Source organism: Micromys minutus (assembly GCF_963924665.1).
Source record: "Micromys minutus genome assembly, chromosome: 8".
Taxonomy (NCBI): domain Eukaryota; kingdom Metazoa; phylum Chordata; class Mammalia; order Rodentia; family Muridae; genus Micromys; species Micromys minutus.
The window spans coordinates 47,832,752-47,936,784 of NC_137977.1; the positions used below are offsets into that span (position 1 = coordinate 47,832,752).

A 104,033-nucleotide genomic window follows, 5' to 3' on the forward strand; every position below is an offset into this window, starting at 1 on the left:
CCATCCTCTTGGCCAACCCTGTGTCAGTCATGGAGCTGTGTTCTTTTACCTGTGTTTAGTGTCACTCTTCTCTTCAGGATAGGCTCCACTCGTTTTCCATTGGAGACACAGAAGAGAGATCTGTCAGCCAAAAAATGGTCTCTGCAGAAACCCTGGAGGGAAGTCAAAGACAGCTTCCCCTGTGCCAGGACAAAATCTATCTCATCTGAGAGTTTTGATTTTCCTTTCAGCTTAGATAGGACACCTAAAGAGCCTTAGGCAGAGCTGGTGTCAACACAGGCATCAGACTTTTCTGTGAGCTTGTGGTAAACACACATAGTAGCAGCTCAAAACTCAGAGTATGGCTTCACTGTTTCCAGGGGACTGATGGATGCTCATCTTGTGAAGCCTTGATACCCTCGCTATCTTTCAGGTGGAGAAGTACTGATTCCAGAAATGCTAGTAATGAAAAAACAATATCTGACTCCTAGTCAGAGGAGCCAAATGCCAGCCCAGGCCCTGCTTCTAAATTGCCGTGAGACCATGAACAATGTCTTTCCATCCTATGAATTTCTACATTGCCAAACGAAACTTGGAGTAGGGGAGTCTTTAAGATTTCTTTCTATTTCTAAGACAATAGAATGCTGCTATAGCTTGCCATCTGCTACCTCGAAAACTCATGGCCTGCCTACCTACTGGCTTGGTTTCAAAGAAATGACCCTCTGAATTTGGGCATTCTAGACTTCTGACTTGGTCATCTGCGCCCTTACAGTAAACCTGGTATCTTTCACTCAAAGCAGAGTCCATGGTTTGCCCCAACTCGCCAAGAGCAAAGGTTCTCAGCGAGGGAAGCACTGCTTCTCAGAGCTGGGTGAGACAGTTCAGCTTTCACCTTGACTGTGGTTTGATTCCATCTCAGGACTATGTACTGCACCATTCTCTTGAGCTTCTCACTGAGTGGCACATGCTATTCCTGTCAGCATTGACTTTCGTTCTGGAACTATACTTGGCAGAAAGGAGACTTTGAAATAAGGAAGAGAAGATTGCCAAAAAACAGTCAAATGCCAAAACAGAATTCTCTGTTATGTGAAAACTTAAGTTTCCTTGAGCAGAAGCCTTAGCAAAAGGAAGTAGACCCTGAGAGAGAACTCATATATATTGCTGAGGGGGAACAAAAAGCTCTGTACTAATAAATATTGCATGCTGAGATGGTTCATGTCAAAACTTACCCAGTGGAGCGATTCTCACTGGTGGCCTCTTCTTGTCAACCAAGAAGGGAGCTGAAACATTCATTACCTTGCATACTGACTCTGTAGCAGGATCAGTCCACTTTGATTTGTAAGTCCTTGCTTCCCTGCAATGGCTAGACTCAGCACTCATTTGGAGGCAAGCAGTGTTTTTAAGGTTGGTTCTTTTCTAATACAAAAGATGAGATGCAACCAACCTGCCTCAACTGACCAAATGCCCATCCTCTCAACAAACAGGGTGGTGAGTGAGTTGCTCAGGCACCGAGTCAGTGATGGAGTGACTGAGTGGTTGGAATTGAAAGCTGGATGATGTGAGCCTCAGAAATGTACTCCATAACAGTTGATGTAGAGAGAAATTATGTTTATGGAAACATTTTGTAAACCATAAAATGACAGCATCTATGTTTGTTATTATTATGAGTATATTGAATTACTATAGATGTGCTTGGGCTCTCAAGACCGTTTTTTTGTTTTTCCACTAAGAAATGAGATCAGTTTAGAATGAGCTTTCTGTGTTGGAAACAAAATGCAAGAGCAGCCCATGGCTACTGAGATGCCCCAGGGTACTCCTCCTCATTACTTGGTTCTCATTGATTGCTCACACTCCCCATTTACAGGGTCTTTTTTGTTCTCAAAGGGGTGAATAAAGAAAGAGATTGTGGGCAAGTTTCGGTAAGAATGATTCTAATTTTATATGCAACTTCATAGTCTCATGAGATAAGTCATATACCTGTTTTTCATAGAAAAAATGTATCTGAAAAAGTTTCCTGTTTATAAAATTAATTCCCACTTTATAAATAAGATATATGTACAATGTATCTTTATTTAATATACAATATATATATATATATATATAATTAAATGTGGACCTATGTATGAATGGCCAGCTGACAAAAATATTACATTATGGGTTACTTAGTTACTGAACAAAAACAGACTTTGAGATTTCATGAACTGAGGGTAGTCTATGTGATCAGCTGTTGACTACAGCATAATGTCATTTTGTCTAGTACCTTCATTTTGTTTACATTTTTTCTAAGCATACTTGTATCAATTTTAGTTCAATGAAACCTCTAGTATAATCAATCCAGTAAGTACACATGTACCTACTGTTGATAACATGAAGCTTAAGTCTCACGATTTTACAGGTTGATGAGTTCTGAGTGTTATTTTTGGTGTCATGAACTGATTGGTTATATCTGTGGTTTATTTTTAATATATTAAGAGCCCCAATTATTACCTTGTTTTTATGCAAAGCATCTTTGGTTTTATGGTAGACCCTTTTTGATGCAGTTTCCAGAAATATGTTCTTGGAAAACACAGGTACCTGCACAGATTTTTTAAAACTTAATTATTATATTTATTGATAAAAATATTGACATATTACATGTTTGTATGACTTCATCTGTACATGTTTAAATAAGTTATACATTAAGACAAATCTTAAGTCATAAAAGAAATAATTGAGTTTTGAGTATGCAATAAAATGCCAAAGATAACCCCTGTGTGCCAGTACTGTGGAACATCTCTGTAACCCTCAGAACCAGGTCATCCCCGGGAAGCTACTGTCAAATGGAAATTTACTCTCTTCAGTATCAGTTCTCTTTAAAATAAGCCCAGATGTCTGGGTCTCTCAAGAAAGGTGATTCCACCTGCCTGTCTGCCTGTCTGTCACCTTTAAGGCCTCAAGCACTAGGATAGATTTCTCTGACATAGTCATCCTGAATTCACAGTGTGAGGCTACAGCTCAGACATACTACAGACAGAAACCATAGGGACTCTCCACAGACCTGTGCTTACATGCTGGATTGAGGTTATGAAGCATGTGCCTCCTCACTTAGAACATGTTTACCAACCTGGAGCCTGACCAACTCCCTTCAGGACAAGTTATTTGTTGATAAAACTTTAATCCCACCTTTTCTGAATTATGACAGTGAAAAGACTTCCACAAACTGGGGCAGAGTGTTGGATAACAAGTCCCAACTTTTCAATTCTTGGGACCATTACCTTCCAGCATACAATGTAGACAAGGGGACAATAATCAGGTTTTCAAGTCAGAACCCTTTCTCCATACAAAGAATTTCCAGAGTCTTATTGTATATGAGATTGGAAGACCTCTGTAATTCTGAATTTCTCATATGTGCTCATTTCAACCCACACACTAGAAGGACAGATACTTCTTGGGAGCTAAAGCCTAAACAGCTGGGCCTGGTGGTGACTGTTTCCCCTTCATTCTTTGTTTTTCTAAAACAGTGAGTATCCACAGAACTGATACAAGCTACTCTTCTAGATTCCAGTCCTTGTCCAAAATTCTTATCTTCCCCTTATTTACAAAACCTCTCCCTACAAACTCTACCACCTGGAACTTCCTGGAATAAAAGCATAAGCCAGTACCAAATATAGAGTACCTGCTATGTTCAGGTGAAGTTCCAGGTCCTAAAAATGTCCTTCAGGAGGGGGTGACCTGGCGTTTTCTGTCCATTCTGAGACCCAATCCTTCCAACAACACTATGGAGTTCAAAGACAGTTTTGAGCAGTTTCAAAGAAACTGTGTATCAAAAACCTGTCAGTACTTACCACTGACAATCTTTCTGTTCTGTCAAATAGAATATAAGCAAGAAGACACAAACCTGTGAATTAGACAGGGTTAGATGTCGGTATTGCCTGGCACATGGGGAGGGTCTGGGGGAGAATTTTGTGATCAAAGACAAGAAGGGGTGGGGATATTATGCAGAACAAAGCAAACAGCAAATGACAACTCCCTTGGGCTGTGGTGAGCGAGACATGGGCAGCAGGAGTTCAGGGAGTGTGGGACTGTGGCACAAGGTGGGCTCAGTGAGTAAAACCTGATGCTAATTCAGACACATACTGTGGCTCTTCGATGACTTTAAGTTAGCTGCCTGCAAATAAGATCCTACTCAAGAAGAAAAAAAAAGAATAACCATTCAAAAAGAGGTTTTCTACTAAAACAACCCATATTTTCAGAAACAAGGGACATCCATCGAGTGTATAATCAGTAGATATTTTTCATAGTCTTTCTTTGCACATATCTTATCAAACACTGTTCTTCCGCAACTAGCATGGGACATTAGACCCTAATATCCAATTCTACACTGCCATCATCCCATCTGACCCTTCAAAGACTCCTCGCTACACACAAGACTAGGTCTCCTACTGTTTTCCTGATACAAATGCGCATGATGTCACATGCAGTCATTCCTCTTCATCCTGGCAAAGCAAACAAGATACCCTGGATTATGTCATTTCTCTCTGAAGTTCTTAAGCCATTCTAATTCTCCAGCTACCTGTCCCCTGGGCACTTTCTCCCAGCCATCTCTCCCATACTGGATCTCAGATGCCACCTTCTACTTACATTTTTTTCCCTGCATTCACAACAGCCATTTTTTTTAACCTTTTCCATCCCATCTCCAACACTTTCTTTATTCTTATTCTGTGACATTTTATATGCTCTCAAGTGTGATTATTAATGATTCCTGGGATCCCCCAGTAGCTGCGTTTCTGGTTCCCAAAACAGGTGCTTGTGCACTGAAGCCACACAGCAACTGAACTAAATCCACCCAGGTAGAGGGATTCAGAGTTTTTCACTCTTACATCTGTGCAATGCCATTCTTCTCCATCCCATCAACCCTGAACTTCAGTGTAGCTCTCACATTTAATACACCACCCACTGCAAAAGCTGCAGCCTGCTGATAAAAGGAGTTTTACTTTCTATGACAATAAAATCAAGATGTTTATCATATTTCTCGCAAGTGGCTAAAGGATAAGCATTTTAAACTACCATTATTTCTCGGGTCCACAACGGCTTCTTTTCTCTTTTCGCTTTTGGTTCACGTCTGCTGGTTGAAAAAGCAGTGATGAATCAGGCTGAATGGAAGTGAATTAGCTCACCTTACAGAGGTCTAAAGGACATTAGACAACATGTTTACCAATAATGGCATTTATCGAGACACCATGAATTGAAGAAAGGGTGGGTTGTGATGCAGAATACAGAATGAACACAGTGAATTTCTAGACTAGGATGTAATCGATTGCATTCAGATGGTGCTGGTTTCTAGATATGGTTTCTCAAAACTTGATTGAAATCAAATAATTTAATATCTGTTCAGTGTTCTTGGTGATTATGCCATTTCGTTCTGGCCTTAGTTCCCCAAATTGCATGACAAGCGTTCCTTTATGGTACTCTTGTCAACAGGGTCCAAATGGGTACCCATATGCCAGTGCTTAATGATCAAATTCTTGGCCAGAACACAGGTCCTCTCCCTTCACCCACATTTATTTTCCAAAGCCCTATAGCAATCTCTCCCCATCACCCTCAGGCATTTATTTGCCAGGGGACTGGGGGGACTGAGTCATCACTATGAGCCTCCGTGAAAGGGAATTTGAGCCAGGTTTCATAACATCAAGTGAAAAGCTACTGGTTGGCTAAGCTAAGGCAGCATGACTGGAACCTCTTGTCCCAAACCTATGGGAGGGTAGGTCAGAGAGGTGAGTTAATGTTAGTACTGTTCTCCTTACCAATGTCAACTTTGCCATTGGCTGAACACAGAGCCTCTGGCCACACTAAACTGCTTAAACCCAAAGGTCCAACTCATTTCTTGAATTCAGTTTTGTCTAATGGTCTCCTTCTCAGTAGACAGTAGTCTTGCTTACTTTCTAATATGTGGGTATTTTATTGCTACTTGTGTATTGCTATTGAGGCTGATGTTTTTACTGTGGTAGAATGATTGAGGCAAAAACATGGATTCTACTTTATCTTGTATTCTGCCACTCAGCTGAGTAAACTCTGGCAAGCTCTTACCCTCCTGGATCTTCCATGTCTTATACTATCCTGCTGAATCTACTCATTCTTAAAGTTCGCCGGATAGACACATGCGTACGCTTTGGTCAGTGGACTTTGATGATGACAACTGTGGTAAAAGCTGGGAAAAGATACAGTCATACACACACACACACACACACACACACACACACACACAAAGGGGGGGTAGGACCAGAAAGTTAGACAGAAAGTGGTGCACACAGTGCATTTAATTAACATGTAATTTTCTACATTTTAGAGTAGAAATGAGTTCAACATGTGACTGTTAAAACTGCTACTTCTCCAGGTGGGAGTCATTTCTAACCCCCGTGCTGTCCAAATTCTTAGTTTCCATTCGTATGATCTTACCTGGTTTCACAGCCACTTCTCAGCAACTTCTCCTCATCAGTTCATGCTACGGCATCTTCCTCCATCATCGGCCTCTTCTCTGCCTGTGGCTGTACATGCCAAATAAACTGCTTTTGAAGTCACACATCCATGCATAGCAACAAAAAACAACAAAGCAGAGTAGTGTCTCTACCAACCGTTTTCAATTTCAACAGTGTTAGCTCAGAACATCTAAGTCATTTCCTATGGTCCTCGGGTAAGTTGTCTGTGTCCATAGCATAGTCCTGAGTTCAGACTAGAGTAAATGAAGTTATATCGATTTCTACTTCTTCTCCTGGCTCTCTGAACCTTCTGTGACTTCTGCCTGCTCTGCTGCAGCCCACTAGCCAGGCCTTCTCCCACTACTTTCCTCTTAACACTGTGGCCTGTTTCATGGACAGTCTCTTCTGTAAGAACTAATCCAGGCAATTCTGATCTCCTTAATGCATTTTCTACATGACCTAGTTCTCTGAGAACATCAACCACGGTCTTCCTGGATGCTCTCACCTGCACACCATATTGAAAAGAATGCCTTCGTTATGTAGATATCTCAACATGAGCCAATCACTGCCAGCAATAGTGTGTGGTAAAAATCACTCTCCGTGAGGACAACTGACAGAACTGGGGCATTGCTACTAAGTTCTTCAAGAATTTAAGGGATAACTGTGTTGATATCCATATGACAGACTTTTAGTTAGCACCTACTGTGTGTTTGGCATTAAATTAGATACTGATGATGCTAAACAATAGCATTTGCTGTGGCAGGGTATGTACCTGACTGTGAAGCTCTGTGCAAACTGGGGAAGACTTCACTGATGCAGTCTGCAGATACCTTCCCCAGGGGAATCCCTAAGGGATAACTGTGGCTCCTGCCAATATACTTCTGACAGTTTTACTGATAAAACAAAACCCCAAAGTAAACAAAGATTCTAAAATCTCTACCATAATGTTACATTTTAAAACATTTGAAATCTTGCAGTGCCTTCCATTTGTGACCTTGATTTCAAAGTCATACTGTGTATCCATAATGCCATTTCTATCCACGGAGTGAGTCATTTCCGAAACAATATTCCTTGATGCCAGATATTATTTTCCTCAAGGTAGCTTTATGGAACTTATCCCATTATTTGCAGCCAAGTATATATAATCTCAATTAGGTAAATATTATTATCTCAATTCACTTTCAAACCCTAAACCAATGGTGCACACTTTTGATTGCAGCTATCAGAGGGTGGAGCAGGCAGATATCAGTGAGCTTGGTATACATGGTGAGTTCCAGGCCATCTGAGGGCTACTGAGTGAAACCCGGTCTCAAAGTTTTAAATGTAATTATTTTACTCAACAGCAATATATTTTTCACATGACTCTGGTGTTGGGCTTGGTATCTATCACCAGAACTGCTAATTCAGCCTTTTGTTTTGTTCCCAAGCCAATTCCAGGAACAAAAAGCAGACTTGGTTTGGAAATTGACTGGGGTACAGAATTCTGATTTTAGTTATGATCTCATATCTTAACAGATGCTACATGGGTTGGCATTTTTTCTAACAGCAAAAACAATGAATTAAAACCTTCATTTCAGCACTTACTAAATGACCTTAGGCAAGTGACTTGAACCCTTGATCATTAGTATCCTTATCTATAAAGCTAAATATATGGTTTTATGTGTATTTATGCACATATACATATGTACATATGTATATATAATATACACATGCACGCATCTATACACATATATACATGTATATACATATAATATACAAATATGCATGTATGCATGTAAATATATACATATATGGATATATACATATATACACATATGCATGTATGCATATAAATATATACATATATGGATATATACATATATATATGCATGTATACATGTATATATACACACATATATACATGTATGCCTGTATACATATATACGTATATACATATACATACACATATACATGTATACATATATAATATACACACAATACACATACATATATACATACATATACATACACACATATATACACATATATACATATACACACATATATATACACATATATACATACACACACATATATATTTGGGATAAAAATGGTTATTATGTTTATAAAAGCTTAGAAAACCAAATACAATGATGACAAAATTAAACCAGATTTACCAAGAAAGGCAAACCAAGCTTCTAGACACAGCAGCTCAGTCGTACTGGAAAGCTTTTCTGACATTAGAGTTTGAGACTCCTGTCCTAGGATAGAATGCCTGTGTATGAATCCAAGCGGCCTCCTTCAGTAATCTTGGGGAAGTCACCTACATTATATATTCAGTTTTCTTCATGTGCCGAGTAAATAGTGGTACATATGCAAAAAGGCATGAATACTGGTGCTGGAGCTTGTTGTATAAGAAATGGTGTCCTTTGTTGTCACTTTTTCTGCTGTGAGGCCAGGTGTCTTAGGGTTTCACTGCTGTGAACAGACACCATGATCAAGGCAAGTCTTATAAGGAACATTTCATTGGAGCTGGATTACAGGTTCAGAGGCTCAGTCCATTATCATCAAGGTGGGATCATGCCAGCATCGGGGCAGATGTAGGGCTAGAGGAGCTGAGAGTCCCACCTCTTGTTCCAAAGGCATCTAGGAGAAGACTGTCTCCCATGGTTAGGAGGAAGGCCTCACTGCCCACTCCAGAGTAACACACTTCTTCCAACCAGGCCACACTTACTCCAATAAGGCCACAGCTCCCTCATGCCCATCATCATCATCATCTCTTCAAAAGGAATTTGAATTAAACGAGATAGTGCACATCCTACATCAAATACCTGGCATGATGTCACGGCATAGCATTTACTCAGCAAACACCATTTATTGCTGTTTCTATCACCATCATCAATGTCGCTATAATCATTTCAGAGCTTTCCCATTTATCATCTCATTAGAAGGGTAGAGCAGCATCATAACACCATGACTGGCATTATGATCTCACTCTAAGAACCAAGAAATTGAAACTTGGCAGAGGTAGATGCCAAGGCTCAAAGAGACAGAACACAGACTCGCAGCAGGACGTTTGCATTCTGTGGTAGTAAGTCCCTTTTCACACTGCACTGACTCTGGTAAATCTCTGATGATCTATTGGTTGTTTGTGTTCTTCCAATGTTATCCCTTGAGTCCCAGGAGCTTGATGAGGTAGACAAACATGAGTATTCTTCCTTGGCAGAGTTCTGCAGACAGGAAGCTAGGATCATTTGGCCTTGGGACTGCATTCCTAACTAGCTAACTGCTGATGGGCAAGCCCAATGGAAAAAAAGGCCCTGACCACACAAACACAAGCCTTGTAGAGTGGCTCATTGTTTATGCTGCAGTGAGTGCTCCATTAACAGCAGCCAACAGCTTTCTAATAGTTTCTGCTCAGGACAGAATTGGCTTCAGAACCTGCCAGATTATAACCTGGCAGCAGGGAGAAGCAGAGGTACCTGGAGCATTCAGTGAGGAGCCAGGGAGTAGTGACATCAGAGTTGCTATGATCAGATTAGAATTCCTTTCTGACTTGGTTTGGACCAAAGGCAATGGCAGGCTTCCTTTGAGTGAAGCACTTTCAGACTCGTGCTTGAAAAAAAAAAAAAAAAACAAGTAAGAACAAGTAATGTTACAGTGGGATGAGTTGATTATAAAAGTGGGAGTTATTTTAAAGATTATATAAGGCTTATGAGAGAGTGAGACCACTGGAGCCATACTGAGGCCAAAGAACCAAGCTTTATTGAGGTACTCGCTGCTGGGTGGTCTCTAAAAGAACGCAGAGCAGCCCTGCCAAAAGAGAGCTTGGGTTTTATAGGATGGTTTGAGTTGGGCAGGAGAATGGTGGGAGAGTATTAGGGGGATGGAACTGCTGTGAACAAAGCAACTGTCAAAGCAGAGGACCCTTGGTTACTAAAATTATAGGATGATGTAGTCACACTACTCTGGCTGAGAGGAGGGTCAGACCCCTGAGATGCATAGAACAAGCTGTTTTCCTCTCATAAAGGAACAGGTTCCTATGGACCATCCTTAGTGTTTTAGGTGGCTCTGTCTTGGATAAGGATTTGCCCAGCCTAACACTCCAGCCTTTTATTAATGATAGAGGGTGACAGTGGTCTCCTCTAGCTACTTCTTTCTGGACAAAAGTAGGATAAATATCAATACCAAAAACAACGCTCACAACTTCACTTCAGATGCCTAGGTTCCATCCCATAATCATAAACAACATAAATAACTGTGACAATGTGTTATCTCCCAAAATTAGTACTCCCTTCATAATGTTCCCTGATAAAAGCAACTTAGAGAACACTGAAAACAATTGTGTCTAATTATAAATATATTTAAGGAATTTGAAGTGGAGATTAATATGCCCATTGAAGATCAGGAAGATACACACAGTTGAATGAAACAGGGAAAACAACTCAAAATATAAAAAACAAAAATTAATAAAGAGCTAGAGTTTCTGGGGTGGGAAGGAAACTCAACTAAAATAAAACTTGAAATGAAAACTTATCTAAATCAAATAAAAAGCTAAATGAAAATTTTCAGTCATAGGATAGATTAATTGGAAGAGAAAATTTTAAGGAATAAAGACAGGGCTGAAAAATTGGATCATTTAGTCAAGAACAAATGATAGATTTAAAATACAAATAATAATAATAATTCCTAGGATGTAACATTGAGAAACTCTGGGACACTATAAATGGGTCAAATGAATAGATAACAGCTATAGAAAAAGAAGAAACCCAGACCAAATGCACAGAAAATGTTTTTAACAAAATCATAGAAGAAAATTTCCCAAGTCTAAGGAAAGAGATGTCTGTCTACCTGCACAGACAGGATCAGCAAAGAAACTCCTCATGCTATATAACAGTCAAAACACTAACCTCTGTCAAACAAATTATGATATTAAAACTGAAAACAAATATAAAAACCAAGTCATATATGGAGTCAGGCTCATCAAAATTATAACTGAGTTTTCAAATCAAGAGATGCTTTTAAAGCAAGAAAAGTTTAGACTAAAATCTTAATGTGTGTGTTTGTGTGTGTGTCTGGGGGGGGAGAGAGAGAGAGAGAGAGAGAAAGAGAGAGAGAGAGAGAGAGAGAGAGAGAGAGAGAGAGAGAGAGAAGTTATAACAATGGATAAAGAAAAACTTTCCACAATAAAGGCAGATTAAAGAGATACATGACAACTGGATCAGTGCTAATACTTCAAACTGAAAAAGGGATAAGCACAGCACTAAGAACCAGTAGTGAAAAATATCAGTGTTAAGTCACCAAATAAGCAAAGGAAATCAAAGAAGAAGGAGGAGGAGGAGAAGGAGGAGGAGGAGGTGGAGGAGGAGGAGAAGGAGAAGGAGGAGGAAGAGGAAGAGGAAGAAGAAGAAGAAGAAGAAGAAGAAGAAGAAGAAGAAGAAGAAGAAGAAGAAGAAGAAGAAGAAGAAGAGCAGCATCAACAACAAGACCACACAAAATTAACAAAATGGCAGAAATCCACACACATATTTTAATAGCAATCTTGAACTTCAATGTCTCAGCATCCTAGTCCAAAGACACAGAGTAGCAGACTGGATTACAAAACAAGATCCTCCATTCTGCTGCCTCCAAGACAAACCTCACCACTAAAGATAGAACTCACCCCAGAGTGAAAGGATGGGCAAACATGTTTCAGTGAAACATAACCAGGACAGAAGGAAGAGGTTCTATCCTAATATTTGATGAAATAGACTTCAAGTCAAAACTCATAAGAAAAGATGTTACTTCATGTAGGTCAAGGGAACAGTCCTTTAAGAAGACACTAAAAACCTAAATAGATATGCAGCTAACTTCATTAAGAAAACACTGCTGATGCACAGCAACAGATTAATCTAACATCAATCCATTAATAGTAGGCGACTTCAATAGTCTATTGTAAACAATGGACAAATACTCCAGGCAAAATATAAACAGAGAAATAGAGCTAAATGATATCATAGATTAAATGGGTCCATGATATCTACAAAACACTCTATCCAAATACTAGGAAACACACAATCTTCTCAGAACCTCATGTATTGACTTGGTAATAAAAATCTTACTATGGAGAACCAACAAACCAAATAAACAAAAATCTCTGAACAAGAAATATTCACTGCAGAATTCTACTGGAACTCTTAAAAAAGGTTTAAAGCCAATACTCCTCAAAGTCTTCTATAAACTAAAGAGGAAATAATGCATTCAATTTACATTCTTGAAGCCAACATTACATTTAATCTGATATCTAAATCAGATAAATAAATGCAAACCACCACCTAAATGGTTTCAAGAGCAGAAACCATATGGATATCTCATTAGATGTAAAAGAGGTCATTCACAATCCAGCATTTCTTCACAATAAAAGTCCTGGAGAAATTGGAGCTACCAGAAACATATGGACAAAATAAGAAAAGTCAACAAGCCAACATCAAAAAAACCTTAAAATATTTCTGCTAAAATAAGAAACAGGGAAAGAATGTCTACTACTTAAAATATTTTTCAATGTGGTGCTTTAAGTTTCTTCTATAGCAATAAGACAAGAACAGATAGAAGTAATATAAATTGGAAAAGATGTCAAAGTATCCTTCTGTGAGTAATTTTATTATATTCATACATTTTTAGAGACTCCACCAGAAAACTCCTACATCTGATAAACACATTCAGCAAAGAAGCAGGACATATAATTAAGACACAAAAGTCAGTAGCTTCCTATAAACTAACAAGAAGCACAGAAAAAAGGTAATAAGGGAAACAAGCCCATTCACAGCAGTCTCAAAAAGATGTAAATAAAATATCTCAGAATAAATCTAAAAGACCCCCTAGAAGAAGTCTTTCTTCTGAAGAAGAAGATACTAGAAGGTCTGTCCTTTTAAAGTTCATTCCCGTAAGACCCACAGAGGGACCCAGACGGGGGCAGATGCTCTCTGTGCCTGTGCATCCCGACCATGTGTCATAGACTCACTGCCGTCTTAGGGGCAGGCCCAGGTCCATCAGGTGGAAAGACATCCCATGTTCATATATTGGTAGGATTAATATTGTGAAAATAGCCATCCTACCGAAATTAACATTTTTTTCACAAATATTGAAAAAAACTAAAATAAAATTTCATACGGAAACACAACAAATCCCTGATATCCAAAACAATCCTGATAAATAAAAACACTGCTGAAGGTGTTACCATTCTTGATTTCAACTTACATTAGAGCTATTGTAATCAAAACAGCACCGTACTAAGAACAGCGTAGTCATAAAAACTACAAAACCCACACTGATCAGTGAAACAGAACTGAAGATCTACATAGAAGCCCAGCTCCCACTGCCATCTGATCTCTGACAAACACATGCTGAAGGAAAGGCAGCGCCTTCACAAATAGTGCTGGAAAATGGGGTAGCTGCATGTGGACGGAACTAGGTCCCTTTCTCTCACCCTGCACAAAACTGGATTCTACACAGATGAAGAACTTTGACAGAAGATCAAACACCCTGCATCAGTTGGGTTAGAAAGTTGGGAGTATGCTTTAATTTATAGACACAGAATGTGACTTTCTGACTAAGATTCCAACAATACAGAAATTCAAACTGACAACTGCTAAATGCGACCTCATAAAACTAAAAAGCTTCTATACAACAAAGAATGTCATCCATCAAGTGAAGAGGCAGCTTATGGAAGCAGGAAAAACAATGTTTACCGGCTATACAGGTCTCAATATAAAAAGAATTTTTAAAAACACTAAATACTAAGAAAACAAATTACCCAATTAAAAAACAGGGCATGGAACAAATCAGAGAGTTCTCAAGAGAAACAGAAACAGCTAAGCAATCTCTTTTAAAGTATTCAACAGCCTTAGACCTTGAAGATGCAAAGAAAACTACTTTGAGATTTTATATTATCCCATTCAAAGCAGCAAAAAAAAAAAATACTTAAATGATTATTAAACGCTAGCACAAGTGTTGGAAAGGAAAAGGTATTCGCTGTTGGTAGAATTGCAGACTGGTGTAATTGCAGACACCATGGAAGTAAGCGTGACTGTTTCTCAAAAAGGAAAAACAAAACAAAAAAAATACAAACAAACAAAACGGAAAGCAGGGCTACCACATGATCCAGCCATGCCACTTGGGGCACATTCTCAAAGTGCTTTGTGGCCTCCTACAGGCATTTGCTCAGTGCTTCTCTATCTTAAAGGTTTTGGTTAAAGTTACACTGCTTTTAGTGGAAAAGTATATTAGTAGCATAATTAGATATTCAAAGGATATCAAATATACTCATTCTATACTTACATATTTAAAGCACAATGCCAACTTCTATAAAACAGTGTTTTAAACACACAGCATGGCACAGCAACGTTGCACAATAATCATACTCTATTACCTACTCTGCTTTGGGGACAATTGGGTGTTCATTTAGGATAAACCAAGCATCTACTAACCTTTCTGTTTTCTTTCTTTTTTTCTCTCTGCCTGGCTCTTTCTCATCTGTGGCTGTTCATCTGTACCAAGTTTCCCCCTGCTCTTCTGCAGTAGACCTGTTCCCGTCTAACTGAGGGTGCTCTGCAAGGCTGTGTGAGTCTGACTGGATCTGTCCATTTACTGCTTCACAGAAAACACATCCCATCCATGTTCAGACTCCGGCCTCTTCCAAGCCAGCTAAGAACAAATATGGGAGGTCTGCTAATCCCAGGGTGCCATGGTGGCTGTTAACCCTATGGCCAAGGTTCACATAATATGAGAAGCATATTTTCCATCTATTAACTTGGTTTCTTTCCTTTGCAAATCTTATGGAAAATAGGCATTGTGGTAGAGCTTAACTCTAAGAATACTATGGTCCCTGGAGATTTCTTTATCTATATTATTCCTTATGACCAATTAATATTTTTATCACCTTGCTATGATGGGGCCTTCCTTCAGGTTCCTCAGCAAATCATTGTGGCTGAATCAAGGCAATGTTTTAAGATGTTTTTTATAAGTATTCTTTGGAGCATTTTTTTTTTATTTTTGCATAAAAGAATGAAGGATGCGGGCATTTCACACTTGCCATCTGCTGTTGAAAATTCTCCCATCATTACTCTCTCTCACCAGTGTGGTCCGTGGATTAGAAATGTGGCTGCACTGACGCCCCATTTCCAGAGAGGGCTCATTGAATACAGTAGTGCTCACTTAAGGTGGTGTAAGGTATGAGTATGAACATGTGGATAATAATCTGACTCTACCATTGTGGCATTTTAGAGAACTATTTCATCACTAAAATGTATTTTATTTCATAATTTTATAAAATCATATAAATTATAATATATATAAAATTTTACTTAAATATTTTATAGAAAATCTCGTTCCCACGCTCTGCGAATTCATCCAGCTCTTGCTTCCAGCTCTGTACCTGGCAGACACAGACGTTCCTATTGCCTGTACTTCTTTTTCCAGAATCTCATTTATTTGTAATAAGTCACTCACCAGCCTCTTCCTTAACTTAGTAATCTATATTTAAGTTCTCTTCGTGTACAATTATAACTTGATAGTTTATTCTGTGTCTGAATAATACTCTGAATCTGAATTCTTTTGTCTACTTTTAGACTTAAAAGTAGCTAAGTTCTTCAAAGTTTTAAGAATTTTAAGCAAAGCTGCTATAAACACCTACCTATAGGTTTCTGCAAAACCTGTTACCAGTTTCAGAGTCTTCCACATACCACATACATTTTTACATACATGTCATCATATCCTCTGAAAAGGAAGGTTTTTTTTTTCTTTTCTATCTGAACATGTTTTATTTACTCTTGTAGTACATTTCCTAAATTTTCTCGCATGGCGCTGAAACATAGCAGGAAGAACACATGCTGGCATCATCCCTGATCTTTGCAGGCAAACTGAGTTTCTCCCATGAAATGCAATGCTGTTTGAATGTGTTTATGTGTGTTTTTAATGCAATCGAAGAAGCTCCTTTTAGTCCTAGTTTGCTGAAAACGTTTACTTACAGTGGGTTTTAAGATTTGTCAGATGTTCTGTATGCCTTTATTAACACAACCATATGATTTTTCTTGTTTACTTTGTTGAAATGACACACTATATGAACTGACTTTTCTTCTTTTTTCGAACCACATCTCATGCAGCTATTTAATTTCCTAGAGAATGGGTTGTTAAAAGATAGTCTCAGCTCCTTCTCCTCCATCTCTTGCTTGTTTCTATTTCCCATGCCATAGTTACCCTGTCTTTGTTTTTAGTACAAAAGTAACTCTGGCTTCATGAAAGAACTCATTCAAGAGATATTCTCCTTGTGTCTGTCTTTGGGAGGGTACTGTAGAGATGTGATAGAATTTCTTTCCTCCACTGTTTGGTAGAACTCATTACTCAGCACTTGTAAGCCTGGGGAAATTTTTCAGAAGATTTCTAATTAGTAAATTTGATTTTTGAGATAGACATAGGCCTAGTCTATTAAATTAGATACCTGTGGCATTATTCTACGTTAATTTGTTCCCAGTGAGTTTTGGTAGATTATGTATTTCAAATAGTCTTCTTAGTGTAGACTATTACCAGGTTTCTGGGCTTGGAGTTCTTAAGTGTCCTTTCACTGTGGGGTCTGTTGTGAGATGTGTCCTTCTGTAATGTTGAGGGCAAGATGTTTGTGTCCTGATTCTTAGACCAGCTGTTGGTACGTCACTTCTTGTTCACATCTTCAGGACACTGGCTTTCGGTTTTATTGGTTTTTCTCTAATGATCTCTTATTCTCAGTTTCACTGAATAGTGTTTTGACATTCCTTTTGTTAGTCTTATATTGGATTTTTTTTGTAAACATATATCACTTTAAATTTGTGTTCTACATATGAAAGCCATGTGGTATCTGTCTGTCCTTTGAAACTGACTTGTTTGATTAATATAACAAATCTTGTCTTCATTTTTTTCTGTGAATTTCATTTTTAAAACTGTCTAAAATTTTTGTGTGTGTGTTTGTGTGTGTGTGTGTGTGTGTGTGTGTGTGTGTGAGAGAGAGAGAGAGAGAGAGAGAGAGAGAGAGAGAGAGAGATACTTTATTCCTGTTTATGAGCATTTAAGCAGTTTTCATTCACTAGCTATTGTATACGATATAGCAATAAATGTGGATGTCCCAGTATCTCTACCATATGCTGACTTAGATTTCTTGGGCTTTCGTTGTCCATACATCCAGGAATGCAGTAGCTGAGTGAACATGATAATTCATGTTTTCCTTTTTGTGTATAGGAAAGCCTATCCATTTTTTTGCAGTGCCCACACAACTTTACACACTTATTTTGTCAGTGGTTGGTAGTTTCTCTCTCCCCTCTTCTTCAGTAGTATTTGTTGTAACTTGTGATGACTGCCACTGGAACTAGGGTAACATAGAATCTCAAGGTACTTTGAATTTGCATTTTCCTGATGGCTAAAGACTCTGGACACCTTTTCAAGTACTTGATGATCCTGTGTCTTTTCTGAGAGATGCCCACTTACTGGTTGGATGATTTGGGGATACTGGTGTTGAATCTTTGCAGTTCTTTACACGAACATCACACTGACTGTATAGCCCATAATGAATGTTTCACCATTCTGTAGTCTGCCTGGTGACTCTGAAAACTGTTTCCCTGCTATTCCGAAGCATCATAATTTCATGTGGTCCTACTTTTCAATTTTTTGGATTATTTTCTGTTTTATTGGAGTCAAGAAAACAATTGTCTAACATGCCACCATGTAGGGAGACTATACTTCTAGAAAGTGAACTTTGCAAGCATCTCTTTGCCCCTCCCTCACTATACTCCATGGAACCATTGCCTGGAATTGACTGAATCAATCCATCTCTCCCTCTATTCCCCACTCAGATAGCTTGTTTCCCCTGATGCCAACCTTATTCAAAGAACAACAAAAACGTGTTTGAGGTTTTCCTCTCTCTTTCCTTGTCTGAAATGGAAAGGATTTTTCTCCGTTTCTGTGAGGACCTGAGTGAATCTCTAGAAAATAAAACTCGGAAAGCTGTGGGAGCCACAGCTGGACCTCCTGGCATTTTTCTCTGTCAGATGTGGCTCTGAGCTTCCATCAGTCTGTGGACTACAGTCAGGATTTCCCACCCAAAACAATTTCTTGAGGAAGTCCCACACCTCCATCTTGTGCATTTGAGGTTTGGCCCTGTGAGCTCAGTTCAGTTCCATTTCTAGGAAGAGTTTTGGTGTTTATTTGTTTAAATTTGTGAAACTTTTCATGTTTTAGGCTAGAATCACAGTATGTAAGCCAAGCACAACATTTTCCCCAAGTTTTATAAACACTTTTTAAAAATTTTAAAACAACTTTATATCCATGGAGAATAGAAATAATTTAGAAACTGTCTTGATTTGGTCCATTGCCTCCTTAAGTTAACATTTCTTATAACCATGGTACATTTATCAAAACTAGACAATTGCCATTAACCAATGCTTTCAATGGAACACTGGACTTCATTTTATTTACCTAGTAGTGTGTTGGTTTGAAAACAACTCTGTTTAGTGTTGTCATTCTACATTTCAATTAAATCATCATGTTCTAAAATAATGGCCTAGGGAGAAATTTGAAGCACTCTTTTTCTAAAATGTGCTAATTGGCCCAAGTTGGTTTGCTGTTGGCTTTCTTCCCAGTCAGGATACAATTTATGCAGCCAGCTCAGTGACTGCTCCCACTGCAGACGCCCCCTGAGGACAGTCTCCACTCCCTATTGGTATGTCCTAAGAATTTCAACAGGGGTATGCAAATCAAGCCTAGGCATTTCCTGGGGTGGGGGAAGCTGAGGAGGACCAGAAAATTCTGTTTTGAAAACTATGTTGTTAACTCAGTTCAGGTTTCTGGAGAGCAGAAACCACAGACCAACTGTTGGGGTTTTGTTTTATTTGTTTTTGTTGTTGTTTTAGGGCTGGTGATTTGGGACTAGAGCCCTCCTGATGCTAGCTATACAAGACTCTGCCACGGAGTTACAGGTCCCAACCCAATACCTACGAAGCATAGGTAGTAAATGATGTGTAGAAATCTACAAAACACTCCCTGGAATTTCCTCTAGAAGGTTTCCGTAGGACTATCCCCTCCCATGATTCCTGGTGCTAAGATGTGTTTCCAATGTCCTTCTCAGAGAAAAGTCCAAAACTCAAAATAGCCACAGCCAAAGTATTTCTGAGGAAGTGTGGATTAGATTGCTCTCTACCCAGCCACCACACAGAAGGATGTAGCACAGCTCACTGAGAATGATGGATGCAGATGTTCTGGATGCAGAACTGTGGGCAAAGGTGAAGCATGGGAATGAGGCCTTGGGGAGGACCAATAGGAAACTAATTGCCACTGTGCTTTGTAACCATTTAAATGTGTGGCACTGCTATTACCCATGTAGTAAATTTTCCATAGATGCTAAGATTTTTCATAATTCATGAGGTATTGAAAGCCATATATTCAATGTTGAAAATGAGGTTGGGGCACACTAAAAATGCAAAATGTTCTAGATTCTAGCAGGCCTAGGTTGAAATCCTGGCTCTGTGAGTCACTAATTGAGTGACTTTTGGCAAATCTTCCCCTCTCTGAGATTCATCTTCCCACCTTTGAAATGTGGACATTTAAAAGTAGCACGAACATCATGGTCAGTATAAGAAATGCAACACTTAAAGAATATTTAGAATACAGTCAGATGGAAAGTGGATGTGTGTTATCTCTTGGGGCATGACGAGATGTGTGGTTCATCCCCCAAGAATATTAAGAGGCCATGCAAACACTGGACCAATGGCAGATAAAGCAGACATACAAAGGTGAGAAGCAGTGACTCAGATGTGAGGCTAATGTCCTGCAAAAGCATTAAGGCCTTTCAAAGCTGCAATAAGGTTAAATAGGATGCTTATGCAATGGAAAGTGAACTGAACATTGGCTACCTTGAGATAGGAGTGTGTGTGTGGAGGGGGGGTGGATGCCTGAAACTCAAGACAATCATTAGAGAAGACAAGGCCATGAGCGATGCGAACAGCAAAGGCTAACCAAGTGGACCAGCCAACTCCTGTGAATGAGATGAGAACAGCAAAGGCTAACCCAGCGGACCAGCCAACTCCTGTGAATGAGCTGTCTTATCTTATGAGTTTCATGACCTGGGAAAAGTCACTGCTCTATATCTATATAGAGGCAGCTATCTACTTTGTATTAATTTATTCAAACATGACAGGAGCCACATTAGTTTTGGTGATTATCTGAATCTACAATTTGTTCACTGAGCAATTAGTATCAAACTTGGAGCATCCTGGATAGAGCAACAATTAATAGCATAACCGAGATCCTTCTCCAAGCCTAGGCTGGCACCACTGGGAAATGCTTAGATTTTATAACACAGGGCCTCGGGTCTCCTCTCGGCAACAGCACTTGCTTGCTCTCACTGGGGATGCTTGCAAAATAAGAAGCAGCTCTGTATAAACTGATCAAACCTCAGGCAAACCTAAGCCCTTGGAATTACTTGGAGTCTGACATACCTCAGGGGTGGGGCTATTTTTTTTTCCAGTGTTTTTGAAGAAACAAGATTTTCAAATGCTAGACCTTTACTAATCCAGCCACTCATTTTAAAGAACATTCTGTGTACCCACTGTGACTGAGACCCTGTGCCAGGCCTGGGAGAACCTGAGGTGGAGAACTGACACAGTTTCTGACACACAGAGTTCACGGCATGGTGTGAGACCCACTGGGAATTTATGAGCATGTGAAACATTAGAGGTAGGCAGTAATAGTCGACACTGAGAGCACATGAGGCAGACATGAACCCAGTTGGTGTGTTAGCGAAGTGTGATCAGGAGAGGGACAGGAGGGAAAGTGTGAAAGGCAGGGAAGGGGTTACCAGACCAAGGGGAAGAGGATGCAGATCTGAACAAGAGCAAGTTGCTCACAGAGACGGAGCTGAGCAGAGGAAGAGGGGCATTCAAGGATCAAAAAGATGCTGCAGAGCAGAGACCCAGGATGATGCTAGGACTGTTGTCTTTATCCTAATAACAGCCAGGAACCAGACAAGGGTGTAACCAGAGGGAGGACCTGTTTTGTGGGTAATTAATCCGTGGTGTGAGTGAGGCTGGATTGGGACACAGTAGTGCATTAGGAAATGTATTGGCTTTCTGTTGCTGTTGTAACAAATTACCCAAACAAAGAAGCTTGAAATGATATAAACTTAAAGTCTTACAGGTTCTAGAGCTCATCAGTTGGAAATGGGTCTCACTAAAATCTGCCCACATCCCGGGGCTGATGGGGTAACCCATATTAACTTTCACTTTTACTGTCAGGCTCTTGCTTCTCTGACTTTGGTCCTCTTGCCCCTTCCTTATTAAAACAAAACAAACAAACAACTAACTAAAACCAAACCAAACCAAACCAAACCAACCAAACAAACCAAACAAACCCTTGTACAGTGAGACCATCCAGACAGTCCTGAGAATCCTGCCCATATCAAAAAACCACTAAGCTTGATCATATGATAATCAACCTTTTGCCACATGACATAACATATTTGTAGGTACTGGGGAACTGGATTTGGACCTCATTGAGTGGGCATTATTTTGCCCAACAAGGGTGATTTTGAGCTGTGCCCAGCCCAGTCTGTGACTCAAACAATGTAGAGTGGCTGTGGTAAAGGGCTGGGAATTAGTCTTATTCTAGACATACTATGAAGAGAAAAACTAGAGGACATGGTAATGCCTTGTCATCAGAACAGGGGGACACGCTAGACCCAGGAGTGGGCAGGGGAAAGACATAAAAGTAAAGACTAACACAGAACACAGGTAAGGAGAAGTTGAGTGTCCCAAGAGCACCCTATATAGTGAGGCTAGGATATTGGTGTGTCCAGGCTACAAACTCAGACTCACCTTAGACACTCAAGTCAGACCTTCTTGGAACTGGTGATGGCCCCTGGTCCCATTGTGCTGTGTAGAATTATCTCTGCTGTAGAATTATCCCACCCCAGAGTTTGGGGGCCTTCATCACGCTGAGGGATGATGACCCCTCCCTGTGTGTGCTCCTTTTTCTCCTGTGCCATCTGGAAAGTTTCTTTCATCTGTGTGGTCACTTAACAGTAGGCAAACACACATCAGTTATTATGGAATGGGATTCTGCACCAAACCAGGAATTAAGTATTGGGTTCAAGCCAGTTCAAGGTCTGCCCTTAGACATCTTATAGCCAGAATAACACTGCTACATATTATTCAATACCTGGCTGTCGTTAATGAGTTTCATAGGAATTGTGTGATTTAATGGTCATAACTCTCCAGAGAATTTGGAACCAATCCACACAATAAGTGAGAGGCAGAGCGAAAGTTTGATCCAGAGCATTCTGCCCCAAGAATTCTTAAGTTCCCCACATATCAATTTATAACCTAATTATCCTTATGTATCTACTTCAACCTTGGGAAAACTTGGTTTTCTTTACCAGTGAAGATTCCTCTGACCTCTCTGTGCCCAGCATTGTGACAGATGTTAACTTTACCCTTCCCCCAAAGGTGTCAGGTACACAGGGATAACTTGCCTGGTCGGGTCACACAACTAGTAGCTGACAGGTTTGAAGCTTTGTTTGCTAGCAGTGTGGGATACCTTTTCTCTCCATACTCATTAAATCTGAGGATGTAAGGATGTGTTCACAAAGTGTGCTCACAGGCAGCTGGCGTTTGGGTCCTCTACTTGGAGAAACACTGAAGAAACTGAGCTATGGACTCTTGTATCTGCATGGATCTACATATAAACAGGAGCCTTGAATCCAGGCAGGGGGAGTTTACTTGTGGCTATCCAGATTCTTGCAAATCTGTGTTCATATGATGTAATTTTCCATCAAAGAGAAAACACGTATCTTAGTCAGGGTTTGTATTCTTGCACAAAACATCATGATGAAGAAGCAAGTTGAGGAGGAAAGGGTTTATTCAGCTTACACTTCCACATTGCTGTTCATCAACAAAGGAAGTCAGGACAGGAACTCACACAGGGCAGGAACTTGGAGGCAAGAGTTAATGTAGAGGCCATGAAGGGGTGCTGCTTACTAGTTTGCTTCCCTTGCTTGCTCAGCCTGCTTTCTTATAGAACCCAGAACTTCCAGCCCAGGGATGGCACCACCCACAATGTGCTGGGTCCTCCCCCCTTGATCACTAACTGAGAAAATGCCTTACAGCTGGATCTCATGGAGGCATTTCCTCAAGGGAGGCTCCGTTCTCTGTGACAACTCCAGCTTGAGTCAAGTTGACACACAAAACCAGCCAGTACAACACCTAAATTAAAATTGTGTAAATTGTGGAGACTTGGGAAAACACAAGCCATAGCAGGACCTCCATAGACTAAAATGCGTGGGAGACTTTGTTCCTGGTTGGCAAGCGAGCTAAGTCTGCTTTCCCTTTTCTGTGTTCAAAACCCACCACAGCCTGTAAGATGGCTAGGCTAGTTTGTTTCCTATTGCTGTGATGCACACCATGACAATCAAAAGCAGCTTAGGGTTGCAGGAAAGGGTCTATTTAGCTTACAGATCCTGATCACACTTGGTCAACGAGGAGTCAGAACAGGAACCCAGGTGTTAGCAGAGGTAGGAACCATGGAGGAACTCCACTCATTGGCTTGCTCAGTCTTCTTTCTTCTACAACTACAACTTTTCTTCTACCACTAGGGCACCAACCACAGTGGACTGGGCCCTCTGCCATCACTTAAAATTCCCTCTTTCTAGATGATGCTGACTCGTGTCGAGTTGACAAAAACCTCGCACGGAAGCCCACCCAAATGTCTAACTAGAAGGTGTGCCCATTGATTCATGCCCATCTCTAAAGAGTGTGGTCTTCCAGCTGGCCTCTGTGTGCAAAGTCAGCACTGGTTTCAACCTCCTTTCTGGTTATCCTGACAGGTGAATCATTAGTTCCTATCATGGTTATCCTTGACTGTCAGCCTGCAGGGAGCAGATCCCCGGAGGTTAGCAGAGCATCCCTCTGGTGCATCTGTGAAGGTTTACTGGGAGAGGATGAACTAATGGGGAAAGAATCACTGTGAATGCTAGGCATACAGTCCCATAGGCTAGAAAAGAAGACTCTACTTCCCCACCATGCATGTGAGCCACTCTGCTCCGTCATGCTCTCCTGCTTCGAGAGACTGAACCTTCTGCAAACCTGAGCACCTGTCCATATCTCCTCAGTTAGAGGTGGGGGTCATGAACCCCCTCCCCACTTCACCAACAAAGCTTCCTACATGATCAAAATATCAGGTTTCCTTTTCATCGGGACATGCTTTTTGATGAGTTCAATAGGAAAAGTGCCATTGGTTGCCAGGAACGTGTCCTATTTCTATGGAGCTTGGCAGAGTTTGGGAATGTGCTTTGAGCTTAGCATGGTGGCATTACACACACCGTGTGGTTCTGATCCACTAATCCATGTTAGTCCATTCAACAGTGCTGTTCATGAGCCGGGCCAACAGGTGTGGCTCTGATGTGGATCTAGGCCAGGCCCTGTCACTTTCTTAAGTTACCATGCATCTCAGGACCTGGCTTCAGCACATCTGGGCTTCATGTTTCTTCTTTGTATAGTTCTGGCCTTTTTGCCTGCCTGGCATGGCCGGCCAAACTGCATTGTTTTTAAAGGGCCTGTGGGCCCAAAGAGCACAGAAGTATGCGCTTGTAATTCAGGTGTGCAATTTTCACAATGGAGGAAAGAAAAAGCAAAACAAGGAATTTTTCTAGGCCTTGAGGTCTTGTAGGTGTTCCCAACAAAGGAAATTAAAGAGGAAAATACCTCAACCATTTGGAGCTGTGTATATACAACCACCAACATAGCACGTTCTTCACTGTAGGAGCTATGGGGGAGAAGATACATTTGGAACAGTGTTAGCTTAGCATATTGAGCCTCTGGAATGTGCTGGTCCCATACTTTGTGCTTCCTTCCCTATGCAGCGATCCTGTGAGGAATATATCCTCCCAGCTGCACAGAAGAAAGGAGATGCATAGTGAGGTGGAAAAATTCACCAAATGTCACTGGGGAGCCTGATTGGATGCTGAGTCTGTCAGGGTCCCCTGGAAGTCTTAGCATGTGGCACAGCATTTCTAGATGGTGAGATGCACAGACATGGTCTAAGAAAAGCAGCGAGGATAAATCTAGCAAGATGGAACGTCCCATACTACTGAGGGTAATGTCTCTGTATCCAGAATCTGATTGCTTCTTATTGCCTGGACCATACACCATCTTTCTTCTCTCCCCGGAGTTGCTGCTGCCAAATATTAAGTCATCTTGCTGCTGTCCAGCATCCTTCCATCAACTGTCACGAGCCATAGAATGGCGTTTCAGTTCCTGATGAGTCATATGGATGGCATACTTCTCCCACGGAGTTCTGAAACTGGAAACTTCTCATTTGCAGCTGACCTTGTACCTCCTGTGTGTTGTAGCGTTCCGTGCATTCTGCACAGGATTTTGAGCCCAGCCTATGGCTGTACCCTAGAACTTGGAGTGTAGTAAGGTACAGTACCTCGTCTTATGTAGACGCCTTCTATGGTGTTTGCACAATGATTACACTGCCTTAATCATGCACTTGACAGGATGCAAGCCTGTCATTAAACTAAGTATGAGTATACTCTCAAGAAAGCATCCAGCCAGAAAAAGCCTATTCAAGGTCTTTGGATCATGACTTTGCTTAAATGCCTCCCAGGCAGTAAAAAGCCAGAGAGGATCTGACAGGCATCTGCAAGGTTGCCTCACCCCAGTGCTGGCCCTGGATATCTTGCAGATTCATCTCCCTCCACTCCTCCTTTTCCTTCTGTTCCCTTGCCCCATGCCCTGCCTTAACCCTTGTTGTCCTTCAGAATTGCAGACAAGTTCTAGCTTAGGAACGTCTGCATAAACCTGCACAGCAGCCCGCACTGAAGAAGACACAAGGCACTGTGGTATAGCACTGAGTACATTGTCGCTAGGTACCGGGAGAGATACTCAGCTGGTCATAGTTGGCTGTAGGACCACCAACACTCGGGTGTGGCCACTCTTCTCCTGAAATGTATTGGTTCCTGTAGTTGCTAAAATCCCTTCCTAGTGAGAGACATAGCAATGTCTATCCCTTAAGGTCCCAATGACATACTGAGGCACAGTTCCACCAAGGGTCATTCTGGGGAACTAATACTTGATTATTGGGCTTTCTTATAGTGCATAGATGAGGAGTACTTCTCCCCCAACTGGACACATATGTAGATCTTTACCCAGCAAGGTTGAGGACTTCCCCCATGGCCACAAAAAATGGAATTCATTCTTTCTCTCTCCCTCTCTCTTTCCCTCCATCCCTCTCTCTCTCTGTCTCCATCCCTCCCTCCCTCTCCCTCCTCCTCCTCTGTACTGGCTGGTTTTGTGTTAACTTGACACAAGCTGGAGTTATCACAGAGAAAGGAGCCTCAGTTGAGGAAATGCCTCCATGAAATCCAGCTGTAAGGCATTTTTTTCAACTAGTGATCAAGGGGGAAGGGCCCAGCCCATGGTGGGTGGTGCCATCCCTGGGCTGGTAGACCTGGGTTCTATAAGAAAGCAGGCTGAGCAAGCCATGAGAAGCAAGCCAGTAAGTGACATCCCTCCACGGCCTCTGCATCAGCTCCTGCTTTTGACGTGCTTGATTTCTAGTCCTGACTTCCTCTGGTAATGAACAGCAATATGGACGTATAAGCTGAATAAACCCTTTCCTTCCCAACTTGCTTCTTGGTTATGATATTTTGTGCAGGAATAGAAACCCTGACTAAGACATCCTCCTTCTTCTCCCCCCACCGCTACACGTTCTTCCTCAGCCATGCACAGAGTTATCCACTGATACAAAAGCAGCTGGATACTCAGGAAGGGAAGGTATAAATTGGCAATAATCCCAGATGGCGTGATTTATTTTCTTCAAAATGCCCTAACACGGCAGTGGCTTGAACGACAGTCACTAACTATTCCAGCTGTATACATTTCCCCCTTCAATCCAGGTCACAGAGTGTGGTCTGAATTTTAGAAACCACTGTAGAGAAACATTTTAGCGTAGGTATCAGAAAACCCCTGAGGGGTTTGCTCAGGTCCAGTTTTCAGTTGTTCACAGGTCTACTCTGACTCTTCTCATAAGTGGCCCAGGAGCCCCCTTGGGAAAAGAAATCCGGGTCCCTTTCTAGCTCTGTCATCTACTCTTTGGGCATCCTAGGCCTGTTTCCCCTAGGACTCCATTTCCCTACCTGTAACTTACACAACCTAGGTGAGTTCTTTGTTCTTTTCCTCTTTATGAGGATCTATTCCACTCCATTCCCATCTCTGTATCTCCTCAAACACATGCAAGAAAGGGGAGGGGTGTAGAGATGTCTTTAAAGAATGCCTGGTGAATTCTCATGCCTTCTTTTCATTTCCTCCTTAGGTATACAGTTTTGCACAGTGGGCATCACCAGGAACTGGAGAAATTGCCCATACACAATGACCCAGAGTCCCTGGAATCCTGCTTTTGATTGAAGACGTGGCTTGCCATTTAGCCATCCATCCTCATCTGTGTCTGCATGAGCAGGTCACTCTGGAATCACTCTTGACCCTGGGCATCACCAGTGAAGCATGAAGCACGGGGAGGCAGGGTCCAGTGAAGGCACACAGAAGACAGTGCGGAGTGGGACCTCAACCCAGCACGTCAAGGATTTCAGAACTGTGGGGGATTTCAGACATCATCAGACCCAGCATCTTACCCAGAACCCAAGTGGCACCTCCCATTCCATACTGACATGGGGTCAGTCTCTGCTCACACCTCTCCAGGGACAGGAGCTCACTAACTCCTAATGTGGTGGGGATGCTCTGACTGTGTGGAAGTTGTGTCATTCATTGGCAGACAAGTCCTGCTGTCTGGCTTCTGTAGGGGCAGTGCAGTTGGTCTTCTCTCTCAATTGAACACCTTGCATTTCCTGTTCACTCTGGACATCCTCTGGACATCCTTTGGTGGGCTCCAGATGTCTGTCTGGAAGCTCTGAAGTACTGTCATGGGAGGAATCAGGATTTTTTGTTTACAAGCATTGACATCTCTCTTCTCTCCCCTTCCCTTATCTCCCTTTCCCTCCCCTCCCCGATGCCCTCTCATTTTCTCTCAATTACAACATACCACTTGATGTAATAGTTCACCCTTGAGTGTGTGTGTGTGTGTGTGTGTGTGTGTGTGTGTGTGTGTGTGTGTGTGTAAAGTTGCCATTTTTCCCATTCTCACCACCATGTCATCAATTGGGTTATTTAAAATGATTCTCTATTTACTTCACTTCCATGACAGTGGACTAGGACCCTGTTTGCTATGGATCTTGAGAAAACAGTTTTATGACTCAAGAATTAAGGGGTGGAGGTATGGGACCAGAGAGATGGTTCAGTGTTTAAGAGCATTTGTTGCTCCAGCAGAAGACCCAGGTTTGGTTCTCAGCACCCACATGGTGTCTCACAACCATCTATAACTTCAGTTCCAGGGGATGTGACAGCTCTTCTGCCTGCCACAGACTCCTGCACACATGGTGCACATACATACACTCAGGCACACACATACACATATATAGCATGCAGCAAACTCAAATAAAAAAGTTAAGAAGGGGACCTCATTTGATCCCAGGAATGGCCTTTTAGGAATGATCAGGGTCCTGTGCTAAACAACCCAATGGTTGGTTCTAGGTTATTTTCTATTTTGAGCAAAGAATAAACCAATTTTTATGTATCTGGAACTGTCACTGACCCCTGACTGCCTGCAAAGCTACTATAGACTCATATTTAACACATTTTGAAAACTCCAAGATATATTCCTTCCTATGCTAAACCATCATTGCCTTCTTTGTCATGGGTAAGTTATTCCTTCAAAAGAGAGAAGATTTGAGACTCTGAAGACAGTTTGTCTTCTGTCCTTCTTTCCTCTTTCTTTCCTTCTCTCTCTCTCTCTCTCTCTCTCTCTCTCTCTCTCTCTCTCTCTCTCTCTCTCTCTCTCTCTTTCTGCTGACCAAGGGCAGTGTGATTTCTTGCTGGTGAAACAGAGGGAACAGGGAAGGCAAACATGACCTGGCATTATTACACTGCACTGCAAGATCAGGATGTGTCAGGATGCAGCAACCAGAAGTTTTTCTTGCCCTGTTTTAACTCTTCACTCTTTCTCTCTCCCCCAATGTCCTCCTTATCCCTTCCTACCCTTCTTTTACCTTTTTGAGACAAGGTTTCTCATAGCCCAGGCTGCCCTCAAATTCATTGTGTAACTAAGGCTGACCTGAACTCCCAATCCTCCTAACTCCCTCTCTTAAGTGTTGGGGTCACAGGCTTGAGTTACCACACCAAGTTCTACTTGCCTTTCTAGTTCCTTGCCCTTGTTTAATCTATGAAGGAAGAACTTGTCACCTGTCCTTCCTTTCCCCGTTTTCAGACACAGTGAGAAAGGGTGGCCATCCCCACAAAGGAATGAAGTGGCCACCCATCTAGCTTCAACACTGGAAGTCTCATATCCCAAGACACTCTAAGCCCTTGGCAAATTAAAGACAGTCACCACCCTTCTGGGATCCTCCTAGTAAACCTCTTAGAGCTGAGTCCCATTCTGTCTTTCCATGAGAAACTGAAGGGACCAGGAATGGCAAGGCATGGGGATAACCCACATTCAAAGTCATAAGACAAGACTGGATTCATCCAATCTGCAGAGCTGCTAGCCTAGCACTCACTGGTTCCATGCATAGCTTCCAAAAATCCAGATGATATGGCGTGAGTGTGGAAGTCTCAGAAGACACATAGCTGTCTAGGGTTCAAGGAAACCTAAACTTGCCCTCTTCTCAAGAACATTCCCTTTTAGGAAGCCTGTGGAGTTAAGAGATGTTACTGGGGAGGACAGTGTGATCCAGACACTCTGGCCAGACGAACACTGGAAACCACTTGGATGTTTACTGCAGTCTGTGTCCCTGCCTGGGATAAATGGATTCATTGTACCTTCTCTCCATTTGACTTTGCAGTCTGTAGGCATACCCAGTTCTGAAGATCCCACCCCAACCTTTTGGGAGCCAGACTGAGACCCTCATGGAAGGGAAAAGGAACGTTAGTTCTTTGCCCTTGCCCAGGAGCAGACTTGGTAAGGCTCAGTCTGAGGCCTGGGCCTTGAAGGAGCTAAGGTTCCTGGGCACAAAGCTTTCCCCTCTGAAGGGCTTAGGTTATCAGTCCGAAGGCAGCTGTGTCTGAGGCGTCCTGTGTTCTCCTTTAGAAATCTGATTTAGCTTGCTACTGACCTTGGCCATTCTCCTTCTGCAATAGTATATAAGACGCTGTACTTCTTAATAGGCTAGCTCAGCTTAATACATAGCTTATAGGATATCTCCCAACCCTAGCTTTCCTATCTTCTCATCAGGCCGATTCACTTAGACCACTGTCACAGAAAAACAACCCTAGGTCTATGTCACCAACCCTGTCCATTAGCAATTAGAAAGTAAAAGAAATTTAACCTACAATGTATTGGTTAAAACAAAACAACAAAACAAACCAAAAACCTGAGATTTTTGCCTTCTCCCACTAATATTTCTACTTACGGTTGACCACTTGCTCTGTTCTGAAGCATGTAACTACCTGGGAAATGGGGAAGGGACGAGACTCACTTCCCATGAAGGAGCCATGGAGGAGAGACAACCAAATCACCTTCAATATTGTCTTCAAGTGGGAACAAAATGTACCCTTAGTGCTGTGCTCTCTAGCTATAGTGGTATTGTGGATCTCTTGGGTGAGAGATAGATGGTGCTTTTCTCTGTTTTTCTCCATTATTCTCTATTGCTTCAATTTGCTGTGATCAAAATCTGCTCCAAAACACTGGGCATTGGAGGAAAACAAAGGCCAGGGTGCTTGGCTCTTTGGCCAAAAATCATCCTATTTCTACACAGTCTAGAAAACTAAGACTAAGTATTTGAATTGAATGTAAACAGTGTAGGGACACACTTGAAAATCTGGGTCAAGCACACTGTCGTGCTGGCCCTGAGCAAGATTTGCCTCAGTCTCTTCTCCAGAACGCAGATGGTCTCTGAGCCAGGTGGATCTGTGCAAACCTTCCAACATAGATCACCAAGGGGCACTGTTACAAGTTTTGCTAAATACATGCTTTGCTTTGTACCGTTAATTATATACCATCAACATTCCACTTAGAGACATTTACTTTAGGAGGCAATTTTATCAGATCCAAAACCAGAGTTAGTTTTATGTATTGTAAATAGAACATAGCCATAGAGATAAACTAATAAAAATATAACCAAACTACTAAATTCTAGCCAGAAGTCAATTCTTGAAGTGGGTCCCCTGCCTCTGCACACACCAGGAAGACAACCTAGCTCCTCACTTCGAGTTGGAAGTATTGAGAAAGACAAGAGAATGAATTGCAAACTATAGAAATTCACTGACTTAATACATGTGACATTCCATAGTTTTTGGAGACAAATACAGAAGAAAATCCATCTGCTTAATATTTTATTAGTAGTATGTTTAATTCAGATTACGGGTCTCCTCTCCCTTTTATTTTAGCTCCTTTGAACTTAATGACTAGTAATCACAGAACAGTAAGAGACACTGACATCTAATATGCTTCTTTCTGTTGGGCATTTCGTTAGCACTTTCCATGGATCTCCTCATAAAAACCTTTCCTTCAAGTACTAAATTTACTCCCTTTGGAGATGAGCAAACCTCAGCAGAAATATGTGGTGCCTGAGCTGACAAGTATTCTAAAGTGCCACCACCTAAAGCATTCCCAAAGTAGTCAATGGCAGGATGTGTGCTCCCTACATCAAAGTATTAGCCTGTTAGGAGACAACAGAGGACAAGCTCTTTGTTCAATGGCCTAAGTACTTTCTCTGCCATATTCTTAACCTTGGGACCCAGATCTGTGCCTGTTCTGCTCCAGATTCTGCCATTCACTTGCTCTGTTTTCTCCTCTGGGTGTTGTTTCCATAATTAAATGATAGAGGTATTCCGGCACATGACAGAGTAGCAGGAAGGCCCTGTGCAATCTTTCAGGATCTCCAGGACTCAGAGGCTATTGAATGGCAGACTGGGGCAAATGCATGAACCCTGAGTACTGCCAACCAGCAAGGTGACCCTGAGGAAGGCAATCCGAATCCTCCTTATTTCTTGGTTGAATTGAAACTATTTGGCCCCGAGCCCAACATTCACTCTTATAAGCACTTGACAATCTATCTGCCCGTTCACAAGGTCTCAGAGCCTCACAACAGCTCACTGGGAAGATTACTGTAGACGTTATCACGGCAAGTGACTTAACTTGCCCAAGGACATATGGTAGAAGCCGGATGGAAAACACATCGGGTCCTCCGATCATAAGCACTGTGCTTGTTTTCCTCCTACATACATTATGGTCTATATAAATGAAAAACAACTACGCAATTCACTTGCACTGTAAAAAGTCCCCATGACACAGATACAGTAAATACTCTTTACCCCAGCTCACTCCCACTCCATTCCCAAGGTGTGTGTGTGTGTGTGGTGGTGGTGGTGATGAGGTGTTACTGGTGTTATCACTTGGCATATGCAGTTCAGTCTTTGTGCTTTTGTTTGCTGTCTTATGTGAGTGCAGTGCTCCCGTATGTAATCGGCCACTTGCCCTTCAATAGGAAACCCCATCCATCATTTTCCATTGACACTTGTGTGCTTCAAGCTGTAAGTCTTGTAAAGTGGGTGATTCCACTGCTCACCGAATCTGGTGTCTCCCACAAGGTCAGCTGGGCTGGTTTCAGGATGAAGTGGCAGCTTAGACAGCAGCCATCCTGTGGGAAAGAGGCAGCCCCACTGTGGGTCTCACCCATCTTCCTTTCTATATGAGGGACTGACATGTCTTTGGAGTCAAGACTCTGCTTCTAGTAAACCCTACACATCTACTTTTGACCAAGTTATCTAAACTAGATGTACACATGTTAGTGTTGTGACAAGCTTAGGAGGCACTGAGTAATCAACTCCTCAAAAGGCTCACAATGTCTCTGTGGCCTGACTAGTTTTCATAATCACTGTCTTAGGATATGGTTTAAGAGACATCATGGGAATATTAGGGGAAAAAGAAAACATGAAAATAAACTGACCACACACACACATGGCCAGAAAACTGAACAAACCTTTTATAATAAACCTGGGATTATTATACTGGATGATCCCACTGGACATTCAGCATTGCCTGGTACGGGTGGATAACTATTATGACTTTACAAACAAGGAAAAGTGAGGCTCTTGTACAGGGCTTGTAACTGCTTCCTGGTCACAGCTATTGTCTGAAGAAGTTAGAATCTGAACCCCGGACTTCTGACTCCACATACCGAGTCATTTCAAGCACCACATTAGCTACTGGTTAACGTATTAGACCCACATATGAGGCAGCATGAGATACGTGGTTCTTTCTGATACTGACATTCAGAGGTCATCTGTGAACTACTTAAGGCCCTTTAAAACTAGGCCATTGTACCACAAAGCTGGTGACATAACCCAATGGAGAACTCAGTGCTCCATCAGGTGTAAACAAACTGGCCAAGATGAGGCCTGTAAGCCTTCAGAATTTTTACTTTTCAGTATGTCCAGGTAGAAGTTCAGGAGTAATATTTTGTGATGTATTATGTAAAATTAAAATTTCTGTCTATAAATAAAGTTTTGCCGTAAAGTAGCTGTGCTTGTGTGTTCTTCACGGCTTTCCCACAGTAGAGAACGTCTGTGGCCCACTGAGCACAAAATACTATCTAACACAGTTTGCTGGCCTTGCTATAAAGCAACCTACCAGCTGTTTGTGTACATCTGCTAAGTGCCTATGAGCGTGGGTAGCCTCCAGTTTTGTTTTCGGGTGTCTCCCTTTGGTGTCTTTACAAATGATCTTAGGCCCCCGCAGTATTTAATGAGTCTGTGATGGGATGGGTAAACCCAGTAAAGGGCACTGGCCGCTTGTGGCTGATGTGAAAGCATTGCTTAGATGAGTATCTGACTAGGGACATGGGTGAGTCTCGCTAAGGACTGCAGGTCATATTCTGCATTCATTTCTTTCCTCTTACTGAGCAGTTATAATCTCAACAGCGAATGAGTTCAAACAGTGAGCTAAAAACAATGTGAGGAAAAAATGAACCATCTTACATTTAAGAAGTTTTTAGAATCCTGGATTTCAAGAATCTTAAAAGCCTTGAAGTAGATTCTGGATCCAGGCACCTGCTACTCTAGAGTCCCATGTTAGAAAGTCACCAACGGTCTTGCTTTTCTGCCATTAGCAAGTCAGTACAGTCGGCATCAGAAACTCAGATCCCGCCCTACCCAGCTGACACTAAGTCCTTACCATGAATAACTGAGTTTTTTCTTAGCTTCAATACCCAGGAAGGGAAGGGGCTGTACAAATCCTGAAAGACCTGACACTTTTCTACAGACTGTAATTCTTTATGTCTTTAGCCACTGATTTCTGCAGCCTGTTAGGTTACTTATCTGTCAACTGGCAAAGTCATGGTGCTGCACTGAGAGCCAAGTGTACCATCACGGCTGCTGGGCAGAGTCTAGCCGAGCGCGGCAGGCAGGCGGCTCCTCTGAAGCAGCCTGTGACGTGCTGTCCCGGCGTTCCCGCACAGCTGTGTGCGCGCTGCATCTTACAGCCACACGTCAAAATGGGTCAGAGCGGGCACTGGCACTGGGTCAGGCTCAACTATACACTGCTTTTTTCTGTAGTATTTGCTGCTGCAATACTACAACAGCAAGTTTCAAGTCCAAGCCATAAATAAAGTTTTTACTAAATGTTTATTTTTATGTTCAAGATAAAGCATATACACAATTCAATTGTGGAAATAAATAACTAGAAATGCTCTGGAAACTCTCTATTTGCCCTTCAAACTCATTTTTTTTTAAGTTCGTGAGTGAATCTTTTCATCTAAATGAATATGCCAAACATAAACACTGAGAAAAGAACTACATCTTAGTACAGAAACCATCTTCTGACTAAGGGTTTAGTCGGTATGATGACAACAAAAACACACAGGACACAGCACGTTAGCAGGTTGGTCAAACTGCTCTGCTGGAGAAAAAGGCACAGGCTGAAGGACAATGGTGAGGAGCAGAGGAAATGTGCTCAGTCACCTGACACTGAGAACGACGCCAGGAAAAGTGAACACGATCAGTGCTAAATGATCTGCCTTCCTTCAAATTACTTCTTTAAATTAAGATGTATAAACATAGGATAGAAAGATGTTACTTTTGGAAGTATCTTTGTATATTTCTCCTATATATAAATCTTTGTATACAATTTTCATGTTCCTTATATATTTCCTATATAACAAACTGAGCCAGGGCCTCCCAATTCCAAGCCCAAGGTTTCTGTGTAGACTCTTGGCCGCTTTGGGCCAAAAGAGCCAGGAAAGGTCTATTTAAATGTAGTCGTCTTCAACTGGCTCTCCATTGACATCACAGTAGTGAATAAAAATCGCCACTACCCTCGGAAATACACCCCGCCTCATCTGACGCATCTCTGAGATCTCCTCTCCGATTGTCTCCATACAAATATCTGCAGACAACTGTCCTTTCCTTCGAGGAGCATATATGGTACCTGGGAAATGGGGAAGGGAGAAGAGAGAGATTTATGATAATTAGAATCACTTGGTCCATGAAATACTAGTACATTCTAGTATGTCCTGTTACTGATGCAAGAGTAGCTCACAAAATTTGTCTTCACGATTTCAGTTTTATATCAGATCTGATGTCAAGGATAGCAGAGATCATCAGAGTCTCCAGGCAAAAATAATGCATCAAGGCGTAAATTATGCATAAATACAAGTAGTTAAAAAATTTACCTCCTTAAAGCTTTATCTATAAGTAAATATATAAATATGCTGTATCACTTCAAAAAAGTGTATTAAATGTATCCCCCAATTTCTCTATTTAAATCACAATAAGCTCCTACAAATTAAACAAAAGAAACAGGCAAATAATTAGTACAATTGAGTAACACTGAAATACCATGTTTGTAAGTTCTTCAGTAAAGATCAGTGATGTCAAATGCAATTCTAGTCACTGGGGTTAGGTGTTCAAGGCCAGGCTTGCTCCATAGACAATTTAGGCCAGGCTTGGGCTATAACAAATGAGAATCTGTAGACACTTCAACAAGCGAAGTTCTAAACAGTCTTATAATTGGCTCGTGTGCTTTTCACAGAGTCCTAAGTTAAATCTCCACTATATATACACATGTACCAGAAAGAAAAAAAGGAACTATGAAAGAATTCTCATCATGTAGACATAGCAGAACCACTCTTGTAGATATGTTAGACCCATTATGCATCTCATGTACACATATTAGGTCCCCTGTGTTGTAGCCAGGCCTTTTTCAGGAAATGTTAAACCAAAATCTGCATCATCCTTAACTTATAAACAAGATATTAACTATTTAACATAGTACAGTCGATTCAATCTAGAGAACACAAGTCAAATCAGGTCATAATTACTTTCTTCATCATCTTCAAAATCATATCTGGCAAAGCTGTTGGGCTCTGCTGCCCGCAGTGACCTCAGCCAGGGGAAGTCAGAAATCATGGAATATGGAGCTCCATCAACAACACCTGAATAAGCAGACAGTTGTGAAAAGTCCCATTAGTATGTGAATGCTTACAGCAGCAAACTGTACTTAAGCAGCTGCAGCTAGATACAGAGCCTGAGCCAGCTGCCTTCAAAGTCACTTCTAACCGTAACTTTCAATTTTTATTTACCTTCTGTGTGTCAACAGATTCTGATTATTCTAGGGACAGCAAAGATACACAGACATACTGATCCAATCCGTATCCGGTATCCCCTCCCTGCAAAACTCTCATTAGCCTGAGGACTGCTAAGACCCTCCGTATCCCCACTTGGCATGCTCTGCACAGCTTATAACTTAGCCCTTCAATCTAGGTAAATTCTTACCCTCTAAAGTGTAGATTTCTCTCCCCCAGGGATACTTAGGGTACTTCTTTAAATCTTCTTCAGTACGAGTGGCTTCCAGGAAGAATTCGTATTTAATAAGCTCTCTGGAGACAACAGGAAAAAAAAAAAATCAAGTAATAGCCCTGACAAAGAATGCTGGGTAGAAAGCACCCGTCTGGACCACTCAATCTTAGACTCTACCAACCATCTCAGGCAGGACAAATCTGATAGCTCAGTTACCCCAACTACAGACTAAGTCTAATCAGGTCTAAGACACAGTCTTTATCATCTTCCAAATCACATTAAGAAAATGGGAAGTCTTCTGAACAAATAAGTTGTATATTGAGGATAATTAGTACAGTGTTTATGTGATAAAAAGTAGATTTCTGAAAAGTGAAGCATCAGTCGAGACTGTCATTAACTTGGCTTCCTTTTCATTCTCCATGGCTGAAGAGACAACAGGAAACATGCATGTAGTGTCTATAATGTCTCCTAAGTCTGAAATAAATGCTTCATGAAGACATGAATGCTTTTAAGTTTGAAATTTTCTTTATCAGATTTTTACAAGCTCAATGGCAATCATTTAAAATAAAGAACCAGGGTCTGATTCTAGGGGCTGTTAATAGGAGAAACAATGAAAAGGGACTCTGAGGGCCACTGAGTCACTTACTGATTGATGTTGGCTATTGTGTCCATCCAATTGCGGATGCGCACCTTGTTCCGCACGTTGGGAGGGTTACTGAACTCATGGATAATGCAGATGTGATAGGGGTAGGGGCCGCTGAAGAGCTTCTGCTCCAGAGTTAGTGTGTCTACCTGGAGAAGACATCAGAAAAAGGTCTTTGGACTAAGGTTAAGTAAGGCTGAGACACCTGTCTCCAAGACCTTGAAAAGTTTCCATTTTGAAACCCCTAGACAATTTAAAATCAAACAGCCAGCTTTGTTCCAGAGTACAGCCTGACACGTGTGGATGAAGACAGCAAATTCTCCACACAACAGACTCGGCCATTTCCCCTCTTCCTAACTGCTTTTCAAGTAGCTGTTCAGTCAGAGGGAGCTGTTCAGGTGACTCATGTCCATCAACTCCACGTCTTCTGAGGACAGCCTTTCCTGGTGTCACTACAGAGCCAGTGTGGAAAGTCAGTCCTCAGAGGGATTGCTAGGTTCTAAGGACAATGTGTTTTATGGCTCCTTGTGGACTGTGTTGGCAGCACATTCTCGTGGTGCCCTTCCCCTTAGTCTGCCGTATCATCCTGCTGTCAGTGGAGCCTGAGGTAAACTTCCTAGAGGACGTCTATTTGTAAGCATGTAACCGCTTTTGAGTATTAAGACACTTAAGAATTTGATGAGCTTATTTTCAGGGCCTTAACTGCAGGATCCAGAAGATGTTTAATAGTTCCTTTTCACAATAAGTGTTAGCCTACGTATGCTTAACTTAATCATTACAGTAATACTGCTGCTTATGAATACCAGCAATTGTCCTAGTGTATCATATATACTAATTAAAATAGCACAAAACTGAAAGTATGATTCTAATTTCACATATAAGAAATTGAGAGAGAAAAGTTAAAGAACTTGCTCTCTGCCATATCAGACTCTGAACTAGGAAGTCTGTGACCTGAGCAACTCCGAGCTTGTTGAATGAGTACCATGTGGATGCTAAGAGTACTAAAGATCTAGTAGACGAGCTTAGACTGACAGGACAATAGGGCCTGGTTATCAAAACTCCACAGACTAAAGAATCACTGCTGAGAGTTGAACAATATGTGTAGTTTATCATAAAAAACAAAGCTTGTTACCTGCTGCATTGGGCGCAGGTAGATGATGCGGTTCCTCTCTGGAGGCATCCTCAGTATTTGGTCTAGTACCTGGTCCATATTTAGTTTCTTGCATTGTGCATAGTCAAATCGGTTTACAATCGGTGCATTTTCTACCTTTAAATGCTTCAGTACCCTGCACCTAGTAGCTACGGGATAAAACAATAAGCTCTGTAAGTAATTTATGTAAGAGTGCAAAGCATATTGTGGAAGCATCTCTGGAAAATAGTGGCGCAGGCACTGTGCTTGTAAACGCAGCAACTGTGCTGGCCATGCATAGCAGTTAAGATCTGACAACATGACTCAGGTTCAGGAGTCAGCAGTTCTCATGCCAGAGGGACAGCGAGGCTCTCCTTGCCTCTACTGCTGCCCGCTGAAGACAGTCAGTCCCAGAAGTTGACCGGCCAATAGAAACTGCCCAGGAACCACTTCCTTAATAACGAAGCTTACGGAATGTGACATGACTAGTTAACAGTCACACCTGGAAGAATTCAAACATCACCTTGTATTTAATGACAGGAAATTAGACAGTTAATTTTAATTTCTGCAACAATATAAAAACAGTATCTTGAGAAAAGGCACAAAAATCTGTGCTTTCTAAAATCTTTGGCTATACCTTTTAGTACTGTGGAAAGATCTACTGAAAGGTTATCTAAAACATGATTCTTCTTCCAGTTCAACCCAGCAGACAGGAAGTCAGAGCAAAGTGTCTGGTACTCACTACACTTGACTGTACTAAACGTATACCAACTGCACGCCAGCCTGATCCTTCCTGGTTTAAACTGCCTAGTTCAACTCCAAAGAGAATTAAATAGATGCAATTATAAAGCCCCAAAGCTGGATTGCTTGACTTTTAAACTTTTCACAAAGGCATCTTCTACAAGATCCTCAACACAAGCACTGTCACCTCCCAGAGCACTGTACCTTGGAACTAACTTCCATGTTTCCACAGTGCCAGCACCCAGCTAGGCTCTGTCATGCAGAGAAAGGAGGAATTCGATGGAAATGAAGAGAAAAGAGAGGACCAGATCTCTGTGCTGTAGAATCAGACAGTTAAGGATGGATCTAGTCTCATTTGGGCACCTCATCTGCCACTGACTCAGCTGTTGTCGAAGACACTAAACTACAAATCTAAGACCCTGTGCCTTGGGACAAGCTGAACTGAACAACTTGGTTTCACGGAGAAAGTGGACCTGAGGACGTATGATCTATCGGTGGGTTAGGAAGACAGGAGAATCATGGGGTAAGGCACAGCAGGAAAGCCAGTGATACTCTCTAAGAAGTGCTTCATGCTGAGAGGAAGGGATAGCTAACAAAGCATGGGCGCAGGGGGTAGGGGGTGTCTTTCAGATGTTCTGATACATATGATGGTAGAGTCTTGAGCAACAGTTAGGAGCACAAGCCTGCTGTGCACCTTCCAGAGCTTTCTGTTCCATGCAACTTGAAAAGAAGGTAGTGACTTGATTAGATATTCTATGGCAAAAAAAAAACAAACAAAAAATTCAAAGTTTTGCAGCATGAACAGTCTGATATCCTACAGAACTCAGGAGAGGTCTGATCTGCCTTTTCCTATTCTCCCAGTTTAATGGTAAGTTTGGAAGGTGCCTTTTAATGCAATTCATGGAATTTCTTTGCTTATCATCAGTACCCCAGGAAATGGAAAGTGTAAATAATGTAACACTATCTCTGCAATACCAACAGAACAAGTTGTATCTCTTAGATGTTTCCTTAAAAAAAGGTTTTGCTCTGTGGCCCAGGCTGGCAATAGGCTCAGAGCCATCCTTCTGCTTCAGCCTCTTAAGTGCTAACATTACAGGTGTGAGTCATACCTGAGGTGGTTTTTAGTAGACATACACTGTACCATGTTGTATACCTACATGTATGCATATATGAATGTGTACACACACCCCAATATATTTAATAAAAACAAAGGCCAAATACCATATGACTTCACAGCATGTAATTTAAGGAAGGGAAAGAATCAGATCTTGACTTTATTTATTTTAAACATATGGATGGTCTTACTATACAGCTTTGGCTGGTCTGAAACTTGTTTAGACTAGGCTGGCTTCAAATTCAGAGTACTGCCTATTTTTGCCTCCAGAGTATTTTGGATCAAAGGTGTATACCACCTGTGTGGGGTTGTATGTCACAACCCCAGGCTAGATTATTATTTTTTATAATAACGATAAAACATTCTAATTTTTAAATTAAAAATCCATTATAAATGAATATCATATACACCTAAAACTTTAGAATCTCACCCAGAACGGCCTATATTTGAGATGGGCACATAGAGGACATGAAAGGCCTGCAGAGTGGATGAGTGGAGATAGCAGAGACAGAGACTGCAGCAGGCCTGGAGAATGGGCTGGGAGCAGCAACCATGGGCCAGGAACCAAGGATCCGAGTAAGCATGTAACCTAACACGGCAAAGCAGCCGGGACCCAGTTCCTCCCTCCCACATTTACCCAGCACAAAGCTGAAGTACAACTGCCTGCAACTTCTCCATTCCCTGAAGCCTCTCTGCCACGTCAGGGAGGCTGCATACAAAAGGATCCAGCCTTAGCAGGTGCCCTCACTATGGAGTAATTCTTCGAGAACCATACAACAAAGATAGCCCAAAACATTCCCGTGAAAAAGAATAACGTCACTGTTGTACAGGAGAATTTACTACTGAGGTTTGAACCTAGGATGTCCCACATGTGAAGAACGGAACATTCTGCACTGAGCTACATCTCCAGTTGCTACACACACACACACACACACACACACACACACACACACACACACACACACACACATTTTAATCCTTCTTAAACTTTTGCATTTTTGTGATTATGTCTTACTGTTTGGCACAAGTTGGCCTCAAATGTGTAATCCTCCAGTCTCCAGGGTAGCTGTAGTTGCAGCCCCCTTCAACTGGATTGGTCTTAATTCTCTAACAGTTTCACCATGTTCTTCTAGAAATACAACCCCAGACACATACCGTGGATGAACATCATCTTGGGGCACTCTTTCAGCACTAGGTCTGTGATTCCACAATTGGTCATTGTGACACCAACAAGATTTTTAGATTTTAATACAAGAACCTACAATGATAAAAGTTTAGAAGTTACAAGGGCGTGCACCTTCCCCAAAGCTTTGTTTTCTTTAAGGGGAAACGTTTTCATTGGGACAACCTAGGGCTGTTAACCAAATTTTCTTTTTAGAATACAAACAGTACAGAAAGACAGAAACTTCAGTGTCTTTGCATGAACTGGGCTGGACGGTGAAGAATGAGCTTCTTTACCTGTACATGGTCATCCTCAATCACAGGATCACTGGTGCTGGTAGACTTATCTGCAGTTCGCTTCCGTTTCATGGCATGACATGGCTTTGTTTTGGCAACTTCTATGAAAAAAAAAATCCAAATTATACCCTTCTTTGTTTCCTCCCATAGAGCAGACTCAGTCACATATGGCTTTATCCTAACTCCCAAATCTCAACTTGGTTGTTGAAATAGTTAGGTGATGTTTCTAAGAGACTGCTCCAAGTCACAACCACCCTTCCTACCTTAAGCATCCCATTCTGCATGCAACTCCCAAATTTTATCCATGTTCATGGCTTTGGCCTGTGACTTAACCCATTACACTACTCTAGGGAATTGACCTCATTACTTCCCTACTACAAAAACTTCCCAGTGACTGCTGCTCAGTGAGTGTGTTTCAATTCGACACTGGAATTGACAATGCCCTGTACCTCACAGGCACCCCATTATTCCACTCTGTAGGCCCTGATTCTCCCCATCATCGGTGTCTCAAGCCATTCATCACTCTAGCTTTTCTTGCTCAGAATACCTTTTGTGCCTTCAGAGTCCTACTCAATCACCATTTGGTTCTAACAAATTGGTTTGGACCTACAACTAGAATGTACTGTTCTGTATTCCCTCGTATACCTGTCTCCATATTTAAAGTAAAAGTTGAACTTTTGAGGCAACAACTGTTCTTTCAATGTCAGCCACTATGAACTAAAATGAACGGGTCCCGAGCACCCGTGTCCTGCACAGTGCTAAGTGCTCTCCTTGATAAATTCACTAGATTCTTACAACATCACTTTAAGTTATTTTTAAATTCTCAGGAAACTGAGTCATGGGAAGGAAGGATAAACTAGCTTGCCAAGATGTTAAGTACATACCAAGAGTCCAATCCACTCAATCTGGTTCTAGTCACTAGGTTACCAGACCTACAATATTTTCCAGTGAAGTTTAACCTCAATTTTGCTAGTATTTTACTAAAATGTTATAATTTAATTATAAGAACAAATAAAATTTTATTTAAAAGCAAGGTCAAAAGATAAGCCCACACAATCTATTAAACCTATTAAGATGTTAAAATCATCTCAATTTTGACCCATAACAGTGTTAGCAATGTGCACATCGAGTGAATACAGCTCTCATGCTAATTCATTAATCATTACTCCTAGAGGCACGGATCCTGCCAATGCATATCAAAGGCTCAGGATTTGACATCTTAGAACTAGTCAGTGTGTTATTTTTAACACATCACATTTTCTTCGTTGGAACCTGCAAAATTCTACTATTCCAAACATCTGCAAGAAGATGTTTTGTTAAAAGCAAAATGAGAGCTAGTTTTATTCATCTACCAATATCTTGAAAAAACTTCTGGCAAAACCTACCTGCATGACCAAAAGACAGCTAAAGGCAGCACATTTTCCACCACCAAGATTTAGACCTCTCAGAACAACTTACAACATCATCAAAGTGCAAACAAACCAGAGGCCTGCTTCAATCCTGTAGCAGCCAACACAATGGTCTTCAGCCTTCACTTATGATCTCATCTCAAACTTCTCCCCTTCTTGAACTGCCGTCTCCCTCCCTGTACTGCCGTTAATAACGACACAGTGTTCTGATTATGCTCCCTGCTCTGCACTGGTACTACATTGGTTTGTATTTTCTACGAAAAGCTATAAAATGATGGTTTACAGCCAATGTTTCCATACATACCAGGAAAAGGGAGTTTTCTATGCCCACTGTTATTCCTGCTGGGACCACTGCTAATGATTTTATACTCTCAAGCATCGACATACCTTATGGCTGCTACATGTGCTAAGTTCACGTCATCCATTTGGCCTCACACTGTACCTAAGACATAGTGCAAGAGGCTGGGAAGAGAATGGCAAAGAAACACTGCCCCTGTGTGTGCAGCTCCTACTCTACTGCACAGACAACAAAACAGCATTACAAGTGTAGTGTTAAAGGCACTGCAGAAAAAGGGCACATCAGAGCAGCCTCAGAGTACCAAGGAGAGAGCCCAGCAACTATGAGAACTATCTTAATGAACACCATTCTATCACAACCGCATTAGGTGTTCTGTGACATTTGTTTCAGAAATAAAATACTTTTAGAAAGTATTGATTTCTTTTCTTTCCTGAAACACTTCTTAAAAATTGGACATTTGCAGGATGTTTTAAAACTAATTTATGCACGAATAAAAGTTATCTCAAACAGAAAAAATAAAATGAGGAAAACAGTGAGAAATGTTAAAGTGAAATTTGTCTTGTTTTTATCCAGGGAATTATTTAACCTCTAAAAAGGTCAGGCCATGTGACAGATGAGAGTAAAACAGAAAAAGGAATTAGAAAAACCCAAGCCAAACCAAACCAAACCAAACCAAACCAAACCAAACCAACCAAACAGAAAAACCCTCAAAGGACAGTAGTTAATATAAATGGTTCAGGTTTTAAAAAAAAAAAAAGTTCTAAAATCAACTGTAAAACTTCACAGAGACAGATACCAAATAGCTGGACAACTAGAACGGTTCTTAAGTAGGACTCTGGGTTGGAAAGATATTCTCATCAGCCAACTTAGAGTTATTACAAATGCTGCCATAAGTAAAGGAGAAATAAACAGAGGCATTTAAGAAGCCTGAGAAGCCAAGACTCTTCCTCTAAAGCATGAGGGCAGGAAGCCTGTATATCTAACCTCACAGAGCCCAAAACGAGGCAACCAGAGTCTCATAGTAGGTACAGGGCTGAAGCTCAGCTTCAGGATAATAAAGAACCTGAATGTCGGCCACATTACTCAGCTGGCTGCATACTTCAAAATGCTATCATATCATGTTATACATACTTTTCACATGTTTTTTAAAAGACCATCACAAAACATCTGAAATTCAAGCTGGGAAAAGTATTTTTATTATATAACAGGTCAGAGTTTAAAAAGCATACTGTATCTTCAAGTACAACTTGTTTTATATGATTTTATACCACTAGAAATTTTCCGCACATAGATTAAGTCTTGCACTTACAAAGTTTACTTCTGTGAGCTTAAGGCCTCATAAATTCAGCTTATTTAGTACATGAAAAAGTAGGTCATGTCTCTGTTGTGGGACTGGTTTTAAGATTTTAAAATTGAAATTAAATTGATTAAAATTAATTTTAAAAATCCATTACTATCTACTGTTATGTATTAGTAATTTAATAAAGGCAAGAGGGACCATCTTAGAAAGAAACATAAATGAGGTGCATGTGTGTGCGTGTGTACCTGCACCCCAACAATCTGAGGAAAACTACTTACCTGTTCATCTCCTGCCAAACCTACCTGAGAGCAAAATAGATTTCAGAAAAAAACAAACAACAAACAAAAAACAAAAAGCAATCACTAAAACCGAGAGGCAGAAGCAGTCATGCACAGGAAACGTCAGCAGCCCGGCTACCTCCTGCCCCTACCTTCCCTAAGCACTAGTCTTCCCAAGACGCCCTAAGCGTGGGAGGAGCAAGGCTCCTGTGCCTCTGCAGGCTCAGGCAGCAGAGTCAGAACTGCCTTACAGCTGAAATGACTCTCAATTTTCTCCATTGAAAGTATTTTACACCTGCTTCCACCAAAACACTTGTTAAAAATTATTTCAAAGTTTCTATGATCCACAGAACTCCCAAATAGAGTATCATTTACCATAAATTAGCTTTTTATAAGGAAACGCATGAAACAATCTCAGGCCATTCTCCAGCCCTGCCCTACAGTTGCTAATCCTGGGAGCATTGTCATACCTGACTCAGATATCAGCGGTACATGGGACAGTCTGCTCCTGGCCCTGGTTAGGGGCCTCCGAGGGTAGTCTTCATTAGACTGCACGTCACAACTCTCAGGCTGGGCGCTCCCCCTCCTGTCCTCACCTGTAGCCCCACAGCCTCTCCCATTAGTCCTCTCATCATGTGCTGGGACTGAAGACCCCCCTTGTGGCAGAGTCCTAAAGGAAAAGGCGGATCTCGTACCATCCGCGCCATTCACAACACAGGCTCGGCTGGTCGAAGGACGCTCCTCATCAGAACACCTGCTAGTTCTCCTTTGAGACTCCTGGGGCCTGAGACAGCAGCATCTGGGGCAGACAGAGCTCTCTGCATCTCCCTCCTCCATGGCCTCAGAGTCCTCTGACCCACCAGGGGAGCAGACACACTGCCTGGAATCATCCACTTCTGTAGGGCTAGGCTCGGAAGAGCCGCTGGTCACCGTCCTTACAAAGTCCGGGCTCTGAGAAGCAGTGCTGGGTGAGCTGGAGTTTCCCACTGTGCTGGCGGCTGTGCTGCTGCAGCTGGGATAGACATCCTTGGCTTTTTTCTTTTCAGAAACATCCCTAGCTGCTTTCATATCGGCTTTGATCTGCTCACTGGTGACCTGACAGCCTTTCTCACAGCTGCTCTCCTCCAGGGGAAACTGCTTCGCTTGGCCCAGCTGATGGGAGTTGTTGTACCTCTTTCGAAGTGGAGTCTTGCCTTTTCCACTTACTGCTTACAGAAAAAGAATGACCCAAGGAAAAGAAAAGATTTCAGTACAAATTCTGGACAAAGGGCAAGAGTAAATCTGGAACAGACTAGTTAGCTAACCGTCTAATTCACTGCGACAAAGCTCTGTACCCATCTTTAGTACTTCCCTTCAATTTGCCCACCAAAGCCTACCATGGTCCGATTTGAAACTAACTTCCCACCCGGCCCCTCTACCTGCACCCACCCCAATGTCTCCCTCAGTATAGGCTTGCCTCAGCACCGAAGGGCTTGGGGTGCTGTGCTATCCCTTGGTGTGCACCCTAAAGCCACTACAGTAAGGGCTGAAACACTGTGATCTAAGCTTTCTACTTGACTTCAACTGGACTAAAGGTTCTGATGGACAGTGGGAACACGGCCCTTCACAACACCTACAAGGTCACCACAGCACAGCGAGCTCACTGAATACAGAACAGAACAAGCAAAGAAGGCTGGCTTCTGGCCAGCACAGACTTTAGTTGCCTGATTTAGAAATTTAATTTTCTAGGGAATATTGTAAGTTAGTCAGCCGGTCCCATTCCTCCTACATTTTAGTTTCCTTGAAGCTTCTTTTCAACCACAGTATATTATTTGAATTTTAAAAAGAGGTAACTAAAAATTGAATAATTGGCCAGTGGTTAGTAAATTATTATAAGTCCAAAACCACCTGAGCTTTCCAAAATAAAGATTATATATGATTCAGGTACAGTGTTAACTGTGTACTGAACATTCAAACACATTAAGGAATATAGAGGAAATGAGTACAATTGAGAAAAAGAGTTTGAGAGACGTATCCTTTGCTAAAATGAGTACATAGTTCTGAGAACTGAGAGGAAAAGCTGGGTTAGGAAGAACTGTAGTTTCTTAGTAAGGCAAATAGAATAGGCTGGGATGTTGCCTGGATGATAGGGAAGCCAGGAATTACTTCAAAACAAAACAAAAGCAACACCTTTTAGGGAGCTGGAGCTAGAGCTCAATGGCAGACTGCGTGTTTTACGTACTACGGACCTAGGTCCAACCCTTAGCACCAAACCCACATAAGCAAAGGGAAACCCTGAATTCCTGTATTTCAAGACTCCAAAGTACTACAGCAGCCAGAGTAAGACTACGACTGAAGAGTATCAGCTGTCGAGTGACCACTGACAACCTGATACTAAGCTACCTGCAGCCCCACTGAGACTCGTGCTCACTGCCCTCCCACACCTCTCCGCCCTACTCTCCCACAGCAGCGCAGCCCACGCTTTTGCTTAGCCTTGTCTTCTTGCTTCCTAGCATGTCAGACGTGCAAGCTGCACTTGTAAGCTCCAGTCCGCACACATCACAGAGACTGAATAGAGTCTCTGAAGCTCCCACCTGCAAGCCCGAGTCGAGCATCCTCACCTGCCGTTTCCCTGGACTGTCCCGAGTCTCCAGTTTTGTCTTCCCGTTCTGAGTAACGCCGGGCACCATTCTTAGGAATCCAGACTTCTTGGAGTTCTAGACTGTCTTCTTCATCATCACTCTCTGAATCCTGAACAGCAATTGGTGTTGGTTTTACTACACGTTGTAGGCCACTAGGTCCTAAAACAAAAAGTACAAGACTAAGAACACTTATGCTCAGGAAAAACTCTCACAGGAAGTACTATTTCAGAGATCTGGGGTCACAGAGATGCTTCTGGCAGGGTAGCCTGTCACTTATTGTAGTCAAACAAATACTCAGGTGAGATTCTCTGGAAGTATTTTAACAAGCTAAAGCCATTATGACAACATTAAGTATGACTAGAATGACAACTAGAGGCAGATTAAAACATCTGTCCCAAGTTCACTATTTCAGAAAGCATAACAGGTCATCCAAATATAACCAAAGTAACAGTGTAGTATCTGAAAGGCTGAACTACATAGTATCCCAGTTTTGCAAATATATAAGACAAAGCAAATAAGATAAAGTTCAGAATACATGGAGTGAAGACATCGAGTCGCCCTTTGGTAGTGGATGGGTGCCCGTGTAAAACACGCAGTAGCACAGCTTCGGGTCTTCCTCTATTCTGACCTGATCCTGACAAGTGACTGACATTAGTACTAACAGAACACGAGCTGCAAGCACTCCAGTCTGCCTTCCCACATCACACTGAACAGTAGGTCTGCAGGCTAAGTGACTGCATCTGTAACGAGGCACGACGACAGCAGATCAGGAAGGACAGTGCTGCATTCTAACCTCAAACTGTGCCTTGTTACGCTCAAGTCACGCTGAGCACGCTACTCACCTCCGCAAAACTGTTTCCCATCATAAAGCAAAGAGCTGGTCAAGGTCCTTTAAAGGCCTATGGCACTGTCCTGCCATTAGAGACAAAGACTAGGTTTTGGTCTATTTACTAACCCAGCTCAGCCTCGGCCTTGCTCCTCTTCCCCTCTGAAATGAGGTCAGAGTACAAGCAAAATACTTTTTTTTTTTAATTTAAGTTTAAAAAGTTTTTGAGACTTTCATAAAAGGGCATTTACTCACATTTTCACATCTCTCTTCTGACCTCTCACATTTATTACTTCTTGTTATGCAAACACACCCATACCCACACACACACCCACACATATGTGCCCTGAACACTGCTCATACCAACAAAAAAGTATTTAATGGGATTATTTCTCTCAACAATCTGGGTGCTTTCTTTTTTTTCCATCCACACACAAGACAGTGAAATATAAAAAAGTAGTTGTTGTCTGCAGCTACAAAGAAAAGACAAGAACAAAATGAAATCATCACTTCAGACGCAGATGCATAAGACAGACTAGCAATGATTTCTAACATTTCTCAATAGCGAATGGCAGACAGCACACAGCCCTTGTTCTCGGTACTTCCCATTCTCCACTGCACTCGGCTCTGATGTCCTGAGCACGGATGCAGAGAGACTGGCATGATTACCTGCTTGCTCCTCATCAGCATCCACAGGAAGAACTCCCTGATTGTGAGCTGCCATACCACTTCCACTCTCGGCCACCACTTCTCCATCTTCCTGGACCATGTCTTCCATATCATTCAATGCTTAAATAAAAATAAAGATAAAGACTAAAGAAAACACAAACATCTACAATGCATGTGAGACTGTGGCAGTGCTGAGGACTGGCACACCCAGTCACTGTGAGATCTGCTTTTAGAAGAGCAGCTTGTAACTACTTCAGTAGAGAGACAAAAAAGTGGCCAGCTAATCAACAGAAAAGGAAATCACAGATAGGAAAGGATTATGTCATCAATCAATGTAAGATTAAAGCAGGGAAAGTCACAGTTGAGACAGAAGACCGTTTTCATCCCTGAAGCAGATAGCTGGACTATGTCTCTGTTAAACCATGTGCTTGATGATGATCAATAACCCTTGTGGTACCCACTGTCTTATCCAGGCTCTATGAAGCATGCAAACTCCAACTCTGTTTTTCCTAGGGACATTCTTCAGGTTAGGCTGTCATCTATTGATTAATGCATGGCAAAAATCATTAATAAACTACATAGTTTGAATATTTAATGGCATTTAAATGCTGAATATTTTTCAGTGTTCACTATACCTAGAATGTACTAATAATTAGAACATGTGGTTTTATTCCCACATTATTCTAAAGAATAAGTCCCATGAAAACTTTAAGAGCATTAAGCTTCAACTTACAACCACTAAGAGTAGCTGACTTCATCAGGTGTTTACAAAATTAAGTGCAAAACCTCTCAAGGCAATAATCTAGAAGCAGCATACTTCCCAAAAAAATCTTTGGCTGGTCTCAGTTTGAGTCATAACAATACCACCATTGAATACAATAATAAAGATTTTGCTGAGTTCTGGGCACACACTTTTCCATTGCCCTCTATCACCACAATTGCCTTTATAGGGTTTGCATAGTTTTGCACTAAAGTAAGAACTTCCCAGAGATAATCTATGTCTTTCAAATCTGGGTTTCTATGGTGCCTGTGACCTGTACATGGGCATGACTCTTGGACATGTCAAACAAACAACATGCAATTTACATGCTCTTTCCTCTTCCTACTACCTGCTGGCTCTATACTTCGTTCTATCTCTTGTAGTTTGGGTAGAAACTGACTTGACTCTAAGCAAGCTAGCAAATCTTAGAGCCATCTTTGGCCTCATTTACTTAAAAAAGTGGCAAGTTTCATGTCAGAGGAAAAATCTAGAGCTCAGTATAGAGTTGGCACTAATGACACAATTCTGAATGACAGTGAGTAAGGAGAGATGGGGAGTGGAGGGAAGAGGAGGAGGGGAGGGGAAGAACTGAGTGGGGATGCTAAATGAAGCCAAGGTAAGAGCAGGAGAATGGCTAGAGACTGAGAAGAAAATCCTATCAAATACAGCGCAGCTGTCAGATGACCACCAGGCTTCAGTCAGTCTGGTGACTTTGCTGAGACAAAAAGAAAAGTCTATAGGTCTCTGGTCAGGACATCTATGTTCACAAGATGCCTTCAATTACAAGTCTCACAGGAACAGGACACCTGGTTTCTTAATAGTTACAATGTCTACAGGAATAGACAAAAGAAAGACAAAGATAGCTACAGAAATTATTTTTCCAGTTTTGAGAAATCAACTAAGAAAGAAACTAGAACACAACACGCGGTAAAAACCTGCCTCCGCTCCTCCTTACTCATCAGAAGGGTACGGAGAAAGAGCCTCTGGGGACATGGGTTGACATACAGCAGCTGCTCAATAACTGTTAAAGAACTGGGCAGGTAATTACAGAGCTACAATTTATCAACTGGAATCAGCACATGTACTTTCCGTGCTGCACAGCTGTGAAGATTTCCTTTGTGAAACATGTCCATGTCTATAGCTGGTGCTCATTTCTTTCATTTCAATCGTTTGAACGGCTGCTTTGCCACAGACCTCAGAGTTAAAACTCAGTTAAATCAGCCTCTAATGCTACCAATGTACCCTAATCCCCAAGATCTATCAGTCTTTCCCACTCTCTGAATTCTCTTATAAATTTCTGTGTGTAGAGGAAGAGTGACAAGTTCAGACAAGCCAAAGCAAAATTCAATTGTCTCTGGAACTCATGATCTGAATTACCATCGGCTGCAAACTGTGCCTCTCCTGGTTGTAGGTCTGGACGGAAGTCATTGTCCTCATCTGAATCATCTGGGTGATGGTGATTGTTGTCATGGATGTTGGCGTTATTATTCTGAGCATTATTATCATTGTCATTGTTGGAATTCTGGTTGCTGACAAGTGCAGAGGAAACCCCAATTCCAGTTCCTGCACTCAGACCAACTCTAGCACAGCCCTAGGTAAAAACAAACCATGTGCTTAATTTGCCGGTAGTACACACAATACCTCATTATTAACCTTTTATTTCATCTTTACAAAAGGACTGGTATTTGAAAGTACAACTTAAAAAATGCTTTCAAATACTTATAAATGGATCATCCAAGGCTCACAACATTTCAAGCAAGATGAAGCATTACCAGCCTGATTGGCAAGCATCAGGTGTATGCGGGAAGATCTGTGACAGCACACAAACAGTAAGTGGTTTAGCTGGGAACTGAAAACAGCTTCTGTGACCTCAAGTCCTATGCTTTTCCAATTCTAACAAGCTGTGGAAGTGAGAACAGAACCGCAGCAGCACAGAACACCATGAGAGAGTTCTATGCATGGGGCCGCCGTAAAACTACATTTTATACAACTGGGCAACCTTGGACTGTTCAAGATATAACTTGTTAGGAGGTGGCAACAAAGTGAAGCATTTGCATGATAAGTAGCTACTCCTTAGACCTGAGTTCCTGCTGACTAGCTTCTAAGTCCTTTAGGAGAAGCCTCCGTCCTAAGGTAGATTGGCAGCTTCACCACTATCTAACCCTTACTTTACAAAGAGGAGACCATCTTGTTTTTCCTTTCCCTTCCCTGAAGAGCCCTTAAGTGACATTCACTGATAGTAACAAGAGACCACCACTATTATAAATGTTAAACCTTCACTGAAAATGGAACTTCAAAAAAGTTACAACTACGTAACAGCATAAAGACACATTTATTAAGAAGAAATAAATTGTGTATCAGAACAGACTGAAAAGAACACAACACAAAAACTTTTCTCAACTGTGATTTACCTTGGGGGGCTCACGAAACATCTGGTCCAGAGAAATAAACTCCAGGCTGGGCAATAATTCAACAAACTGGCCAAAAGAATCCAGCTTCAGAGCATGGCAGCGCACGAGGTTGATATCGACCAGCCGCATCCATCTAGAGTGGTCTGTTGAAAATGACACAACACAGCGTGCTCAAGTAACCCATGAGTTTCTGCTGCAGACCACAAAGACTTTCCTTCCAATCCTTTTCTCTGAGTAACTTTTCCGTGCTTCATGGTCTTTAAGGCTCGATGACTCCCTACATGAAGCTTGCACAGCTAGTTTCACTGTGAGAAGTACATGGCACAGTTAACACTGACGTGAAGCTAAGGTGGTCCTGATTTACAAGTCATCTCTTCATCAGCCTACATGCCTTTAAGCAACAGGACACTGGGTAAAGCAAGCGTGGCACATTTACTTAGTGGAACAGATGCACCTACTGTGACAGAATGAGAAGAACTATGTGCTTGCTGAGATGGACAGCTCTCCTGAACACAGTACGGAAATAAGGCACAGGACAGTGTACACATAGGAAGATCTGTCTGTCTATAAATCACTTTAAACGCTAAAAATGTATAGGATGTAATATGCACAAAGTAATTTGTCCAGAAGAATATATAAGAAACTGTTGATGACGGTTACCTTGAGAAGAGGAGACTTTTCATTTTGTACCTTTCTGCACTGTCTGAAATTTATCAAGTGCATGTATTACTTTAATTTTAAGTGTTAACAGGAGTTCTGAATGATGGGATTATAAGCCATTTTTTGTTTTCTTCTTTATACTCTTCTGTATTTAAGAAAAACAAACCAAAAACCCAATAAATGTTATTTTTTAAAGTGATCTATACCTGCTATATACTAAAATTCCTAATTTCCAGTAACACGTGGGCCACTGATAGGTAGTCACTGTGACAGGCATCTCAGAAGACGCTCGAGAGCACTCATAGGATGTGAGCACCTCTGCAGTGAGGTGCACACGGTGGCAAATGCTCTGACAGCAGAGGCCAAGGGCTCAGTGAGAAGCTGCAAGGGCCTTTGTGGTTAAAGTAGGCATCACAAGAAACTCATCCTCAAACTGCTAATCTACTTAAAGCCTTGTAAACACAGACAGTTAAAGGCTATAAACAGCATTACTCTCTTAGAGGAGAAGATGAACTTGGGCCATAAGGAAAAACATCAAGTACGGAATTCACTTGTATATATAATGGGGTAGACAGGAGAGGTTGGGACAAAATAGGACTTCTGGTCGATAACAGCTTTCACTTCACAGGTTAGTTTCAGAAGTCACGTAAGGAAAGTTTAGAAATATGCCCGTACTCGTCTTTTCAGATAATGTGCTATCTTAAGTCAAATAAAAAGAAAACAAAAGCCTAGATTCTGGGCTGTGACTCTTAATCTTCTGTGAGAAATGTGCACGTGAAGACCAGGGCACTGAAATCTGTAACTGGGCCAGGGCAAACTTCCACGCTAAAAGTTTTAAAAACTGAAGGAGGCACTGAATAGATTTCCAGCTCACCGAATAATGGTTCTCAGAACGTTTAAGAACAATCTACATAAGATATATGTATATAAAATATCTACATTGGGAATATAATCATATCACATAAAAAGACATATTTCACTGCCAGAAAAACACAGCGGTATTTCCAAGTTTACAGTACCTGAGATCCAATTGTATGGGTTGTGTAGATGAGGACAGTTATAAATTGCCAGATATTTAATACAGGAAAAAACTTCATTGACTGCCTTCATCCCTATATCGGTAATGATACCAGGATTTTCTACCACATCAGCCAAACCATACTTCACCAAATCGGCATTTGCCATTCTGCCTAGAAAGAAATCAATGTCAAAGAAAGTCTTAGAGTCATGGAGTGTATACAACTCTGTATCTTATCCCTTCATGTGATTTAACTTTTCTACCTATGGTCATCTTTGTGTTAAAAACCAGGGATAGCTAATAGGATAGATAAAGAATACTCAACTGTTTAGAAAGAGGAAAAAGTAAAACTGAGAAATGTATTGGTTCATACAACTACGAAGTTTTAATTTTATCTTTAAAAAAACCAAAACCAAAAAATGAAACTCTCATATATAATATATAAAATAGCATATGTAAATATATATGGATATATGTACACAAGCACACACATATAAATAATATGAATTTTATAAGGATCAAATTTTTGAACTCTGATGTGGCCATGAAAAACTAGGATCAGGTTTCACTCTGGAACCCACAGCATAGGTGACAAGTATCCAACTGTCCCCCTGAACTGGACTCTAATTCAGACACATTCCACTCATCAGGCAACAATCTCAAGGGCGAGCCAGGGAGAGAGAGAAGACATGTAAGTCATCCTAAATCATATCACTGGGAAACCACACTTCATTTCTTGCAAATCAACATTCCCTCTTCCATATGGCCGGTCCTTGCGCTCTAGGACAGTTACTTAAATAGAAAAGCTCCTTGAAGGATCATCTGTTTACTTCACTTGTATCATCAGTATGTAGGGATGCTAGGAATCTAAGCCTATATTCTTATAATCAGAAAGTAACTGAAAAACCCTACAAAGAAAACTCAGTTGACCTTCTAGGAACTGTCTTGAACAACAGAGCAATGTTTATCTTTAGCTTGAAGTATGTGGAAATATGTGTTAACCTATTAATCTACCCCAAGCACTACCACATTTATTTCCACAGAGTTCACACTCTCTATTATCACCCAACATCAGTATTTGCTGCTATTTCTTGCAGAAGTCATCTTACACCATCCTAATCACCAACCTCCTGCTACTTTTTGGACTTGAAGACTGTGTTTTCCTTATGAGTAAAATCTTGAACTGACACTATTGACTAGGAGTTGTCCACATGATGCTCCCCTGTAAAAGGACAAATGCATGGCCTGCCTTTAATGCAACCCATCCCTGCTCCTGCTTCATTTCTGCTCCTTTTTCTCCTCTTTTATAGCTTACAGAGCAGCTAAAGGTAAAAACCACTACTTATTAAAGGTTGCTATAAATGTATGTATGTTTTTGCTGTTTTGTTTTGGAGATGGTCTCATGTAGCCTAGGATTTACCAAAGGATGACCTTGCATTCCTTCCTTCAGTTCTGTGCCACCAAACTTGACTGTATCTGTCATCTTTTTCAGTGTCTCCTCAGAGTCATCCAAGAGAAAAGTAGGGAAGTACTTAAGTATCCTACTATACAATCTTAAAACTAACAACAGGCAACTCTCAATCCCCCCCACCCCTGCCATTCGAGAACTTAAGTCTATATTCCTGAGTTTCTACCCTGATCAACTTCCCACAAAGCTCTGAGAGAACAAATGCATGTGAACAAAGCATCCTTCTCGGAGTACTCCTCGGGTCCCGCGTCCCAGCCATCTTTACTTCTAGTACACAGCACCAGCTTTATAGTACACTCACCGCACCGATCTGCTACTGCCAACCTTAGCAAGTGCTACCGCACAAAGGTGGCTATCTATTAGGCTATTCTGCCAGACAAAGAAAGTGACTTGAGTTCCACAAGAGAATCCCATTCCTTCACTGTCCTGCTTCAAGATATGAATTACTAAGATGGCAGATGACATGAAGGAGCAAGAATGAGTACTGACTACTTCTCCCTTTACTTTCTGCCTTGTGTGTATGGGTACCTCTGTGTGCCGTGGTGCTCATGGGGAGGTCAGAAGACAGTCTCTCTGGTGTTGACCTTTGCCTTCTGTATTATTTGAGATAGGATTTCTTGTTCTGATGCAATGGCAGGCTAGCTGTTATGAGAACATCTAGGGACTTGCCTATTTATACCTCCTCCCCTCTAATGGAAAGCTGGCTTTATAGACGGGATTCTTAAGACTTGTGTTACCACATCCAGCTTATGTCGGCTCTGGGAAACTCAAGTCCTCATGCTAGCCTGGCAATCACTGTACCCACTGACCCAGCTCCCTAGCTTGTATCCTTCTTAAAATGGCCTGTGACCTAACACTTATCCTTACAGACTCCCTGACAGTCTTTGGAGAAGCAGAGTCCATATTTGGCAGGTTGAATATAAAAATGGAAGGCGTTATAAAAGACTGACACCAAGAGCCTACTAAGTATGAAACAAACAAACTGTGTGGAAAAGTATGAAATAATGGTAGTCAAGAAGTAGTGTTTATATCCTACTGAAGACATGTGGCAAGGCAAAAGAAATACAACAGGGCAGGACTGCAGGGGTAAATACAGGAAGCACCTGCCTATTCCTAGAAGTGGGGTTTTAACAACAGGTAAATCTTCAGGAGACCTAAAGGTGGCTACGCTGAGGGCAGGAATGTTGTTAAGCTATGAGATCTTTGAGCAAAACATCCTGTAAGAAAAGATTCTGACATTAGGGCACTAATGATACAGAAACAGGATACTAGCATCTTCTTTCATAACCAGAAAAGCTGGGTAAGAAAAGGGTTAATTTTCTATGAAACCATTCTACTATCTTGGCCTCTTAATGATGTTCTGATAAAACCTCATAGTTCTCAAGCTACATAGATTAAAAGTGGTTCTGCAATTAAACTGTCTACAAATGAGTGCTTTGATTTTTTTAAAAGAATCCTGTGCGTATACTAATGAGAAGCTCAAAGACAAAGAGGGAAAAGAAATGAACAAAAGCACAACCATTACACTGTAACACTCTGAAACGAACAAGGAAGGGAGTCTTAGGTTTTGTTCAGGACTGTCCTATTCTCTGACCTAGGCTGTCTCGGTCAATAGTATTTTACCTATGTTCTATAATGCATATTAGATCCAAAGGAAATAAAAAAACATCTGGTATGACAGTGGATGTTCAAGAATGTTTATAAATTATCTGACAAACAGATTAATTCCTGATAAAATGAAAACATACTGTTGTTGTAAATTTTAACTATCTTACAAATGTCATGTGGGAAAACAGCTTGAATAATGAATTTGACTGAACTGAATTCAGCCCTAAGGGATGAGTTCCTAATTGTTAATGCATACCCAAAATGTTATCAAGCCAGCATCAATTACTGTAAAATGGATACTAACCACTGTGTGCTCACAGTATCTGCAAAGTCCAGAACCCCAGCTGGCTAATTATGAAAATGCAAAATGTGAGCAAAGAATGGGATCTCATCTGAGGAAAACATCAAAAGCTCCAAGAAATGTGACAGATTAAATTCAACAAGTGGAACTGGTAAAGACATTCTGAGAAAATGAGGCAGAATCAAAAGGAAATGTGGACAATAAGTAAAGACAACTGCAAAGCCAGATAAAGGGTTTCTTCACCCAGTGGTAATCACTTCAGCCCCAACAGCATGCTCACACCAAAGGCCACATCAAAGAGGAACTCAGTGCATGGAAGTAAAACAATTCTCCAACATATGCAAGCACTTAAGACACTCGGTATTCAGATTTCAGTATATCGGTATTCAAGCATGTTTTCCACACAACATCCAGGTAAGCATGATGTCTTACTCTGTAGCAAGAACTCATCTACATATCCCAGGTGAAGGGTTTCAAACTGGGGAAACTCCAATTCTGCCATCTTTAGGGCAGAAAAGACACCATCTTTGGTTAAAGAAGGCTGGATGCGAACTTCATGTAACCTACAAACAGAGAAAACAATGGACTCAGATTCTTCCTGATAACAGAACTTAGAAACAAGTTTATAAACTTACAAAAGTTACCTCAGGTATCTAGAACTTTTCACTGTTTCCATTAAAAAAACATACAGTAGCAACAACAACAAATCAACCAACCAAACAAAGCCCCTGAGATTTCTCTTTTCAAGTGCAGCCTCACACTAAGCACTACGCTTAGCTATTCAATTAGTAACAATAAGTCGTACAGTAAGAATCCTAGAACCTGCCTATGAGCCCTTTTTTCCTCCTGCAGAACTTCTGTAAGATGACCTAAGTGAGGTGTAGAGCTGGGGACAGCTCATGAGGACCCCTGGCTATGCACTGGATATGCTGATGACCCGAGTCACTAAGTTCCATCCGAAGGACCTGCAGTGAAAAGTGGGACTTGACGACCCAAAATGTCCTCTGTGTATCTGATGCTGGTATCTGACACTTATGCTAGTGTTAATAAAGGACACACGTCTGTGGTACGTAAAAACACTAAGTTCAATTTAGAAACACCCTTTTGTTTTATTTTTAATACTCTATTATTGGTATATACTGGTAAAAATTTTAATAAACTAATAAAAAATTCCAACTTAAGGAAAATATAAAAATATAAGTAGAGATGGACCACTAAGAGGTGGGAAATAGCTAATGTAATATAAAGTGATATGAAGACACATTTTAAAGATTATGGACTGTAGGGAGCGGTTCCCCGACCGCGCCCGCTAAGATGGCACCGACATCCGGCTTGCACTGTGGTAAACAAATGTACTACTCCTGTGCAATACTGCTCTTGGCGTTAGGCAGCGCTATGCTAATTTGGTGATCCCTGATCCGCCAATCCCTGAGGGACAAATCATCCTTCCCCCTTAGAGGGAGATAAATAGAGAGAGTGCTCAGGGTTCCCATACTCAGCATCAGGGTGTTCCTGAATAAAGGCTGTTGAGAAGAATCCGGAGTGTCGTATCTTCCTTGCCGGTTGAGTTGGATGTGACAATGGACATGTAACATTGCAAAGGCTGATTTAAGACAGATTTCTGACTAGGAAGTCTATCATTGAAACAATTCAGAAAACCAAGTACAGATGGAGAATGGCCAGAGAGGCTTCAGATCCAGTGTCACCAGCGTCTGTCCATGCTATGCTCAGGCACTGCTTTCCTGTGCAATGATACCATGTGCCCTTCTAGGGCCAACCCACCTAGGATGCAGTTCAAAGGGCTCCAGTGAGGTGCTTGCTGGCAGGAACCATAGGGGTGCCTCCTAAGGGGCTCTGCCAGAGTTATGCAGCTGAGCATGCTTGCCTCAGACTGAGCCCGGAGACCCAGTGAGGGTGCTGGGTGGGGGGGAGCGGGTAAAGGAGCTGAAGGAGGTTGCAGCCTCATGGAAAGAACAACACTGTTGACCAACCAAATCCTCCACAGCTCCCATGGACTAGATCACCAACCATCTAGCATGCATTGAGAGGCTCATGGTTCCTGAACGTATATATGTAGTTGAAGACAGCAGTGTCTGACATCAATGTGAGAAGAGGCCTTTGGTCCAGTGAGGGCATGTTTTCCCAATGTAGGGGATGCCAAGGCAATGAGGTGGAGAGGGGGATTTGTGAAGACAAGTAGAGGGGGAGTAGGATAGGAGCAGGGTGGGCAAAGGGGATAACATTTCAAATATAAATACAGAGACTAATAAAAAAATTAAAAAAAAGGCTCCAGCTCTGAAGTCCAACAAACATGACGTGACACCACCTGCTACTGAAGTAGTTCCTTTGTGTATTAGATCCAAATGAGACAATCACATTTTTTACACAAGTATGTATAGATACATTAGCTCCCAAGTTTTCTAGAACTTCTAATTGTAGAACAAGAAAGTGTAAGCTAAAGTTAAGACATACCTACGGGCAGCAGTGATAATGAGGTAGCCAAGATCTACTTCAAGGGCATTCTTGCAAGCTCCTAAGACAATGGTGTGCAAATTCCTAAACCCACCTAATGAAAGAAAAAAGAGAAAAATGAACATTTCTCTGACTGCAGACCTTTTGGTAAAGGAGTTATACATGCCTTAGAAATCAATTCCTTGTTTAAAAGTTAATGCTTTGATGCTACAACCAAATTACTACAAGGTGAATTATTCCTAGCGGTTACTCCCCAAAACAGATACTCATTCTGGAAATATACTTTGAGCATCTGAACACTTCAATACTTAAGACAAAGAAAATGCTGAGAGCCCATGAGGAAGTACAGAAAGACTGCCACCTCCTGGTCAAATCCTGAACCTCTCATCATGGAATAAGACAGCACAGCTTTAACTCATTTTCATGTTTGACTTTTCAAATTTTGTTATAATTAATTAATCAGTTAATTTCCGTGGAAGCCAGAGATTCCTTTATTTCTCATCACCTTATGCTTTAAGACACAGTCTCTCACTGAAACTAGACCTTGTCACTTTGGTTACACTGGCTATCCATCATTTGCCACTATCTTCTGGTGCTGGCCTGTGTAACACGAGTCTGAGTGCTGGGCCAGGCCCAGCTTGGTCATACAGCAAGTGCTTTACCCAGAGACATTTCTGCAGCCCCCATACATTTTTTGAAAGGTATCACCCCAAAAGGAAGGGCATCAGACAAAAAATCACTACTGTACAGCAAAATGATTTCACTTGAGCACAAAGTCACCAGGTATGCACACTTTTGTGTTTGGCTTCATTGACAAACACTGCTATGTGATCCAGCCTGAGTGGTGTGGATGACTTGAGTTTGCTCCTTTGCATGGTGCAGAGCAGTATGGGATATGCCATATTTTAATTATCTATCTTATGAATGCTCAATGTCTGGTTGTCCTATTTGGGAGCCCATTAGCAATAATGCTTCAATAAATATATCCCACATGCATGTAGGGGTAAACATATATATTCTTTTTTGTTGGGTTTAAGGTCAAGAAGACAACTGTTGTGTGTACGGCCAATGTTAGCAGTTGATGTCTACCAACATTTCCAAGTGTAGAACTATCAGCTTTCCTCTTAGCATTGTCCTGATGGTGCATATCCCAGCCAACATTACTGCCTGTCACACTAGGAATGCCAGTGCTTCTGTGGCACACATTAGCTTTCAATTGTATTCCCTAAGTCTGTGAAAGTGTATCTCTTCTCTTTTACATGTTTGTGGGTGTGTGGATAAAGTCCTATATCAAGATTATATATCAATCCTTTCCCATTGTCCTACTGAGACACCTCTTGTTTCTTAATTTCAGAAATTCTTTATATATTCTTCATCAAGCCAACTGTAAGAGATCCATAGTCAAGATTTCTTCCCACTCTGTACAAATTGCCTTTCACTCTGACTCACAGCTTCATCAAGATCCAGCATCTGTCGGCTCTCTTCAGGTCTTCTCTCAGATGGTCAGACACTGTGCTCTTCTTTACTCTTTGATTTTTATCTTGCTTACAGAAACCGAATAAAAGTAATGCTGCTGCTCTGAGGGAGTCTATTCCCATTTTTGATTTGGTGCAATGCAGGGAACGTATCCCGCCTGGACCAGGTGATAACACGTCTACAACATTGCTTCAGCAGCGTAAGCCTCATTTTTATGTCATCAATGTTACTGGAGAGTTTCCATTCCATTCTAGTTTCATTTTACTTTCCTTTCTATCTGACTTTATTAATAATTTGTATTAACTGCATTTCTAGTTTTAAGTACCATGTATCTACGTCATTTTTTTTTCCTTACCAATGAAATGATTAGCAAACTTAGTTTCCTCTCTCCTGCAGCTAAGGGATCTAAAGGGTTATTATCTGACAGATGCAGCTAATGTCCAGGAACAGCAAGGAAACTTCTATACACTATAATAAATATCAGACACATCAGCATTTCTAGAGCCTGAGCTCTTCTGGAGACCTAAGATGTTCAAGTCACACAGTATCTGTCCTCAAATGGCCACTGGGTCAGCAGTTGTAAGAAAGAGGTGTTGTTTGTTTACCAATCAATAAATAACAAACCAGAAAACCTGCTTCATCACTCTGTATTTATCTTGAGAAGGTTTAACATGCATAGAAAGGCAAAGAATATCAGCCTGTGCTTATGAATACTTACCTTCATGAAATACACCATAAAGAAAGCAAAGACAATTACAAATATAATTTTTAAAAAAATTAAGAGACAAATACACAGAGACAAAAAAAAATCAGAAGTTAACTTTTAAAAGTGTTTTGTAACTAAAAGAAACAGATACCTGATCTCCAACTGTCTTCAACCACATGTTGGATGAGACCGCCCAGGAAAGGGACTCGAACCATTTCCAAGTGTTCCAGGTTACGGGCGGATGCCAGACCTGTCACTAAGGGCACGTATTTCAAGGAATTTGTTGGTCCTGGAATAAGTAAACAAGAAATCTTAATATAGTAAACTATTTTAAAAGTTGACTTCTTCAAACAGCAATTAAAATGAGTAACTTATAAATAAAATGTGGTGGCTATCTGGGCTCCCAGCTTTTCTCACTTGACGTGCTCATGTGCTAACCATAAACATGCTCAGCATAAGAACAGTTCAAAACTAATGTTGAGATACACAGTATGTTCTGCAAATATACTTACGTCAATAATTTTCACTTCAAAACAACAAATGGAATAAAAACCTCAGGAAGAAAATTTGATCCTTCACTCTAATGAGCTGCTCTACCATTTTACCATCTCTTTATGGCCAGGAGTGTGCTAGAGACAAGCAAAAACCAAAAAAGCAATGGCCCTGTCCATTAAGACTTTCAATGGAGAAACAGCATATAAATAATCCCGAAAGGATAAAAAGACCAAATATATGAAGTACCGAAGACATGCTGTGCTACATAAAAAGGAATAAAGAGAAGAGAAAGAGATGTCAAGAAAAGCAGACTCTAAAGTCCATGAATACACTTGAAAGAGGACGTACGCATCTCAAGACGACAGTGGTCAACAACAATACAGGGTAAGAAGCTGCACAGCCGTCTAGACAGCAAACAGATCTTACTATACCAACACTCAACGGAGAAGCCTAGAGAGAAGTTTCCCTTGACAGTGCAGACAACCAACCAGGGTGCTAAAGGCTTTGTTTAACTGAGGAACACCATAAAAACAAAGCTTAATGTGGAATAATTGTTCCAAATACTTAGAAAATTAGAAACTAAAAAGTCTAAAATGTATTAAAACAATCCCATGGACTAAAAGTCAGGCATATAAAACACTACGCTAGTCTGTTGGTTTTTGCTTTCGCTAAGATTATATTTCAACAAAAACAAAAGATGTGCTGCATTCACAAACTGTGAGTCAAAAACTGTAACTAGTAAGAACATAATTTACAGTGCAAATCAGAGGTCGCCGTGACACTTTACAGCAAGTACACTTAATTCGTCCGTGGCTGGATAGGATTACCTGCACAGTTCCTCATGACAAAAGTTCGCAAGCTGATGCAAAGGAAATCTTTGAAGGGCTGTGGTTTAGTGAGTCTCACCCACTTCATGTACAGGTGCCTTAGCATGGGGATGCATGGGATTTCAGGAACATTGACTCCTGGAGCACACACACAAAAGAACAGGAACGTGACAAAGCAGTCTGTAGTCTGCTTACAGCACACTAAAAGTCCAGTTTTCAACTGACAGTCTATCCTTCAAGGAGATTTTAAGCAGAACCAATTACATAACTAAAGTCTACCAGATTTGGTTTATTTAAAACAGGGTGTTAAAGAACTTTTATGCAAACCATATTATAAAGAATGGAACTTTAAAAATCTATTTCTGTGTTTAAAACATACATCTATCTAATGGCCATACCTTGTAAGATTCAAAATAAGTTTCTCAAAGTACAACTGTGTGAAGTCAGAAGTGAGTTATACAATAACAGAGGGCTGCCAATCACCACTAACTACTCCCCATCAGTAAGAAGAAATTTCCCAGCACAAAGTAAGGCCAAATAAGTTTAATGTTATGGTTTAGGGCAGACAAAATACACCTTGGTGTCATTTACAAATTATAGGGATTTTAGGTATCTGTGAATATGTGGAAGAAGTTAGCATAGCACGCTTTGGGAAAAACTTGGACAGCTATTTATTTTAATATCTCAAACTGTTAGGGATATATTGTGCCTTTGATGAGTCTTATATACAGAGAACTCAATCTGGAAAAGAGGAAGGGTATCCAATGGGAGACATGTCAGCAGATATGGCAGAAAGATGGATATTTGTAAATACCAAAGGAAAGAGGGAGCATCAGAAACCTGCTCCTCACCTGTCTTCTCAAAATGGCACTTTCTTTAGTCACTATGTAAACACACCATATAGCAACAGATGGGAAATAGAAATGAGGGAAAGACCAAAGGAAGAAAACCAGACCAAGAGAGGGACAGAATTTACCTTTGTGTCTATCACAAAGGTGTCCTGCTGGCTATGTGAGTCAAAGGGCAAGGCAAGAATGATTCAAAGATAGGCACCTGAGCTCAGTCCTAATCTCCCAAATTTAGCCTATAAACAAAGGATAATATGTATTTCTTCACATTTTCACCATACAGTTAATACAAAGCTATGAGTCAATCACATAAATAATTCATTTCAGTAAAACTTACCAAATACCTGTAATTCCAATTAACTGGTTCAGGCATTATGGAAAATGTAAACATAAAAAAGCTTTCTACCATGAGGTTACATCATAACCTCAGAGTAAAATCTCTTTCTCACTTAAAAATCTAAATATTCAAATCCTTGCTCAGACTCACTCTACAATCTGACAAACAAGAAGGTTATTAACTATCCTTCCCCACAGTGACACATATGACTTAAGCCCTAGCCTGTATTATCCACCAGGTCCTCCTAGGACTATTATAGAAATTTCTAGATCCTCAGAATATCCACAATATCTGGAGTAATCTTTGGGAAATATTCAATGTAAACATTAATAGAAGAGTAAAATAATAAGCTTAAAAGTAAAACAGAAAGCTGCAAATATTAACAAAGTATGAAACTAAAAATATTTGGGCTGAGGATATGGCTCAGGTGATAAGAATACTTGCCTAGCATGCACAAAGACCTACCTGGATTTCATCTTTGTCTGACACCACATAAAACTGGGCATGGTTATACATGCCTGTAATCCAAGCACTTGGAAGAAGAGGCAGAAGGATCAGATATGTCACCCTTAACTAACTAGTAAGATTGAGGCCAGCCTTAGCTACATAAAATTATCCATGGCTTAGTAGACAAAAGCACTTGTCTTGTGCAGTAAGGGCATTTGCCATGCAAGCCTGAAGACCTAGTTCCATCCACGGACCCCATTTCTAGATGTAAAAAGGGAACTGACTATATACACCTGTCCTTTAACCTCTGTCTGTGCACGGTGGCACACACATGCCCACACATCCTACACACAAACACAACACATATTAAATAAAATTCCTCCTCTCAAAGAACTGTACTCCAGATCTCTTCCTCTATAGGGTACAATCAGAGTAAAGGCAGAGTTCTAGCTTGGTGGGAAAACACCAAAGATAACACCTTCAAAACTAAAACTGTTTTCAACACAGCAACTGACCGCCTGAACAGCAACATCTGCCCCTGAGAGATCTTTAATGGAAAGTCTGAGCTTTTATCAAGTCTCACAAGTGCTTCTTGTTCTATAACCAAACAGTCAGATGATATTTAAAATATTATAACTGTTTCAGTGAATATTCACTTACACAGTGTTTCAAGGCATAACAAGTGAACCAGAAAGCAGGTACTCACCAACTAAATGCAAAGTTTGGATTTTGGCTCCTATGGGGATTTTCAGTTTATTTTCAGGAGGAATCGGAAATGCTCCGTTACGATTACGAAATTTCCCCAAAATATGAACATGCGGCATATATGTCCAAATGGATTCTACCAACTCCAAATGAGATGTTTCTACACCCTAGAAAAATAGCACCACGGCAAGCATAAGGAAGGCTTTCATTTCGTATCCCAAGTGTCTCTTTCTGTACAAGATGCTAACTGTGAAATGGAACTTAAGACCAAGTGTATTATGCGTGCAGTCTGCATGTGCATGAAGAAGCCCCACAGTCCGTGTGATCCACAATTTCTTCAACCAGCTCATGTTACTCAAATGTCCCAGCAGCACACTTACCACCAAGTTTGGGCACGCTTGCAGAGCTTCCAGGACTCCAGGAATGCTGAAAGCCTCATGGCCCCTCACTCTCCGCCTCTCAAGGTATCTAGGGTGAAGGCCGTATAGCTGTTCAACGTCTGGCATCTTCTTCAAAAGTGTTAGGAAACTGTTATCTGTGAAGCCTGAGGAGGTCAGAAGCACTTTGAACAGCTTCATAAATATGGACTAAATACTTCCAAGTTTCAACAAAAATCCAAGCAAAAAAGGTTACCCATCAAAGTTCTATGACGTTAACGCCTTGGCTGAAGACACCATTCCAACAGAAGATATGCCAGTTTCATATGAAAAAAATGCATCATACACGAGACTTGCAAACTAGGTTCACCCTACTCTAACCATTCCAACTGTTCTTTTATATGTTAACTACTACTCCCCATTATTTCAGAAGGTTCATTTAAGAAAAACGATAAAAGGAAGTTGGCTAAGAAACTAAGTTACAATTGATTGTGAGCAGATGCAGATGCTGAGATGGCAAAACAAACAAACGGTATATCCGAGAGGCCAGCTGTGCTCTGTAGCAAAAATGAACAAGACCCAGAGACAGGTAAACCTTCACAACAGGAGCTATGGTTAAATACATATGGAGACAAGTCACGGGAGTCTCAAAAGAACTAAAAGCCAACAGTCTGCCCACTACTAACAAAATATTAAGTTTCCAACTAAACCAAAGTACTAAAGCTTTTAAAAAATTGTTCTACTTGTATAAGGCTAACCCAGAGGTGATCCCTATAGAGTCACAAAGGTAAACAGTAAGAGCCAAGCATAAATGGGTAAAGTTAACAGAGATGGGATATGACTCCAGAGCTCACACGTGTGAGCCACCAGGTATTTCTATCAAGGTTCGGGGCTTCGGCTGGGCATGGAAGCACATGTATTTAATCTCAGCACTGGGGGGTGAGGGCAGAGGTAGGTGAATCTCTATGAATTTAAGGTCAGTATGGTCTATATAGTGCATTCCAGCCAGCTGCGGCTATATAGTAAGAACCAGTCCTAAAAAAATGATCCACGGCTTAAAGTTTAGAGAACAGGCCAGTGCAGCATTAAATACATTTAATGTGATCTCCTCTTACAGACTGCTGTGACCACTTTCTTTTATATTCATTACAGAGATGAAAAGCTTTGGGCTACAGGTATTTATTCCAGTCTGAAAACTGGCCATGTGAGCAGAAATTCTTGTGAATTTGATAAGTGCCCTGATGTTAATGCTAAGCTTGGAGCACACGGGACTTCTGCCATCCTCCAGAACCCTGTTTGCCACCTCTGCTAAAGCAAATCTAACACAGAATGAGATGAGTATTCTCAGGCTGCCCTGTCTGATTTCCTGCCTACCTCAAACCATCATTCTGTAGAGTTAAATGAACATTTTCCCTTCATACCGCTTCCTAAGTGATAAAGTATTTGTCTCCTGTAAGCTAAGTTCTGGCCTGGCATTGCTATGTTCTTTTCTAGACTGTGAATGCTGGAATCTCTCAAAAGGGCAGAGCACCACAAGCTGCACATTACACAGCTCAAGAGGTGATCTGTACTGTGTGTCCATGTATCTCTTCAGCCTCCACTTCTATGCTTCTGGTAAGAACTTCTTTGATGTTCTAATGCTGTTGTTGAGTTTGTCTGCCTCACCCTCAATCCATGTTCAAAGTCTCATGGTCTGAACATTATTTTTTAAAAGCATGATTTTAAAAAGACTCTAGTTAATAAGCAACAGACAAGCATACTAATTAACAGACAACTGTTAAAAGAGGGCAGGCCTTTCTATTATTATTTTATAAGAGCTTCCCATGACATATTTAGACATGTACATCATGGAGACCCATCATCTTTGTTCTCCTTCCTCCTGCTAGACCCACCTTCTTCCTTCCCCCCAAACAGTCCCCTTCTGCTTTCATGTCATAAATTGGTTATAAAGAAAAAGAATCACATTCTATGGACATCATTTTTATCACCTTATAATGGGGCTCAAATGTAACTTAAAATCTTCTGTCCACTTACCACTTGGCATGTATTCCCACCACCGCCCTGCACAGAGGTCCACCACTCTCACAACTCTGAGATACAGAGTAACTGCTTCCTTTAGCTTCCGGGAAAGACATTCCATGCACATGATATCCTGTAGTGGCAGGTACCTTTGTGATGGAAAGAAATAGTGATCAAGTATGCATGCAGGTCTTTTCCCTCCCTCTAGTATGCTCCATCCCTTTACATGATGTGAGGTTCTAGGAACATTTGCCGCACTTGAAATGTGTAGGGGCATTCAGCTCTCAATTTTTTCCCTTAATTTGTTTTATTATTTTATGTTTAATGTTTTGCCTGCATGTATGTATGTGTACAACATGCACTCCTGGTGACCTTACAGGTCAGAAGGTGTTGGATGCCAAGGACTGGAGTTACACATGGTTGTGAGATACCACATGGGTGCTAGGAATCGAACCTGCATCCTCTGCCAGAGCAACAAGTGTTCTTAACCACTAAAACGACTCTCCAGCCCCCATTCATCTTTTAATTACAGGTAAGTTGCAAATACTGAGTACCCAAATAAAGTGCTAAACTCTTTCCATGCCACAGTTAATAAAACCTACAATATTTCCCTTAAATGTTCAAAGGCAAAATATGTAAATAAAAATAAACATATCAAAGGCAAAAACAGTGCAAAAAAAAGAACAAACTAATCCCTCAGCAGACAAGGGAAGAAAGGAGAGACAGAAAGAATGGGATGGCAGCCAACATCCCAGTTACCTTCACAGCATGGGTTCCCTACAGATACCTCCTAACTCTCACTGCTCCTTGAAATGCCTTTCTCCACACCCAATCCATGTGTGCTGACTTGGGCATACATTCTTCACAAGTACTGCCATACGTGTTGCTAAAGCCTTTCCTCTCTTCCCAGTGTTCCTTTATATATCTATCTATCGATATACATATATATAGATATCGATAGATAGATAGATAGATAGATAGATAGATAGATAGATAGATAGATATATCCCTTTCACTGCCCCCCTCCAGGTCACTCCCTCCCAATTCCTTCCCCCCCTCCCCTTCTCCCCTGGGTGGGTAGGGGCCTTCCTAGGTATCTCTCCCACACTCCTGCCCCCAGCACTTTTAAGTCTTCAAGGCTACTCTGAGGCCAAACAAAGCAGCCCAGCTAGAGAAACATATCCCACATACAGGCAACAGCTTTTGGGATAGCCTCTGCTCCAGTTCTTCAGGACCCACAAGAAAACCAAGCTGCACACCTGCTATTAAGTGCGGGGAGGCCTCGGTCCAGCCTGTGTTATGTTCTCTGGTTTTTGTGGTTCAGTCTCTGAGACCCCCCAAGGGTCCAGGTTAGTTGATTCTGTTGATCTTCATGTGGCATTCCCATCCCCCTTGGAGCCTGTAATCCTTTCTATTCTTCTGTAAGAGTCCCCAAGTTCCATCCACTAAGGCAGATGGAGGGAGGGAATTGGGAGTTAGAGGGGATGAGGAGGGGAATGGGGGGTTCAGGATCAGGTATGGGGAGGGACAGGAGAGATGGCCAGATGGCCATGAGAATAAATGGAAATCTGCAACTGGTGGGGGTGAAGAGATGGGGGGGGGGGGTGTGAGGGGACATCTCCAGGACCAGAGATGGGATAAAGGATGAGCCCAAGAATCAGTGAGGATGACCATAACTGTGACTAACTTCATTGGGAATATGAAACCTGAAGAGGCCACCTCCTGTAGACAGGCAGGAACCCCAGTGGAGCAAGAGAGATACCAGCCCATCCACAAAACTTTCAACCCAAAATGTATCCTGCTTACAAGAAATGCAGGCACAGAGGATGGAGAAGAGACCGAGGGAATGTCCAACCAATAACTTGCCCACTTGAGACTGATTCCCTGGGCAAGTACCAATCCCTGATACTATAAATCATATTCTGTTATGCTTGTAGACAGGAGCCTGGCATGGCTGTCCTATGAGATGCTTCACCCAGCAGGTGACTCTTCCCAATCTTATCTCCTTGCTAAACTAACAACCAACCTGTTTCTATCTAGTTTCTAATGACACCAACATCTATTTTTAAATAGCAGAAAACCTCATCTTTGCCCTTAAAAGGCCTCTATATGCATCTAGACTGTTAAGTGGAAGTTGCCTTTTACTCAGAGGGTACAGTGCCATAATTGTACTACAAGGAGAGCAGCTGATTGTCCTTTTGCCACACAACCCTTGTCCAGTTCCTTTTTCCTCCTTGGTGTCACCCTGTCCCTGGTTCTCTAGCTAACAGCTCCTGTGTCAAGAAGGCAGGAGCTGCAGGGCTAGTTCTGCTGCCACATCTCCTGGATGAGTCTGCAGCATTCTTCACTGGTTCCTTCAACACAACCTATAACTATGGAACAAATTCCTAAACTTCCTCATGTGCAGGAAGCGTCACTCATCAGGTAGGGCTCCTATTAGGCCATCTCACATGTACTGAAACTGGCTAGAAAAGCTAAGCCTACAGCTAGGTAAGTGGGAAGTACAGCAATGCCCACATACTGCAGGCTGATTCTAATTCCAACAGCAAAGTGTGCATGTGCATGTTCAGAATCTTTCTGCTGTACTGTGTTCCTACCACTGGCCCTTCCCCAAAGCTATTTAAATAAAGAGAATAAAATCAATTAAATTTCCAATAAAAACATTACTGTTACTCACTAGAGCTTAAAATAATTTTCAGAAGATATATGACTACGTATTATATAAGCAACAAAAAACAATGAATTTGCTTTCTAAATCACGTTTTACACTATTCCAATAGTTTTACTATTATCCAAAATATTTGCCTGAATTAGCTTTATAACTTGAGTAACATTTAAAAAGAAATCAGGATGATTTTTCATTAAACCTTGCCTAGGATATGTTTTTCTATGATGAATGTGGTTAGAAATTCAGCTTTAAAAGGACACACAGAAAGTGGGGCAAGAGAGGCAGAGGATGGAAACATAACAAAACCAAATTTTACATAAAAAAATAGCATAATGAATTCTAATTCTTCATAAACTAATAAAAACCATATTACAAAAGTACATAAGTACATTTTAGAAAAGAGTATACAAAAATTAACTTTCTTTTAAAGGGAAACCAACTATTTTTTTTCTTTTGTCTCAAGAATATGTTAAGTATTTACCACACAATTATAACAGGAGTCTTAAGATAAAAATTTTAGGAGCCTAAAACTAAAACATAACCTATTTATTCTATAAAAACCCAGTCCACGAACTCAGCGGAGCTCAGAGTTTCTGCATTCAGTTAATGTGCTCAAGTTCATTAGAAACAGTGCAAGACCCCTTTGCCTGACTCTCATCTTTACATTTGAATAACCCACACAACTATAAACTAGTATCTGCTTCCAATGTAAAATATGGTCCAATATGTCCACACTATATCCAAACATTTTAAATTTTTCTGAGACACAATTTTTGCACATTTTAATGGGGTCAGCATGATCGTTCAAGGTAATGTACAGCATATAGTGACCATCAATCAACATCTAACAATTATAACTGTACTTTAAAATTTTAACTCCATTTATAATAAAGCTGGAATATCTGAGATACAGACATGCTTTTTTCTCCAAATGTTTGTAGGCTCTGAGATCATCACCTATCTATATTTTCCACAATGTGAAAACCAACCTTTTAAGCTGGATCTCTTCATGAACTTGAATTCACATACGTAGCCCAGTTTGTCTGTTTTACCATTTGCCCTGCTATTCTTCTTCAGCTCTTAACCTAACTACATTTTAGTTACTGAATTCTAAAATGCAGTTGAACACTGGTACAGTTAGCTGTCTTTATACATACTTTTTCTAGCACATAAATATTAATATCATTTTGTTATAATAGAAAAGGTACCTACTGTTTTAATTGGGCCTTTTATTCTCAGATATTAACTATCAAAAACCATACTGTGCCACTGAAGATAAAAGCTACAAAAGATTTTAAAAATTCAACAGTATATTACAAAAACAAAGTACTCATGACTCCTTAAATAACTTATTACTACTTAACAACCTTATAATCTGAAAATATTAATGTGTGTACAATTCAACATATTTGTGAGAACTTACTAGGTAGGATATTTTTCTAGGTGAATAATCTAAACTAATGATAATTATCTAAAAAAAAAACCTAGATGCTTAGAAAATTTAATTTGTAAGTTCCGAAAAAACACAAACCAAAAATAACCATATGTAAGACAAGGAAATTTTAAGTACTGTGTCGCATGTACCATTGCTAGACTAGAAAGCAAAGACTAAAATGGTCAACATAAAGACTGGAGAACAAAATTCAGGATCAACAAGTGCTTTCCAAACATTGCTTTGCTACCAAGTCCTAGAACACCTGTCTCAGAGAATGGCAGACTGAGGAAACCAACTTGGGCCTCTAACTCCAGAAAAGATTCAGGTCTCTGAATGGTATTGATGGAAATAATGAAAGAATGAAAACTGGAATAACATTTTTTTCTTTCTTGGTTTAATAAATAGTTCTTAAAATATAGTTTGAGTAAGAAAAATAAACTTTAACAGTTTCTTGGAGGCCTGAAAATGGCTCAACAGTTAAGAGCGCTTGCTATTCTTGCAGGTTCAAGTCCCTGCTACCAGTGTATACCAACCATCTACAACCCCAGACTTAGGGGATCCAACACCCTCTCTTGATTTCATGGGCACTAGGCACATACATGGGACAGACACAGACATGCATTGCATATGGCACACAAACATATGCCAGCAAAACATTAGTGCATATATGGTAAAATAAAGAAAAGCTTTATAAAACAAGTTTTTACTTTTACATACATAATTACAGCTACATAAAAGTAATCCAAACAACATCCCACCTGAAAATATGACACAGCACTTCATGTGACAGCTGGTTCATGTAGTCCTTCTCTTCATCAGCTGTCATTTCCTCAGGGACCTCGCTGTCCATCACACACACTTTGACACTTTTCTTTCTTGGTCCCATGGCTGTGCTTCCCCTTAGTGTGAGACCAAATCTCTGCTGATTTTAATTCAAAACACCTGCGAGGCAAACAGAGTAGCGCAGCCTAAAACACACCAAACTCAAACAAAGTGTCCCTGTTACAGTGAGTTAGAATATTCATTCGGGGTAACTAAAGGGCAAAGGTTCAAAATACTCATGCTATTACAACAGTACGCCATATGCGAATTTCAAAAGTAATAATCTCCTCTAAAGACACAATATCTTTTCCTGAATAGTTTAGAGTGAATAGAACCCAAGAATAAAGTCCTACTTTCTAATTTGCATTCTGAGACTCCCACCCAGCTCGTGCATTCAGTTTCTCCAGACTTCAGTTTCTTCAGTGTGTAAAGCAAGATAATTGAACTAGGTAGCAAAACTGCTTCTGGTAAGGAGCTCATGACTAGAAACATGCATTCACAATGGCTATGTAAAGGCCTGTCTGAACTCACAGGAACGACCCTTTCAGCTATCAAGTTCAGTTGCACCCTTACCTCACCTGTGTGTCATTAATACCAAGGAATCCAGCATTTCTTATAAGCTAGCCCAACACAGCAGAGCCTCTATAGGACTCTCGTTTTTCATCTGCCACAAATTACTACTTCCAGGAGAGGAATCGACCTTTTAAATTCTTCTTTCTCCTACCATAAAGTGAGGGGATGAAACCTTACCTTCTGTGAATGGAATAAAACCAAACTGTAGACACTCCCCTTAAAAACAAACAAACAGACAAAACAAAACACCATACAGAGCTTGCACTTCTGAAGGACAAACTCACTTTTATAGAGCATATACAATTTGCTTTTAAAATGAAACCTCAGTAAGGGGAGAGGATGAGGGAAGGAAAATGAGATGAGCAACGACACATTTTGTTCTGTGTATGGTATGTGAGTCTGGAAATATTTTAATGATGGTGGTCCAGATATGGAATAGTTATGAAATCTGGGCCTCTTTAGCATTAAAGGACCATTGTAGACAGAGTTGACAAGTGGAATCAGATTTATTCAGGTAATTCTTTAAGTCACACATGCCTTCACATACTTTGAAAACCTGTAGTGTGTAGCCTAGCATCGTGAACAAAAGACCTTGGAAGTCAGTGAGGAGGTAGGGAACCATGTAAATGAACTTAGAACTTCAAGCTGAGATAAGTGGTATAAAGAAAGGAAAGTAGCACATAGCACACCAGCCTCTTTCATTCTTTGCTGGCTTTTTTAAAGGAAGGGCCAATTGAAATGATATCTGAGGGATGATCAGAAAATTGGGCAAAAAAGGAGTAGGGAAGTAAAAAAAGAAAGCACTCTAGGAGGCCCCAGTAGCATATGCCTCCATGTTCTTGGGTGGATCCCTGGGGGCTGGATCTTACTGGGCAGACAGAAATGCTGCAAGTCAGAGATGGGCTGGAATCTGAGGGAGAAACTGCAGCTTCCTGGATGATCACTGCAGAGTTGAACAGGGAGGCAAGGTTTCTGATGTACAGCTGGACAAGGAAACAGACTCAGCTACTCTCAAAAGGCAAGCTGTCTCTGTAGGGAGCCATCTTTAGGCTGGAGACATTCAGGAGGGAAAGCTATGGTGGCCATTTTCTGCATATATTATCAACATCCACATGGGATCAGAAGAGGAAGGGTTTGTGCCATTTCCCTCTAGGTTTGAGAAGCTGTACCCATGTTAACAAAACACATTCACTGAGGTCCTCACACACTTAGGGTTACCCCACTTCCCGGATATGCTGAACTTTCTCTGGGAAAGAATGTTTTCAAAAATCGAAACAAAACTACTGGTGTTAGGATGAAGACGGTGAAATGGAAGGGAGATGAGGCTGAACTGTTTAGCAGGGTTCTTAATCCTCAACAAGATGAAACACCAGCCTGTCAAGGCGAGCACACACTGTACTTGGGAAGTTTGGGCACCCCGGAATAAAAGGACACAGCAACTGAAATATACATAGATCCCAGGGCTCCTCTGCTTCAGCAACCAACAGAAACAAACATGGTCTAAATAATCCTTATATCCTATGCTTGTCTGTGTTCTCATCCCCTCTGCCCTCACTGAAAATTTGTGGAGTCAGCATGCTCACCAGGGTCTGGGTTCCAAGTTCTATACACAACCCTATGCAAATTTCCTACTTGGTTACTTCTACTAGTACCAACCCAGGAAGCAAGGAAATAAAGATTATAGAGCCATGTGTGGGTTCTTATCAAAAAGCACATAATAGCATGGGATAAAACAGTTCTCAACCCGTGAGCTGTGACCCTGTTGGGGGGGGGGTCATATATCAGATGTCCTGCATTTCAGATATTACGATTCATAATAGTAGCAAAATCAGTTATGAAACTGCCTCAAAAATAAATATACAAACCAGCTTCTGACTATACCACACCCACATTTTCCTGTTTCTGCCGCTCTTATCCAGCTGAAACTTCTTCTGTTACAGTTCCTCCTGAACCTGCTTCTTGGGCTTGGGCTCCAAACGATCCTGTTCTCTGGGACCACTCATCACTAATTTCCCAAGTGATCTCTCTGTGCCTACTCTTTTGTCCCTGTTGCCAGTTCCCCTGAAACCCACTTCTCACTGACCAACTGCACCTATTCCTAAGGCTTCAGGTACTACAAATGCAAACCCAACACACAGCACACACTGTCCTCCACTGTAGTTCACTGAACTCCTACACTATAAACTCTGAAAGTCCTAAACACACCCAGACCTCTCACTCTCCATGACTACTCAGTGAGCTACCACCTATTTTCCCCCCATACTATTACTACATGCATTCCCACTGGCCTCTGGGACTCTATCAATCCCCATATATGCTGCTGTGGTTGATGGCTTTCTGTGTGGTACCCAGCAGTGTGCCATCCAGGCCTACAGCATAGGCAAGCAGAGCTCAGGCTTCAGTAGATAGTTCACCTAGTAAATGCTTACTTATCACACTGAAGCTACAGTAACCCTTTCGACACATTCTTCTAACTAGGTATAAACAAACATAAAAAGCATTGCATTGACTAAGTATGATTTTATGTAGACAACAGTAAATGACAAATATGTCAGTGGTTTTTTATACAATATGAACAGTGGTTGCTACTGAAAATAAAGAGCAGATGGACAAGAAAAAGAAACTTTTTGTCTCATGTTCATCTCAATCACTGAGCTTTTCAGATTGCTCATGCTTATGGGATTTCTTTTAAAATGAAAAAAAGAAAAGAACAAGAAAATACAAGACAAGACAAGAAAATCGGTCTCCAAGGAACCGTGGCTCCTAAAGGGTGAGGATCTTTGCAGTCCAGCCTCAAACCACTTTTCTAATCTCATCTTCTAACCCTTACCCATGACGCCCTGGTACAGCAGCATCCGCTCAGCTTTCTAAGCAGGGCTCTTGCCTTATGTGATTTATTCTGGCAGGAACAGTCACCTTTCTTTACTCTCCCCTCCCCTTCCTGCCCCCCCTTCTCTCTAGTCTAGAAAACTAATAGCCTTCACAAATCAATTTAAATTGTAGGTGCTTTGTGAACACTTCTTTCATCTGAGTACTCTATGGGGCATAGGCTTCTACAACACTTTGTGCAATGTTAGATGTCAAAGCTCTGCCAGGAAAGGATTTCGAGCTCACCTCCAGGACTAACAAGCCTTCACTCATAAGAAACCCATTATTCCACATGTGCCCACTAAGCATTTCACACTCCTGAGAGCAGTTTGCTACCAATAACATCCAATAATCCAAGAACCTCAGCAGTAAGTACTGTCAGGTTAACCCAACAGAACACACATAATAGCTATTTACAGTATGAAAGCTCTAAAACACTATTAACTCCAAGAGCCCTAGTTATCTAGGGACTGCCAGGTGTTCAGAATAACCCTCCAGGAACTGAACACATGCTCAGGTTTAAGAATTTTGACAGCCCTTCAAAAGACATGCTCCTGACTTTTCCTTAGCTATAAGGCTTCGGTGAAGGGAGGGCTTGAGATGACATGGGGTAAGCGACAGACCTTTACATCAGGAGGCTGATAGGGGAGGTCGTACTCTTCCATTTTTGCCCCCACTGAATCCACTTAAAGCACCTTGCTTTTATGACTACTATCTGAGATTATGCATTATTACTCTGCAGTGCTCTTTTAGAGGCATATTTAGTAACCCTCGGTCTCATATATACTTAAAATTCCAAGTTAACTAATATAACTAAGTTCACAAAATCCGTGTGTTTAGAATTCCAACATTATAGAGGTAAATCACAAAGAAGATAGCTGTTCGACAAGCCCATGAAAGTCTAGTCAGCCTATCAAATATATCTGAAACCAAACACCAGTGACAAAACCTAAATTATCAGGACTCACAGGCTATACACAGCTCTTCCATCAGGCATATAATTAAGCATGTGCTCTTGCAAATCCATCCTGTACTTACAAGAACACACCTGCCAGGTTTAAGAGGCTGTAAGCCTTTGGTGACGGGAGAACCTGAGATGACACTGGGTAAGAGTCATCAGGATGATGACAGCCAAGGGGAAGCCCTCTTCAATACAAGCAGGTACCTCTGGGAACATTTAGGAGGAAGATCTTTGTCACTCAAGGGCTCCTTTACTGTCCTTAGCCTTGGTGCACGTTGACAAAAGACAACAGAACTGTCCAACTTAAATGAGCATCACCCTATTTACTTTAAAAAACAAAAAACAAGCTAAGCTATGATGAGCACTGCCTCAAACACTGAGGAACAGGGCCCTGTGCTCCTCCTGCATGTGAAGAAAACACCAAGGGATTCATGACAAAGTCCCAAGAGGATAGTATCTCTTTGGTTAGGAGACTACTGTGTTTTTCCTTTCTGGCAGGCAGGGTTAAAAAGCAAGTCAAGATGAAGGAAACCACCACATGTAGTCTTCATTTTCCCTTCTTCCCAGCTTCTACATCCCCATACCACCCAGCACCTAGCATTCTGCTTCCCTGTAAAAATGCAAAAAAGGGCTTGAGGGAGTAGAAGGCTAAAAGAGAGGGTGAAGGCAAATCTAATTCTCAGCAACAGGGGAAGGGTGTACCACGTGGGTGAAAGAGGGATGACCATAAGCAGCACATAAATGCAAACATATGAAGCTGACATTTTAAAATATCAAGCATTATTTCTAAGGTCAACAATTTCTGGAGGCTCTGAACCTCCAAGAAATGTTAATCTGACAGTGACGATAAATTTATCCCTTAATATTAAATGCTAAGGGGCCCTCAGAGACTACCTAGTCACACTGCTGATGTTTTGTGGGTTATAAACTCATCTGAGAATAGGACAGTAGCATTTCTCTCTCCTGCTAGTCTAATGCAACAGAATTACAAATAAAATTTCAGAGGCTCTATTGGATGAAAAAAGAACTAGAGCATGTAAGTCAAGAAGTCAGTCAGGCTCAGCAGACCCAGAATTCCCCACCTATATCACAGATACATCAACAATCTATGACTGTTGGTCCTCAGCCACCACAGCTACTTCTTGAGGCCTAGAGACTAGCTTCAGGATGCTTCTATTACAATTCTGACCATACCCCCCTCTATAAAAATGGGGTTCCACAGAGTAGCCATCACTACCTGGGTAGTATATTATCATTCCACAGGAGCCTGCTTGCCATAGCTTGAGCAAGGAAGCTTCGATTCTGTCCTGGCATCCCAAGACAGTCTTAAGCCTGAGTTCTTTGCCAATGCCCTTTAAACCAGGTCTTTCTAAAATACGTCTAAGGCCTTCTCCTTCAGCCATGTGAACACACTATAATAACCTGACAAAATCATTCGGGTTGCTCCCGAAATTGAGCCTGTTTGAAGCTTTAATACTCTTAACTCCCTCTTGCTTGAAATCACACTTTTTAAATTGTGTTCTTCTACCACAGAGCTTGAAATCACACCTTTTTAATTGTGTTCTTCTATCATAGATTTACTTAACACAGCCATGCATAAGTCTGAAATCACCTGTTCCTACAAATAATACCCTACCTCCTGGACTCCGTAAACCCCTCTCATCTGACAATCTTCCTCTACCTAATCTATCTTGTCAGTATTTTTTATCACTAACTACCAATTAGAAAGGAGTAATTACTCCTCCTCTCAACTCACACATGGCACTCTGGAACACAAGTATTTCACAGAGAAGAGCTAAACTAACAGGACAAAACTAGCCGAAATTGCAGGGATCTGTTAAGATTTCTTTTTCCCACAAGTTTGAATCAATGTCTTGATCTGTGTCTAGTCAATGACAATTCTCTTGAACCCCTTTCTCTTGGTTCCTAGTATCTCCGCATTCCTCGTCGCCTCACTCATTCATTCACTCTTTGGTAGGATGAGGTGGCAGCAAAGCCTCACATGGCTTATCTTCTTAGATTCTACATGTCTGGTTCCTCCCTCAATCTCCCAACCTACTATGATCAAATGGCATCTCATTACCCTAAACAACAAACATAAACACAGAGCAAAGATCTTCTTAAATCCCCCCAACAGTCCTACACTGCCAAGGTCATTCCTGTTTATTCTAATGCCTCTTTATCTTCGGTTGGCTTCAGTTTGTTAAGTCAATGTAACCTTGCAAATCACCTAATTTTCACAGAACACTTGATGGATCCAGTATCTAGGACGTACCCTCTTGTTCTCGAAGTGCCATCCATCCACACTGAGCAAGAAATCTTTATTTTACAGATGAGGAAAACGAGCAGAGGAATGATAGCTGTCTGTCCCTGCGGCAGAATGTCCCACTTCTGAAGTAAGGACCTTGGCCTTCAATGCTAGTTCAAAACCAATTTTCACACCACCTAACTTTAGTGAAACCTAGTTTTTCCTTCCTTTTCTGTGATGTCCTTTTGAGTAAAGATAAAATGTGCACCTCAGGCTCACAACCATTTAAACACACACACACACACACACACACACACACACACACACACACACAGTGTTGTCTGAATTTCTTTCCTAGAGAGAAATAACTCTCCCTTATGAGGCCCCAATGACAAATTAAAGTTCAGTTCCACCAACATTTACCCCGGGGAACTAATGTATTCATTAGGTTTACTTACACAGCATGGCTGAGGAGCTACAAACAGGACCCTGGTGTACTGTCAAGTCTTCTGGTATGGATGATGGCTTCCCTCCAGCTGTTCCCATGGAATTCTTTTCCCCTCTTCACTTCCCAGACTCTGCACTTTAGTACCTCCCTACCAAGAGGCCATGTACAATCAGGACAGAATAACATACAAATGACCAGAAGTATGGGAGGGAGCATCCTGACTCACAGGTGAGAGAGCAATGACCCCCCTCCCCCAACACCTTCTACAAAGGAATGTTAACTCAAAAAACAGCAGGGTCTTTTGCTGGAAGCATCAAATGCTCTGACCAAGGCTGATGACTGTTAAGTGTGAAGGATGACACTCTACAACTCGCTCATACATACCCTAACACCCTGCTCCCACACACAACTGCAACATCACAATTTTTGACAAGAGGGATGGGGTCTTTCCAGTCATCTAAAAATGGTTAATTCTTAAACAAAAGTTAAAGCCACGAGAATATTCTCAGTCTATAACTACATAGTATGTGCTTTACCATGTTCCAATTTCTCCCATCACCAGAAAAACCATGGCTTTACAGAAAACCTATTGTATCTCCCATTTGCTATATAGTGGGGGGGGGGGTACGAGAGGGGTTAAGCCAGGGTCTACTCCAATGCTTTTCTCGAACAGATGAGACATTTCAAGTTCAAAACAATGAGGGCGATTGGGTGATCTGCCAAAAGAAATGACCACCAAGTAAACAGTGGGACAAAACCCCGGGTCTCCCTTTCTTTTTCCACACGATGTATTAACCGCATCACACTAGAGCTACTTCCTCAGCGGACTGAGGGCAGGCGTTCCTCAATTTACTGGCCTAAACGACTCAACATTAAATTCGTTGCATTGCTGACACCTAGAGTGTGTGTTGGGGGAGGGGCCCAGAGTCTGGTCAAACCTCCCATTTGGCTGATGAAACCAAGACCCGGAGAGGGCTCTGCACGGCGGAATAGAAGGCTGGATGCCTTAGGAGCAAGGCCTGCAAAGCCAGAACTACATTTCAGACACTCCTTTCTCGGTCGCTCTAGGCCCAAGAGTTCCTGAGCCCAAGATCGAAGATCTGGGCGGTGGGAGCCCCGGACCCCTCCATCTGCCCACAACCGCGCACCTCCACCTTCGCGACAGCCTCCCGGGCCGCGGCCCACTTACGCCGGCCCTCCGTCTGTTTTTGTGGTTGAGAGGGACCGAGAATCGCGACAGACTCTTCCTGCGGCCCCCACCTCCGCAGCGTTTCCGCTTCCGCCGCCTCCTGAGTCTTCTGAAGAAGTGTCATCGGGGGATGGGCCTGGGCGGGACTCACCGCGTCCATGTTAGGTGTGGCTCCATCCCGGCGCAGCGGCCCTGTAAAGCGTGGCTTTTCCGAAAGCCTATCAGCCGGCCCTTCTTCCGGTGACGTAGAAATTCCCCACAGGAAACGCCGGGAATCCGAGCTACTGGAGCTAGTTCCTTGTGGGTCTCCGGTGGTGCTGAGACTGAGATCCTGGATAATACACTGGCTCTCCTCTCCTTCATTGGCAAAATGAATAGATGCAATAAAAATATCTTCCATCTAAAAACAGAACCCTTGATTTCGGGGCGTGGGTAAGTGGAGGGGCACAATGATTAATAAATCATTCTGTGTTTTGCGAGCGTTGTCTTTGCATGTTTGTACTCTCTTGAATATCATGGTTTTCACATCAGTGTTTCATTAATAAATGTCAGAAAACTGGACTGAAATCTAGATTTTCTTTTAAACAGATCATTTGTCAGTGCACTTCCAGGCTTCTAACTAACACGGATGGTAGGCACCCCAGGGGGACAGAGATCATGTACATTGGAACGTTTAGGACTCAGTTTGACAAGATACAGGGCGGGGTGAGTTAACTGCTGAACTAAAAAAGGTGTGTGGGAGCACCGTGCACAAAGTTCTAATTCTTAATTTTTTTTACCAGACTTATTAGTTCTACCCTTACTGCGGATTAGCCTTAGCAACCCGGGCTATAGCTAGCAGTTCTTTCATGCTCAGAATTCCAGGTATCAACCATGTATCGGAGTTTGGAGGTCTGGTGGGGAAAAACAACAAAAACTTCCTTATGTATGTATATATGTACACATAACTTTAATACTGCAAGTATCCTGTTATTGAAGAATTGTGTGTAATTCCTGTAAGTAAAATGTGTGTATTCATGTTACTTATTTCTGTTAATATATTAGGTCCCACATGCACATGTGTAGCAGAAGAGCAGTTTGGTCTTCATGCAGGTCCCCCAACAAGTGGAGAGGGAGCTGTTGTTGCTGAGCCTGTTGCCTGCCTGCCTGTAGATCCTGCACCACTAAGTGGATTGCATTGTCTGGCCTCAATGGCAGAGGATGTGCCTAGTCCTGCAGTAACTTGATGTGCACAGTGGTGGGGGGTAGTATAAGGGGGTGACACCCAGAAAGGAGCTTCCCTTAAAAGAGGTGAGGGTGGAATGGAAGGAGGGCTGATGTGAGGGGGTACTGGGAGGAGGGGGTGATGTTGGGATGTAAAGTGAATAAATAAATAATTTTAAAAAGACCTTAACAACAGCAACACCATTTGACATGCCAAACTGGGTGGGGTAGCTGAAAAAGGGAAAATCAGAATCTTCTTTCTTAGGATGAACCCCCTAGTTAGTTATCTAATAACAAGTAGTCAGCCCTAAAGACAGATATAAGTAACACTAAATAAAGTAAACTCAGCAATACTATATGTATACTATTTATGTACATGTAAATAAAATGATGATTAAAGAGAGACCATGGATTTAAGAATGCAGGGGAAGAGTGGAAGGGATGGGGAATAATATAAACTCAGCATTCATACATAAAATTATCCAACAAAATTATAAGATAAATGATATCGTGGATGTAACTAATAGGGAGAGAGATTTCTGGCCTAATATGGAGGTTCTTCACACAATCATCTTTTTTTGTTTTTGACTTTACAGGTCAGCATAGAATCCTGTTCCCAGGCATTCTGCACCTCCAACTTCATGCACCTCACTACACTTCCTTTTATTCTTTTATTTTTTCAATTACAGAGTCTAACCTATACAGAAGATGATAAACAGAGGCTATTTTACTGTCAAAAAAGTTCAAGATACGACCTCTGGGTTCCCCACTAGATGGTGTAGTTCATTTATTGAACTTGGGGTGAGCAGAGGCAGTAAATGCCCTTCCCCATGCACTGACAAAAGCTGCTGGCTGTATAATCAAATGCATTCCTTTCTACACTAACTTCAAATGTCAATAAAAAGGACATCAACTCTACAAGTTATACCTGCTCAGAAGCAGATCTATTCCCTAAGAACCTTTGCCTTGAAAGGATTCACACAGCTAAAGGTCTAGAGAGGAAATAAAGATCAATGACAGTCAGTTACTTCTAAAAAGAAAGGGAAAGAACTGAGATGGCAAATGCTTCTCTTCCTTGGGGTCCATTGGCAAAGCTTGCTAGGTCGCTTTCTTTTGAGTCCACACCCAGCTCACTGGAGTGTTCTCACTGATGACTGGCATCTTGTGTGGACATGGGAAACAGAAGGGGCAGATACAATAGACAACTCACATACAAGGAGGGGTAGGTATTTCTTATAGGTCACTGTTGGCATTTGCAAGGTGTTTTTTGTTCCTTTGTTTCCAATCAGGTTGGGACATTGCAGAGCTTTAGCCACTAAATCCTAGTGGTCTCATTTTCTTTTTCTTTTCTTTCCTTTATTGGATATTTTCTTTATTTACATCTCATATGTTATCCCCTTTCCAGGATTCCCCTTGGGAAGCCCCCTGTCCTATCCTCCCTCCCCCTGCTTCTCAGCCAACTACTGGACTGAGAACAGGGTCCCCAGTGAAGGAGTTAGAGAAAGGACTGAAGGAGCAGAAGGGGTTTGCAACCTCAAGAGGAAGAACAACAATACCAACCAACCAGAGCTCCCAGGGACTAAACCACCAACCAAAGAATACGCATAGATCGACCAACCCATGGCTCCAGCTACATATGTAGCAGAGGATGGCCTTGTTGGGCATCAGTGGCAGGAGTGTGAAGGCTGGACGCTCCAGTGTAGGGGAATACGGGGGGGGGGGGGGTGAGTGGGTGGTCTTATTCTTGATGTAAAAATAAAGGTCAAGGGAGAAAATGAGAAAGAGAAAAGAGTGTGGAGTTAGATGAGCAATGAGAACCTGGGATGAGTCGGGGGAGGAAGCTTGAAGCAGGGTGAAAACATTATTAGAATACATTGTGGAAATTTTTTTAAATAAAAAGAATACCAGGTACTGTAAATGCCTGGTATGAGACTAACACTTCATGATGTAGTAAATATTTAATCTCAATTGGGGGTGTCTACCCCACCTTAGATCATTCAATGTCCAAATAAAAGACACATTTTTACGTTTATAATAAGCCTTAATTAGCACTAGAGCTGGGCAGATATCTTCCCTCTAAGCTATTAGTATCTACTTTCCTATCAACAACCCTAGGTTGCCCTGTTCTATCTGGGCCATTCAACTCCAACTGGCCAGCCCTCATGGCTCACCTACCTTATGGCATCTTCTCTCTCCAACTCTTCTCCTCTCCTCATGGTCCTCCTCCCACCTCAAGCTCGGGAATCAAAACTCCACCCATCTCTCTTCTGCCCAGCTATAGACTGTCAGCATCTTTATTTGACCAATAGTTAGAAGATGGATACTGAGAACAGACATAAGCATGGATGACTAGCAGAAAAGATGTTCATAGTGAGACTTAGGCAGAACTTGACAGTAGGTGATTGATGTGTCACCCCTAGTTAACAAAAGCAAGGACACCCCCCACCCCTTTGTATGAAAAGGTGTTTCACTTAAATATTAGTGCTACTGGGGTCCTTTGTGCCATCATACTTTTCCACCATCACACATGTCCTTTGGCCAGGATATTGTCTTTATTAGTCCTAAGCAGCCTTGGCTGCATCTGTCCACCCACTTTACATAGAGGACAAAGAGTATATGAGTTGATAACCTATTTTCATAGTCTTTGTAGCTCTGTAGATATCCTTGTAGTGACTTAAAAGAAGAGGAGGAGGGGGAGTTCATAGGCTTATTATTAACAGGTACTACATCCATACAGATATAAGAAACTCTACAACCAGTAGCTCAATTAATTCTTTAAACTATAGATTTTTCATTCAGGGACAACGTTCAATTTAATTTTTTATTTGTAGAATCAACTGTAGTTCCCATGTGTCTCATTAATTAAATCTCAAGCAAAGCAGAGGTTTCCAAATGATAAAAATTTATTTATTTTAAACAAGGTAATAATAACAAATTTTGCCTTATGAAGAAAAGATGATGCTTGCTTTAAGTGTCTCCACTTGTGCCGAATGAAGAATAATCAGGAAGTGGACTTCAGACACTTTCCATTGTATTTGATTTGAAGAGTGAAATTCAAAGCTCTAAGAAAAAAGTGATATAAACCTTTATACATAATTTCTTTGGAATATAACCTTCCTTCCTCCTAATACAGTTGTACAATAATTTTAAGGGATGGGAGCCTTGGTTTGTAAACTCCTGGGTTACACATAGACCTTAGCTACAGAGAGTTGCTTCTCATTTTATTAAATAATCCCACCACCCCCTTCTGCCATGGAGTTCCCTTTGCTTCTAACCATGGTGAGTAATAACAAGAGCTTTTGGCAAAGAAAGAAACCTGGGCCCTAAGAGATAGAAGGAGGGGGAATCAATACATTGCTGTATCCTGGGGAAATTTTTCCACTTCTCTGGATGAGAATGATCAGATCTATATAATGATAATTTTGATGAGTTCCTAGGCTTGGTGTGAAAACACTGAATAAGCTAAAAGCAAAAAGAACATCTATCAGGAGAAAAATAACAAAAGTCAAGAGACAAAGCAGAGGAGCATGGGAAACAGTGAAGATATTGTCACCAAAATCTTAGTTCCAAGAGAAATCCAATGACTACACTATAGTGTTGTCAGTGGGCTTTACTTTAATATTCATATACAAGTGACCCACCCCCTTTAAATTCAAAACATTAATCTCAAACCCATTTGAAATGTTGAAAACAGGCAAGAAATTGAATATATTAATAAATCTTCAAAAGATTATAATCATGTATTTTAATACTTTTTATTGGATATTTTATTTTTTACATTTTAAATGTTATTCCCTGTTCCAGTTTCCTCTCTGCAGGCCCCCTGTCCCATCCCCCTACCCCTGCTTCTGAGAGTGCTCCCCCACCCACCCACCCACTTCCACCTCACCACCCTGTATATTTACTTGTATATAATCCATATGTTTCTAAGTTCCGTTACCATGTCCATCATTTGTTGGATTTCTTTTGAAGCTTAATATTATGTCACAGTTGTCTTTAGAAAACTTCATGCTAAATGTGTAATAAGACTTTTACAAGTTATATATGGTGCATGTGGTGTTCTGGGTATAATTCAATCGTGGAATTATTGCCAGCATCTGCAAATATGGTGGATCCAACTCCAAATACTACAGTCAACAAGTTAAATGAATACAGATAAGTAATGGATTTTTAAGCAAAACATAAAGTCAAAGATTTCCGGAATAGTATTAAGCAGGAAAATTACTGCAGTGCAAGCAAGGAGAGAGGCACACATGCAGTAGAGGAAAAGTCCCTTTGCCTTGCTGTTTTCTTCCAGATGTGACCTGGGCTCGCATTTTTAACTCCTTGAAAATCTGGAAAATCTGAGAGGAGAAAAACTGAAGACTTAAAGAAACTAACTGTGGAATTTGTGAATTAGATTGCTGTTAGGAGGGAGCTCCTTCTGAAATAGTGCAGGAGACACATAAGGGGTTCCGGATTTGCCTTGGAGGGAGACAGACAGAGAGAGAGTGGGATGGAGAGAAACAAGAGGGTAAAGGTGTGCTAAACATCAAGACACACCATGGGCAAGGGTGCTTGACTGGCAGTGCCACCATGGCCAAAGATACATGTTTCATTTGAGAAAATGACACTTTTTAGTCTCCTTATTGTATGGAGAGATGCTTACCACTCTGAGAACTAGCTTAAGAAAGATTTGCCAGTAAAAGAGCCTGGAGTGCAGGTAGTCACTGTCCTGTCATGTGCAGCAACGTCACTGTTTCTCAAGAAATAGCAACTATGATAAATTATAGAAGGTGGCTATTGTTTCAACACTTAGCTTTGCCTGGTATTTACTCTTTGAGCTATGATGCTGAACATCTGTAAATTATTATTGAAAACATCTCTACTATGTTGAAAACATCTTCCAGACCACAGGATACAAAATAAATAATCTAAAACTGCAACAGCAGTAGCCCAGGGAAAGCCCAGGAAATACTCATTAAGAGGACAAAATGTTGGCCAGCGCTTTAGAAGCAGAAACATTTTTGAAACAAATGTCTTTATACATTTGGAGGTAGGGACAGGAGGTTAGAGGGGTTAAGAGCCTCCTCAACGTCTCTTACCACAGGGACAGACTCAACCCAGAGCCTTCTGACTCTAAATGCCGAGACTTCTTTCTTTGATCTGCTCTTGTCCAGGGTAAGTTTTCAAATGCTTTTGAAATACAATTTTTTTTCACATCTACTCTCCTAGTAAAACTAATGTTCAAAGCATATGCAGAGAGGCTTTTCTTAGGAACGTGGAGGTGGGACTCAGTGTCCCATACTCTCTCACCCCACAGCCTTCAGATGCAACCTACCGAGTCTTAGTTTATGAATTCATATCTTAAAGTATTCACATACATTTAAAAACAGTAAATATGAATCCGCGTTTATGGTTAGGTACACACTGGACTCTCTGAGGGGTTCCGATTTGGGTGGCATGTCAACTTACACGTTGGCGAAACAGTACACGCAGGAATTAGGATATGTGACATTGTTAGAGGCACACAATGGGCTGACTCTTATGGAACATATGTGTTTCTTCTGTACAACTCTCTTTTGATAATGGCCGCATGAAATGACCTAAAACAAAACCCACACGTTAAACTCCCTCCTCCAATGATCTATGGATGGCTTCTAACATAAACTGCTTGTCTTTTGCTTTGTTCATGTAAAGAAGAACAATGGTAAAAATGTTTCTCCTGTTTAAACCTCAGTTGTCAAAACCATATTCTGGTAAATTCACCAAGCAGTGCCCTGGTGATTATCATTCCATTAGGTAACTGAGGAATGTACCCCAGGCCCGTGACTGCACTGGAAACTTGTTAGAAGGGAAGAGAAATATTTGGGGGGAAGTAATAAGAAGGACTGAGCATTTTATATTTGATATTGTTTCATCAAAGCTATATTTTAACTGGGGTCTGGACCAGAATACAGTACGTGTGCCGTTCCTAACACTGGCCTCTGAGAATTAAGTTTCTAACATAGAAAGAGAAGGCATCGTGCTGGCTGAATCATCCTAATATTTATCTTTTGTTTTGTCAGCCGCATAAAAGTAGAATAAGCTTTGCTTGGAGCATTGTGAGTATTAGAATAAGATGTCTACAGACAGAAGGGAGGCTGCACAGTCGAACAGTGTGGCTCACTGGTCAGGCTGGTGGCACCAACTATGTGACTCTCTCCTAGCAGTGCAGACCACAGGACAGTTACATGCAGTGCACACTACCCAAGGTGGTTCTCCGCTCTGGAAGCCACCAGTACCTGCATTTACAGAGCTCCTTCTAAAGCTTCAACCACTTGATAATTACTCCTCTCCTAAGCTCCTTTTTGATTTCTCTTGAAACTGACATTTTTTTATTATTTTATTTATTTACATTTCAAATGTTATTTCCCTTCCAGGTCCCCACCCTGTCCCTCCTTTTGCCTCTAAGAGGGTGCTCTCCCACGCACCCAACCACTCCCACCTCACTTCTCTAGCATCTCCCTTTTCTGGGGCATCCACAGGACCAAATGCATCCCCTCCTACCGAGGCCAGACAAAGCAGTCCTCCGCTACATATGTAGCAGAGGCCATGGACCAGCCTATGTACTTTGCTAATTATGCTAAATTTATCTTACACATAAATTGTCAATAATAAACTTGGAGTTACAATTTCATTTTTCCAAACCATTAAAGAACAGCAGTCATTTTTGAAATAAGAGGTTCATTATCAAGTTAAGTAAAATAATGACACTATTCAAGTTTTCTGAGAGAAATCCCGTTTCTATCTTCATTTTAGTGGCTAAGTCAGGATGGTGTGTGTGATAGATTCTACCAAGTACTGATGCTTTCACGGGACATTTTAAGCTGGATATGGGCATAAGGAAAATCATTTTTAAAGATTTATTTTTGTTCTATACATGTTTGTGAATGTTTGCCTACACACACACACACACACACACACACACACACACACAGACACACACACTGTATTCATGTCAGATGCCCTTGGGGTGCAGAAACGCTTGCTGTATCCCCAAGAACTGGAGTTAAGAAGGGTTGTGCATCACCAAATAGGTGCTGTAAGCTGAACCAGCTTCCCTGAAAGAGTGTGTTGTTTTTGCTTGTTTTATTTTATTTATTTTTGGTTTTGTATGCTTTTAAAACAGTGTTTCCCCGTGGCTTCAGGGAGGGGAGGAATGATATGAACATATTACTCATGCATGCAATTCCCCTCCAATATAAAGTTTATATAAAATTTATATACTCAGTAACACAAATTGAAATAGCATCTGCCCCCAAATACTTTCTATTGACTAGAATCTAGAAAAATGGGGGAGGGGGCCTTGGGTAGAAGGAAAGTCACTGTGAAGTGTGCAGGACTTGACCTCAACAACACTAGGTATCACTGACTTAAGTAGAGAGACATTTCACTTTGGTTTATGTTGTCCAAATCCTGTTCTCATAATTAAAGTAGAAATAGGCTAGCATTCTCTCTTCAGAGCAAAGTGGTAAATACTTCATCATCATTATCACCACCACCACCACCACCACCACCACCATCATTTTGACCATTTGGCTTTTGGGTAACTACCAAACTATGTAGCAACCTGAAAACAGGCACAGCTACAAAGGGAACAGTAGGAAGAAGCACACTTTGGTCCCAAGAAACTCTCTTCTTTTAAAGCATGTTACCTGTGTCAGTGCTTGGAGGAAGTTATTTGTAAGGGTGATAGATTGGAGAGGAAATGAAGCATTAAATTAGGAAGTTTCTCTGCCCATGGTAAAAAGGTTATAAGAGTGTGTGATAAACCCCCAAGACTGATTTTGACAGTGATACTGAGTCTGAATCATAGGAAACCAAAATTATGAAGATGGAACATGGCCAGATGCTAACTAACTAGATCATATGTAGAAACTCTACAGGTATGGAAAAGTATTCTTGTGCAGAGGCAAACTTACCTTAAATGAAGTTTCACCAACAACATCTGTAATGAAAAATTTTTAAAAACCTAATAAAACAACATGGTGTTAAAATGTATATAGCCCATTAAGTCAGTCATGTATTTATATTAATTATGGAAGTTATAGAAAATCACCTCTATTACACAAGGTTCTGAAACCTGTCTGATCCCCAGATTTGTTTCCTTGTTTCCTTTCTTCTTATTCAAGAACCTTTGGGGCTGGAGAGATGGATCGGCAGCTAAGAACATTTGTTGTACTATTTCCATTATCTGCACAGCTTCTGACAATCATTTGTAACTCCAATCCAGGATATCTGGTACCCTCTCCTGGCCATCACAGAAACCAGGCAGAGACATATATGCAGACAAAACTCCCATACATATACAATAATAGGCCTTTTAAAAGACCCTTAATATTTTGCCTAAGAACCCCTTGACCTATTTTCATATTTTATGCTGGCCTTAAGCAGGAAGGACATGACCTCAGCTTTATTATCAGAAACTCAACAATGTCATCCACTGCTGGGGGGCCACAGGTATTGAGCAGATTTGTTTCAGAGAAAGGTCTAGTTTTTCATAGTTATCCTAGCTTTTTGTTAACAGACAGTGCTCGCACACACACACACACACACACACACACACACACACACACACACACACACACACCTTTATTGATGATCATTTCTGTCTTTAATGAAACCTTTATATATATTTTCTTCCTGTTAATAAGGAAGCCCCTTTGTGGAAATTCTATGCCAATGGCTAATTATAACCCCAATTATTAAGAGCTTTGTATTTTACATTCTGCTTCACAGCCTTGGTTTCTTTCACATGCTGCTCTGGGACAACCCTTCACCTATCCTTCTGCGCTATCATTGATATAGTCATTAATCTACCTGCTTCTATTGTATCAGGTTCATGTTGAGACACCCAGAGACTTGATATCGGGTAGACTTTTAATAGTAAGCCTTTTCCAAGACTGATGTGACTTTGTTTAGAATGCTTTGTGTATGCACATGAGTTATGTACACACACATACATGCATACACACAGACACACACTAGTGTGTGAGAAAGTCAAGGGGAAAGAATTAGGAAGAAGAGGTCAAACAATCACTGATAGTCAACACAGAAGGCCAAATTATCTCTTATATATTGGTTGAAGTTTTCATAGACCATTGCTTAAAAACATAAGTCCAAAGCTGTCTGTGGTAAATTTCTTGGCATATTAAATAAAAAACAACAAAACAAAACAAAACAACAAACCCTGTCCATCACTCATACTCATTCTGGTTAAGATACTAAGTTCTTTATCTCAAAGGATGCCCAAACATTTCTGCATGTAAACAATGGTAATTATTCATTTGTTCCACCACCCTGCCATATTCAACGCTCTTTCCTTCCCTGGAGATCTTTGACCCATACTTACAAGAGAAATAGTAGCTAGAAGCCAAGAAAACCAGGAGGACAGCTGCAGCCTTTTCCATGAGACGCAATGCAAGTCCTCTCCCTGGATTTCTTCAGCCCAGCGTTTCTTAGTAAGAGTCCCAAGGCTGAGTTCTACTATGGAGCCAGAGGTGGTAGCCCCAGGATGAGAATCTCAGACCTGATTATGACGTCACTCTGCAAGTGTTCTATTTCCATGTGACACGAAAATAAGAGTTGATAGGCTCTTGAGCACCAAGGAGACTCCCAGGGGAAACATTTCTTGTTAACAGACGGGACAGTGACACCCTCTTGTTTTGTTTCCTTTCTTGTCGTTTGGTTGTGTAGAAGTACATTCTGTGTTTTCTCAACAAGGAGGAAATGAAGACATGAAAGACTAACTTAGAATGAGGATCTCTGGGGATTCTTTAGCAAGACTTAAACATTTGCTGTCTATTCTCTCTTCTCTCAGTCTGAAGATTCCGATTCAGCGAGTCTAGAACTAATAGAGTAGAGGACCAACAGTTGTACACTAGAGGGTTACCATCGATCCCTTCCTCCTTATTCTCTGGAGGTAATTGCTGTTTTATTATAGTTTACTATAACCATCCCTACCTCTCTGGGCATATCTATATTAACATTTATAAGCATTTAAAACAGAGCCCTGGTCATGGAAACTCAAGAGCATTATGTGCTATTTCTATTATTATGTCTGGATTTAAAGATCACACACACACACACACACACACACACACACACACACACACATACACACACACAAACACTCAGTGATTCTACACTGCAAGGTCTAACACAACAGATGCAAAGAGGCCTAGCTTAGATCTTTACCAAAATGATAGTGTGAGAAAATGAAGCCTACCTTTTAAGAATGTAAGTTTCTAAAAACCCAAGATCTGTTCGCAGATTACCTAGGGACATGAAGTTAAGAGTACTGTGCGTGACCTGTTGGCCAAAGTGAAGTATCTTGGAACAGATGGTTCTTTCTATAGAGCAATAAAGAAGATGAAAAATGAAGTCAAGCCACGTAGTTGTCCCATGACTAAAAACCTTAACAGGGTAAGTTCTGCCCTTTTCAGAGCCCCAGTTTTCTCCTTGTGAAATAAGCCACCGGTCTTGTGGATTTTGCAAGTCAATTCCAGATTGTGATATACAGTGTACAAACCACTTAGGACATATAGTCCCTTTAGTCTATATTTGGGGCACCATGGTGAGTTCTGGATTCTCCTCTGAGAGCCGAATTTTGTGGACTGCCAATAGGGTGAGGAATCTGGATACTAAGTCCTACGAATAGTAGTAAACCAGAGCTACTTGCTATGAGAAATACAGATTTGTAAAGGCATCAGAAGATCTTTGAGTGCTTTGGAGATTTCAAGTAGAATACCATGGTCATTTTCTAGCTTGGGGGATAATGGTATCTGGCATTCACACTGTTTCTCATCATAGCCAGCAGCCTCTCCATCCCATAGCTCAGAAAGCTAGTACAGACCACTAGGAAGGAATTCTCTCCAGGTTCCTGCTACACTGGTTCACAGCAGCTGTATTCAAATTTAAAGCTACTTCCAGAACTCACTAATGTACTGGTCCATTATCTCCCTCTGTGAATTAGCATAAAAAGCACAGAGGTCAGGGAACATCTTATTCTTTGTTGCATCTTGTGCTTTTCTACCCCTGTGCTGGCACTTTGTGCGCCAATTAGGGCTGCTCAAAAGATTATCTGAATAAATTGTTTTTCTGATTACTCAAGATGCCTAACTATAATCAGGCTGAATTATGGGGACCTGAATTCCTTACTTTAGAGACAAAAATCAAAGGTTTAATCACAATCTCTTAGAGGTACTTATTCACTCTTATCTTAACTGTAAACTAGAGAAAGTTCTGTCTTGTAGCTTTATGATTTCTTCCCCTGGACCCTCTCCTCTCCTCTCTTCATAAAGTCTAACACAGGCTGGCCTCAAACCTCAAACCCACAACCTCATCCTTCCGAGGGCTGCATTTACAGGTGTGGTCCATCCCATCTGACACTTTTTAACATCCATTAATAATAGCCATGAAATGTATTTTTCAAATTGTCCTCCACCTGAAAAGCATTACCCCCTGCCATCTCTGAAATGAGTGTGTCACGGAATTTCTTAGGTGGCAGGAAGTCCAGGGGCTGCTGTTGTCTGGTAAAGACAGTAGCACATGGGAGCTATAAGCCGAAAACAGAGGGAAAGTAAGGCCAAAAGGTGAGCGGCAAAGGATGCTGAGCTGAGAAAGGCCATCAATACCACTGAGGCAGAAGAGACCAAGTAGTATCCGGGAGGTGTCATTCCCACCCCACCCCTGTATTTTCGTTCTTTCAAACAAGAGGGCTGAGCTTTAAGACCCAACCACATATCATCCAAACCATCGAAACCCAAAAGCATACAGCCCGGAGCCACGTCTCGTTGTTCTTTAATTCTCAAAGCATGCCCACTAGAGATTTACAAGACAGAAATTAGATGAAATGAGGTGGCCATCAAATGTGTCTTGTGATCTTGTGATATCTTTCCCAGTGCACAGCAACTGAATTGTTTTTTTTTTTTTTCCTGAGACACAATAGCCTTTCATGTGTATTTAGAAGCACTTCACCTCCCCAAGGACAAGCATTTAAATTACCTGACATTTGCTTCATAGAAAAGAAAGACAAATGACAATCATTAGGTCTATAGGTATTTTCTCAGTCCGATGCTTCACCATTATGATCCAGGAAACTTGTCTCTATTTGTCAGAGAATCCAAAAGGAGGGACCACAAGCGAAGGCTCTCATACTGTCTGATGTAACATACTGGAAAAAAAAATACTAAAGAACAAACAATAAGTTTCAATCTGCCATATTCAACTCAGATTCTTTGAAGTTACAATTTTACTTTATTTTCAAAAGAATCAAAACAAAGTTTTTTTTTTATTCTAGATTATAATTTTGGGGGAGTACAGTGTAGAAGAAGCTGAATAAAATGTCAAGGATGCCATGTTCCTACTTAAAAAACAAAGCATTGAATAGGTCAAAGAGTCTCCTGGACCCTAACTGACTACCTCTTCTTTAGCTGTCAAGGGAGGTCTGCAACACACTTGACTTGTATGAGCAATGGTTTGCAGCCTTTGAGGGATTCAAACCTGGGAGGCTGTCTGATCCTGTCTTGCCCAATTCCCTTGGAGGATTCATTTCCACTCTCATAAAAAACATAGTTGGTCACTTGATCTTTGATAAAGGAGCTAAAACCATCCAACAGAAAAAAGACAGCATTTTCAAAAAACAGTGCTAAATTAACTGGTGGTCTCGTTGTACAAAGCTCCAGTCCAAGTGAATCAAAAACCTCTATGTAAAACCAGGTACACTGAAATTAATAGAAGAGAAAGTGGGGAAGAGCCTTGAACACATAGGCACAGGGGGAAAATTTCCTGAACAGAACACCAATGGCTTAGGCTCTAAGATCAACAACCGACAAATGGAATTTCATAAAATTTCAAGGTTTCCTTAAGGCTAAGGACCCTGCCAATGGCAATCAACAAATTGGGAAAAGATCTTTACCAATCTTACATCTGATAGAGGGCTAATATCCAAAATATACAAAGAACTCAGGACATTAGACTCAAGAGAATCAAATAACCCTATTAAAAATGTGGGACAGAGCTAAACAAAGAATTCTCAACTGAGAAAACGGAATGGCCCAGAAGCACCTAAAGAAATGTTCACCATCCTTAGTCATCAGAGAAATGCAAATCAAAACAACCCCAAGGTTTCACCTTACACCAATCAGAATGGCTAAGATAAAAAAAAAAAAACTTATTGACAGCAGATACTGGCAAAGATGTGGAAAAAGAGGAACAGTTCTCCATTGTTGGCGGGATTGCAAGCAGGTACAACTACTCTGGAAATCAGTCTGGCAGTACCTCAGAAAATTAGACATAGTACTACCCGAGGACCCAGCTATATTATTCCCGGGCATATACCCAAAAGATGTTCCAACATATAACAAAGACACAAGCTCACTATGTTCATAGCAGCCTTATTTATAATAGCTGGAAAGAACCCAGATGTCCTTCATCAGAGGAATCGATACAGAAAATGTGGTGCATTTACACAATGGAGAACAACTCAGCTACTAAAAACAATGACTATTGAATTCTTATGCAAATGGGTGGAAGATATGTCTATGGAAGTGTGGTGAGTATGATGGAAGGGAATGCCTCCAGTGGACCCAAGTTGGGCATCCCTTCCCCCTGAGGGACCAGCTACATAATAGAATAGAGTTTATTCAGGGTATAGGGAGAGAAGTTAGAGGGTAGTAGGGGCAGAAGAGAGAGAGGGAAGAAGAGGGAGAGAGTGGGGGAGAGGGAGGGAGTGTGAGGGAGAGGGAGGGAGGGAGAGGGAAGAGGAGAAGAAGAAGACTAGATGAGTAGAGGCTGGCCATGAGCACGTGGAGAGGGGAAAAGGGAATGGGGAGAGGAGGGACAAAGGGGTAAGAGCAAGAGGGCAAGAGAAGAGCAAGACAGGAAAGAGGGCGAGGGAGTGAAGAGGGGACAAGCAGCCCCTCTTATAGTGCCAGACATACCTGGCTGTTGCCAGGTAACTGTGGAGCAGAACGTATCTGTCTGTTGCCAGGTAACTAACTGTGGGGTGGAACTTGGACAGAATGCTAACATCAACCGTACAAATAAAGATGTTTCCTGGATCGTACCATTTTGCATTTTTCCAGTGCACCTCCTACTCCACAATACCTGGACTATAAAATGATACTGTGTCTCACTCCTCTCCCTAAATATAATCCATGATCATAGCTAGTAATTGATAATATATTATTACTTGAACTCAAGGCTATGACTTCAAAATTCATATTCTTATCTTCATGTTAATTTATTGTTCCTTTATCTGTGAGACGTGGATTCAAAAAGAGCAATGATGCTGTTTAAATTACTTAAAAGGTTTTATTACTGCATAAAACAATTCTCTGGACTATGAAATATGTTACTGAATCAGAAAAAATGATTAAATCATGTTCTTGAGTAGTAAGCCCTGACATAATTATTTTATAGTAATAATAGTTAGCCATTCTATAACCAAAAGCAAAGGGATGCATGAACTCATTTTAAAATGCAGTATTTGGATTTACAATAAGGCAGTGAGTATGTATTGTTTTCCTTTGTAAAATGAAGGATTTGAGACACTAAAACAGAAGTGATTTGAGCAGTTACATACTATGACAAGGCTGGAGACCAATAAAATCTCTACTTCAGTCCTTTGACCTCTAATTTTTTTTTGACATCAGTTAATGGCCATTTGGATCTAGAATAACTTGCATATAACCAGCTTCAATATGAAAAAGTTAATTCTTAACAAATCACAAAATTATATGGCAAAACACATTAGTTTGTATGACAATGTACGATCCTAAGTTACAGCTTCCATGCAATACAAGGTATACGGAGGAACCTTTTCTGTAGGTGGAACAATTATTCTGTAATGGCTAATTTCTATTGTCAGCTTCACTGGATTAAGAATCACACATCCGACATGTGTCTACGTGGGCCCCTGAGGGCATTAACCTGAGGTGCCAGAACCTACCATAGGTGTTGGCAGCACCATCCCATAGAGTCCTGAACTGAATAGCCAAGAGAAGAAGGCCAAACCTCTGAACACGGGCATTCATCTCTTTGCTTCCTGACAGGACACAATAGGACTAGGTACTTAATGCTTCTGCCACTATGAGGAACTATGACCTGTGCAGCTGTGAACCACAGTGAATATTTTCCCCCTTAAATGATTTATTTTGTTCTGACAATGAGAAAAGCAATAAACATGTTCACCTTTAGATTATGTAAATTCATTAATTCTGTACCAGATGTGTAAGAATAAACATTTATTTCCAAACAAGTTTACATATAGAATAAAATTGAAATGACTCATTTGGAGTTCTTTTCAACAGCTCTTAATCTGTGCCTTCTGACATGAGGACTTCTGAAAATCTTTGAATAAAAAATAGAAATAATTGCCAGATTCAGTTCCCACAGCAAAAATGGGATTATGCTGATTGCCCTTCTTGGGAAGGTAGAGAACAGAAAAGGGGCCTCGTATTCATATTCATATGGAGGATAAGTTTACTAAATAATTCAAAAATATGTTAAAGTCCTCAAAACCAGGAAATGAACACATGCATAGTGTGTTTTAAGAAATTTTAAATCTTGTGTTGGTCATAGACAATGAATTAATCAATGTTCACATCTACCTAATAAAGTAAGAAGATCCCGCCGATAAAGACTTGTCCAGAGCCTGCCTGCCTGTCTCCAACAAGAGAACTGGTGTCCATAGCAGAGACTAGAAGAAGGTCAGCCACATTTCAGGGACCTCTTGAGAGACTTCATTATACAGAAGGGAGTTGGGGACGGGAGGATGGTTGATTCCAATTCTGAAATTCTGCAATCAGGGACTTATTGTTTGACTAATTTATCTTTGTCATCAACGAACTCCAGGGTTTTCTGAATGTAGTGTCTCAGTTGAGAAGATAGATGGAAATCGCTGGGCTTACTGTTCTTTTTTGGAGCATGGAAATGTACACCCTGCTGTTGCTGAAGTGCTGACAGCAGTTAAAGGCAGTAATACTGAGGTGAGAGAAGTAAGTTGCTATGCGTCACCGAGACCATTCACATTCTTTGTTACATCCTGGCCAGATTTGTCATCTCGATTAAGAAATGGCTATTTCCATGAACAGAACCCTAAACTAATTTTAAAAGGCTTAGTGAGTCACTGGGAAAGAATTTTCTCTGAAAGATGGTTACATAATGTGACCCAAATGAGCACCAGTTTACATTTGGCTGGCATGTTAGCACTACCTAGTGTGTTCACATCTTCCGTGTCAGTTGACAACATATAGGCTTGAGGTGGGTAGTGCCATTTTCCCATTTTATAGAGACATGGACTGGTCTTTAGAGATGCTAAGTAGCCCAAGACCTCAGAACAATAGAATGATGGCAGGACAGCCCTTTAGAAGCAGGTCCTTGAGTCCAATATATATCACGCAATAGTTTCTTCTTCATGTGGGTTTGGTGCAATGATTAGGATGGTTGTTATCACCAGCTCTTTGGTTCCCTCATTTACATTCCTCTCCAACTGGAAGGCTTCTAGGACAGGTTTCAGCGTGGCTCTAGGCTTATAAGTGCATTCCTTAATCCTAGTTGCCATGGCTTGAGGGGTGACACACTCACCAATATGGAACATACAGTTCACATACAGTAGTACAGTGAATGTAGCCAGTGAGAGAGAGACAGAGACAGAGACAGAGAGAAAGACCTGGGAATCTACCTGTTTTCTGTAGGAAAAACATCTGGCATTCTGGATGGGATTATGATCTTCGTGGATATGTTAATGATCCACCGTGCAGACTGAGTTCTCCCTGACTCTTTGACAATGATCTCCTTGTTTCTAGACAAGACTCACTAAAAGTTCAAGTACACATGGATGGATCAGGAACTAGAAATTTAGGCTGCAGAGGTTGCGCGGTTGTCTGGTTCCCGGCACATAGGTAGTAGCTCACAACCATCTTTAAATCAATCTTGGGAGGATTCCATGCCTTCTCCTGGCTGCCAAGGCACTGCATGCACATGCTGGAAAGACACACATTCAGGCAAAATATTCATACATAAAATAAAAATAAATAAAACTTACAATTTTTTTTTGAAAAGCTCAAAGCACTTATGGGGAGTCTAGGAATTGTCAAGTGCATTGCAGCTTTTAAAAGGAAGGGGGAACATTTGCACTCCTCACTGCCCAGGAGGAAGCAACTTACCCTGAGCCAGACTTTTACAAAATATCCTTGACATGAAATGCAAAATGGCATTCTCTGCATGTTTCTCAAAGGTTTTCCACCACCATTTGTGGAAGATGGTTGCTTTTCACATACACACAGAGACAGAGAGAAAGACGGAGAGAGAGATAGAGAGATTGGTCTCTCTGTCAAACATCAGATTCATGTTTGGGTCTTCTGTTTTGTTCTGTTGCAGTATGTATCTGTTTGGTACAGGTAAATGGATGGACCTAGAAAAGATACTATTGAGTGTCTTCATTCAGAGCCAGAAAAAAACAAATACACCACGTGTTCTCTCTGACCTCAAATCCTCAGCTGTGAGCATACAATGGAATAACCACAGACATAGAAAAGTGTAAAGGGACCATAGGAGAGGGAGGGTCCTCAGAGGGGACTGGTAGGATGCACTGATAAGGAGGAAACAATGGGGAGGGAGGGCGGTCAACACAGAAGAAAGGGGATGATGGGGGATAAATGGCACCAAAGTTGTTCGACAAAGCCTCAAAAAATCACATTATTTTTACTTATTTTACAGTTGCCTAAAATTATATACAATATGTATAAGTGTGTATATGTATGTATATATACACATATATGTATTGAAAGGAAATTAAGGTGCTTGAACTGACAATGCTCCCCACATTTTTGTGCTACCCATCCTATAATTAATGCTGCCCACAGGTACTGTAGACTAACAAAACCCCCAGGACTAGGCACAAGAAATTCTCCTTTCAAATGGGTGATCAGTACAGTCCAAGTGACTCCTAAAACATGATAGATTATTGATGTTACCCTCCGTTGCCTCTCAGGAATTGAGGCAAGGCCTCTATTGCTGAAGATACTGTACACTTAGGAGACAGGACTCAGAATCTGAGAGCTGGGTCTGAAATAAGTCTTTCCTATGGTCTAGTTTCCATGGTTTCAGAAAATACTGTGCAGTCTGCAAAGTGAGAAAAGCCGTTAATTTTTTTTCCCTCTGGCCTGAAGAGCTAATAATTTTAGTTGGTATTGATAAAAATAAGAGTTTTGATAGAGTTTCTGACTGCTTCATCTCAGGATGGAAGAACCCACATTCGTACAAATCACAGGAAAGCCGTCTCTGCCTTGCAAATGAGGACTGTAGCCTTCCCGATCTTGTGCTTTGTCAGCCCTGATAACAATACACCCTGAATTCTTTCAGTGCTCTTGAACAGTCTAAATACTTTTAAATTGTGATCTTGTGTAGAATGTATCCAAATCTTCTGGAGTGGATACAAAGATAATTCAAACATAACTGAGGAAGGAAGTTGAGCCAAAGAGAGTAGAAACCTGTTCAAGTGAACACAGCTGGACAACAGTGAAGAAAAGCGTTTCTGAGACAGTGCAGGCAAGCAGGGTGGCTTGTTGGAGCACTTTCTATGATTCCTTTGCTGCCACTGTGATTATAGGGTCTTCTCGAACTCATGGAAGTGCTGTTGGATGACCACTGGTCTTCATGAGGTCTTTAATGTCAGTTCTTGAGGCAGTTGCTTTCCTGAAAAAGACAATGGGGAAAAAAACCAAAATATGTAATCACATAAAAATTGTAGCTACTATTTCATGTCATGAAATAATTATAAAGTAAATGCCACTTTAAATTTTTTTAGATAGTGAAAAATGGTGTATATTTAGAATTAGCCATCTGGGCTCAGTGTAGAGGATCTCAATCTTGTTGGCACCATCCAGAGCATCATAATCAGGAGCCGAGTGAACCAACACCTTCTTCTCTCTGTCAGGCCTTATAAGGGTATTGACTTTGGTCACATCAGTGTCATAGAGTTTCTTCACGGCCTGTTTGATCTGGTGCTTGTTGACATCCACAATGAACACAAGCGTGTTGTTGTCCTCTGTTTTTTTCATGGCTGACTCGGTGGTCAGTGGGCATTTGATGATAGCATGGTGGCCCAGTTTGTTTTTCCTGGTGCACTCTACCGAGGATATTTTAGCTGCTTCTGGAGCTGCAGGGTCCTGGACCGCCGAAAGTGGGTGACATTCAGATTTTCTTCTTTTTGTGGCTGTGGATGCTTTTCAGCTCTGCATGCTTAGCTTTCAAGGCCTTGGCTTTGGCTTTGGCTTTGGGAGAGGCAGGGACTTCCTTCTTTGCTGTTGGCATCATCTTGGTGAAAAACAAATATTATTTTTATTAATATACTTATATAAAATTGAAAAGTTATATTGTTATTTTTATAGTTACATTTTTTATGCTATTGACTGTCCCAAACACCTTAGCAAGTCATTGTTTTGGGTGGAGAGAAAAAAAAAGCCATAGATACACAAATATTCTAGTGGTTTACATATAAATATAATATAAATAAAAGCATATTTATGGTGTTAGTGTCAGTATGTAAACATCAGATGGACACATAAAAACTAAAAAGTTTCTTAAGGATTGTGATTTTCCTGAGTCAGAAGGATAGACAATGAAAATCTGTCTTGTGTGTATAGAAATTTATTCAGCCATAAATCAATTAAAATTATGACATTTTCAGGAAAATGAATAGATGAATAGATATGGAGATCACCGTAATAAGCAAAATAAGCCACACTAATAAAGAGAAATATGCCAGTTTTCCAATACCCACTTATCAATGTGATATATATAAGTATATATACACACATATATGCATATATATACATATATATAATTAAAATATGTGTATGTCATGAAAGCAGAAAGTGGACTATTAAGGAGCAGGAATGGAACCATCAAGAGAAAAGGAGGAGGACAAAGGTAGTGAGCACTGCCTAGGGGAATGTATATGATACATGAGTATAGAAATGTTGCAACAAGACACCATTTTGTTTAATGAATGTTCACTGATAATTGAAAAACTATTTTATGAATAAAAAGAGAATAGTCTTTAAAATGCGATGTTTTGGTCTGGAGTTTCCATTGTGATTCTTGTCTTATTTGTAAATAAATTAGTTTTAAAAGAAGGGCTGCAACTGGTTTGTGACTCCCTAAACCCTGCTGGCCTATGTTTTCCTTCTTAAGCTGGATCAGTTTCCACAGTTCTTCTTTTATCAAAAGTTTTGTTTAGACAGTGTCCTGAATTCTCTTTTGTTCATTGTGGAAGCTTTTACAGAGAAAGAAGAAAGACAACCAGAAAAATACATTCCTGCTACTTCCTGTGCTTTCTCTGTCGATTTGGCCTGTTTAGGTCACTTCCATGGGCACACCTGAATTATTTCAGCAAACTAATAGGTCCCTTGAAACAAAGTGTCCTCTTGGTCAAAGAAGCCTATAGTATTTAAGAAAGAGGCATGTTTTCCTTAAAATTAAGTGTGCTGTTGCCCTAAGCCAATCCCAAACTCAGCAGTTTGCATTTAGAACCATCTGCTTCTGTTGCCGTGTCTGCCTGTGTCTTGCTTATTTAATCACAAGTCACCAGTAATATAGGACTGCATATGGCAGACACACGGCTTAATAACACAAATGTCCATCAACCAGATGCATGAACTTCACAATGTTTCATAAGCTTATTCCCTCACACCTGTTTTTTTTTTTAAACTGCTACTCTGGCCACCAGCTGTCACCTGCCTTGACCTCTGCCTCCTTCCTTAGGTTAAAAACACTCAATAACCTCCACTTCAGGAACATTTCTTCAAAGGCGGAGGCAGTGACATAGCTCTCCTGCTCTTTGCACTTGCTGAATAACA

General features: G+C 41.1%; 1 protein-coding gene across 7 annotated transcripts; it reads right to left on the reverse strand.

The window, feature by feature from the left end:
- Positions 1-35,153: 35,153 nt before the first annotated feature.
- On the reverse strand, positions 35,154-82,023 carry FBXO38 (F-box protein 38). Of its 7 annotated transcripts, none has more exons than XM_080919690.1 (22): positions 81,902-82,023; positions 73,592-73,775; positions 68,746-68,879; positions 66,715-66,878; positions 66,336-66,501; positions 63,998-64,135; positions 62,827-62,964; positions 60,494-60,587; positions 58,454-58,584; positions 54,646-54,816; positions 52,967-53,109; positions 51,933-52,146; positions 49,796-49,915; positions 48,280-48,459; positions 46,375-46,884; positions 42,395-42,495; positions 42,092-42,194; positions 39,085-39,251; positions 37,956-38,101; positions 37,286-37,389; positions 36,832-36,945; positions 35,154-35,939 (listed from the first exon to the last, which is right to left on the reverse strand). In XM_080919690.1, exons 2-22 carry the CDS (start codon positions 73,717-73,719, stop codon positions 35,761-35,763), a joined length of 3,345 nt encoding a protein of 1,114 aa, XP_080775816.1. In that variant the 5' UTR covers positions 73,720-73,775; positions 81,902-82,023; the 3' UTR covers positions 35,154-35,760. The 7 variants fall into 7 exon arrangements, with proteins under 7 accessions (XP_080775816.1, XP_080775814.1, XP_080775815.1 ...); XM_080919688.1 differs by having other exon boundaries at positions 46,150-46,884; XM_080919689.1 differs by having other exon boundaries at positions 46,375-46,887.
- Positions 82,024-104,033: the final 22,010 nt, after the last annotated feature.

Bases quoted from the DNA above. Each gene is read 5' to 3' on its own strand.
- FBXO38 (XM_080919685.1), bottom strand. From the start codon at position 73,719: ATGGGACCAAGAAAGAAAAGTGTCAAAGTGTGTGTGATGGACAGCGAG. The intron at 68,880-73,591 runs GTGGGATGTTGT...TCCATCACAAAG, and splicing joins GTGCTGTGTCATATTTTCAG to GTACCTGCCACTACAGGATA. The intron at 38,102-39,084 runs GTAACAAGCTTT...TGTCTTCTCCAG, and splicing joins ACCTGCGCCCAATGCAGCAG to GTAGACACACTAACTCTGGA.